The sequence below is a fragment of the Phaenicophaeus curvirostris genome, chromosome 1 (genome assembly GCF_032191515.1).
Source record: "Phaenicophaeus curvirostris isolate KB17595 chromosome 1, BPBGC_Pcur_1.0, whole genome shotgun sequence".
NCBI lineage: Eukaryota > Metazoa > Chordata > Aves > Cuculiformes > Cuculidae > Phaenicophaeus > Phaenicophaeus curvirostris.
Window position 1 is genome coordinate 200519867 of NC_091392.1, and position 144179 is coordinate 200664045.

Genomic DNA, 144179 nt, shown 5'->3' on the forward strand with positions numbered 1-144179 from the left:
TTTTCCTTGGCTGGGAAAAGAAAGTAAACAAATACTCAAAAAACACTGTGTTTATGAGAGGGAAGTGATTAATCATAGACCTAGAAGCCATCCATAAAAATTAATAAATTTCCCAAACTCACCAAGGGAAAAGTGAAATATTGAAATCTCAGAAGATGTTTTGCATCCCTTCAGTTACTGGAACACAAACCAGAGGCTTTACGAACATGGCTGGTCCAGTTGCTTTGAATAAATACAAATAACAGTTTTGGATACCAAGGCTTGTAAATGCATAGAAAGGTATCTACAATATAATCAGAGAGTTACAGAATTATAGAATGACTTAGTTTTGAAGGAAGCTCAATACCTATCTAGAGCAGCCTCCTGGTCAAAGTAGATCCAACCCTGACAAAGTGGCCCAAGGCTTTATTTAGTCAATGTTTTCAAAATCCTCAAAGACTATGACTACAGAACTCTGTGTTTTCAATCTTTTCCAGAGTTTGAGCACACCCACTGGAGAAATATATTTCATAGAATCCCAGAATCATAGAATGGTTAGGATTGGAAGGGATCTCGAAGATCATCTTGTTCCAGCCGTCTTGCCATGGCCAGGGACATCTTCAGCTAGATCAGGTTGCTCAAAGTCTCACCCAAGCTGGCCGTGAACACTTCTAGATATGGGGCATCTGTGGCTTTTCTGGGTAACCTGCTGCGGCGTCTCACCACCTTCACAGTAAATTTTCTAATATCTAACCTAGATTTACCTTCTTGCAGCTTGTGTCCATTGCCCCTCATTCTCCTCGTGTGACTGAAATGCGTAATTTTAGGTCTGAAAGGTTTTCCACAGAACTTGTTCTGGCCTTTGAATTGTTTACATGAAGTCTTAGCCTCACTTGATAGACTGTTTTATAGGAAAAGTTAAATGGGAAATAAGAAAATTTGGTGCATGTATGTGCATTGATGTATACTGCATACATATGTATATAAAAGTATGTGTAAATTCATATGTACATACATGTATATGTATAAAACAATGTGTGTGTGTGTTTCAGTGTTAGTGTGTTTTCCCAGCACTGCTCAGCACAATGAGATTGCAGGGTTTGGAAGGACTGAGCAGTCAATCCACCACCTGCTCTTTAAACAAGAATAGGGAATTACTGCCCCAGCGTGGTGGATTGTGCTCTTGCACGTGTCTTCAAAATTGCGGGTCCTGAATTCACTGAACTTCTTCTCACTTTCATCCTTAAAGCTTTATAACACTGATAGAGAGTCAAACAGAGTTTTGGATTGCTTTGTACTTGCATTTTGCCTGGACATCAAATAATAGGCTTGCTTTTTTTAGTTAGGCAGCTCCAGCAGCACTACACTTTGCTTTTTGTTTAAGGAGTCATACACAAAAAAATACACTGCAAATGAATATAAATAGTTCAACACAATGTCTATACTTGAGAGTTCTTATGGTTTGGTCTGTCAGTCACCTTGTGCCTGACAGACCTCAGCAGAGGCACCAGTTCTACTCACACTGCATTTTCCCATTCTTTTTTTATTCCTTGGTAGAAAGGTGGTGCCAAGGGTCAGTATCAAGTGTATGCACTGATATGTTCTGTATTTCTTTCCTGCCTGGAAAGACAGGATGTCATCCAGAGGGACCTGGACAGGCTGGAGAAATGGGCCTGTGGGAACCTCATGAGGTTCAACAAGGCCACGTGCAAGGTCCTACACTTGAGTTTTCAGTAGCCACAATGGGGGATGATGTGATTGAGAGCTGCCCTGCAGAGAAGGACTTGGGGGGTGCTGGGCAATGAGAAGCTCGACATGAGCTGGCAATGTGAGCTCACAGCCCAGAAGGCCAAACGTATCCTGGGCTGCATCAAAAGAAGTGTGGCCAGCAGGTCGAGGGAGGGGATTCTGCCCCTCTATTCCTCTCCTGTGAGACCTCATCTGGAGTATTGTGTCCAGTTCTGGAATCCTCAGTATAAGAAGGATATGGAGCTGTTGGAACGGGTCCAAAGGAAGGCTAAAACGATGATCAGAGGAATGGAGCACCTTCCATATGAGGACAGGCTGAGAGACTTGGGCTTGTTCAGCCTGGAGAAGAGAAGGCTCCAAGGAGATCTTTTAGCGACCTTTCAGTACCTTAAAGGGCCTACCTTAAAGAAAGCTGGAGAGGGACTAGTCATAAAGGCTTGTGGTGATAGGATGAGGGGGAATGGGTATGAATTGGAGAGGGGGAGATATAGGCTAGACATTAGGAAGAATTTCATCACCATGAGAGTGGTGAGACATTGGAACAGGTTGCCAAGAGAAGTTGTGGCTGCCCAATCCCTGGAGATGTTCAAGGCCAGGTTGGATGGGGCCGTGGGTAACCTGATCTAGTGGGAGATGTCCCTGCTTATGGCAGGGGGGTTGGAACTAGGTGATCTTCAAGGTTCCTTCCAACCCTAAGTATTCTATGATTCTATGATTCTATGATTCTATGATTCTATGTATAGAAATAGAGAGAGAACCACTAGAACATCCGGGATTTATATGTTTTATTTGCACTGTTGCCCAGCCAGGGTATCCATTGCATTCACTGTTGCTATAGCCTGAGGGTACACGTAAAATATGAACCAAGCTATAAGATTTGAATTTTATAGAACTGCAACCTGCTGAAGGGGATTTATCTATATTACAGTTGTCTACAGCCATTTATAGTGCTAAGGATAACTTCTCCCAGCAGAAACTGGGCTTCTAAGGGCCTGTTTGTAATACTCAAATCCTTTTATACTGTAAACAAGAAAAAATAAGAATGACAGTGATTCTGATTTCCAGAACAGAATTTTCTCAGAGAAGTGTGGTTTTTTGGTGTCTTCCCCTTCTTTCATATTAAGATTTGTGGAAAACTGATGTACTTAATGCAATTAGGCATAACCTTGATAAATGTACCTCACAAAGATAAGCAGGTTATATTATAATGGTTACTGAATCAGTACATCTATTTCCTATACTCTATTTGTCAATTCAAACCTCTGGCCACAGTGTAACGAGTTTATGATGTCAGGGCCAAGGCACTGCTGCGGGAAATCATTGTTTTCAAGTGCATGGATACTTAAGAAAAGAGTAGATGAAAGTACCTGGAAATACAGTTAGGAAATAATATTGTTAAAACACTTGTTTTAACAGAAAGAGAATAACAATTATTGTATTTGCAAAACCACTTATGACATTCACAGGAATGGACTTAGCAGGAGATAGGGTTTAGTGGAACTTATATTGACAATGTCAGCCTAACAAGAGGGATTGTAATTCTCGTGAACTGGAGAAAATGTGATATCCTTCTAGGCTACATCAAATCCTCTTTTTGGTTCAGAAAGTAATTACACTTATTTTGCATAGCACAACAGAAAAAAAATGTTGTGACTCAGCTAAGTTGATGACAAGTTGTCAATGGTTTCTGTGCTTGTTGTCCATATGTGAATGCCCATGACCTTACGGACTTTGGCAAAGAAGGATTTATGCGCCTAACTCTCCTGAGGTGTCTGGTGGATTGTATACCTCAGAATTTTCTAGAAGCTCTCTTTTACTTTGATAGTCACTACAACTTCAGTTGTATTTGAGCTATCCTTAGGTTTTGTTCTGCAGTTTTTACTCCAGAAATACTGGAGTATGTCACTGGAGATTCCAGGATGGTTCTTGCTGGGATCCTACCTACAGCCCTGCAGGGACTTCATCGTACGTCAACCCTTACTATAACAGCTCTCTCTAGTTCCCTCTTTTCCACCAAGTCACCTGAACTGAGAAACACCTAAGACTGCATTTGAAACTTGTTTCTCTGGCTTATTGCTATTAGACAGAATTCACTTTTAACAAGCAACTACAGGTTTTATTGCACAGAACTGCATGCATAGAGATAACCACTAGGGTCATAATTTAGTTGTTAATTTAGTAGTGTTAGATTAATGTTTGGACTTAATGATCTAAAAGGACTTTTCCAACCTAAAGAATAAAGTTAATCTAAATTGTCTGAGTACATAGGAAGGCAAATTCACTCTTTGCATTTGGCCACTGAAGTCACTGGGATGGAATAATTTGACTTAGGGTCTGCAAAGTCTGAAGCAGCAGCTCTGCTATCACGTGCCCTGTGAATCCAAAATTAATTTACCTGCCAAAATGTCCAGACTGTCTTTACTGTAGGCTGTTAAATAGATGGATATCCACCATCTCTCTTACGGCATGTGTCCTGTAGTCTGCACGTGCACAGAGGACTTTACCTCCTATTGCATGAGCTGATATTATTTATTGTGCATGGAAGAAGCTTAGTATGACAAACTGTTGGCTGGTAACTGCTGCCTATGCTATGACAGCACTGTAAAATTTAGAGACATTGAAAATGATAACTTGAAATATATTTATTTCAATCAGAGTTGAATTCCTGTCTAAACCAAGTACGTAAACCAATAAACCTGAAAATAAATTGGCACACTCAGTAATTTACTTCTCAAAAGAAGTGTTAGGATAAGTTCAGCAGGCACAATTTATTGGAGATGTGTGCATATGTCAACTTCACAGTAACCATGACTGCTTCAAAATTTTTCAAGTCTTCTGTTGGATAAAGTAGTGGAAGAGCTAGGATTATTTTTTAAAAAGCTATTGCAGTACACTGACTGCAGGCCTGTGGCTCAGGAACTGTTCTCTGTGTAAAATAATCTGGCAGAAAAATGTATTTGAAATAATTTTAAGTAAGTCTGACTACAAAAGCTTTTGTTAAAAATTATTCTAATTCTTCTAAACTATGGATAACTGTCTTCTCTCCTAATGAGCTCCTGGGGAAAGTCATGAGGACCATGACATGACATTATCCTGTGAGATATATTTGGGGCAGGGAGGTGGGGATATCTCACTGGGATCATCAACACACATCCTATCCCTAACACAATCTCTTTCAGATAAAGTTTTGGGTGGTGACTAGAAAATTTACCTGCATGAAATAAAAACATCTTGGTGCTTGCTTAATGCAACAATTGAATAATTTGAGGTTGAGTGATCAACTACTAGATCAACTGCAGATGATGGATTTTACAGCATAAAGCCAAGTGTAATGTCTCTGTAAGAGACACAAATAATACAGGTGTCTGAATCTTACTAAAATATATTGTTTGAAGCTGTGAAATCATCAGCACTGAAGATCACTCAGCATATTTTTATATGTAACTTCCTGTTAGGTCCCTACTTCCACGCAGGTCTCAGTGGTGACCCATATAAAGAATTCCGATTTTCCCAAAGTTACTGAGCAACAAATAGATTGGGCAAAGGCTGCAACTCCACTCTAAGTCAAGATTTATGACTGAAGCAGCATTCAAGGAATAGTAGTCTGTTGAGCGAAGGCCCTGAAGCAGAAGTTGCTGGGGATCTGTGGTTGCTCCCACAGAGGCATTCATGGCTAGGGTTTTGTGACAGTGGATGGGACTTACCTGAGCAGTGAAGAGAAGGATGTACTATGAAAACATGCTTTGCTGGCATACTTTAAACATCTAAAATTGTGCCCCAGAATCTTCTGTCTTTTCAGAGACTGGAAAAGGAGCCTATATTGCTCACCGAGTTATCTCTGGATGTTTACAAGCAAACTTCAGACAGCAGAAAAACTGTAGGCTCTGTGGGAATGATTTTCTCTTTATTTCCTCCCAGTATGATACTGAGAAATCTTTCTTGGCCCAGCCAGGGCTTGGCTTTACCACTCTTGATGCATGTATGGACAGAGAGGTCACTGCTGAAGGGAAGTGGCAATATCAGGCAGTTAAGTTTTCTCAAATAAAGTGCAAAACAAAGGGTAAGGTCTGCTCCAGAGGGAAGAAATTCACAGTATTCCTGAATGATGATGATGAAATTCAAGCATGAAGCCATTTCTAAGAGAAAGATTTTCTTATGAAAAACAGAAGCACCATCTCAGGAGAGATCATGTGTGTTCTAGCACAAACTCCCAAAGTAGTCCTGAATCTTTTGCTACCAACATGATTTGATAGGAACCTGATATTATACCTCATTTGCTGTTTGCCATAAAGACTTGTTTGTGACACGTTTTTTAAAACAATTTACTGTGTCAGTGTTTTTTCTCTATTCAAAAGTGAGTATGTCATGAGCTAGCCACAGAGCCTCAGTTTACCATGAGGAGATGGGAACTGGGTAACTGGGCCACAGACAGGACAGGCTCAGCAAGTGTCTTAACTGCAATTTTTAAAACTGCAGCTCTCAAGAACAATCCCAGAGCAATGTCTTTTGCTGTTAAGACATTAATCTCATGAAATCTTGTGTTTCTTCTCTATTGAAGTGGATTATACCACTGGAGTTCTGGTATAGTTAATTACAAGGATACTCCCTTGAGAAAGAACTTAAGTTTTTTCTTTTATAAATTCCTCAAACTCCTTATTTAAGCATGTTTACATCAGTTAGTATAATTCTATGCAGAATAAATGTAGAAGCTGAGGAAAAGAGAGTTGAACTGACTTGACAAAAGTTGTGGGAAAAGAAATTTATTTGTAGAAATCCATTTACTTCCTGAGAGTGAGTAGGTTTTGCCTACAATCAGAAGATTTTTGGACTTGTTGTCATTTTATTTAGGTCCTTTTTGACAGACTGTGTAAACCTACTGGAATACACACCTTGTTTATGAAGCACAATGCAATATCCAAGTGATATAAAAGTGTTCATACAAAAGTGCATACAAGTATTGCTATTAATATTGATATTTATCCACTGAAGTGTACTTTGCTGCATACTATAGGATCTGATCTTTTTGAATTACTTTGATTTGAGGTCCACCACTTAAAGAAGTAAAGAGCAAAGGTTTAAGGAGCTGAATCACAGAATACTGACAATGTTAAAACACAACCAGATGCTACTAGAGTACAGTTGCTTTGACATAGAAAGCACTGCAAGATTGTACCTTGTGATCCCTTCTGCACTTTCCCATTAAGGATGGAGACAAGAACAGAAAGAGGAACGGGAAACGGCGGTTTTGCAAAAATGGAAATGAGAGAACAAATAAAATAGCTTGAGTTACTCAAGGTTATATGCACCAGCGAAGAGCAGTAGGAGTATGGGATTCCCTGTCCTTCTAAGTGCATGGAGATTAAGGTACACTCATCAGTCTCACTTAACTTCTCTTTTGATATGAGTTCCTGAAGTATTATACAAGTATTTCTTTGAAACAGAAACATTTTAATTTACAAGCTCTATTTTCCACAGACCAAATTAAAATTTGAGGAGGAACATAACTGCTTAGAAATAAGAAATATTTTTCACACCAAGAATTTTTCTAATGAATTAAAAAAACCATTAAAAATTTACATGAGAAACAGCAATTTTCAACATAAGGACAATTGCTACTGTTCTGTAAATGAGTACAGTTGCATATTATGTGGTCTATAATGTATTAATGATAATGTTCAGCTACACATTTTAAGCTTGGGGGAAATCTCTGAGAGGCAAAGGCAAGATTTCATTGGACTAAACTGCATTTTGGGACACTGTAGTCAGAAGAACATGTTCTTAGTAAATTACATGTTACAGCTGCTATAGCTGAAGTACTGCCAGTATCAAACTGTATATTGTAAAGATATAATATTGAAATAACATGCTCACCACAAAGTACTAATACATGGGATATGAACTTCTTTTTATCCTAAAGCCCTTGGCTCTTCAACAAGTTGCACAGTGCGAAGTCACATTTTTTCCCATGTCAGGGGCAAATACAGTTAATGGGTATTTGCATTTATATCTACCCCTAGTTACATTAAAGCACAAATGAAAAATGTAATGTTGCCGAAGAGTAAGAAGAACTGTTCTCATCCATCTGGAGGATGGGCTGGATTCTTCTGAAGTCCTTCTTAGAACCTGCACATCTCAATGCCTGGCCTCAATGGTTGACGTGCTTCCAAGCAGATAGGTATATGTGATGGTTCATAGTTCTGAAGTGTACTGCAGTGTTCATTTCTGCCAAGGTGGGACTTCTCACACTTCATTGTAAACACTGGTAACAGCTACAGTGGCTTCTTTAGAGTAACTGGAAATAAATGGTTGCTTCCACTGTATGACTCACCTTAAGATAGGTCTCTGACTATTTCTATCCACTGAATAAAAAGAGCTTAAAATCAGCTAAAGCTATAGACTTCACTTCTACAATCAGAAGGATTCACTGGCTTTGGTTGGCAGTGCTCTAAACTAGGGTGAAATAGAGCAGATGTTAACCTGGAATATCTGAATCTGTATGTGAAACTCTGTAGGTCTAACACAGGACCTGTCACTGTTAATCTTGCTTACCTTGGGCTTGCATTGCCAATGAAGTACTAGCCCCTAATATTTGCAGTTCTCCATAATGTATTGTTTTTCCCCCAATAGCCAGGTATGATTTGGTTTCATCTAGAACACTGAAAGAAACCTTTTGTCAAAGCTTTGATAATTTGGGGATTTTCTTACAGCGTTTTCTTCTGTCCAGAACTCTTTAAGACCTCCTGTATTTTTTCAGTGATAGATATGTTTGTATGAACAGAGCGCCCAATGTTTAAGGGATGACATAATATACTCACCATATTTCATTATTCAAGCTTAAGAGTTGTTCAGAGAAAAAAATCATAAAAGCCAGTGTTTCTCCATACTAGGTCTGGTTAAGATGTCAAAACTGTTGCTGCAGAAACTGCAAATTGCAGACCTCAAAAAATTAACAAGATTTAAAGAAGCAATTAAATAAGACTATCTTATTATCCTAATAATTCACAAAAAAATCTGGAAACATTCCCTCATCAAAGTTATGTCAATCTTTTCTTATTAGAAACCAGAAGAAGAACTATGTAGGATGTAGATCATGTTACCTACTAAAAGATTCTTTTAAAACATCTAGTATCAATTGCTTTTAGTCACAGTAGACAACAATACTTGACCTTGAGTCTAATCAAGTATGACAAGACCTTTGTTCCTTCTGTGAAACTTGGTTTTTTTTGTACTAGTGTGGCTGGCAACCTAAAGTATTTTACTGTATTAGTTTTGCTGCTGTCTTCCAAGCAAGAGCAGCCAAAGATTCCCAGTGAAGAACCAACGTGTTCATACAATGCATCACAAAGGTATTTTGAGTCCGGTACATTTAATTTTTTTTTAATCAGAATAATATATTTGGTATTGTGCTCATCTTAAATACTACATTGCTTGTCACATTACATTTGCAATAGACCTCTTCAAATATATTTAACAAATTGTTCCATGAGTAATAACTACATATAAAATATCTACATTGAATTAAAAAACTCCATATGTATTTTCTTCATGAAATACAATATATACATTACGATCTTATAGTTTTAAGGTAAGTCAAAATTTGGGCTTAAACAAATTCACAGTGTCCATTTTACCTCTGTAATAAAACCCTTCACTTGAAAAGTGCCTGGATCTTAAACTGTGTTTATGTATTTCCTTAAGTTTGGTTTATGGAGATCAAAGTTTTTAGCATCATCTATCACTAGACTGCAGACTAAATTGTACATTATAAAGACCTTTGGTTACTGAAAGCAAACTCAGACTGTCCTTGTTACCTCAAATTCTGACCAGGAGATTTTCTGAGGAGCTTGTCAAAGGTGAAAGATCTGCTTTCAGCAGTATGGCCTCTAAAACAGATATTCAATCGAGCTGATGTAAGTGTTCACTGCCTCAGAAAACCAGGTCCAAAATACTCAAGAAGGAACTCAAAACTGGCCAAGAAAAATGCATGGGAATCATCCAGGAGCTCAAAGCTAGTGAAGATAGATTCCTGATGCCTTCTAGCTTGGGACCATCCCAACTGCCTTAGTTTTCCACGTGATGGCTGATGCAAATCAGAGTGTTTCTGCTGAAGACCAGCTAACAGGCCATCTCAGAGTCTGTAAGTCCTCCTGTCGATTACTGCAGGAAATACTGCAGGTTATAAGGTAAAGATTTTTCATGATGAAATGTGAATTATGAAATTGGCTGTTCTGTAGCTCGTAGTTCTTCAGGCCAGCACACTGGGATTTTTTAATACAGACTGTTCTACTGCCATTGAGAATCTTGCTTTCTTTCTCCTCCCTCAGAGAAGAAGCCTTAAAAGTTCTAAACCCTGAGTTCATTGTGCCTGAAGCCCAGAGGACATGGATTGTCCCACACCCTCCAATTGTGGCTAAACTAATGGGCCAAGCAGGAGGCTAAGCAATTCCCTCAGACCATGACAAACGCCCTCGGGGCAGGTTGACCCCCACAGAAACTTCCATTGCTCTCCAGGAAGGACACCTCCACCTGCCTCCATGTGGTTTCAAAGCCTCCTCTAATACCCTTTTCTTTGTCCCTGAACATACACGGTGATTTCATCAACATATTTTTTTTTTAAAAAAGGACTATCGGCAAATTCAACAAGGAAATAACCCAAACCCTTTAAAAAATAACCTCCAGCCTCAAAGGGAGAAGCAGAAACATTTGGATACATTCCACAATGAATAAGTTTCACAAAACTGATTTAAAAGCAATTATTGACAAGCCATTTCCAGCCTTGCTTCCTAAACACACAAGGCATTTACAGGTGCATTATACATCTTGATGTTCCTGTTACGTTTTTTCACAGCCCTTTCACTAATTTCAACAAAGCTTAAAAAGAAGCATAGATCCTCAATGTAATATATGCCTCTGGCAGTCTCAGAGCTAGTGACTGTCAGAAGAAACCCAAATTACTGTATTAACTGAGGGAAAAATTAAATCATAGAAACATAGAATCACTATGTTGGAAAATATCTTTGAGACTATCAGGCCCAATCGTACCTGTCCATTGCTAAATCATATCCCTATCACTTAATCTACCTGTCTTTTAAATACCTCTAGGGATGGGGACTCAACCACCTCCCTGGGCAGCCTGTTCCAGTGCTTGATAACCCTTTTGGTGAAGAAATCTTTCCTAACGTCCAATCTGAACCTCACCTGGCACAATTTAAGGCCATTCCCTCTTGTCCAAGATGGGAATTAGATGGAAGTTTGCCTGTATCTTTCTGGAGAGACAGAAACCAGCTGACTGTCCTGCATTTACATATTAGCTGGCCAGCCACGCAGCTATAAGTGAGCCACACTATTGGCTACCTCTCGTCCAGCTTAGCAGAAGACATAGAAGACATTGCAGAAGAGCCGGGTGGAAGTGTTGAAGGCTGCTGTTGCCAACATGGTCTGAACGTTCTTCACTGAAGGAGTCCTAGGGAATACAGCACAGGAGCTGAGCTTTCTCCAGTGGAAAAAAAAGGACAAGGGACACAAATCCATAGATGATATTTGATGAACTTTTGGAATTTCATGCTTTTGTTTGCTAAGGATAGGTCTGAATATAATTCAGAAATTTAGCCAAGTTTAACTGCGAGGAAACAAGGTCCCCAATGCATGGAATTTCCAGAACTCAGAAAGAGGATTTGCACCTAATATTTTAGTATCTTCCACCTGAAATAAGCAAGTTACCAGCTTTACATTCAACTGCCTACCCTGCAGTTTGCAGGCTTTAGTTCTGGACATAAAAGCTGGAGAACTTGGCAATTCTGGAATTCTGGAACAGATTAGGACTTCAAGGATTAATTATTTGGATTAAAGAAGTTTTCTTCAGGCCTTGGTAATGGCCTATCAATACACTTGGTGACAAATATTTTTTTCTTAATGCACTACCCCCTGCTAAAACCTAGGTAACTTTCAGGATAGTTCTGTGGTGACAGGAATAAGTAGGGAAAAGTATAACACTGTGCTCTGAGTATTCTGCTATCTACTTCTTCAAGGAAATGTTCAAATAAAGTACTTTAATATCCTGCACATTTATAAGAAAGGCAGTGATGCTTTTTTTTTTTTTTGCAAGCTGAGAAATTTTGAAAAATTAAATAGCTTTTGATATAAATATGTAAAAGCCTGGAATTTTCATCATTTTCTTTACTAAAATATATGTTAAGAATGTCTAGAAAAGGAAATTTGCAAAAATAACCAGTTAACATAGGAAAAGTTCAGATTTATGCTTTTAATCTTTCATGACTGGGCTTAGTAAGATTCCACTGGAATTGTAAATGAGGTAAATTGGATATTAAAATGATCTAAAATTAACTCTTCTTCAGCAGGTAAAGAATAAATAAATATCTTCACTCAAGTGGCACTTCCTCTCTACCACAGACTTAGAGAATTTGCCGCTGTGGTTTTTCAAAACAGAATTGGATTCATTTAATTTCCGAATGTGTTGTAGAAATATGAGCTAGACTTGAGAAAAACAGAAATATGGCTTTAAGTGAATTTTTAATGTTCTGTTGCATTTCTAATTGTTTAGGTTATCTCTTGCTTCCTTCTTCCTTAGAGTCAATTGACAGTTTCTCCCCAAGTTTCCTTATAAGTTCTGCCAGGTCTTCAGAATTCTGAGATTTTTCCTCAAGGAGTTCATATCGGAGACTTGAGATGTCCTGTTTAATTTCCTTCAGTTCACCTGTAAAAAATGTTAGAAGATCACACTATTGAAAAACAAAGGAGAAAACCAGCATATCCAAATGTCTCACAGTTATCGTGGGATTTCTCCAGATTTCTTTGTTGAAGCAGAAAACGTGGATGTTCTATGATGCATTGATGAATGGTGGCTTAGGGACAGGAACAGGAATATGAAAATGCAGTTCGGGAAACAAACAAACCTTAAGGCAAAAGTGTGAGAGATCACATCAATTAACAAAACCTAAATCATCTGTTAGATGGAAGAGAGAGCATTCATATCAAGAGTGCCTGAGTCCTCTTGGCCAGCAACAAGGCCTCTTGCTGTCTATAGGAGAGTGGTCCCCTCCTTTTCCTACTGCACTGAGTTTTTCAAGCAACAGAGGGTTGCAAACAGAAGACAACATTTCTGTGAAGTGCATTGAGTCTGTTTCCAGCTACTAGACCACACCAAAAAAAAAAACCACCAAAAAGAGAGGCTGAAGCACACGTATCACCATGTATGTCTCTGCCACATAAGGAAGAATTCCTAATGGAGTGCCCCAAACCAGCCTGTGGGAAATACACAGGCAGTACTAGAAGTGGCAACACTCTTCACAAGAAGGTGTCAGATCAATCATGGTTTCTGACACGAGAGCAGAGATAGAAAACCACATCTGTGATTCTACCATCTCTTACTGATCTTCAATTTCATGTTAATTCTACACCTTGCACCTGCAAGCATGAGAAGAAGATTAATCAACTTGGAAATATTTTTCAAGGGGCAAATGCAACCACTTTAATTAGTCTGTTTTGATTCTCTGATTAGAGATAAACATACAATTTACCAACATACCCACCTTCATTGACTTCATCACTTTCCTTATCTATCTGAGCTTTCAGTACATATCTTTTAATGAGACGCTTCATTATTTTCTGCAGAGAAGAAAGAAAAGAAGTTTTTGTAGTTGGACTTTCTAGTATTGCTATAAGATTTTAACATACGCGTTCTGTTATCTTCTGTTGTTTTCAGACATTCCACTGTAAGACTTGCCAGTTTAAAGAAATACAAATGTAAAAATCTCTGCCTTCATCTGCAGCAGATATTTAGACTTTATTATCCTACACATACATGTACATGAAAGCTAGAAAATTAAATACATCTTACAAAGGTTACCATTCACAAAGCTTGTTGATTTTATAAGTTACCTTTTCACAAATTAAGGCTTAGAGAAAATGAGGCTCATATTCTAAGACTCACATAAGCACCTCACTGGGACTCATCTAACCAAATACAGATAGTTTCTATTTTAAACATCCATATCTGTGGCAGTCACCTTTAACTCCCTCTGTGGAGACAAAAAGCAAACCTAAGAGGACAGTTCATCTAGGACTGCTAACATTGTTCAAGTAAATCACACAATTAGAATGACTACCTGGTCTGCTAAAAATAAGGGGAACCTAGGCCACCTAGTTCAGATGCAAATTTTGCTTTTCTGGGAAAAATGAACTCTGCTCCCGATTCTTCCACTAGTTCAAATTACTTTAACAGGAACAATGTATCTAATTACCTTTCAGGATCTATCTTTGGATGTAATATTTTCATATGGTATAACCCATGACAATACTTTTTGGGTTTCACTGCAAGATGGAAAATATGTACAGATTTATATGTCTGTTTTGTCTCCACAGTAATAGACATGACCAGAGGAGGCTGTGAGGTGAGTCATCCCAGATTAGGGGTTCCAGACCATCACCACAGTCGTACTTGCAAAGTCAGCAGCTGTACTGTTTATTCTAATAATATACAAATGTTTCAAATACAAAGCAACATACTCATATTTATGGGATGACACTGTGGTATTATCTATCACTGAATCATAATGAAAGCAGCTGTGAAGAAGTCAGAGAGTTTTTTTATCTCTTTTGCAGGATAATATCTTATGATTTAAAAAGGCAAACTCAATTCCACGCTTTTTTTCTATTCCATTTTTGCATTCAGACTACCTTGTTCTATTGCCCAAGCAGCTCTTGCCTGTTTCTTTCCACTTGTAGTTTTACAGGAAGGAAAGGAATAGCCTCTGGAACAGAACAGCTGGGCTTTATGTAGACTATGCTGAGTCTCTTTATGCTTAACTGCACAAAGGCTCGTTATGGTCGTTTAGGAGGCAAAGGATAAACAGACTGTATTGACAGCATAAAGGCTGAAAGATATTTGCAGTGCTTGAAGTATTACAACACAGAGGTGTGGTCCCATAAGCTAAACTGCTTCAGTAGATGGAATGGTAAGATTTTGCTTTTTTTTTTTTTTTTTAAATACACACTGTGCAGCTGAGGACTCAGCCTGTCTCTAAAACTGGAAACACTTTTCAGTATTTCACTTTAAAATATTGCACCATGAGACCAGCATTTAAGAAACAAAGAGGAGTCAAAACCACCCTGACTGTACTGCAAATACCTAAATCTTTGCATTTATTTCAGATATGTACAAAGTTTGTATATTTATCCTTGATTCCTGTTGTTTAACATAAATTCAAAACCATCCTCATGCTGTCAGTCTGATCTGCCAGTCCTGCTACTTCTTGACTTTGTTTGAAAAGAAACCAGTTTTTTACCTGGTATTGCCTTGGAGGATTGTTTAAACTGTTTAAGTGGACTTCATCTGAGCTTCTTATACTTGATTGCTTCCTTTGACCAAGCTGAAATGAAAACATTATTTATAGTACAAAATAAATAGAAGAACAATATGGTTAAATTACCTCATACATATATCGTATGACAGAACATTAACTGTTAAGCTCAGTTTGGGGAGTATTAAATTACTGGGGTAAAGTCCTCATACCTGTGCAGAATTTAATTTCAAAAGCTGAAACAGCCTCTTTTAGATTGACATGTAGGAAAGTGAGAACTGGGAGGTTTTTTTTTTCCCTTTATTTTGCCTCTCACCTGCTCCTAAAACACCCAGAAGATCAGAGCAGAGCACTCGCCTCCATGCTGACTTTCCCTCATGCCACAGGAGGGGGATTCACATCAGGAGGAAGGCGGCACTGGTTGTGCACAGCTTTGTAGGCAATGGATGAGGGAGACACCAAGGAAGAAGGAGAGGTGGCAGCTTCACCTTTTTTCTTCTTTCCAAAGCATTTGCCAGCAACTAGCATTACCACCACTAACACAAAATACACGAGGAGTTTACTTCTCCCCTAACTAGCACTAATGGCTGGACGTAATTGGTTCAGCATTTCATGCCAGGGTTCACAAAATTATCAGCTGACATTTCCCAGTAGCATCTTTTTTACTACATATGCTGAATGGGAAGAGCATCAGTTCCCAATGAAACACCAAGGATACAATCTGCAGGCTTCATGACTGATCTACATCTTTGAGAAGGACTAAATCATCACAAAATGGTGATCTGAGACTCAAGCTGAATGATAAGGTGGCAGTAAAAGTGAATAGCAACTGTTAAAGAAATGAATGATATTACTCTAGATTGATAATAGGGCCAGTTCAATGAGTAGTAGTGCAAGAATTTTTTTTTTTAAAAAAATGAAATATAAATCATGATTGATCTGGATGAGGAATAAATGAGACTGTCCTTAAAAAGTCAGTTCTCTGTAATTATACATGGCCCAGTAAAATTTTTACTATTTTAAAACATGGGGCTGTTATTGCAGTGCCTCAAATCCTGTGAGATCCAGCGGGGTTCTCTGCGTTGGTTATCTTTGTGTCGCAAAGCACTGAGCACCTACACACAAGCAAAATGGGGCACTTCGAAGCTTATTAAGTAGTATGTAGGATGTGCTGAGATACAGTTTGATGGGGAGGAAAGCAGGGAGAGTTAGGTGCTTATGTAGCTGTACAGGCACGTCACACATCAAGTGAGCCCGCAACAAAATGCTTGATGCTAACGAAGGCTAAAACCTTCATATGGCCATTTCTCCTGCAACTAAACTGATGATGCATCTCAGGATGAGGGGTAAACTTCTAAGTCTACGGATTTTTAAAAGATGAGAAGGACTCTTGGCTGCTTGTGTTGATCCATCAGTGAACACAGTATTTTAAAATACTAGGAAGTCTTTTTCTTCCAGAATGCACTTATTTTAATGGGAATGGCTGGACTTCGATAATAAATGTAAATAGGAACATAGAATATGTGATAAATATTCACCAGATCTCAATTAGAAAATTGTAAAAACAGGTCAGAGAGCTTTACCGGGGCTTTGTTCTAACATACAGATACTAACACAAAGGCTAAAGCTGGGAATTACACAGGTATGAAAAGGCTGAATGAGGCACCAGATTCAGTTGTTTAACCAGCAGTGAGGTCAGCAATTAAAATTCTCAGTTATCACAGCTGCAGCAAAGCTTGTTCCTTAGAAATATTCCACTTTTCTAGAATTCCAAATAAATTTTTATTCACTTTAACAATAAAGCAAATAAATCTTCATGAAACTACAAACAGGAAATAATTGAAATACTTCCAGGTTTTGTTTAGCATTTCATAAAATTATAGAATAGTTTGTGTTGGAAGGGACCTTTAAAGGTCATGAAGTACAACCACTCTACCATGGGCATGGACATCCATCATCAGAGCAGGTTTTTTTTCCTGAAGAAAAGAGTATGTTTTTTGGCAAAATACATCAATTTACAACTAATATAAAGTTTACACTGAATTTGGATTTTCTTTTTGCTCTTTACAAAGATTAGTAATATTTATATACAGATACTTTTAAAAACATTAAATGTCTATTCAAATTATGTTTACTTGACTAAGCAAAAATAATGTTAAAAGATATATAGTAAAATATAAATAAATACACAAATAATTAATATTTAACTTATTGGCTGGAATTTGCATGGAAATTGAATTAAAGATGTATAAAAAGATTAAGTTATTGTTACTTTTTCTTGCTTGAATAAAACTACCTTAAATGTTTTGAACATATTTAAGAAAACTTGTTTATCTAAACATTTAACTTAATATGTATCTGATTTATAGTAGAAATAGTGGCTAGTGAGTTTACACAACTGTGTAATTACTGTATCTTTCAGGATTTTAGAATTAGTAACACTCCATTTGGCCTCACCTTTATTACTATTTATTACGAGGAGCAGCTGAGAGAGCTGGGGTTGTTTAGCCTGGAGAAGAGGAGGCTGAGGGGAGACCTCATTGCTCTCTACAACTACGTGAAAGGAGATTGTAGAGAGGAGGGTGCTGGCCTCTTCTCCCAAGTGACATGGGACAGGACAAGATGGAATGGCCTCAATGGACAAGATGGAATGGCTCCGCCAGGGGAGATTTAGGCTAGACATTAGGAAAAAATTCTTCACAGAAAGGGTCATTGGGCACTGGAACAGGCTGCCCAGGGAGGTGGTTGAGTCACCTTCCCTGGAGGTGTTTAAGGCACGGGTGGATGAGGTGCTAAGGGGCACAGTTTAGTGTTTGATAGGAATGGTTTGACTCGATGATCCGGTGGGTCTCTTCCAACCTGGTTATTCTATGATTCTATGATACTAGATTAAAAGAGAGAAAAAATCTTCCTGCTTTTTCAGCTCTGACACCATTTATGATCTTGTTACTAATCAGTTTACATATAAACTACAAATTCATTCGATTTAATTACGTATTTTGAAAAAGGTATTATGCATTTTAATTTGTATTGTAAATGTAAACTGTCATGCTGGTTTCCAGTTTCAAATTTATGTTACATTGGTTCACTTCAAAAATTAATCTAATGCTTAACTAAAGTTTGATTTTCATTTGAAATAGAAAAATTGGTAATATGTGGTGGAATGGGTAAAATAAGACACTGCAAACTTACAAAACCACACGTACTATAATATCTTTATCTTAACTTCAACCTTTCAGCACCCTGCATTTTTTTGCACAGAATAACATAGTTTTAATTAACTACAGAATGCATCTCAAAAGTTGGCAGGAAAAGCAGAAGTGTGTAACTTCTTTAAATCTGCTTGTGTGTTAACAGTAACAGGACAGACCATCTAATGCACATTGCTGAATGACCACTTGGTGGCAGAGATTGCCAAGATTTAATTCCTTGTTCACTTGATGTTTAAAACATCATTTCCAGCCTGAAACAAAAGAACTTTCTAGCCTGAAAGAACTTCACAATCTTTAGTATTATATGTAGATATGTCTCAAGAAATTTGTTTCTGGCATGCTATACTCTGAACACAGCTCTGCAAACCACTCGCCTTTTAGCATTGTCTGCATTTGGCTTTGTTTTCTGCCAACTGTAATTAGGGCAGAGCTGGCTTTAGGGCTAGAATTTTCCCCCTTCTCATCTTAGTTCTTGTCTTCATGCTTGATCTGGTGCTGCTCCTGTTTTAACACTGAGAAGATGCAGGCTCTGCAAGAGAAAGACCCACAGGCTGTGTCTGAATCAGTAAACGCAAGGGTTTGTTAACTTTTCTGGGTACTGCAGTGCAATGTCTTCTATTGGTAAACTTTTACTGTCCTCCAAAGTAGGATTTGCACCAGAGCAACTGACTCTTTCCCTAGGCACAGTCTGGCAGCTGGAATGGTCTAGGGACAACAGCTCGCAGCAACCTTACTTCGGGAGGAAAACTACTTGAATTGGGCAAGTCACTCCTGAACTGGCCTCAGTGCCCAGATAAGCTCCCAGTGACATTTACTAGCACAGACACAGCCATGAAATCTTAGGTCTGGTCTTGCCAAATCTTTTCTTGTCCTTGCACAGCTCACTGTCTTTATAGAAGCCTCTTGCACTAGTAACTTCTTGCTCAGCAGTCACAGCAGCATGAACCTGCTCAGCATGGGACTTCCATAAAGCCCGAGAATGCCTTTGAGAAGATCACAGAATCATAGAATCATTGAGGTTGGAAAAGACCTTTAAGATCACGGACTACAACCATAAACCTAACACTGCCAAACCCACCACTAAACCACGTCTCTAAGCACCACATCTACACCTACACATCTTTTAAATAACTCCAGGTATGGTGACTCAAGCACTTCCCTGGACAGCTGTTCCAGTGCCTGATAACCCTTTTGGTGAAGAACTTTTTCCTGATGTCTAATTTGAACCTCCTTTTATGCACCTTGAGGCCATTTCTTCTCAGTTGTAGACAGTGATAAGATGCCACAGAACAGTCTCAACAGTAACGAATAATCGACAGCGTATCAAAATGTGACACAAAAAAATGTTAATGACTTTTTAGAGGTGCAAAAGACGGCAGCATCTGACAGATTCAGACAACATCAGCTCCACAGTATGTGGCACTCCAAAAGGTAAGTAAAGATGTAATCATGGGGCAGTTATCAGTCACTCTGCTGCAAAAACTGAGGAATTAATCATGTTACTCATCTGCTTTATGTTTTTCAACTGCATCCTCAAAGTTCTCTTTCAGAAGGACTGCTGTAAAAGGATACACAACTTTTATTGTTTTGTCTAGAACTGGTGATTACTACAATTTGTACCTTTCTACCCATCTAAATTGCTAAGTTTGAATAGAAATTGGAAAGGAATGTTAAAAATCAAACTTCTTTCCTTAAGGTGCAAAAATGGGATTTTTAAGAGTATCTATTCTATGGGAATAGAAATTTAATTTTTAAAAGTTATTAAAAACAAGTTTCTCACTCATGCACTTTCTGAAGTCACAAATGAAATGAATTAAAAAAAAATGCTTTGATTAGTTGTTTCTCACCATTACTATATTTGAAGTTTTTATACATGTCCTTAAAGTCATGATTTTTCAGGGATGAACTTATCAGTCATGGGAATTATGAAATCAATTTCCTTCAAGAAGCTTGACAAAAAGTTTTGCAAATTTTGGAATCATTAAAAGCACGAGCAAATGCAGTATCACCTCTTACAGGTCTTAAATACATTAGGATTATATTTCTCAAATAAAACGAAGTGAGATCTGGGAAATGCTAGAAAACTTACCGGTAGCAGACATGAGACATCCGAAGTTAATAACAATTTGTACTTTGGTGACAGTGTTTGTAATATCTGTGTTTGTTTTTATAAACTATTATGAACTTAAGCAAGGGCAGAAGCTTGTCAGAGGCACAGAATTTTTCCCTAGAACTCTATTTTTAACTTCTAGGATAGAAACCAGTTTCTTCTCCCTTTTGCTCTTCAAGTAATAACTGTGATTTAATAAGTGCTTATCACACTGATGACAGAGAGCTGACAGGTGCATAACTATTTCTCTACTGACCCCCAGCCTACTGACTCTTGCTAGAGACTCAAGAACTCCTAACCTTGAAGGTCTCTGCTTAGAATTCTTGTTATTTTTACAAAGACCCTTCCACATTAGAAGTTCCATAAATGACACATTTGATTCTGCCACTATGACAAGCTTGTAATTGCATTTTTGTGTGTTATCAAAAGCTCACCTTTCTACTCACTATGTCTGTTCAGTCGTCTTGCAAAGCTCTTCTTCCTGAACATGTTACTGTAGTGCTAGTCCGAACACTTTCAGCATCACCCAACACCACACACTATGTGCTATGTTCTCCTAGAGCAATTAATTCAATATATACCAAGACACAGCAGGAAATACAGACTGACTAGAAACCCTTTAAAATAAGCCCGTGAAATACAGCAATGAATCAACTCAAGTGCTTTTTACTGTACTTGTCATAAAGCAGATCATGCTTTACAACAAGAGCAGGCTGCAAAGACAGTCTACAAAGGGGGAAGACAGGAACTCTTCAGGCATGTGGGGTTAGGAAAGACAAAGATCACCTTAAGCTGACATTTGCAAGGGCAGTAATAAGAACTTCTACTCATACAATAACAGTATAAAGATGAACAAGAACGATATGGGCCTGTTACTTAGTGGGGCAAAGACTGAGATAAGGCTCGGTGACAGTGGACTCGGCTAAGGCTGAGGGACTTAATGCCTTCTCTGCCTCATGATTCACCAACAGTTTGCAAGCCCTCTGTGCTTAGTGAAGGGGTTTGGGGTGGAAGAGAACGACTGACTGTGGAGAGTGGTCAAATCAGGGGTTAATTGAGAGAATTTGACCCAGGCAAGTCCACTGCATTGGGTTGCATCCATGGGAGCATGAGAGCAGAGGAAATCTTTGCAAAGATGCTATCACCTTTGAAAGGTCATGGAGATTGGGAGAGGTCCCCAAAGGCTGGAGAAAGACAAATGTCAAACCCATCTTCAAAAAAGGCCGAAAAGAATGATCTGGACAAACACAGACCACCCAAGCTGGTTAAACAATGGACTGAGCCCTCTTGAGGCACATTTCTTGGCAAACAGAAGACCACATGGTGACCGGTAGCAGTAAGTGTGGGTTTATGAAGAGTAAAAGATGTCACTTACCTTGACTTCAGCAAGAGTTTTAACACTGGATTCTATAATATTCTTGTGCTCACATTAGGATGTTACTGTCTGGATGGCTGGGCAACTAGATGGGCAAAATCCTGGCTGGCTGGTTGTGCTTGGAGTGTAGCACAGGGGTCTCACCTTGGGATCTGCCCTTTAAACATCTTTATTAATGAACATGTGTCAGAGGTGTTGGAGCTCACTCCTGTAAAGTTTGCAGACAAAGCCAAATTTGACAGGAGGCAGCTGATAGACATGAGGACAGGGATGCCATCTAGGATGATGATGGGAACACTGTGAACTTCACTAAGGACCAATGGGAAGCAACAATTCTTTCAACAACACAGATTGAGTACAGGCTGACTAGGGAGCAGCTCTGAAGAAAATGACCTGGGCGACTTGTGGGACAGTGAGAAAGATGTTAAAATATGCTGCAAATTCAGCTGAGGATCACTAAGATGTCTGGGGCTGGAGCACTTGCCCTGTGAAAAGACACTGGGGAATCTGGGCTTGATCAGCCTGAAGCAGAGATGGCTTCAGGCACATCTAATAGGAGCACCCAGTGTGTATGTGAAGGTCACTGAGGAGAGGGAGCTGGGCTCTTCACAGTGCTACAGGACAGGAAGATGAGAGACAATAGGCAAATCCAAATGAGAGGTAGAAGAAGCAACTTATTCTCCATGAGGGACAGTAAGGCAGTGGCACATGCTGCCCAGAGAAGTTGTGCAGTCTCCATCCTTGGAGGTTTTCAAGGTCTGGATGGATGAAGCTCTGAGCAACCTGGCCTCGGAGCTGACCCTGCTGTGAGCAGGAGGCTGGACCAGAGATCTCCTGTGGTCCTTCCCAACCTGAATTATTTTCTCATTTTGTGAAAAGAAGCAGTAAGAACTGTAAACTTAAAATGTTATTTTTGAGTTTAACTGATTTCAGATGTGGATAAATATACTAAAAATAACAAAATTAGAATTTCAGCTTGCACATAGTGACTCACTTCAGTATGGACTAAATACATTGGGAAATTCACAAGAAAAACAGGTCAACAAGAACAAAGAAGTTAAAATAGGTTTTCTCTTTTAAAATTAGAAGTGAGTATAAACACCACACAATTACCTTGTTCATCTCTGCATCTTCCTGAAAGCTTTTCTTTTGGCACAAAAATGGTCTAGAAATCCATTTTTTGATTCTGAGGAGGAGATACAGCAAAGATTTGGGGCTTGGCACTAAGTTGAAGGGTACTGGAAGAGTTCTCCCTTCTTCAAAGTAAGAAAACCAAAGTTTAGCCCTTGCAAACTTCCATTCTACGTCAGCATCATCCTGTAAAACAGAAACAGGGCTGTTAATGCATTTTTAATACCACCTTGACCATTAAATATGTTCTAGCTAAACTTTAGGTGTGTTTTGAATGTAATTAGCTGAAGTTAACTTCAAACAGATCAAGAACTTGTTTATAATCTGTGAGAACCAAATTTCAATGAATGGAACTGTTCTTTATTTATCCATTTAAAATAGAATTACACAAGCACAAAGTGGACTTGATTTAAATATTGTTTACTCCAGAGTCAGTGCTAGTAGTCTGCAAAACAGGATCACAAAACCAGACCTCTGTTTGGCACTCTTTGTAAATGGGCTGATAAGAACTAAAGCTCTGATTTAAAAGCACACAATACAATGCCTAAGTTAAAGCTTTATGACAACACTCATGCTCATTTACTGGGGCTTGACGGAGTAGCTTGCTTGCTTGTAACACTGTCATGCTCAGTAAATAAAAACGAAAAATCCAATGCTAATATAAAAATATGTAAATCTCTCAATAAGGCTACCAGTTCTGATTTCTTATCTTATTGGTTTCTTCAATTGCAGCTAGACTATTATATTTTTTGTGAAGAAGACAGAGTGTCAGAGTTTTAAATTACAATTTTACTCTATTACTTCTAACATGAAGCTAAAAAATATTAAGTGAATCTTGCCCAATTCCTTCCACTTGCTGGAATATATGAGTAAATCAGGTATGGTATCATCACCATGGTTTATATTTAACATTTACAATACTCAAAACACTCACTTTATTTCTCTCTGTAAAGTTCAAGAGGGTTTTTTACAGAAGGGACTGACGTCACGTTCAAGCATGTGACTCAATATTGCTGTAGGTGGTTTTAGGAGCTGTTTGTGTCAAGTCACCATACTTTTGGATAACAGCCTGTTTATTGCCCTGAACCTGATAATCATTTGTTCTGTGGCTTCCTGAGTCAGAAGAATCTGAACCTCCCTAGATGTGTGTTGCTGTTGCTTAAGCTGAACAATGCTATGGCCCCAGATCAGAGCCCAAAACCTGGTACCAAAGCCATGTGAGGCAACGTGAGTCTGCTGCTTTGGGCAAGGGCATCACCTTAGGAAAGCCTGAGATGACCTAGCTCCTAGACATCCGTTTCTTTTTTTTTGTTTTTGTTTTTTTTCCTAAACAACGATAATGATTTAGCCCTCTGTTTTCCATGGGATGCAAAAGTGCCCTCTGACTACTTTCTCAGGTAAAGTTTTGTTCACCACAGAAGATTAGAACAATAATTGTTTAAATAGAAGAAAAAAGCATATTTTAGACTTGCTTGCAAGTTCAAGGCATAGGAAACAAGACCATCCTTGCAGCATTAGGGATAATACTCAAATAATAACTACATGATAACAGGTAGTAACAGGCAAATGAAAGATTCACACAATGTACCCCATCCTCTTCAGGAACATAACATAATTCAACAGCAGCTTCTTAGTCCAGTCTAGTTCTTCCTATTGCAAGCACATGCTTTGGGGTAATTTCCATAATTTCAAAAAATATAATAAAAATGTACAGTGGAAGTAATATTTTGTCCTACAACGGAATTAATATTTTGTTCTACTATATTACAAAAGCCTATGTGCTATTTTTCTTAAATAAGATGTCAAGAAGAAGATTTAAAAAACTAGCTATAAGATTAAATGTGGTGATAACCCACCAGAAATGGGATTTTTACCTCAATTTCCTGGAATGAACTGTTGATCATTGCGATAAGCATGTTCAGTAAGACAATGACCATGGTAACATTATAGACTCCATAAAGCACATAACCAATATTTTCAATAAATTTGTGTTTATAATTGATGACAACTGATTTAACTTCTGAGAGTCCAAATATAGCCCAGAACAATGTCTTGAAACTTTCTTCAACACTAAAGGGAGAAATTGAACACATGCATATGTTATTGAAGAAAAGCTGTTTATTTTTATTGTATAAACTGCCAGTTACAATTTTCATAGCGTGAACAAATTCTTCGATTATCATAATCTTGAACTCTACCATAGTGATAACATGCAGAACAAGTGACTGTAGAATTTCATAGATACAGGCTACGCCATAATGTAAGATTCCAATAAAAACATTTGATTCAGTTTAGGAATTACATATGCATTCTCCAAAATATATTACAATGATTCACTTGTTAACTACATGGTGCCTGTTTGCTGGTGATGTGAATGTAAATAATTAACCAGTAAATACTTTAATTTAATTGCACAACTAGTTCACTTAGTATTATTTCCCAATTACTATGACTTGCAGTGTGAAACTGTGAAGAAGATAGGATGTCTGACTGCAAATCAGGATTTTTCCAACAACAAGTCTCACAGACCATAATCCTCTAGTTGAGTTTTCACTACTCCAGAAAACCAGGGTAAAGGTAATAAGCTATGGTGTGGGGACACTGAGGGTTTTTTTTCAGGTTAGTTCATTTAAATACATGTATTTACTTTCAATCAGTTTTTTTATATGTATACATAAAACGTAAGTCCACACTTCTGAAATATCTTTTCCTATCTATCTCCATCTGCCTGAAGACATATCTTCTCTTGCTTTGATGAAGAGTTCTCAGTTCCCCAGGTCCAAAAATGCAGTAGCATTGCAAAGCACATTTTGGATTTTATTGTGTTATTGTTAAAAAAGAAGTTAAAAGAAACTTTCAATTTCCAGTTGTGAATTTACTCTTCTGCTTCTAATATTTTACCAGTATAGCATCTGTGAATTATAGTTTTAGCCACTTTATCTATTGTGTGAACTAATAATACTAAAATAGTAGTAACAATTTTTTCCCTCTTGGCCAAGTTTGCTTCCTGGCTGAACATACTTCAGATCAACTACAGCTTTAATATCATGACAGTTAGAAAATAGGTGGGCAAAGGCTGAAGAACATGGAAAAGAATGAGTTTCCACTGAAGAGATTTATCTTAAACACTAGATTTTTTATTAGCAATAATATTTCACATTTTTGTAAAAGTCAGTAACACAAAGCTCCTTTCCACATCAGCTCCTCAATCACCTATGTCAGGAAGTTATTGTCAATGCTCTCTAGAAACTTCCTATATTGCTTGTGTCCTGCTGTGTTGTCCCTCCAGCAGATATCAGGATGGTTAAAAATCCCCATGAGGACCAAGGCCACAAGCTTCTTGTAGAACTTCCGATCAGGCATTCCATAGCAGGCATCCATTCCATCACCCATGTTGGTTTGCTCTCTAATCCTGACCTATAAACTCTGGCAGGCTTATTATCCTAGGCAGAGGTACAGATACTCCTGCTGCTCTATCAAGTAAGGGGCAACTACATCTCACCTTCCCAGCCTGTCTTTCCTGTTTTATCATAGTAGTGTTGGGATCAAGAGCTCATCCTCTGATTTTAAATATATATATATCCTTTAAGCACCAGAGTAAGAGAGAAAATTACTACTTAATCCAAGATTAAGAAGAAATTTTTAAGAGACGCAAACCTTATAAACAATTAATAAAAAATACATACAATGCAAGTAACTGACTTTCCATAAAAACCAGCCCACAATCATTACAGTTCTTATCAGTTGTACTCACGTTGTAAATGCTTCATTTTGTTTTGCCCCCAGGTAGTAGGAATAGAGATTAAACATGCCTATCATGAAAGCCACGAAGACCATGATAAATATCACCATGAATTTGAAGATGTCTTTTACAGTTCTGCCCAGTGATATCTGCAGTGGTCCAAAGCTTTCATTAGCTGGTAGGATGTAGGCAATTCTGGAGAAACTTAATACTACTGCAATTGCATACAGGCCTTCAGATATTATCTGAGGATCGGACGGATCCCAGTTTATTCTGGCTAGAAACAAGAGATGAGAATTTCTGTCAGTATTTCAAGATACCTGTGCAGATCTGTAGAAGGTCCTTCTGGAACAGCAGCTGGAACCGAAGGAAGAATTCCTAGCACTATTCACTTATGTTTACCCAATGGAATTGAGCTAGTAGTGCTAAACCTGTGTGACAGCTCCATTGACTGTACTTATTAAATCTCCACTATAAAGATGAGCTGTAAGATCACTGAGGTAACTTTCTGGGATTTGAAGTTCAACCTATTAGAGAATTTAAGTAAAATTCAGCTTACAGTGGGAGGTGATGAAAATTCAATAAAGTAAATTAGAATCGTGATTTATTTGAGCAATCCAAATGGAACTGTTTTGATCATTAAAGGCCATCCACAGCTTCAAAACTGCGGGAACAATAACGTTTCTCTACTTCTTTTCTATCTACTCCCCCTTTTTACTCATAGTGATATGGTAATGACCCTTTCCTGGCATACATCAAACACCCATTTCCATCACCTTTTCTATCAATCCCTTCTGTTGAAGCTAATCCACATGTGTGAATTACTTGAACATCCCCTCGACCATAGGTGAACATGACACTGCAGTTTGAAAGGGAACACACTGAACTGAAAATAGGAATGTTCAGGTTCAAACCTGTACTTAAATATATATTTATAGAAAAGTGCCAGAAGATTAAATCCAAAGCAATACCATTCAGGATACACCCTAATCAGAGGTTAAGGCATTCTCCCATGAGGTGGGAGGCTTAAGTTTAATTCTCAACTTTAATTCTCTGCTGTGCTTCAGGCTAACAGAAGAGGTTTACCTTGCATGGGTTTCCCAGTTTCCCACATCCCAGTAGAGTGTTGTCACCTGTGTTTATTCTATCACAAATGTCAAAAAATGAAACAAATAATTTATACTGCAATGGAAGCAATCATTGGTATTTGGAAAAATACCAATATACCAAATATATAAAATATATAAAAAAATACCAAAATACTAATTTGTTATTAAAATTATATTCTTCAAGGAACTTACTGCCATGCAATTATTCAAGTATCATGACGAATTAATGAATGACTCTTGTTTAAGACGTAACAAGGCTCAGTTATCACATATTCATTGACTTGTTAGCTGCTGTATGTTTCTTGTAGGTATATGCGTATTGTTTTGTTTATTGAGCTCCTCACTCTAAAGCCTGTTACACACTATATGCAAATGAGAAAATATCTGTATGGCAAAAGACTACACATTTTCACATAAGCAGACATCTTGATGTTAGCTTTGCCTCAGATTTCACAGATAACTAAAATCAAACATGGTAGACGTTTCAGTATGGGCTAGTAGTCAGATGTCTTTTAGGTTTCCAGATGAGCTGTATTGTCACAGAAAGTTTGAGGTGGGAGAGGGGCCTCTGCAGGTCATCTGGACCAAAACTTGTTCTACAGTGGGACTACCTGTTTGCCCAGGATCATGTCCAGACGGCATTTGAATACCTCCAAGGATGGAGACTCCACCACCTCCCAGGGCAACCTGTGCCAGTTCTCGATCATCCTCACAACAAAATATTGTTTCCTGACATTCAGAGGGAACTTCCTGTGTTTCAGTTTGAACCTATTACCTCTGTTGCTGTCACTGGGAACCACTGAAAAGAGCCTGGCTTCATTCACTCTCTTTGCACTCTCTTCAGGTTTTTATATACGTTGATGAGATCCCTCTTGAGCCTTCTCTTCTTCAGGCTGAACAGTGCCAGGTCCCTCAGCCTTTCCTTTTAAAGAGCCCCTTCACCATTTTCATAGGGCCTTCTCTCCAATATAACTATGTCTCTTGTACTGAGGAGCCCAGAACTAGACACAGTACTCCAGGTGTGGCCTCACCAGAGCTGTGCGGAGGACAAGGTCGATCCCCCTTGACCTGCTGGGAATCCCTTGCCTAGTGCAGCCCAGGACATCATTGGCCTTCTTTGTCACAAGGGCTCATTGCTGGCTCACATTCCGCTTGGTATTCACCAAGTTATGTTTGCTAGCCTATCATAAAACCTGTAGCAGTAAATATTCACTATTAATATTATCCATGTTAGCACTATCATACATAAATGTTTTCCAAGTAGACTTTAGTGTAGATGTATAGACTAAAACATGGCTCAACTCTGCTTAAGTGCGTAACAAAGTCATGAGTCATGACTGGTGTCAACGGAAACTCCCTCTGTAGATGATACCGTACTATATAGTACAAGTGAATTACAAGACTTATGCCTGTCATACCCAGAAAATGTGAACATAAAAACCAGACCCTTTTTGCAGATCTTTCAAGTGGGTGTCACTGAAAACTGAATTAATATTTAACCAGCTGCTTTTATAACTTGTGTGAAATTTGTAACTTTCCAGTGAAATTTATAAGACTACAATTTAATGGATTTGAGAATGTATATATATTAATTGCTCTGCTTTTTTTAATGTCCTGCATAATGAAGAAATAAAACCTTACCAGAAAGAGTAAGGCACAGAACAGAGATAGAAATTGATGTAATTCAGTATCTAGAGAAAAATGTCTAATAAAAGGAAAAGAGATGTGGTGGTATTGAGAGTGAATACAAGTAAACAGAGCTTAATTTTTTCTCATTTGGGCAAAATAACTTCTAATATTTTTCTCATATATGCCAAGCAACATTATTAACATTTTTATCTCTTACTGGTAAAGAGAGTGGACTGAGAAATATTAAAATAATATAACAGAGTTTCTGAGCAAAGAATTAGACTGTAGTCAAAAGATATATTGGTCATATAGGCAAAGCAGATTTAAGAAATTCCTGCACCACATTGCTTAGTTCTGCCCCTGCACTGTAGTGCATCATATTTGCAGTTGTGCCAGCAAAACACAAGTGTTTGCAGGATACTAATGTGTAACCGAACAGATTAAATGAGCTGGGTTAAAATAACCTTGCAAACGTGTGGAATGACAGTTAGATTATTTGATTTTAGATCATTTCAGTGCCTGATATCTAGAACAGTTTCCAAAGGAATGTATGAGCTGAGCGAAGAGAACTGTGATCAAGTAGTAGGGATGAGAATGAGAAGAAGGGGCAGGAATTTCTTAAGCAGTGCATTGTGGAAATAAAGTATAGTAGTCTTACTAACAGAAAATCAATGTCTTGTTCCAAGAAATAAATCTTAATTATGTGGAATCAACTCACCCAAGGTGTAGTATTTTATGTTGGGCTCCAGTGTTGGACTCGTCAGATCTTTCATATTTGCATCAACAAAGTTCTGGGCTCTGGATGCATGCCAAAATGCCATAAACCTTGCTATGAATGATGCTGCAAAAATTGCTAACATACCAAAATCAAGCATATTCCATAACTCAAAAAGGTATTCCTTTGGACCTTGGGACCAAATTTCTTTACATTCAGACCATATCATGCCTGTATAAGACAGAACAGAGAAAACAGTGTATTCTTTTCTCTTCATGTTTCTTTCTTTTTGTATTTTATTGTTTGTAGGATATGCTCTTGGTTGCAGTCAAACTTAAAACTATTTTGGTCAGTGGGAGTTTGAACACAAACTAAAATCCTTTAAATCACCAATTCATATACATTCCAGTACTACTTTCTCATGGAAATAATAATAACAGTCTTTCATACTGCTTTTTCCTGTACAACTACAAAAGCTTTCAAAGAGAAGAATGAGCTATGAATATTCCCATCTATTATAGACACAGAAAGAGACTGAAAGAGGAGAAATGCTCCAGCATGATCAAACAGTAGTGTTAGAATTAATAGCAGAACTCACATTTTCTTATTTGCAGAGTTCCCTGGGTATGGTCTATTTTTTCTGAAATTGCAAATATATGTGACAAACGAGCATGAAAGTAATAATCATAACTAATGCTTCTTTCACAGGGTAAAGGTATCTGTTTGATTCCTACTTATTCTCCCTTAATAATAAAATACAGGAGTACAATATTAGTTTATGTCATTCTTTTTATTGAGCAAATCCTTTTCCTTTTCAAGATAAAATTATTTAATCATGAACTACACTTCTAATATACTAAAGAAAGTTAATAAAAATTGAATGCAAATAATGTGACTGTTTTTTGCACTTATCAAATTGTCTGAAGAAACTTTTCATCATTTTCAGATAGGATAATTATAATGTTAATTACAGCAATTAAATTCAATGACATCTATATGCACTGAATCAATTTTTCAATAAGTGTCTTCTGCATGACACTGAAATAAATAAGAGATTTAACTAGAAAACAAGAACTTAAAAATGAGAAATTACTATTTACACCTTTATTATCAGATGAAAACACTTATATTTATAGAATATTTGGGAATCTAAGTGCCATATTATTCCTATAATACACAATTGTATTAATTTACAAACAGCTTTATGATTAAATAAATAAAGATTATCAATGTCTTTTAAAGCTATAAGAATCAGTTAATGTGCAAATGACTTCAATTTCAATCACAGAGAGCTCATAAAAGCAAGTTCTTTCAAATGCATATGGTCCTGAATATAAAGAGATTTTATTTAGCTTTAATCTAACTCTCCCATATTATGGTCTCAATAACAACCAGAACCCAGATCCATAAAATACTTGGGCAACTAATCCCCATTGGAATAAATGGTATTAGACCTTTAATTAAGAATCAGACAGATAGTATTTTGAGTGTCTGTGCTCAAGTTCTTATGCTGAATAGTACTGCATCACCAAATTTAATGGATCAGCTCGGAGTACAATTCATAGCATTCATTTCATTCCCATGCTGGGATGGAAAAATCTATCGCTAAGCGTTCAGGGGTATATATTCTTCTCTTTTGTCAAATAATAATATATTTAGCTGTATACTATTAATTCTGCAGGCATGCTTGCAAAATAAGAGATTATCAACAGAAAAAGACAATCAAAGACAAAAACCTGGCCCATGATGTGGAAATCTTTCCCTTTGGGAGCTGACACAGCCCAACTGAAAAACCCCAGAAAACTGGTAGACATTTTTCTTTGACATCCATAACACTAAAATCATTGATATTCAGATGGTGTAGATTTCACTTAAATGCTCAACCTGAATATTTGTGATTAACTAGGCACATGTGAATCCTGCTGACTTCCAAAAAGAATCCTCAGGCCAACACAGGAATGCAGCCAGTTATCTAAACTCCCTTTGTTTTGATTATTAATAGCAAGGATTGGGTCCAGCTTCACTGAAAACGTAGCAAGACAAGTTTAAACAAAAATTAATATTTACCTATTACCCAAGAAATAATGAGCAGCTCCATCCATGAGAAACAGGATGTTTTCATCCTAAATAGCTGTTTTACATTGCCTGTTGTCTCATTAGGCCGGAGTTTGGTGCCATCAAATCTGTCAGCTGCATTCATGACAAGTAGACCAAGAAAAATGGTGAAAGAGGCTGCATGGGCTACGAACTTCATAAATGGTCCACGCATTATCCTCCCCAGCTGCAACAGAGGTTATGAAACACAAGAACATTGCATTGCCTTCTTCCAAATCAGACATGTATGAAAAGAACAGTAACACAGAAAAATAAATATTTCAGTAACACACACGAAAAGATACTTAGAAAAAGTTGTACACTATGATGTCGTGCTGACAGTCACCTTTAAAAGTTTCTACTTTTTTTCTGTTTTCAGATGGATAATCTATCAGGTCATCATATATGTATTTTTACCTCAATGTTTTGAAATAATTCTGTAATTATTTTATGGTATCTATTATAAGAAAATGAGATTTTGACACTTACTATAAGCATTAAATTGTCACCAGGAGTGAATTATGACTAAAGATTTCTGTTTCTTGACTGACAGGATACTCAATTTAGCATCATTATTATGCAGTTTCCCCAACCTATTTTCTCCTTTTAAAAAACAAACAAACAAAAGCAACGAGGCCTCAAAAGGTTCTGTTAATCATAGAGTCATAGAATGGTTTGGGTTGGAAGGGACCTTAAAGATCACCTAGGTCCATCCCCCCTGCCATGGGGTTCTGTAGTGTCTTAATTTCCTTCCTGACTCCTTTAATAGAAATGTACCCAACTTTGTGATAATGAAGAACATTAAAATTGTTTAGTGCCACACTAAAAACCTAGAAGTTTCATACAAACTCACACAAGGCTGAGTATTTAGCAATTATTTACTTTATTTTTTCAAGTGCCTCTATTAATAGTAAAAGTCTTAGTTTGCTCCCTTAGTTGGCAGCTGTAGAAAAATATTTATTTTACACGAAGACAGTACCTATATCTGTCAAAAATTCCTTGGAAAGAATTGAAAGCAAGTATCACGGGTGGCAACTGAAATATAGAATATCAGGTCTGGAAAAAGGAGAGGAAAGCAGAAAGATAAGTTACTGCCATTCACATTTTTGGTACACTTGTTTCAGTATCAAACTGGTGTCCCTATAGTCAGCTTTTACAGAAACACAATAAAAGGATACAACTGAAGATGCAATGTTACGGTCTCAAATCCAGATAAGATGAAGAAAACAAGATACTGTTACAGTAACACTGTCAAGGTTATCAGGCACAAAATTAGACTGATTAGAAATGCTGAGTAAATGGTTTACAAAACTGTGGAGTGCCTCCAAGTGGACTGCTGGCCAAAACTCAAATAAAAGGTAATCTTAATTATTTTCAGCATCCTGCCAAACCAATGGGACTTTGTCACATACTTCTATGAAATTTCTTCCAGACCTGAAACTCAATTCAGCATCCAAGCTCCAATTATTTTTTTCCTAAAGAGGAAACCAGTCATCTATACAGGTAACTAACTGAGATGTTGAAAATGTCATAAAGACATTTGTGCCTTTCTCAGGGCTGTGTCATGAGAATACAAAGAAATGTGTCAGAATCCTTCCACTGCAAGCTGTTATTTTCACCACAGATAGTGCGAGTGCTCTCTCTGTTCTGTCTCTGTGCCCTGTAGTGCCATATCCAGAGAAAGAATGGGTATTTCATCTTGGTAGTAGTAGAAGAATTCTATAAAATTCCATAAATACAAACATAGAAAGGGCTCTGTTGATACGGAACATGTTCTGTATTGGAGCCATCCTATCCTGAAATCAAACAGTGAAGATTTTGTCTTCAAAAACCAGAAGAATCAAATTTTGAAGTATGAGTGAAGCACAAGATAAGAAATTGTAACTGTTGTAAAAGGTGGATTAGATTTTACATCTGCAGAATACAATGAAACAAGAAGTATTCAACATGAATCACACTAACTCTCTCAGCCTGTCCTCATATGGCAGCTGTTCTAGCTCCTCTGATCATTTTTGTAGCCCTCCTCTTGATCCGTTCCAGAAAAAAGAAAATAACAAACAGAAAAGTCACTGCTATAGTTGAAAACCAATTACTGAAGTATGTTAAATCTCAAAGGATGTTTTAAGACAGAATTATTAATAAAAATACTAGTCTATACTGCAAGAAAAGTGAAAATGATATAAATGATTTTTTTTGTCCAGACTGAAAGAAATGAAAAATACAGCAAAACAAAAATGGTCCACCTTTCTCCTCTCAGAGAAAATATAAAAAAAAGGAAACCATAAAGACATCAGTCCTCTCTTTCAGCCTTCCTCCTCCCCTGAAATCACTGTATATGCACAGGATCTGACCTGCTAAAATCATGGATGTTATACTGTAATGTGCTGAATAATACTTATAGGATCCCACTTAATCCCTCTAATATTCCTCTAAAATTTTCCATCAGTGTTCATTTAAAATGGATAGTGAAAAACTAAAACAGATATTAAACACCAGTTTTAAAGAGATCAGAGGTTGTAACTCATCTTCAGTGGAAAGGCTTTCCATAGTATATATCATCCAAAACAAACAGAATAGTAGCATCCAGATCCAAGGAGCATGTTATAAATGGATGATGGGGAGACTGTGTGACAGTGTTAAAAAACTCATGAAATATAAGGAGCATTAGCACTGTCTTAACCAGCCAACACAGTTCACTTTGACTTTTAGAAAACTGATGATGATTGTTTTAATTTTTGGCATTCATGTTTCAGTGACTTTTATCTACTAATTTTTAATAGTAAAGAATAAAATAGCCCTTGAGGTAACTGGAATCAATCTGCAGCTTGAACTCAGTCTAGCTCCGAGTCAATAGGAAATGAGGATCCTCTGCATCTGCCTAACTAAGGCAACAACTAAGTGAAGAATAGTTTGACTTATTGCTTCTACATGGCAATTTGTACAAGGCAACTCTTGGTCATTCATTGTAATTCAATTTAATATACATTGCACTTAACACAACACAATTACCTGTCTTAAATACAATTGTCAGAACATGCAATCCAGCAGCCATTCCATCCTAACTCATCTTTCAAATAACATGTTTCTTAAGTATTATTTAATTGATACCCATGTTTCACCTCTGCCAAACAGGAAACTACATATAGATGATAGAGGAGTAAATAAAAGGTCATTACAAAATTTCACAGACTGACCTTACTACAGGGAGCAATCCAGTAAGCCATTGAAAGGAATGGCAGTCCTACTGCAACAGCAAGAACAACCAGAAACTTCACTGCCATGGTCTGCTGCCGTAAACCCGACAAATTCTCATACCAGATTGAAAGAAGTTGTTGCTGGCAGTTTGGATGTGCTACAAACTATAACAAAGAAAAGGAGCATAACAAAATAACATTGCTGTGAGAGTATCTTTTATTAAAATACCAGCTATGAAATGCATTAAGAATGTGGGAATAGCAACGATTCAGCTTGTATTCAAAGCAACATTAACAAGGGTGTAAGAAAAAAGTTTTTTATAACCATAATCTCCCAGAATGCAGGCATGTTGCCATCAGCAACAATAAATCATTTAATTTTAAAAACCTATGGTTTTTATTGACATTGTGTTCCATCACAAACTATTAATTTACATCCAATGGCAATGAAACATAAATTTTATGTAGGAAATGTGTTTTTCACATTTATAATTTTCTTGTTACTATCTCAGAAATTCCAAACTATAGTCTTTCTATCTTGTAACATATGCTATACAGCCTTTAGTTATGACAGAAAGAATATGCCTTATTTTCACATGCTAAGGTGGAGAAAACCAGCTAAACAGCCAAGGACTATTTATAACTTGGTTCTGGAATCTTTTGGACAAACTCCGCAAACCTGAAGTTTAGTCTATAAACCTCTTTTTTAATCAAAACCTCTGAGAAGTAAGAGAAGCATCTCACCAAGGTAAATATAAATAAACAGCGGACTCCTGTTCATGGTACACTTTTAAGTCTAAACCAGGAAATACGATTAAAAATTTAACTGAATCCAGTATTTTTTTTTCCTGAATAGTTCTCTGTATTTCAAGGATGAATGCCCAAAAGTGCAAGATATGTCTTTATTCAGGCAAGAGAAAGTGTTGAAAGAAAGTTCAAGGAACGATTAAGACTCAGATACTATGAAGGACAAAGACAATGTGATATCTTGCCTTCAAAGGTTGTTTCAGCTCTTTTTAGTGATCATAACTTGCCAAGTGTTTTTCAGGTTTGTGTTCATATGCAGGTAGGTGCTCCTCAGTCAAAATGTTTTTCTTCGTTTCCTCCCTTCATGAACATACGAACACTCCTCATATATAAATGTTTCAGGTTCACTCCAGAAAAATACCTTTGTAAAAATACCTGCAACTCTTCCTTGACTAATTAGATCTGTTCACAGTGGATTTTTAAGAATCCTGATTTTTTTTTTTTTTTAAAGATATTGTTAATTTTCACATTGTTGATCTGATACATTTCATTACATAGGAAAAGCTTTATCAAAGGTCTTGCTACTCTGTCAGGAAATAGCTCTACTTTAGGGTAACCTACTTTTGAGTGTATCCCTGAACTGTATTGTCCTGATCTTTGGTTGAACAAACACTACCACATAAATAATTTCTCCCTTGTTCACACATATGTCACCTGCAACATTGAAACCTGTACTATCCAAGAGAAGTTTTCTGGGTAATTCAAGGGTCTTGGTGCAGCTACTAACTCAGCTGGTTCCACAAAGTACTTTTTATATGCAGACCAGATTATTAAGTGGACAGAAGAAATGGAAGTAATCCAAAGAACGGATGATAACTCCTGCATTCAACACTGCCTGTAACCCATGGTTCCTCAGAACTGAGAATTCCTAAGTAGCGTCTCTGAACAACTACACAGACAAATATACATTTTCTGTGAGACACTCAATTTCACAGCTTTCTCAGCTTTCTGAGTAAGACACACCAGTTTGACAAAAATGTGTATCAATATCTGTTATCATGCAGTGAACAGGACTGCTGTGCTATCCTCTGTTTTTTATTAAATCTTATACTTTTCCAGATGACTGAAGTAGTGCAAATTTCTTCCATTTAAAAAAAAAAACTAAAGATGAGTGAATATCTACAAATTTTGCACACAGCTACAAACTGTTTCAGAGCCATTTGCTCTCATACTCACTGTGACCAGTACCCACTCTGAATATCTACTTCTTGTTTATACTGCAAAGAGTTTGGGGCAAGGATTCTTTTGTTTATAAAACATACAGTCCAGAAGGGCCCAAATGTTCATTTAAGTGTCAGAGGCTACCAATACATGAACATTTAATAATAGCACAACTTAATACCACTATGGCGACACTATGGGTTGATCAACATAATTGCTTACTTTTTTAACTTCATACTTAATGGCGAGTTTTAAGCGGCTAAGGCTGGGGCGACCATGTTCTCCATTGTTATGGCTCATCTCTACATCACCATTCAAAATAGCTTCCACTTCTTCTGTATTTCTGCACAAATCAAGGAGTCCAACTACAAAGTCTTTGCATTGCATAGACAATTTCTTGTAATCATTCTAGAAAAGAAAAGAAAGGAGATAACTTGCTGTTTAGACATAACATGAAATAAATAGTTCTTCATCCCATCTACACATCTGAGAGCATCAGCAGTTTGTTTGCATCTTGTTACATTTTTTTTTTTTCCTGGTAGATTAACAGCACTGTTTTATCAGTTATCTACTGAATGCTCAAAGAGCAGGCTTTGTCTCACCTTGGTTACCTTGGACATCCACATTATCAGTTTTGACACCCAAGTTAACTTCTCTAGGCTTGCTTTAGAGACAACTAAAAGCAAAAAAAAATCCACTTTCTGAAATACTGTATGACATATTTTAATGACTGTTTAGACAAATAGCACAGGGGAATTTTTCTATTCACTGACTGTCACAGAAGTCTAAATAACTAGCTCAGACGTAGAGATCTCAATTGGACAAAATGAGTATCCTACAGGGAACATGTCTAAACAACTTCCCAACCTTCCCAAGAATTATATAAATATATTGAATTTTCTTAAGCCTTGAATTATTCTCATAAATCTTATCTTTCTCATTTTCCAACTTCTCTTCTAGCTTGCAAACACAATGTTTGATTGCTGTTTTCCAGCAACAGTCAGTAGTGCTACAGACAGCACAGTGATACCACATCTCTAACTTCAACTCAGTGCTCTCTATATCAAATATCTCAAGACAGACTTCACCATGAGAGCCTAAATATTGTACAATGGCAGATTCAGTTGCTTATTACTTTAACTACCAAATATCCCCCTCAGTCACTGTTTTCCAAAAGGTGTAAGTCAAAACAAAAAAAAATATTTTGATCATTGCAATTCATTAACCACTCCTTACTTGCAGCTGTTTTGGGATCAGAAAAGATGAATATAGCCAGACAGATACAGAGTTAGGTGGATATAGATAAAGAAAACTACCTAAAGCTAAAACATACGTACAGATATATTGCCCCAGCCTGGATGTCATAAGAGATTTACTTATACATATGTCAACAACTGATTCTTTTGTGATCTCTGTTAATGTCTTAAGAACATGAAATTAGTATAGAATTTTTCCAATACAAAAGAATGAAAAAAAACCCAGTCACTACACACCAAACAGGGCTGCTTATGTAGTCTCTATTTCATGTTCAAAATATGAATGCTTTTATTACAGTGAGACATTTCCCATCTTCTAGTCTATTCTTCACAGTATTTCCCCATCTTCTACTCTTAGTCTCTGTTTAGTCCCTTCTTTTTCATTACTTCCTTCACACTAACTGCTATCTAATGCACACCCTGGTAGAGAAACCATTATTTTGAGTATACAGAGTACTCTAATTTATGTGCCAAGGGTGTACTTCATGCATCTTGGTGCTTTATTAACCACAACACCACAGTACCAGTTTATTACTTGGCTATATTAAAGAATTGCATCCAAGTCTTACATTTCACTTTAATTCAATGGATGCAAACATTCATAGACACATAGTTACACTTTGTATGTCTACATAAAAATGCTAGTGATTTATCTTTTTAATAATGTAATGTAAGCAAGATAGCTCAGATCTGTCATAGAAAAAGAACTTCAACGTCATTTTTCTACAAAGACAACAGAAGTTGAATACTAAAACTAACCATTCAATGACATGCTGTGTATTTTATTATTGTATTACTTATTTTCCCTCTTTTTAGAAGAATAACAATAGAGAAGAACCAAAATACTGACTTCTTGCCACTACAAAAAGATTTTTTTTAAGAGTAACATATAATTTTCTGTTTGGCTTTCATTTTTGTAGCAATAGCTAAGATAAGATTCAGTATTCAATCATTTTAATACATAAATGTCCTCTTCAAAATTAAGGGAGAGAGATTCACATGCAAAGGAAAAACACAGAGACAACTCCGGCAACCTAGGTTTAGATGCCGTGAACTGTTCCAAACTGATATCTGACTCTTGAATATCAAAAAAAGAAAGGAATATCTTCCAATAAATTTAGGAATAAATTAATTTGGTCTTCATAAATAAATATTAAAAAATATTGTAACACGACTGTAATATATTGGTATGTGCATATTCTCAAGTAGGAGAGATATATATGCACACACTCACACACTCTTAATCAGTATTTTCCAGCACTGGTGACTGAGATGAGATATGGATTTTCAAAGCAGTATGTGAGGAGACCATTTCTCCATGGTGGAGTCCAATGCCTTTAGGTAGCCACAAACCAAAAATAATTTGTGATAATTTATTCTAATGAAGAATATGTTTGGTTTTTTTTGTTGTTTTTTTTTGCTTTTTTTTCCTGAGTGTAGCCCTGCTTATCACAATGAATACTGAATGGGCACTTTTAAAAATAGCCAGATACCCCCATTCACACTTTGCAGGATTATCCTTTCTGAATTTAAGCTTGTACATATTATCACACTATATACCACCACCCCGTAAATTAATCCATAAACTCCATCGGTTTATTTCCTCATTTGCAAATGCAATAAACCAGCTTGCTGTCCTGTGAAATCCTGACACAGCTGTGATCAGTGGTGGTAACTGAGCTGAAATGTCCTCACTGGTCAGGTTATAGCGACTGAGCTTGGGGGTATTCAGCAGCACCCAGCACCACTGCTTCTGTCCAACCACGGCATGGGCATTTGTAACAGCCAAGTCAGCTGAAGGCAAGGCACGTCCCTCCTCCAGTTCACAGTTTGCTGTCTTGAGACATACAAACATGAAGAATTTATCCTCTTAGGGAAGGTTATAGAGGACAGATGGGATGATAATGTCTTAAACTACTGTATGAATATTTGTCAGGGTCTTGAACATAGAGAAGGTACCTATAGCTGGGGAACTCTGGTTCTAAGAAATCAAGTGTGTTAACTTGCAGAGATTACTGCTTGGGTCGCCTTTTTCCCCTTGTCTCCTTAGTCCACTTCGATGTATAGTGACAGCAAATTAATGCGCTCTGCTCACCATCTCAGTGTCTCGCTGTGTCACACATGCACAGAAACTTCCCTCTCCCCTAGACTCTCACGTGTCTCTTACCATTAATGTGAGCCAGGGGAATGTGGTAATTTGTTTGGCTTAACTTATTTTTGAAAATGGCCAAAGGCACACAGATAACTCCACAAGTTTTCCTGTACTGCCAGTAGTAAACTTAATGAATTAAAAAAGCAGTCCTGGGAGACTTGAGAAGGTAGTTAGCAATTAAATTACAGTTGGAGGCTCTAAAAAGTATCAGCTCTTAATTCTGCAATAAATCATGCATGCGCTTTATTTTATGTATGTGACAATGTTGGTTCAGGGCTCCTGAGCAGTTTAGGAAAAAAAAATTTGCCAAATTTTGCCACACCAAGGATGAGGGGACACCCTGGCTGCTCCCACTCTACCAAAGGAAGGTGCTGATTTGGGGTGGGTGCTGCAGGGGATGAGGAACCAGGGGAACAAGATGATAGTCACAAAGGAATGACAAAGAAGGGTGGGCATGACAGTGGCTGCTGCTGAGAGGGGTCACCTGCCTTTTGCGGTCCAAGAAGCCGCAGGCTGCCTCAGTGTCCTGGATAAGGGAGTAAACAGGCCACGATCACTCTGAAAACTTCAGCTGACCATGTTGCCTCACCTCTGATCACGTAAGCAGGAGGGCATGGGCAGGAAAGCATGACAGCACCACCACAGCTGATTGTCCCAGAAGAAAGGGGCCTTCTCCATGTGACCTCCTCAAAGGCTCCTGCTGTTCTCCAAACCGTGTCATGGATGAAAATGCTCTCAGGGAGCAGGCTGACACCGAACCCCACAGATGATACGTTGCAGTGCTTCAGATCACACCCTGGCCCTGCTTATTGAATTACAGACCAGAAACACAGGTACTGCTACATGAGGATTTAGGATTTCAAAGCACCTTGTGAATGTAAGTTGGACGTAAATGTTGGATTTAAGTGTCTTAGTAGGCAGATAAACACATTATTCCCTTTACAAAGGTGGCCCCTACTCCTTAAGTGTCTCAGTAGTTCTTCTTTAAAAGGTGATGTTAACTGTTCTCTGAGAACTGACGATACTCACGATGAAGTCTGGAACCTGGTTCCTGTAGTGGGGTTGGATAAATGAAACAATCAGAAAATCAGACTTTGAGACGATAAATTGAATTTTGCTTCTCATCAGAAAAGCAAACTCAGATCATCTTGTTAGGGGTATTAATTTACAGTAAAGAGTAACATATTTAAATGTATTTTAAAAATACATTTTTCTACTCCATCGCTTGAAACAATGAAACAGTCTGTTGCCATTATAGAAAGCTGCAGAAGACTTTATTCTAAATGCAAATCTTGCCCATTTTGAACAACACTGGGCCACAGCTGTCCTTCTCCAAACTCCAGGCCACATCTCTGCAGGACAACATTTGTCAGATACCATCTACATCCTTACAGACATACTAGAGATATTAGCTCTAGGGTGGGCAAATAATTTAGATCACAGAAAACATGAGCATAGTCCCCCCAAATAAAAATAATCTCTATAGTATCAAACCTTGTAAAGCTGCATATAACTTAGCCATGCCTTAAACAACTAAATTAAATTGTGTTCAGAAAATTCTGAAGTTCTCAGAATTATTCAGGAAGCCTGAATCAGCTGCTTGCTTGGCACGGAAATACTACACTTGACCCATCCATCCAGTTAGCCTTCCTTCAGAAATAATCTTTTGCTTTCTTCTGGTTTTACTCCTAATAATGGATAAACATCCAAAAGACTTGTAAAAACAATACCTGCAACCAAATGCAACAGGTGTGTAATGCTAGATAACACCCCTATGAAGGTTTGAAGCAAATAAAGTGGTTTATTCTGGAGAACAACAGTTTCCACTGATTGTGGCATTTCCTATTTTGCATGAATCACAATTTCATGGCCAGTGTGACCTCTGACCTTAACTGACAGTATAACACAGGGGAGAGAAGTAACTTTTAAGATAGTCACAAAGCAACCACCACCACCACAGTCCAGTATCAACTCTTTTCATTGCCTCTGAGGAAGACCTGGAAATCGCTTGTGCCACTGTAGGCACTTGCTAGGAAGCTCCCCTGCAACAATACCGCATCAGCACTATAAAATAGGTGACTCCTTAAACAATGTATTACTAGAAAATAAAATTTTCATTTAGGCAATGTTTTACACGCTCTAAATGGCTCAGGCAAACTCTAGGTGGAGCTAAAGATTTGCCATGTCCAGCTAATCTGTACAATAAAAACACACAGTTTTGATTACAGTAATACAAAACCCACATTTTCACTCAGGGGCTACGCTAGCCAGATAATTGTAGCAAACTCCTGAAATAAAGTAAAGGCAACAATTTTTAGATAAACTTCTGCAAGCAGGGATATGAGCTTGCAGGAACATACAAGCCCAGACTCAGTAAAGACAACAACATCCATTTCCTGCAGCTTGCACACACAACCTTTGTACTGCCTGCACTGAACCTAAGCCAGGTATTTCTCAGTCAAGTCCAGAGGCTGTCTAGATATAGTAAATGTTATCACTTACCGACAGTGTAAATGTTAACTCTTGTCAATGCATGAACTCCCTTGTCTTTAATATTTATTCAGAACCACCAAATGATTTTAGCACCTACAAAAATGTTCCCAGAAGAACTTGCGTTGTCACTAGCCTGTTCCTGGTGAAACCTTAAATTAAGGGAATTAAATTTCTGTGTTGTCTTCTGCTCCTGGTCCCCATTGTTCTTATTCATCCTCACTCTACTCTAAAGAGTAGTTTCCAGCAGAGCTTGGTGGATTAACACTCAGCATTACAGAGCTACTCTGTCTCTTGTCTAGTTCTGCTGAGGAACCTCAAATCTGTGCTGCAATTCTTCATACAACACTACCCTAGAATTAGAGCTCTAACTTTAGAGAAGGCAACTGAGACAAGAGAGAAGCTAAAAAAACAGAAGTCACTCAGAGATGAGCCATGTCACCCTGAGGAAGGAACTCCTCGTGGCACTTCAGGGCAGGCAACAGAAACATGCTTTCTGAACCAGCCTACCTTTTCTCATCTGTGTGCTCCATTCCCTGCCCTGGTGGCAGCAGGGACAAACATTGCACTCCCACTTCATCTCACCAGTTGTGTACTGCAGCACACACTTGAAGGACACTTCTTGCTGACAGTTCCAGATGATGATTTTATTTACCTTTACAATAATCTTAGTTTGTGTCGCTTCAATTGTGTTAAGTGGAGTTACACAGTCCCTACAAATTAGACATACTGTTTATCTCAGCATAGCTGTGAACTTAACAGGCTGCATTTATGGTGGATGAAAAATGTTTTTCTGTTCTGTTCTAAATTTATTCCCCTTTAAGTTAATCAAGTCCTTTTGTTCACATCTTCAACAGCTGCTAAAGAGAAAGAAATAAAAGTTTGTGGTTTAAATACTCTTCTCTGAACAGGAAAGCACCAGATGAAATCTCTGTCCACTGAGGTCCTAATAATTTCTGCCAGGGACTTCACAGGGCAGATTTTCATCCTCTGCTTTAAGCTGAAATGCTCTTTCCAGAATTTGGTGTTATTGATATCATTTGCTCTTATTCCAGCTGATTAGCTGCTGTTTTTAAGAACCCCCAGCACATCCTCCCCTCCAAGAAATAATTCAGCTTTTTACAATGGATTGGTGCCTCAAAGGTGCACCTACAAGGACAAGTCAGGAGTAAAGAATTCATAATTTCAGGATCTCAGTTTAGGCTGGCTGAGCAGAGATGAGGTCACAGCCTTGAGAACTGTACCACTGCTAACAAGATTAACATTAAATATTGATCATGGCAACTTCAAACTCTTCCTAACACAATGCTGGAAACTATTCTCTTACTGCCTTGGAGGGGGGTCGATATCCTGCTAGTGAAGTCTAGATATCTTGTTCTGTCACAGCAGTATCACATACCAGTGTATGCTTTCAACAGGGTCCCACAAGGAAAATCCAGTTCAAGTGGCTTTAGATAACTTAAGCTATAATCAACCTTGCCTATGTTTGCACAAGGCCTGACTTTGTATTCACTGAGAGCAAAAAGCTTAAATTCTTACTGTTTTAACACAAATAAACCATGGTAAATATTTTTGTAGGTTGTTCACCATTGTACCTACATAATAAGAAAAACCCCAAAGAACATTCATTCTTCAAGGTTTTAAGGAACCTTGAGTGTCTAGGTCTTAACTATTTTTTTCTTGTTTTCCAAAATCATGCATTTTTGTAACATTAAACATTCTATATAAAACTGAAATAATCTTCAGCTTCACAGAGTTCACATATAACTAGGTATAAATAAGTGAAAAAAGAGGAAAAGATTAGTAGAAACACAAAAGAAAAGCAATACAATAAGAAGCATAAGAAGCACATTAGAATTCTCTTGGTCAATAACTGTAAAACACTGAGAATTTAGAAGTGAGAAAGCTTTCAGCCCAGCTATAAGAAAACAATAAGAACGTATGAGGCCTGCATAAGCAACCAGACTTTCCCACTGCAGTCCTGTCTTTCCCTTGTCCTAAGCCAGCTTCATCCATGGGTTTGAAGGGATCCCTTACTATCCTGCTTGATAGGAAGTGAAAAGTTAATTCACTGGCATTTTCTATGTAAGAAGCATGAATTACATTCAGCACAGAGTAATAAGACATTCCCAAAGATTTAAATCTCACATTCATTAATCAATTATACATTCTCCCACATTATCCCGCTGATTCGTGAAGATGATGATCTCTTCCTGTTCAAGGAATGCAAGAAAGATCTTTGACAGAACTTTGCAATTCCGTGTCTGTCGGAATCGATATCCTTCTACTCACCTTAAACTCTTTTTCAATGTTAGCAAGCACGGCCAACTCATTGCTGAGCTCTAAGGCAGTCATTACAGGGTCTTCACTGGACAAAGACAAATATGCAGGGCTGGCCAGACCTTTGTAGGCATTGATTCTGGACCTAGAATGGCTGAAAGAGTCATGCTTTTGTTTCTGATTGCATTCACTGCACTTGCAGAAATAGTCATGTGGCCTATCGATCCGAGCTCCTTTTCTCAGCAGAGTGTGGACGATCTCATATTCATGGCAGTGAGCAGCCAGAATGATTGGTGTAACATCATGGGAAAACCGCGTGCCATCTTCGTCATATGCATAGAAGTCATCATGCTGGAGCTCCGACTGGCTAGGACTCAATGCAAGCCTCTTGCCTTCGGCAAATGCAGGATGGTTTAGGATGGCTTCCACTATCCGAACATAACCTTTGCTGATTGCCAAAAGCAAGGCATCCCCAACCCGAGACAGATTCTCCTTCTTCAGCAGAAGTTCTGTGATCTCCAGGTGCTCATTGGCAACTGCTAGCTGCAAGGCATTCTGCCCCATATAGTCCACACAATTCACATTGAGTGAGGAACATTCTTCCAGCATTTTGCGAATCACCGGAATATTTCCATATTCTGCTGCATCCAAAAAGCGCTCCTCCTCAAGAGAAAGACTTGTTGAGCGGTCATTAAACATATACGCTGGCCCTCGACTGGCCTGCCTCCTCCCCTTCTCCCGTAGGATGGTCTGTCGTCGTAGTGCTAGTCTGTTCTCGTTGCCTCGGCTGTGTGGAAATAGAGAAATTAATAGTTCTGATGTACTCAAGGGCATATCCATTTTTAATAATAAATAATAAAAATATTTTCTCATTTATCTGCTGCATTATTTTAATCCACCAGGGAGACCAGAAACCCTGACTTTGATGTATTCTGTAATCACTGTTGCTACACAGCCCGGGAATCAGTAGTCAGCTCAAGAAGAAAGAGCTTTAGGCAATCATCATTTAGGACTACATCTTTTCCCCTGTTTTGTCTTTCACAGCTTTTGCATAATATTGGGTGAAATTGGAATGTGCTTCATGTTACATAGGTAAAATAACTGTTTTTAAAATAAGGTTTTTTTTTCAAGTTTACACTCTGTTTCCGCAGCATTCTCATATCCAAACTTCTCATCACAGTCACTTCATGAAAAAAAACCAACTTCCTAGTAATCTTTAATCTAGTAAAGAAGAAAACATTACAGCATTTTTACCTCCTTAAATTTCACTTTCTGTTTACAAGAATATTTTCCATAGAAAACTTTAATCTAAGTTTGAGAATTGCTGCAAGAGCAAAACTATGTTTTCTTTTGATGAATGTACTACTTTCTGACACCTAGATCTAGCAGATATTTTGAAGGACTTCACTGGAACAACTGGGTATCAAAACAAACAAACAAACAGAACATAAGATCTCAAGGTGATGTTTAAGTATATATTTTAAATACAAAGATGACCTGGAGAATAGTGATGACATGCAATGACTACCTCAGTCCAGACACAGGCAGTACCATCAGCACACGGCAGTGAGAACAGCCCATGTCTGCACCTTGTAGGAGGAGTTCTAGCGACACCATATGTGTCTAGGTGTCTTCAGGTGGCCCTTCTACAAGCCACCATCTCCTTAGAATGCCATTTACCCAAAGCTCTTTACATGGTCTACCTTGGTGCAAAGTCACAGCTCAGAGTGAAGATAAGCCATATGATATGAAAGGAATTGGCAGTTGCGGGATGAGAGACAGGGGATTGCATAAGACAGCAGAGCATATTTGCTTGGGAAGTCTCTAAACTCTCTTCTGCCTCAGAAAAGCAGGCAGACTAAATTAACTTGCTCTTATTTTTAACCTCATCACTTCAGCAACCGTCCACCTTAAATCTTGGACCTGGCTTCTCCTCTTTGTCCTGCTGATGTTTTTCTGATGTCTACAACTGAATGCTCAGTCATGAACTGAATCTTTACAAGATAATAGCATATCTACTACATTGTATGACATCTAGCCTTGAGAAGAGGAGGCTGAGGGGAGACCTCATTGCTCTCTACAACTACCTGAAAGGAGGTTGTGGAGAGGAAGGAGCTGGCCTCTTCTCCCAAGTGTCAGGGGGCAGGACAAGAGGGAATGGCCTCAAGCTCCGACAGGGGAGGTTCAGGCTTGACATCAGAAGAAAATTTTTCAAAAAAAGGGTCACTGGGCACTGGAACAGGCTGCCCAGGGAGGTGGTTGAGTCACCTTCCCTGAAGGTGTTTAAAAGACGGGTGAATGAGGCGCTGAGGGGCATGGTTTAGTGATTGATAGGAATGGTTGGACTCAATGATCCTGTGGGTCTTTTCCAACCCAGTGATTCTGTGTGATCTTACTTCCCATATCCACTACCCTTTTCAGTATTAGTTCATAACCTTGATGTTCTATTTATCCCTTCAGTCAGTGGCTTGCCAACAAATCCTGCCATTCTTGCTCATGATAGCTGTGATAAACTATACATTCTTCTACTACTGTATCCCTCATATATTCCTCACCTCTTACATTAATTATTACTTCCTTAACAATGATTTAATGATTAAAACATAAAGTGAGTCATATCAAAATTGTGTTTGATGAGGTATGCTAAAAAATATGCTACATGATGTTTAAAAAGAAAATCCAGTTCAAGACTTTATTATTTCAGTCAACTAAGATACAAATTCTGAATAGAAACTCAATTACAAATCATTTTCTCTCCTAGAATTACTCCACTAAACTACATAATATTCAATACAACTTCATCTTTTTCATTTTGGAATGGTAGATTAATGATTTGTTACATACATATGCTCAAATGCACTTCACTATTTTCAGTATTTCCCATAAAATAATAACCACAAGCAAAATTTTGTTCATTAAATATTTACTAATGAACATGTATTTAAGTATTTAAATGACAGTAAATAAATTAGTCCTTTGTGACTCAAAATGTCTTTACAAAATGCAACAAGATATTTTTTCTTCTAAATTGTTTAGTATAAATTTGCTTTCTGCCTCTTGCCTATTCAGTTTCAGAGACAGAGTCCTGTGCAGCACTGGAAATGCTTCAAATTGCCAAAGTCTTAAATCTAAAAGAACAACTACTTTTTGCAAGGTATGAAATGTGGAATACATCAAAATTGACATCTATTACATTGTTCAATATTCAGGTAGTATTAATACTGTGCTACAATGTCAATTGGACTATGTCGTTTCATATGAAATGAAGTTAGATCCCATACTCTTCTACTCCTCCGTGAAGGCAGTCTCAGTTATTGTGGGTTCAAAGCATATGAGAAAGCACAGATATATGTTTGTCTTTCAGGTGAATATGCTATATGGCTGTTTTAAATTTTTCCATGCATATTTCCAGATATTTTACAAGAAAAATATTTATATTTGTTGAAAGGAAAGCATTTGGAGACATTTCAGAGAAAATATGAAAACTGAAAGACTGAAAATATTACTGGCATTGGCAACAATAAAGGGGCCAAAACTTGAAATACACTAAATAGAAGACAGACTATTGAGATACCTGCAACTGCAAATGAGTGTGCTAAATTGAAATAGAGATGAAATGGTAGAAAGGAGAGATCATGGCAGAGAAAGCAGATGCCAGACTCTCTAGTTTTGAAAGTTATACAGTAAAGGACTGCAATACGGTTCTGGAAAGTTTATTCAAAGATGAACTAAGAGAGTATACTGGCAGACTGAAAATTAGCTGCGAGGCAGGAAAGAGAAGAATCATAGAATCACAGAACTAAAGAATTATAGAATCATAGAATCACAGAATCAACAAATAGTTTGGGTTGAAAGGGTCCTCAGAGATCACCTAGTTCCAACCCCCCTGTCATGGGCAGGGACACCTCCCACTAGATCAGGCTGCTCAAGGCCCATCCAACCTGGACTTAAACAGCTCCAGGGATGGGGCAGCCACAGCTTCCCTTGGCAACCTGTTCCAATGTCTCATCACTGTCATGGTGAAGAAATTCTTCTTAATGCCTAGTCTAAATCTGCCCTTCTCCAGTTTATACCTGTTCCCCCTCATCCTATCATCACAAGTCTTTATGAATAGCCCCTCTCTAGCTTTCTTGTAGGCCCTTTCAGGTACTGGAAAATCACTGTAAGATCTCCTTGGAGCCTTCTCTTTTCCAAGTTGAACAAGCCCAACTCTCTCAGCCTGCCCTTGTATGGGAGGTGCTCCATTCCTCTGATCAACCTTGTAGCCCTCCTTTGGATCCGTTCCAACAGCTCCATATCCTTCTTATATTGAGGATTCCATAACTGGACACAATACTCTAGATGACGTCTCACAAGAGAGGAATAGAGGGGCCTGGTTTTCATCTACCATTGCCCTTGCACATCCAAATTGTGCAATTTTCGGTAAAAATACATTTTAATATTAAAATGAATGGGGGGCAAAGTAAAAATAAACAATGCATAGTGTAGTTATGCATCTTGTACTTGTGTGATTCTAACAACTTTAATTAAACATGGTTTAGCTTTCATGCTTACCTGATTAAGTTGCTCTAATGTAAGAGAACAGATTTACAAAAATTGATACAAGAACTTTGACTGTACTCCTTTTAAGCCTTTCTACACGTGATGCCACAGATGTCCACTGAATTGTGAAGTTCTATTCTTCTTAGGAGATATTTAGAAAAACAAGTATATCTGGGTTGGATAGTTTTCAGTAAGATATAGATTTTTTTTTTAATTATTCTTTTCTTCTCCTGAATTTTTAATGAACAATTATATTGTTTCTTTGAGTCATAGTCCCTTTCACTTTTTCTATTCTGTAGTTGAATGTATAAATGCAAGAACTGAGCAAAACCATAGGAGGCAGCCTTAAACAAGTACGAAGAACAAAACATGGTTTGGTCAAAACCAGCATTTGCAGATGAAATACAGAGAAGAAAGGTGACATTTAAAGGAATCAATTAAAAAAGGGATATTTTTAAAGGTTTTTTTTCAGTTTTAGAAAACTATTGCAATCTTACAGGATTCAATACACATATACAGGAAAATTAGGCTAAATACAAAGAGATTATATCTTTTTTCCTGAGCTACACTTCCACAGTTGATAGGATATGTATTTATTACTAATAAAAGTTTGCCTTCAAAATGAATTTACATATAGAACTAAATATTGCCCTGCTGGCATTTAAATATTTTGTATTGTTTGAAAGAAGAGGAAATGCTTCTCTACTAACAATTTGGAAAAACTATTATAAAATATGAAATTATTAAAATATTACAAGTAATAGTTACATAGTAGATATAACTGTGCTTGCATCCTATATGTTGCTTTGATATTATATTGTCAGTCTAAGATAAAAAGCCTAGATTCCCCACATCTGCTCAACTTATAATAACATGTCTACTGCTTATCCTTATCCTCCTGATTCTCACTTTTGGGAGAAACATTGATACAATAAATATCCATGCAAAGACAGAGTTAGGAAAGCTAAAGGTCAGCTGGAGATAAAAGTAGCAAAGGATGTGAAGACCAGCAGAAAATGTCTTCTGAAAGTACACTAGAAGCAAAAGGGAGACTAAGGAAATTCATGTGAACCCACCGTCCAACCGACTGGTGGATCAAGTGACTGAGGACACAGGTGAGACTGAGGTACTCAATACTTTCTTGCCCTCATTTTTTACCAGTATGGTCTGTCCCCATTCCTCAAAGGTACCCAGAGAGTGAAGCATTACCTACATTCAAGGAAGACTGATCTGAGCTACAATTAAGCCACCTGGACACACAATCCTGAAACCCTGCATCTAAGGGTACAGAGGGAGCTGGTGGTGCCACTGCAAGCCTGCTCTCTATCACCTTTAAAAGTGCATAATGATTAGGGGAATTTTTATTCTGAGGAAACAGGTTTTCCAGCTTTCATAACTCCCCACTGGCTTCTCAGTTTTGAATAAACTAACCATTGAACTGCAGTAGCACAATAATCTGAAATGCAGAATCCATCCTACTGAGCAGCATGCTAGCAAATTCCATACCTATCTTGAACTGCTTCTTCCTTCATGATCTGTGCAGCCATTATTTACTGCTAAGAATAATTTAAATAATTTAAACTGTATTTATTTGAACAGACAAAAAATTCAGCCAATAAAAAATACAATCTATAAAAACATCTTCAAAAATAGAGATGTATTCCGTGTAGATTCAGATCCTATTTAAACAAAGTGACAATAACAATATCATTGATTTTAAATACATCTCTCTATGTGCCCTACAAAGCTAATTCAGCATAAAATTATTTTGCTAGCATTTGATTACTATACAAGGAAACAAACCCTTCAACAGGATCACAATCATTAGTTTTTCCTGATATGTTAATCATTTCATTTAACCAGCCAAAAACTGCAGTTCATTTAACACTGCCTCTTTCATTTGTCAAATAACAGAAACCGACTATATTTCTATTCCAGAAACACATTCAGTATGATTTACCAAAACAAAGAGTAATCATCACTAGTGATGAATTCTTAGAATTAGCATGTTTGTCCAGCACCATTTCCTCTTTCCTTGCCTGTATGTAGAAGAAAATCATTGCTTAAATGGGAGATACAGTACATAAATTCCCTAGACAGTAGCTCATCTTCTGAAAGAGAACTTATTACATGGTAAAATAGAAGATTTTTGCCTTATTTCCTGGAATATAGCACATGCCTGATGCAGAGCTCTAGAATCTCAGAGTAATTAATTTTCCCTGCATCAATATATTTTACATATATGGAATAAATTTCCTGTTTTGCCCATTTGCAATTACAGTTAATTAAAGTTAAGCGTCTGTAATTAAAACTGGTTCTTCCAGCACAAGACTTGTTCAATTGTAATAGAGAGAGAAAATTGTTCAGCTTTATTATTTCTGCTTAATTAGATACACACAGTAAATATTCATTTAGGAGTTTGTTAAGAAAAGTATAAGATACTCAATTGCCTCCAAGAGCAGGGAAAGAAATTTGATGGTTCAGAGGTGTATGTTCAATCCTGATGTCCTCATATTTATTTCACTACAATTAAGGTGTTTTTAGTCCATTTTTTATCAAAAAGATGACCATGTTAGCACCAGATTATTAATGCACTTTGGGGGAAATGTGGTCTTAATGATCATACTTTTTACTACTTATTACTTAAGAGCTGGCATGATTGGGCCTGGAATACTGTCATCATTATGGGTACCATATGATGGGAATGAGCCCTATAAAATAAGAAATAAAATGCAAGAGAGAAGCAGGAGTCACATAGTTTTTACTGTATTTTCCACTTTAAGCATAAGGTCGATTTTGTGAATTACATAGGGTAGTATTCCGCTCATCTCACTTCTATCATAGGAATAGCAGGATTCCAGTATAAATTAGTCTTGGTGTACTTTGTAGATAAAGGAGAAACAATTCTGTCTTCCTTTAATATCTATTTTGGGATAGCATAAATTTTCAAGTAGAACACCTACATTTTTCCATTGTCTAAATAAGAATCCTAGCCGATTAGGTAAGATTAGGGCTTCTTTTCATATATACAATTTAGTAGGAACCTTGACCACAGAAAGATGATGGAGTCAAATCATTTACAAGTACAGACACCAAGTCAAATAATTTCCATTTAAATATCAGGCTGTTTCTTAAAGGAAATTGGTTTCTTGCTGGAATTTTATTTTATTTCACTAATCCTACGGAAAGAATAATCCAGAATATGATTGTTCTAGGAGTTAGAAACGTTTATCAAATTTTTACCATAAATTTCATAATGGCTAATTTATATCTATTTGTTTTCGTTTATGAATCAGAATTGCATTTCAAATTAAGCAGTGCTTTCTCCCGGCAATGATTACCTGCAACACACAAATACATAGCAATTACACCCCCCCCCAACCTTCAGTTTGATGAGCTAAATCAAGCTTATCTCATTTCCTGCTAAATCCATGCTGTTAGATCTGCTACAGAAGAAAAACCTGCCCAAGTACACCTTGCTGTATTATACAGTAAACCCATGTCTCAGTGTTTGCAGTAAAAAGATTAGCAAGTATTTTGTGTTAAAAGGTACATCTTAGGCTATGTCTCTGGTGCATTTATATTCAATAAATCATTTAGCAATTATGGATTCCTCTGTTAGCCAGAGATAAATCTTCTGTCTTTGCTAACTTTCCTTAATCAGATGTACGGCAGTGAGTTTCTTGATTTATGAACTGAAAGAACAGTGCTGAGATCTGATTTTGAGCCTCAACTCAACTTCCACTACAAAGATTTGTGGAGCTGGGAAAGTTTGGGAGTGGATAACAATTGTGAGCATTCACCGTACTATAATATAAAGTCAAAAGCTTTTTAGTCTGCAATAGCTACTAGAGGCTGGACAAGCTTCCATAGTACAGGATAGCCTCCTCCTCTTTTTCCTTTACTCACATAAAATGTTTTATTATACTCTAAATTTACTGTGTAAGAGTAATCTGTTAACTCATTTGAACTGGAGGTTTGAGTTATCTTCAAAAATTTATTACCTCTGGAAGAAGACTACACAACTTCTTAGGAAATTAAATATATAAACTCACAAAATACAACTATGCTTCTGTTTTCATGTCTGTGCATTAGTAAGAGACACGAGTGAAATTCCTTACTTGAGCATATTAATGCAAAAACCAGACATAAAGCTTGTAGTTCTCAAGAAGAGAAAATAAATGTGTCCTCATGTACAGCACTGGCAATGTGAAATTACATGCTGGAAGAATGGTAAGGAAAAAAGGTGGCTTTGGCAGCATGGTAAAGAAAAGCATTAAAGTAATAGAGGTAAATGCTCTCAGAGCAAAATAAATGGAGAAAGTAGAGTTAGGTCACTGCACTGGCTTAATCACAAGCTCCTCAATCTCCTGAAGTTCAGGAATGGCAAGAATTGGCCAATTACTAAGCATGACAATAGTATCCACTGCTCGTCAAAACTCAAGTAACTGGCTGAAACAATGCTGAAACCATTAGTAATCACCTCTGAATCACCTCTGTGGGTCAACTTCCAGAAATCTTGAAAGGCCACGAAACTTTTTTTTAAAAAAAAAACCAGAAAAAAGGCAGTGTCAACTAAATAATTTTCAGATTTAATTCTCATATGCTGTTGGCAAACTATCAATAATTAGTAATTAGCTAGGATATCAGATAAGAAGCAATACCAAATAAGACCATCATCACCAAACACCCAAGAATAAATAATTTTGAAGCAAGCAGATTTCCTTTTGTGACAGAACAAGAAGCTAAGTGAACCAGGCAGGACCCATATGTATTAACATACATGTCTTTGGTAAGGCTTTTGCTGCTCTCACATATGATATTTTGACAAGTAAAATAGAGAGAGGGTGAATGAAATTATGAAGAGGAAACACAGTTAGAAAACTGTAATTATCCATCCTGGGTTATAAAGACAATTTGATCAGAAAATTCAACTTAGATCTGGTATTATTTAAAATATTTATTAAACAAGACGGATTATAGAGGAGAAACTCTGCGTTTCACATTTGCATAGGAACTTAGTCAGAGGGAAATAAAAAATGTGAGGAAATCCAAGTCTAGCATTTCGGATGGGCCTGACAAGAAGTGATCTGAAATAAATGCTACAGAATTTGAAAACTAGAAGCAAAAGGTTTCACACCTAAGTAAGAATAAGTAAGTACACATAAAAATGGCCAGGGACTTCACCTGATTGCCATAACTTTTCAAATATCATGGGGATTGGCTTGGCAACTACATCAGCCAGTGCCCTCAGGACTCTGGGATGCATCTTGTGAGGTCTTATGTATGTCCATTTCTCTCTTGGCCATATTGCCTACAGTTGGATGGTGCAAATTATTAACAGGGATATATCTATGTCATGAGGGAAAACAAACCCTTCAGACCATGTTATTCAGTACTCATGCTGCTTCTGTAGTTCATCATTATCAATCAGTCAATAAAGCCAATGGTCCCACATCCTTCACTACTACAAATTGCATGCACGTAGTTCTCACAAAATACACCTCTCAGAAAACTAGCAATAAACTACAGACCATGACAACTTCCTGGCTTGCATCCTATTGCTGAAATTAGAGCCTGTACAAATGGAAGATATGCAAAGAGTTGAGTGTTGGTAAAGGGCAGTTTCACAGCCCTGGATGCTGCATCAGGATGCTGGTTATCACTGTCTACAGGTCTGAGCTCAGCACAACATGGCTGGGGGATCCTGTAGGGCCACCATCCATACAGCATCAGAGAGACCTTTATCTTTCACAGGTAGCAAGATGACTTCTTATGCAGGTGTTTTCTAGTTGGAATGATTTTTGATTGTTCTTTGATTTATTTAATGATAATGGGAAAGGCCTCTTAATAACATCCACTTTAGTATAAAAGCTCACAGTTCCTCCATAACCCTTAGAAGCTAGTGCTAAAACATAAGTGGGCTAGAGCTGAAGTGCTGTAAATAACGAGCTAAAACCAGCTGCAGACATTTACAATAAAATTGCCAAATAATCAATGACAGTGACTGCATTAGAGGTGAGAAAAGCCCATAAGGAATATCCCCTAAGTATTTCATTTTGCTGCACTTGAAAGGTAAAAATAAGAGTATTTCTACTCGTGTGGGATTTTTTTACCAGAAGCCACACATCTAACACAAGTATGAAATATATCATCTTTAAGACTGTTATTTGAAAGTATGGTCGAAATTGATGAATCTTCTGGGACTGCTCTGGAGGCACTTCCGACACCTAAACCGTCATAGCTTTTTGCTTACATACTGCTGAGAAGAGTTTTCTCCAAGCTGATTTACTATGCCATGCAAATCCTTTTGTATAGAAGCAGATAAAACACATTTAATTTTAGAGAGTACTTCCTCATCCACAGCTTGGTGAAAAGTTCACATCTGCTGGTGTGAACCTGGAAAGGTAGTGGTCCAATAAACATTTTCTTCAGGAAACTGCAAAAAGTTTTTCTCTCCCCCTTGGAAAACAGTTCAGTGGCTATTTAATGGTTGGTGGAAGGAAAGCACACAACATAGGTAAACAACCATTTCTCAGGTTCCTCATTTCATTCGTCATTGTCTCTAATTTTTTAGCCTGCACTTTCACTCCAGCAATAAAACCAAGGACTTATTATTGATGAAGCAGCTGCCAAACACTGAAACAGGAATGACGCGTAAATAGAAAAATTTAGGGAAATGATTAAGAAAACAGTGTCTGGAAAAAAAATCGTCCAAGTTGGAAAGGCAACTTGGAAAATTGTAACTGAGTCTGCTTAAAAAAGATTGATCAGAAACAACAAATAATAGATTAAGGAATTCTGATTGCTTGAAACTTTTAAACAGAAAAATGGGATTTAAATTCTTTGCTAAGAATAAAAAAGGAGAGAAAAGAATATTTTACTAGCCCAGAACCTGTTATATACCATAATTGCAAGGCAAAGAAAATAAATCAGATTAAACAGCACAGGATGGTAGGGCAGGAAAGATAACACTAAGAAATGAGATTAGATTGCTTAGTATGGAAGGACAAAAGGTAGCTTTTTATTTTTATCATCCATTTTCTTCGGAGATTAGTGTAATTTTAAGCTTTTAAAGACCACTATGAAACCAAGTTTTGTAGGTCTGAAGATCCTGTTATACCTGAACACATGCATAATTTCATGCTGGCTGCTGAAGACTTTTGACAATAAGCCTTAAATATAAGCTTTAAAGCCTAATTCTAGAGTTATTACTGAAAATCTTAATTGCCACTTTCTGGTACTTAATCTAGTTCAGGATGGCATCTAGCTATGTCTGCAAAACAAGTTTCTTTATATCAAATACATACCCACTAAAACATTTTTCCTCAATTGTAAAAAGATGCTGAATGCCTTCACCCTTTAAAACATATTTTAATTTCAGTGCAATTACCTAGTTTCACAGATTAATTGATCAATATGCTATTGTAAGATTTCCTAAAGCCAGGAAGCAGAGTGCTTCTTGAAGAAGGTGGCAAATGACATCAGTGTGCACCCACCAGAGGGAACTCATTACTAAGCACGGCACTTGATAACAGCAGTACTCCCCTCTATACCAAACTTCTCAATCAAAAAATCATAGGTCCACGTTCCTTAAATGTTTTTCAGGAAGTACCTTTTGGAGTCTGCTGCATAATTTAGTTACATCCTCTGCCCCTCTAAAGAAAGACCATCCAAAGTTTATTGGTTTCAGCAACAGTAAAACAAAGGTCAGAAAGTCTTAATAATTCAATTAAAAGCTAGTATTTTAGCTATAAAAAGGAAAAAAAAGAGAAGAAGTTAGAAGCAAATGAAGTACAAAGTATGATTTCAGCATAAATTTAACAGCTGGCTACTTGGCTAATTTTTGTTTCTTATATGGAATACCTAAAATACATCACACCCTTCACTGCCATGTGTTTATAGAGATATCCCACTTCCAGCATATTCCAAGAGATATGCTAAACCCTGTAGCAGTTTTACGCATAGCCATTTTGAGACGCAGTAAATAATTCTGCAGCTCTCAAGGTATCTATATGCCTTTGGAGTTGAGGTTTAAACAATGAGCCTGCACATTATGCAAAACTGAATGTCCTGTGCTTTGTTCTCTCTTCAGTTACCAGGCAGTGTCTAACTTTGTCATTGTAGTTGATGGTTCTTTTAGAGGTTCCTTCTGTTAGGGCTAAAAACTATTTCTCCTTCCAGAAACTCTGTCTTCTGGTCAAGTGCTTGCTGTCCAGTTCAAGCCACATCTTTTACACAGCTATTAATACTTCACAGTACACGTGCTATGCAAGTAGTAAGCTGTGCTGACAATCTCCAGTGGGTTACTGGCTTTCATCATTCACCTCATTATAAGATGACCATTAGCAGTTGCTGCTATCATGAATGCTACTGTACGTAACAAGTGCTTCTCCTTTCCATTAATTGTCATTGGGATTTGAGAACAAGTCTTAGGAGGAGCGGCTTAGGGAACTGGGGTTGTTTAGCCTTGAGAAGAGGAGGCTGAGGGGAGACCTTACCACTGCCTACAACTACCTGAAAAGAGGTTCTAGAGACGTGGGTGTTGTCTCTTCATCAAAGTGATAGGTGACAGGATGAGAAGGAAGGGCCTCAAACTGTGCCAAGGGAGATTCAGATTGGACATTAGGAAAAATTTCTTTACAGAAAGGGTTATCAAGCACTGGAACAGGCTGCCCAGGGAGGTGATGGAGTCACCATCCCCAGAGGTATTTAAAAGATGGGTAGATGAAGTGCTTAGGGATATGATTTAGTAATGGACAGGTATGGTTGGATTTGATGATCTCAAAGGTCTTTTCCAACCTAGCGATTCTATGATTTCTGTGTTAATAAGCTACTGCAGTTAGCAATCTAAAAATTCAAGGTCTGACTTTATCTGAGATGACAATTTAGGATCTACTTGTTTACCTAGGAATGAGCCCACTGTATAGTTCTATCTAGTTCATTGACCCATCACCAAAATTACCATAACTCTTCCAAAGTCACTTGTTTCTATTACTGCTCTTTTTATTTTAACTCATCATATGACTGTTCCTGATGAATTGTAGACTAAATCACTAAAGCTAACAGTTCATGCTTTTTTTAAATCCAGTTAGAAGGATCACAATCAATATAATGGTTGTAACACAATCACAGCTGGCCATCTATGACAAACATGCCTCTATAAACAGAATATTATTACATTAGTAATGAAGACACAGACCTTGTTATTTTCTCAGAGTTCTTTTGGAAGCAAGTGACAAGAAGTTCAAATAAAAGTAAAACTCACTTTTCTCATAGTTCTTTGAAATGTTATGCTACCATGTAGTATGTGCTTTAGAGCTCTGTTCCACTGGTTATAAATAAACACACTTAAAACAGAGTGTGGATACTTGTACCAATGCTAAAACGGGATACAAACAAAGCAAACTTCTGTTATATATAGCAACTTGATCCTGGTACTCCCCTGTTGGAAAATCTATGATTCTTTGAGAGAAACTGTATTTCAAATAACAAATTATAGACAAGGTTCAGTGTTTCATCTGTCCTGGTAAAATCAGGTGACACAAAATGTTGATCCTAAAGAGAGGAAGGAATAAATACATTTTTTTTTTAGTTTCAAAAGGATTAAAATTGGTTTCCGTTCAGCTGAACAGGTTAATTCCTATACTGTCATAATTTATACAGTGCAGCAGTTTTACTAAGTGCTTAGAAAATTAGGTCAGGATGTCATTTAATGAGCATTCTTGCAGAAACACTTCCAACCCTTTGCTCAGCTTTGACTGTTCAGTGCTGCTCCTGCACCACACCATTTATTATTCTGGATAAGCACTGGGGCATCTCCAGGATGATCCTAACCAAGGAGCTTATCTAAAGGAAAATTAACATTAAAAAAATAGAAAGAAATGCTTGCTGTAAGTCAAGGTCCCCAGCAGATACAAACACCTGTACTGGCCCACAGTAGGAGGTAGCATGAGGACAGGAATCAGTGGTGGGGAGAGAGGAGAGAAGGTGACTGGATTCTTGCGGTGATACTGGTTGGTAAAATCACCCCAAACTCTGTGGAAATCTATGGACTGCTGCTATTTAGCAAATATCTACAGTAATACTGGTCTGCAACACAAAAACTACCGTCTACCATGATGTTTAGCACAACTTTGTTGTTTACTTGTGCTCTCCCTTCTGTCCATTGCACAAACCTGTTTTGCCTCATATTATATTTATAATGTGAGTTCTATTAGTCGGAACAATAGGCTAAGATGCAAAAAATAGGTTTTTTTATCAACTGATGTTTTGTATTCAGTCATCAAGTGAATAGATAGAAGAACTAGTAGACAGGTGTAAAGCAGAACAGATAATGTAATTTCATGTGGATTTTCTCTATCAAGCTCTGTGTTGTGGTTGCCCACGTCACAACCGCATAAACAGAACCTGGACATATTATTCATATTTAAATCAGTAATAGTGGTCCGTCAACTGATCTGCATTAACCCTGAAACCTACTACATCTCCAGTTCTAGTGAATACTAAACAGGAAACAGGTTAAACCCTACAAGTCTGGGTGGGCCAGGATATTTTCTGAGCACTTAATGCTTTACTGTTTGCTCACTGTCTACAGCTCATAAATGCAAATGCTTGTGATTATTTGATTCCCTGTCTCTAAGACTGCTCTTACACAGCTCTCTTGTTCAAATCTCTGAGTCACCATACAACAACTACAGAACTTCTGCTACTGAAAATGCAAGAGAACTGTCAGTAGCCTAGCAAGAGCAAGAAAGAGCAAAGCCCCATTTACATACATGCATACACACACTCACATTCCCTCTAGAGAGTACATACCAGTGAACAAACAGAACATCATGTTTAAAACTCTCTGGCAATGCAACAGTGGGCTTCTAGAGTGTGTATTTTCCTTCTGTCATATCTTCTTTGATTTTGACCACACATAGGCATGTTTTAAATAGCACTTGGAGGGGGGCTGATGACTTACTCTGCCTCTTTTTATTTTCCCAAGAACAAGTTCAAGCAGAAACTGTAACTCTTCACTACAAAGGAAACTGAAGAAAATAGAGTAGTAAGTAAAATAGCAGATAACTAGTCTAAAACAAGAAAAAAGATGTGATTCTTTATACTGCAGTTAGCATGTGGAACTCACCACACAATGCTTTGAGTGCTAAAAGTGAACAATAGGTTTAAGGGGCAATTAGACAAATTCATCAAACAGAAATCCACTGCTGCTATTAAATACAAAGTTTCTGAGGTCTCTGAGCAGTAAACTGCAGAAAGCTAGAGAAGTATGGCTTCTTGTCTTCACTTGTCTCAGTCTTTTCTAGACATTGCTTCTGGCACCTGCTGGAGAAACGATACTCTTAAGCTGTAATTTACCCCTCATATATATATATACACACACATATATATATTTACATATAAAATCATGCACATACTTAACAATACATATAATTGTATATAAGTGCCTGACTCAAAAGGTTTTCTTGAATCATGCGTAGAGCTGAGGGCAGGATTTGAATCTGTGTTGTGAATCCTTTACACTGGGCAGAAATATTCAGTAATGGTACTCCCATATCTGTAGCTGTTTGCACAGCCCATAGCAGATTCCAACAGCTTCTGCTATAATCTGTTCTGATCCCCACAGCAGGACACAGCACATCACAGTGGCATGTTTTCTAGGGTTTTGAGGCTGTTCAGCTTACTCTGACAGGGAAGCAGCTTTCCTTTGGGTGCCTCATAGACAAGAAAAGCACATGAATCTCTTCAAAGGACTGCTTCTTTTCTCATTCTCTGACCTGGACTTAAATAGCTTGAGATTTAGGCAAGTTTTTAATATTTGCAAGTATCACATAAATGTGTGCATGCTGTAGCAATACAGCTTAATAAAAAAGAATTTCTGTATGAGCATTTTGTTACGTAAGTTTTTGTTATATAAGCTTGGATAGAATTTATTATATTAAGCAACAGGGAAGCACATCTATATACTAGGAACAAAATTACATTTGTGTTGCCCCTCTGAGTAAAGCCACAATCTATCATAAAAACATAGAATCTGATTTACTATAACAGTAATTTAGAGTTAATGGATTCACGTTTATAAAATCACTTCAAGCCTAAGAGAAAATTACACTGAAGAGATTAGTGCAAATTAGTGTACGGCTTAGAAATTGGCCTGAGTTACAATTCTTCTTTAGAATTTGAAGAACTCAATTGTTCAGGCAGCTGATCTTGACTTATGCTCCTTTCTAATAAATATCAATGTCTGAAACTAAACAATGACTTTAAAAGACACTAACATCTGAGAACGATGTATCAGAAAGACAGGGAGATCAAAGTTAATTGAATGGTTGTGTAGCAGTCCATTCTTCATCAGCAAATTCCAGAGCTCAAATCATGTCAAAGTTCAATGGCATGAGCTCTTGATGCTGCAGAAACAGCCTATAAACTCTGCGGCAACACTGATTTACTACACTGTCATCTATCATTCTCTACATCCAACCCTTCTTGCCTTTGCAAAACCTTATACAACTGTATCTCACAGCTAGAGAAGAACGTTGATGTAAACCTCATTATTCTGATGAACTTCTACCTAGAAGAGTAATTAACTGTGAGAAATAGAGCTGAGGAAAATTCTCCCTTGTGTTCTTTAACTCCAGTTTGAAATTCAAGTCCTTTAAAGTATCTGACAGCACAGGTCAGAACCTTTTTCTAAAAGTAGTTACCCTCTTCTGAATAGTACATACAAAAATGTATGAAACATGCTTTGCATAGCGTATCTTGACTTTCAGAGAAAAAAACCCACAAGATGCAACTACATGGTGTTTCAGTGAGGTGCATTTAATCCAATTTAATACTGCTTCACTACATGTAAGCCTTAACACTGCTAGGACTCTGCAACCATGAAATAAAGTCAGGAAACCTCTAATTTGGAATAACTGGGCAGTTTACTTCACAGAGCTACAGATTGAGGTCATCTGCCATGAGGGAAGTGACACCCATAAGTAGTCACTAGCTCATTTCCCTAAAGCAAAGAGAAAGGCTTGAAGAGGTAGGACTCTCAAGTACAGTTCTGCATTTATGAGCTCCACTAAAATCTCAGCTGTGGAACAGCAGAAGTCATGACTCCAAATGACCATAGCTGAACACTGTAGATACATGTAGAATGTAAAAGCCTGCCTAAATCTGTGAAATGATGGGTAAACCTATTTAAGCAGCCTTTAGTAAGAGCATCTCACAGAGAATTCTGGTTTGCATACTAGAATGTGCAGATCTACGGAAGACTGCACAGAGGGACAGGAAAAAGTCCTTACTAAATATTGTTGACAAAAAGAAATGGAAAGGAGAAAGAAAATTTGAGCAATGTCAGGGAAGGATATATTTAAGTTATGCCCCAGATATTAAGAGATGTCCTATTATGGTCCTGAGGCATCAGTCTTCCGATAACAGTGGACTTGCTTGTTTAAAGATTAATTTCACTTCAGCTTGTAAAGCTGCCACATTTGGGAAGGCATTTAAAAAGCAGAGAAACTTCACTCTGGCTAGCATTTCTCCTCTTCAGCTTATTTTAATTCTACCTTCTACCTTTTACCTTTTTTTTTTCATAGACTGAACTCAGCTTACTGACATATGTGATAATTAACCTAATTTGTGAAATGCTTCTCCCCAAGCACCTTCTTAACTCCTTCATTTATTTTTAAACCAACTCTCATTAAAGATAATATTGTCACCTACATTATTCATGCCCAAAACCTGCCAGCAGCTATTAATAAATTGTCTTATAATAATAACATACAATGAAATTTAAATACTAGGATGAAAATTGAAAAATGAAGCACTATTCTTCCCAATCCTTTGGATTCTTTGTTTAGAAATGTAAAATGAAAGCTATTTAGGGCAGAGATTCACTGCACTTTACATGGTTTGAGCTTAAAAGATAGCTGTTAATAACTAACAACTGAACTAGAACATATGGAAAAGGCATCCTACTTTGAAATTTCCCAGCAAATATTCACAGGGGGAAACTTGCACAAATTTGCATGAAGATACACTGGATTCCAGCAGACAAGACAGATAAGACAACTATCTATCCAGGTAATTAGCACTCAAAATCCCTTACCTTGTAGTTGTAAGAAACATGCATAGAGGTATTAAAATCTAATAGCAACCAACAATCCTAAACATATTTTCAGGAAAAAAAAAAAAGAAAAAAGCCCATCTACCTTTTCCTTTCTGATTCTTCGAAATAAGGAGGGCATGTTTACTTTGCCAGAGCCCATGGTATGACTTCCTCAGGCTGTAGGAGAGTGTTTGTCTCTCCTCTCTGTCCTATTATCAATCTTGAACTACCTTTCACCTCTGAGACAGAGAGAGGCCCAGCAGTATAATAAGTTCCCCTTTCTGACATGGATAGGCTGCTGGATTGCTCCCTTCCTAGCTCCTTTCCATTATGAAAAGATCCATCTATGGCTGCTCTTTGCTTCCTGGGAACTGACCAACATGCCATTTCATCTTTCACTGAAGACCACTTTACCACTGCTCTTAATCTCCAGTCAGGAATCTTGTCAAATGATTTTAGAAAATATGCTGTCTTCAAGGAATATCGACTATATGACACAACATTTTTATGTTACTTAAAAAGGACTTCAGAAAATTAACAAAGCATGCTCTGCTAGCTATTGATAGCTAAATAATCTATTTGCAGGGATTCTCCAGTTCCTCAAACCACAGAAACATCGGAACATTCATACAACAGTTTATCAAATTAAAATATTATAGTCATATATAGCATATCGCATATATAGCTGCTTTTCCATGAACCATTCTTTCCCCTTGAAATGCAGCAACAGAAGGAAAGATGGCCACTGAAGTACAAGAACTCAAAATAGTACAAGAAGAACACAAGCTGTATGTCTAGGTGGACTTGCCAGGCAGTTTGGATTTAATTTCCATTTATAGATGTCAAATTTCCAGCAAGCAGTGATAAACCTGTACAAAGAGCAGGTCATCTTCTAGTGCTACTGACCTCAACATGGATATTATATTGAGCCCAAACACTTTCTTTGGAGAGTAAAAAAGGGGGGAAACAACCATGATCATTATTCTTCATTAGATTTACCAACCACCTCAAGCAATTAGTTCTGAAGACTCTTTAATTAATCTTATAAAAAATACATGCACTTCTTAACCGTTTTAAAGCATTCAATTTTCTTTCATTTTCTGTTTCTTTTTATGAGCTTTCACAGCTTTTCATGAGCATGGAACTGTAACTACTACAGATATGAAGTAGATACATGGAGACTGAAAAACTTGACATCTCCTGTGCAAGTAAAAGGCACTCTACAGTACTTCAGCCTGAACAAGGTTAAACTGTATTTGAAATCAACAAGAGCATTACTTTCTACTACAACTTTTTTAAAAAAAATTACTGTGATGAAATAAGGTAATTACGACTACAAAAGCTGTCACCAAATAGGATTTCAAGTATTTAGAAACCTTCTGTTGATGAGAAGAGCACCACAGGTCTAGGCTGCTCCACTCAGAAGATTTGCTGGAGCAGAAGCCAGTGGAGCAGCCACTCCTGCTCATTGCTGAGCACTGAGCTTTTACTTTCATTGGTTCATTGATACATTGGCTTTTCTATGCAGAAAAATTAGTGGATGCAAGACAGTCTGATATATAATTAAAAATATAGAATATCAACTAGGAAAGAATGAGGGAAAAAAATATCCTGTCATTTTGCTCCAGACGTTTACGCAATGCTTCAATTCCACACTGATACAGAATATTCAGCAAACACACGTCATATCTCCACATATAAGACAAGCTACAGAAAATTATGTCCACTCAGACAAACTAAGTGAAATCATTTCAGTACTCAATACTGCAGGGGATAAAAGTATCAAATTATCTCATTTGTACAAGTAGAAAAAGTAACTCAGATCACCTAGAACTCTGCTGAAATTAGCTGAAAAAAGCTAATGTTCAGTGTAATGGTTACCCTCTCCTCACCTTGCTACAAATGCCAGTGCAGCTTGAATCCAAACAAGTATCTTTAGAAACATGGCCAGAAATACATTTCCTTATCCACATCTCATGTATATTGTATAAAATTTCCCACTTCCTTCTTTTTATGTGACCTAAATAAAGAACTCTTGTAAGCAAAGAATGAACTTTGTATTTTTTTCTAAAAACACTTTATATTTTACTTATAAATAAGTAATACTGACATGAACCATCTGGGCCAAGTTCACTGTACAAAAACTAGCTCAGCTATCAAAAAAAGTGAATAGAGACATTTAATGCTACCTTTACTTTCAGAATGGATGAATTTCTTACTAAACCACTTTTTGTGTCCCCTTAAAGCTGTGCAATTGCTGGCACTAACAGAAGTAAGTTAAAAATAAAGTGGATAAACTCAGCTCTTTTTAACCTGTTTTTGAGGTTTGCATGCTTTTGGATATTGTGTTTTCTCTTTCTCAAAACATAAGACAATAACGGGAAAGACTACTGCGGAAAAAGGACAAGCATTATGAGAGAGTCTGAGAAGAAACATGCAGAAGAGAATAGATTTCTATTATCTATTATATTCTGGGTTGGGGCAATCCCCTTTTTCCATACAGGATGGGGGATGATGTGATTGAGAGCAGCCCTGCAGAGAAGGACTTGGGGGTGCTGGTCGATGAGAAGCTTGACATGAGCCGGCAATGTGTGCTCGCAGCCCAGAAGGCCAAACATATCCTGGGCTGCATCAAAAGGAGCGTGGCCAGCAGGTTGAGGGAGGGGACTCTGCCCCTCTATTCCTCTCTTGTGAGACCTCATCTGGAGTATTGTGTCCAGTTCTGGAACCCTCAGTTTAAGAAGGATATGGAGCTGTTGGAACGGGCCCAGAGGAGGGCTACAAAGATGATCGGAGGGCTGGAGCACCTTCCTATAAGGACAGGCTGAGAGAGTTGGGCTTGTTCAGCCTGGAGAAGAGAAGGCTCAGAGGAGATCTTATAGTGATCTTCCAGTACCTGAAGGGGGCTACAAGAAAGCTGGAGAGAGACTATTCATAAAAGCCTGTGGTGATAGGACAAGGGGAAATGGATATAAGCTGGAGAAGGGCAGATTTAGACTAGACATAAGGAGGAAATTCTTCACAAAGAGGGTGGTGAGGCACTGGAATAGGTTGAATGGGGCTTGGACAGCCTGATCTAGTGAGTTGTCCCTGCCCATGGCTGGGGGATTGGTACTAGATGATCTTTTAGGTCCCTTCCAACTCAAACTATTCCAACATTCCATTCTATGATTCTATGATTTTACGAAATTTTACACAAACAGTTAAAGAATCTAGAGCAAATTCAAAAAATAACTTCAAGACTGAATAGAAAGAAAAGACGAAATAAAGTAGAAACAGTGGGAATAATAGACACAAAGAGATGACTATTCAATGTTCCTTATTAAAAGTCATTCTATTTTACCTTGCTCCTGATTAATGTATTTTATACGGAGAATAACAGTGCCCCAGAATTACTCACAAATTTAAAATGTCAGGACCTTGTTCTTGGGCCTTCACATACAAGTTGTACTATTTGTTCCTGCTCTCTATTAATCTGTTTCTACATTGGTCTCTAACCATAAATCTTACAAACCCGCTGAAAGTCAGGCCAGAGATTTTAAGTGCTGTATTACTATTTAGTTCATGTCATTCTACAGACAGGTCAGTAATAGGAAAAGTATACTTATGTGCCGTGTCAACTTCATCTATTCCAAGAAAATCAATGTATTTTCTTTGCTAAAGCAAGGAGAAAATAAGGTTAATATGTTACATTCCCTTTCTCTGTATCATCAACCATGACAGTCTATTTATTATGGTCTGACCTTTCAGTGTTCCTTTGTGTAACCTTTCATGTATACTGTGCCTCTACTGAAATTGTTGCATACTGTAATTGCCACAGCAATCGTGACAGCTTCACAACAGCAGTAATGAACTTGTTGAAAGGATGCTAAACTTATTGCAAATTGATTAGAGAAAGAAAACAATCCCAAGACAGAGACTGCATACTTTCTTTCACATTGGCTGCCTCTGAGATATGATTTTTCAGATATTTTTCTCATTTTGATTAATAAAAAAGAGAAGTAAACATTTAAATAAGGCATGGAATGTAAAAAATATTTTAAAATTAGTTAAAATTGGAACTAAACAATCAAAATAAACTATATAAAATATCAAACCAATATCATTGAAACAACATCAACAACATCAGTTTTCACTGGAGACTTTTTCTTAGAGAAAAAAAACCTGAATGAAGTCTGACAGAGTTTTCTGAGAAGGACTTGCTGAACTGACCCACAAAAAATTGACTGAATGACCTAAAAGGGTTGTGTTATCATTCCACAACTGTATGAGGAAATATTGCTGACAAAAAGGAAAACAATATAAGAAATTTGACTTATAAACATATTTCTCATGCTGGCACCTGGATTATTTAAGGCACTTAAAAAATTACAAGGTAGCAGTCAGTTGATCCAAAGGGGAAAAACATTCTTTAAATAGGGAGAGCATGAGAAAATTCAAGGAAAAATTAACAAACAGGACCTCAGTTCAGGAAATTTCTAAAGAATACGAACTCAGTTTCCCGAAGCACTATATGATCTTGGATGCTTCTCTGCAAAACTAAAACCCATGGGTGTCAGAGATGGCCTGAATTTGGATCACATGCACTCTAGGAGAATGCACTGTCAGACTGTTTATGGCTTCATGTCTCCCCTTCTCCTTCTGCACCATTAAATAAACATTTTTCCTGAAAGAAAAAGAGCATAAAAAACACCAGACAAATAAGCCAACCAACCAACCAACCAACCAGAAATAAAACCATGCTGGTCTGCTCTGTTCAAACTCTATGTTTCTTGTTTGACTTGAAGAATTCTTGTGCTGGATAAAACATTTCACTGGATTTCAATGAAAGCACCCTTTCCAAACTTGTCGCATCTGCATATTCAGAAACCAGGGAATCCTCATGCAGTACCACCAAACCATTACAGAGATACAAAGAAAATGAGTATCTTTTGCATTCTCCATTCCTGGAAATACAAACCTGGCTAAATGTGCTTCTTCAGAACAGTGAAAGATCTACAGATCTGTTGATACATGTCATTGAAATGCCACTGCACAATAGGCACCCTGCACAAGCCTGTATGTAGGAATTTTGTAGATAAATGGACTGCAAGAAAAGGAATACAGTTCCTGGTTGAAGCTTCAGACACTCTCTGGCATAACAGGATTACACAGTTCTACTCACAGCAATACTGCTACCATTGTGGGTCTCTGTGTTCAGCACAAAAGCATCAATGAAATAGCAGGTGATGAAGCATTTTGTTTATTTTCTTCACATGAAATCAAGGGCAATATCAATGACATAAAAAAACCAGTCTGAACATGTTTTTTTCTTAGACTGACAAAATTCATGCTACCTTGTATGCAGAAAAGGGTTCTTACACCTATCATCACTTGCACAAAAATACTGAAAACTTGCAAGCTGACCTCCCAGCTTAGTTAGTAAGCAAACTGCAAGAAAGAAAAATTGCAGCTGTCACTTCCTGTAACCTGGAACTGACCTGGACATCCAAAATCTATTTGACTTCATGTGGGTAGGCTGACTCCTTTCTCTCAAAAACGTAACAATTTAGGCTGATTCTGTTTCCCTCAAAACAGCAGCAACTGAAATCCAAAACCTACAGACAACTAAGGGAAAAAATCCTATTGACATTAACAAGTGCAGGATGGGATGAAAGGAGCTTAACGGATGAAACAACTTGTTTTCTATGGGAGACTCTTTTTCAGTCCTGAAGTTCATTAGTGAGGAAATGCAAGGTTTCAGTGACTACGGGCATGGAGCAAATTTTAACTATTAACTTGGGACTCTTTGCAGGCCCATCAGTGCAAAGTTTAAAAAGCATCTTAAGTACTTTGTTCAGCATCAAAAGGACATATTTTAATCCTGATCTTTAAGGTCACAAGCTAGTTGCCAAATTGTCATTTTTTGTGCCTTAAAAGGAAAAAGAAGCCTTGTGTTAGCATCTCATACATAGTGTTAGGCACTGAGATGTAACAAGCAATTTCTGTCTGCTTTTGCTTCTGGAAACAGTATCATTGTATCAGCAGATCCCTGAGCAACACTGTGTTTTTATTCGGGCTTTGTAAATGCAAAACTGTTAAGAGACTGAAGAATAAATATCGTAAAATAAATCTATAGAAAAATCCAGCTTCTTACAACTATGTGGCAGTAGGCATTGCTAAGTTTAGGTTGGCTTTTTGTTCAGCACTGTCAGAAGCCCAATGTTCCCACATTGCCTGTTTTGCTAGGATTAGAGAAGCATGTCCTAAATGCTGTCCTTGATAAAGAACTAATAAACATCTTGTGTTTTGCGTAACACTGCTTTTCTTGCTCTTATTCCCAAGCTTCTGAAGTTGGTTCTGTGATGGGCAGCCACAGCGCTGTGTGAGGCACCCATATCTGGTTAGGACTGCATCCACTGAAAACCCTTTTGACACTAAGCCAGAGCAAAAACTCACATCCATTTCATGTGTGCCGAATTCAATGATGTGACAAAAGTTATTTGAAAATACTACACATAACTAAATAATTTTCAGTTGACTTATTAGAAAGGGTTTGCCCATATGATTATTTCCTGATGTTATATGTAAAGCCTCGTAATTCCTATTTTGCTGGCTGCTCCACAGACACCCAGAAAGCCTCATAAGAACTTAAGGAGGAATCACCATTTGTCCAATATGGATCTCGTATGATTGTTAATTACTTTGCCTCCTTGTAGGTTTCATTGTGAGATATTTTACAGAATACTTTCCCATAGTAACATTCCAGCATCTTAGTTTCCAAGCTGATGTGTGGCTCAGCTCATAAAGGACAAAATTCAAATCAGCTGCGTTGTACATGCCCACCCTGCTGGGCTCTGGCAGCATTCCTGGCCTCACCAAGAACTTCTGCAGGGGTTGGTTGCCTGGGCCCTGCGATGACCCCGGGTGAGTTGGAACAGGGGAGACATAATCCTCTTTATGAATCCAAAATTTCCTTTAATTGCATACTTCTGTTTTTACTGTCTTTCAGGTGTCCTTAGTACTGTGTAACCTCAGAAAGTAAAAACTAGTTGTTTAGGTGCATTCATCTATGAGCAGCTGCCAACACGAGTCGATCCTTTAAGAATCTCTCTGCTTAACCTTCTCTAAGTATCTTGTCAAGTTGTTCCCTAGAGCCTATTAAAGGCTCTTCGTTAAAACTAGCATATACACACATTTTAGGCCATAGGAAATTTCTGTTCAAAATGGATTCCATTTCATTCCTTCAACACCTAAATTTGAACCTTTTCACTATTGTGTGAGGGAATTGAGCAAGGAAGGGATGCACAGGCATAAAAGATTTCACTGTCGTGCATATGAACAAATATGAGCCAGTAGTGTGCCCAGGTGGCCAAGAAGACCAATGGCATCTTGGCTTGTATCAGAAACGGCGTGACCAGCAGGACCAGGGAGGTTATTCTCCCTCTGTACTCGGCACTGGTGAGACCGCTCCTTGAATCCTGTGTTCAGTTCTGGGCCCCTCATCACAAGAAGGACGTTGAGGCTCTGGAGAGAGTCCAGAGAAGAGCAACAAAACTGGTGAAGGGGCTGGAGAACAAGACTTACGAGGAGCAACTGAGAGAGCTGGGGGTGTTTAGCCTGGAGAAGAGGAGGCTGAGGGGTGACCTCATTGCTCTCTACAACTACCTGAAAGGACGTTGTAGAGAGGAGGGTGCTGGCCTCTTCTCCCAAGTGACAGGGGACAGGACAAGAGGGAATGGCCTCAAGCTCCGACAGGGGAGGTTTAGGCTAGACGTTAGGAAAAAATTCTTTACAGAAAGGGTCATTGGGCACTGGAACAGGCTGCCCAGGGAGGTGGTTGAGTCACCTTCCCTGGAGGTGTTTAAGGCACGGGTGGACGAGGTGCTGAGGGATATGGTTTAGTGTTTGGTAGGAACGGTTGGACTCGGTGATCCGGTGGGTCTCTTCCAACCTGGCTATTCTGTGATTCTGTGATTCTGTGAACTACTTGAAAGGAGGTTGTGGAGAGGAGGGTGCTGGCCTCTTCTCCCAAGTGACAGGGGACAGGACAAGAGGGAATGGCCTCAAGCTCCACCAGGGGAGGTTCAGGCTTGACATCAGAAGAAAATTTTTCACGGAAAGGGTCACTGGGCACTGGCAGAGGCTGCCGAGGGAGGTGGCTGAGTCCCCTTCCCTGGAGGTATTTAAAAGATGCGTGGATGAGGTGCTGAAGAGCATGGTTTAGTGTTTGATAGGAATGTTTGGACTCAATGATCCTGTGGGTCTTTTCCAATCTAGCGATTCTGTGATTCCATATGCTGAGACAATCGACAGATGCCTTGGCATACCCATGATATTAGCAGCAAGCACAGAGTCAATGGCCGGTGTTCTCACGCTTGCTAGCTTGTTGAGAGCTTGGAATCTTTACTATGACCAGTGAGTTAATAAAAAAAGAATGCATTAGATGGAAAACATGAAGATAAGGGGCACATCTGTGGTAAATAGTGGGTTGCACTCTATCACTGTAACTGTGGGATTCTTATAGGTGGGAATTCACTGGGGTAGCTGCTGACTGGGTACAGAAACACTATATAAGGCTTGCATCCACTCAATAAAGTGCTGTCATTTGTTGCCTCATGGATCAGGTCCATGCCTGAATCGCTACAGAGATTCATGTGCATTTGCATGTTAACAGGATGTGCAGGAATCAGGATGTGAAAACTAGTGTCTAGGGAACAAGCACTGTAATTATTCCCAATACTGAGGTCTAGACACTGGGCAATAACTTGGGAGAAATATCTAAATATGTCATCAAATTTGAGTCCTAGATTTAGCAGAGCTTAGTATGATACAGTCTTATAAAAATTTTATAAGTTTCTGCTCTTAATTAATGTTTTATTTTTTAATTACAACTCACAGAACAGGTTTGTCACCATCTCTTCTTTTGATTTTGATTGTTAAATGTTCTTAATAGCATTTAGCAGTCTGAAAGAATGGTTACAAAATTTTTGAAGGACTGTTTGAATGCCAGCAAATCTTCCTAGAAGGACCAAATCAGCCCTTTGTCCTCATACTGTTACACAGAAGATTTCAACACACCTGAGCAGAATGCCCCAGGCATTTCAAAATACTCCCTGAAAGGACTCAAGGGCTATGATTCATTCATGTTTCTACAACTAATGAGATCTGGAGGGAGCTCTTTTGTTAAGCATGCTCTGTCCTGTTGTGCATAGTCTATATTACTCTACTAGATCTTTCTGACTTAAGCTACACAAGAAATCCACAAGCAAGAAACACTCTGTATGCCAATACGGTATAGTTTTCTTCAAAAAAGTATTAAACATTAGTCAGTCAGAACAATAGAAAATAATCCGACAGCTTTTAATGGAGTATACTCATGTTGAGACCAGAACTCACTTGGAAAATGAGATAATATCTAATCATACCCATTATGCATGAAACAATCAGATGGGATTGATTTGACTAAAAATAGATGCACACAATGCAAACATCTGCAACTGTGCTAGGCACCCCATGCCTCCACGATAGTCAATGAGCAGAAATAAGACCTTCCACAGCATGATTCATCACCCCAAGTAAATGTCTAAATTGAATTGCATATTAGCACTGCCTATTTATCTCCACTGATTATAAAATGAGCTAAGCATACCCAGTTGAGATGTAGATACCTACATGTACTTCATTAAAGTTATATGACAAGATGAAGCCTTTGTCACGTTCTGAGTCAGTACTACACTAATTGGTCTAAGAAAGAAATCACCTGTTTCCACAAACCTTACCTTGCCAACGCCCTTAAATCATTCTGACTCTAACAACATTGTGTCTGGAACCTGAAGAATACTAGTATTCAAATTGTGCCTCTGTCTATAAAGTGGAATACATAGAATTACGCCTGAAGTTGTACCAGAAATTAAAATTAAAGCATGGATCCCAGAGGTTTACACAAGAACCAACACCCTCTTAATAACACAGTTTTCTGATACTCAAACTAAGCTTTTGAAAAAGGTCAGATAATACTGTAACAATTCCCCAGGCAGTTGCATTTTTACCATGTCAGCATAAGTTAGATAAAGCCAAACATCTATTTGGATCTGATCCGAGTGTTCCTGACTTGTGTGGGAACTGGTCTGCACCTGAATGGTCAAAAAGGGTCTGAAAAGCCCTGTGATGAGATGAAGTAATATTACCTGTATGGAAGAGATTAAACCACTATTAAAGTAAGCAGCCATGTCATTACCTCACTGTATTATATAACTAATGTTAAAAGAAAAGCAAACAAACAAAGAAAATAAACAAAAAAACAAGCAAACAAAAAACCCAACAAGGATAAACTCCTTTCTTTATCAGAGGCGAAAGTTCAAAAGTTTTGCTGCTCATCTTAAGGCTGGGATTTCACTTTGTGACATGGCAATGATTTTAGAATAAATTTGCATATCACATTTTCACTAGAAGTGTGCACTTGACATTTATCCTATAATTAAGGTAAAAATGGTAACAAATAACTGGAGTTTTAACAGCTTTACTGACTTGTCACAACTTACTGGCATATGTTTTACTAGATTTCTACAGGAGACAAAGACAACAAATAAATTCTAAATGAATTCCTGAAACAAAAACACCTGATGCCCTCCTTCAAACCCTGTAGAAGAGATTTTCAAATACTTTATGAAATACTTTGATCCTACTTTTACAATTTTATTTAATTTCAAACTACAGATTTCATAAGGGTTTTTTTAGCTTAAAATTTCCATAGGCATTTGTTGTTGACTATCTCAGGACTCTAGTTTCATCAAATTAATGTAAAGAACTTCAATCAGAAAGTTGTTCAAGACTCATCTTTTCATACAAATAACTTCTGTTACACAAGGCTGGATTTGAATGAAAATGTGCAAAGTTTCATGGTAATCTAAGAACAAGCAGAACTGGAATAAGCTGTGAGATTGAGTCAATGCGAAAGTTAAGAATCTTTTCCTGGTAAATTAACACCTGAAAAGTGAAGGCAGGTTTCTTGGACCTTCCTCAGAACCACTATTGTATTACATAGTACCACTGAGGTTCTTCAGTGATAGAATACAAGGATTTATACTTGTATATAACTAATTCAAATTCACTCTATGTTATCAAAAATGTAGGAAAGATCCTTGCCTAGCTAAAAGTGTCGCACTTTAAAGAACTTCAAGAATCGAACTTCACTATTATTAGTAGCATTTTGGCCTGCATTCATAAGAATTAACTTGATATTCTCACTTTAATCATGCACGCGTGATTAGCATATATGCACTTCATGTCCTCATCTGTCTACACAAGAGTATAGATGGCTTGCTGTTCCCACAGAGAACCTCTGCATGGGTGTATATAAACAGTCCACACATAGATGCAAGCTGGGCTTGAACTTCCTCTTAGCTCGTAAATGCCACTAGGATGGTGCAGCATTCGGGTTATGAGCTCAGAGGGAAGGCAGATGGCTCAGACTGAACTTTTGGGTTAGCTGTGGTTACTCAGCTTTGCAGTTAGTGGGCGTTCACATCAGGCCAGCTTAGAAAGCCAGCAGAATGAATACTCGCCTGCAGGCAAAGGTTATACAGATGCCAGAGTGTTATTTTTTGATGTCCAGTAATGTTTCTGCCCAGGAACTTCAATGTAATTGTTTCTACTACATGAGGAAAAAGGAGAATCTCTAGTGATTAAAGGTGTATGAGCTATTCTCCATCTACTATTACCTTCGCTATAATTAAGACACTGAACTGTCACTTATTGATAACATACTGATTATATTTTACCCACACCAAACCATTATTTTCCTTACAATATAGTTTTGATATCATATTTAAGAACATTTTCAAAGCCTTTACTTCTTTCTGCTCTATTTTTCCACTCAGCCAATGTTTACCTTCATGAGCAGGTGAAAAATTGCAAATTACTTGCACATGAGGATTCAAAAGACCCAAGGAATCTTGACATGGCCACTGGTTAGGATGAAATTGCCATACTGTCCCTTTTGGGTGACTTTTTGTCACTTTCTATTTAATTTCCTAGAAAATATCTTAACGTATCATCTAACAGTCTTAGTCTTAGAGATATCATTCTTGGTTGACTTTTCAATTTCATTCAGTCATTTTAATTTTACATTCTTCAAACTCCTTCCTGTTTACAGAATCTAAAAGTTTCATACATGTATTACCACAGACTTCTCCCTTCTTTTATTAGGTTACAAATGATCTTTAAAAGTAAAATGATATTTATGTTTTTACATTGCAAACAACATGTCCAGAAAAAACAGACAGCTACGTTTTTTCTATTAGGTGTAAATCTGAACTCATTAAAAAGAAATTATATATATCTGAAACAAACAAACAAAAAAAGCTGCTTCTACTTCTAGTAGACAGGACTTTTTTTTTTTTTTTTTTTAGGAACATTATATATTCATAATGGCTGTGAGACTTCAGGATTTTGTCTCCCTCTGCTCTCAAATCCATCAACAATGGCTCAACGTTCTTTCCTCCTTTTTGCTTCAGTCCATCACTTGTCTTTGGTAATAAACGGGGGAGGGGGAAATCTTGTCATTCAGCTAGGCATGTTTCCTGGGATATGCAAGGTTTATTATTTGTTTTGGAAACACAGGAGCTTTATTAGGGTTATTCTTGGGCATGTGCTCTCTCCACATTTTTCTTTTGGGACCCAATATGCCCTTTTCAACTTTTTATGAGTACTCAGGAGTTTCACAAAACACCTGCAAACAGAATCAGTAGGTACTGGGAAATGAAATAAAATCTGTATTTTTGTCTCTCTCGCAAATCTGTTGATCACAAAGGTACTGTGTTTTCTTATGTGCCTGGACAGCACCTCACACAAAGGGTTCCTGCTCAATGATTAGAGTTCTTAGGCTATGTCTGTATTAATAAATGAATAAGTGCCAGGGAATGTTCCTGGGCAGCAGAACTCCATCATCTGTACAGCTAAATTATTAGCATGGTCTCTGGTATGTTCTTGGGCTTAGCCAACTGGCATTCCCAAACATTCCCACGCGCTGCTCAGGAGTTAATCCAGGCCATGGAAAATTTCCATTAGATAGTCTGGATACTGCCACCCTCTTCTGGTAACTAATAGTTTAATAATGGGTGGTGGGCTGTTCAGTGCCAGTTCACTTTGATGATCAAGGCCAGGGGCTAGAATTAGATGACCTTTAAATTCCCTTCCAACTCAAACCATCCAGCATGCATGAAGCATCCCAGCATGCTTCACTTTTTACTGCAGATACAGTTTTAGAGCTTTGCCCAGTTTCCAGATGTGTGTCCCAGTGATACTCAAACTCCACATCAGAACAAGACCTAACTCATCACTTTCTTCAGACTTCCCTCTCACATCTTGAGGTTTCCAAAGAAAGAAAATTAGTCTGCGCGCTAGAAGGCAACTATAGAATGCTCCAGACAGGGGTGTAGGGAAAGTGGAGGTGGGAGGAGTGACACCATGAATCTGGAAGCTTCCAACAGGAAGGAAAACCAGTACTGAGAGATCAGACAGACCACCTATCTGTTACCAGCAACAAATCCTCTATTTACAACTTTCCTAGGTCGGGACTCGCTCACTGCTTAGGGAAACACACGCGTGCACGCACACATACTCTCTTAAACTTCTCTATCATTTTTTCTGTATTGTTCCCTTTTTTAGAGCCAAAGAACTGCTTTTGCAGAACAAAGAAATATGCTCTTTTCATTGGCACTAGCTGGTACAGTGTATTTCATTTTTTCAGCCAACCATTTGCATGGCAGACCTGTGTGGCTAATCCTCAGCGACATCTGCGCCAGTAAAAATGCCCATGAATGTTTCAGGTCACTAAGACCAGCTGGCATCTAGCAGCCCACAATTGTGTCTACTGTACTCAATCCCAGTAAATTCTCTCTCTGTTGAAAACAGAGTGGCTGCCTGAAAACCAACAACTAGGAACAGTTCCAGCAACGCTCTTAATTCCCAAACTGTGAAGGGAATTGATGGGGAGACTGTAGATGGCTGAGGTAAAAAGCATGCAGGGAGCTTTCCAACTAGTTACTCACAAAGAGGACAGCAAGACAAACAGCAGAATTAGTGCCCTGAACTTCAGGAAAGCAAACATAAGCTTACTCAGAGACATGCTTGGCAGCGTCCTGTAGGAGGGCAAATAAGTCCAAATGTTCTATATGGGTCCCTTTCAGCCCACAATGTTTTATTATTTGGTGACTCCATGAATAACTCAACAGTGATCTGCAAACCCATTGCAGTACCCAGGGATGTTTCCAGAAGCTGTTTCGTTTACCGTTATAAAGACAGCTTCCCTTTGCACCTAGAAAACGAATAAATAAGTACAGAAACATAAGAAACAGGAACTCCTTTTCTGAGAGGCAAATTCTTTTGCAAATGACTGAATAGGGACCAAACCATCACAGGAAAACATTTGGTAATAAATTATTAGAAGTCAAGAATAGAGCTCAATAAAAGATTGAAGGAACCAGATTGTTTATTCTCAACCTGTGAAGACTTCCACTATATAAAAACATTTTCAAATAGGTAATGGTTTAAAGAGGAAAGGAATAACTACTCCCATGGACTAGGCAAAGAGGTACATCAAAAAGAACTGCAGAAGTCAAACATTTGGAAACCAGAACTCAACACACTACTGCCTTCAACTAAACCAATTTCATCAATTACAACAATCTTTTCCAATTTAATAAATAATTTCCTATAGGACATCACAGCAAACGCTTTATTGAGTTCTGGTAAATTAACTCTATTGTCTTCTCTAGTCGTATACAATTAGTCTTGTACTGCTCTACAATGCATTTTATTTCATTTTGTCTGATTATTCTTTCCTTCAGTTTTTTTCTAAACCTTTGTATACTGTTCTTAAACCAGGGTTAGTACATCTACTATTCACCAGTCATGAAATACTAGCCTTGTTTGATAGATCTATTAAAAAATTAAGCAGTAAAGGAAAAATTGCCTTTAGAAATGGAAAGCTGTAGAAAAAATGGAAAAAGCTGTTGAAAAAAATGATTGTAATATTTTCCCTATTCCTCTTATAACATATTTTGGACCAACTCTACCAAGATGAAATCTCATTTTAAGAGACAGTCTTCAAACTCTTCTTCTGAGCTTGTATCTGAATGAAATGCAGCTTATTTTTTATTGACTGTATTTCATAAATTCATTTAAATCATCTATCCATTTTTTTGTTTACAAAACAGTTGAAGAGCAACAGGAAAAATATTTTATGTATTTCAGATCAAATTGCCTGAGCTGGGAAAATGAGAAACCTGTCAATAAATGGAAAGGGAAATAGTTGTAATACAAGAAGGAAGTTTAATGGCAAAAGAAAAATAGCAGCTTATAGCAGGATATATTTCAAGAAATGGTAAACAGAATCTTGAAAAAACCTCTAAAAGGAAAAAAGAATTAATGATAATTAGGAGGCAATTAAAAATAAAGCCAGTATTATGGGGACAAATGTTCAGTTTTCTGTTGTGGAAGATAAAGAGGCTAGTTGACGATCTTGACCAAAACATGGGCCTTTCTGGATACATAAGAGGAAAGTACTGGAAACAGAAGTGACAGCTTGCTTTGAAAGAATAAAAACACAGAAAGAGAATACAGAAGTCGGGGGGAGTGGGGGCTAGGGGCAGGGGCATGAAATAATGAAATGCAAACAGCTTGAAGGTGCCTGAAGACTAGTCAGCAATTATTCCAAAAACACATTAACAGAAAGCAAGGAACCAGGACTAGTCTTGGTTCACTGTTCTACCAGAAGGGAGAGCTACGGTTGATGAGTCTAAGTGTCCCAAAGGAGTTACTGTTCTGCTGGCATCAGTCTTCACTGACTTTCAGTTTTAAAAAGATAATAAAGGGATAAAGGGAACCTATAATAATTAACAGTATTAAAAAGGGAAAAGCCTCAATTAGTCAGAAAAGAAGAAAAGATTCACAATCAAAATGTGACAATGTAGATAAAAAAAGGCAGGAAAGGGAAGAGACCGGCATGGATGAGTCGAGTCCTGCTTGTTAAACTAAAGAAGAAGACGGAACTGCACAGGCAGTGCAAGCAGGGACAGAAAGCCTGGGATGTGTATAGGGACGCTGCCTGGTTGTGTACAGATGAGGGCAGGAAGGCCAAGGTGCTGCTGGAGCTGAACTTAGCAAGGGAAGTGAAGGCTAACAAGAAGGGCTTCTACAGGTATGTCAATCAGAAGAGGAAGGTTAAAGAGAACGTACCCCCACTGATAGTTGGGAACGGTGACCTCATATCAACAGATGAGGAGAAGGCTGAGGTATCTAACAACTTTTTTGCTTCAGTCTTCACCAATGACCGCTCTCCTCACCCCTTCTGGGTCATGGGACAGCAAAATGGTGACCAGGGGGATAACCCCCTCCCAAAGTAGAGGAGGGTCAGTTTTGTGACCAACTGAGGAACCTGAACATTTATAAGTCTAAAGGACCTGATGAGATGCATCCCAGAGTCCTGAGGGAACTGGCAGATGCGGTTGCCAAGCCACTCTCCATGATATTTGAAAAGTCATGGTAATCAGGAGAAATCCCCAGTGACTGGAAGAAGGGTAACGTTGTGCCCATTTTTAAAAAGGGTAAAAAAGATGACGCTGGGAACTACCAACCTGTCAGCCTCACCTCTGTGCCTGGGAAAACCATGGAACAGATCCTCCTAGACGCTATGCTAAAGCACATGGAGGACATGGAGGTGATTAATGACAGCCAGCACGTCTTTGCCAGGGGCAGATCCTGTATGACCAACTTATTGGCTTTCTATGCTGGGGTAACTGCAGCAGTGGATACGGGTAAACTGATGGATGTGATCTATATAGATTTCTGTGAAGCCTTTGACACTTTCCCACACAACCTCGTTCTCTCTAGATTGGAGAGATATGGATTTGATGGGTGGCCTATTCAGTGGATAAGAAACTGGTTGGATGTCGTATTCAAAGACTAGTCGTCAATGGCTCAAAGTCCAGATGGAGATCCGTGACAAGTGGTGTCCCTCAGGGGCCTGAACTGGGACCAGTGCTGTTTAATATCCTCATCAATGATAGTGGTAGTGAGATTAAATGCACCCTCAGCAAGTCTGCAGATGACACCAAGCTGAGTGGTGCATTTGCCACACTGGAAGGATGAGATGTCATCCAGAAGGACCTGGACAAGCTGGAGAAGTGGGCCTGTGAGAACCTCATGAGGTTCAACAAGGCCAAGTGCAAGGTCCTACAACTGAGTCAGGGCAATCCTTGATTTCTGTACATGAAGGGGGATGATGCGATTGAGAGCTGCCCTGCAGAGAAGGACTTGGGGGTGCTGGTCGATGAGAAGCTTGACATGAGCCAGCAATGTGCGCTCGTAGCCCAGAGGGCCAACCGTATGTAGGCTGCATCAAAAGAAGTGTGGTGAGCTGGTCGAGGGAGGTGATTCTGCCCCTCTTTTCCTCTCTTGTGAGACCTCATCTGGAGTATTGTGTCCTGTTATGGAATACTCAACATAAGGAGGATATGGAGCTGTTGGAACGGGTCCTATGAGAGCTGGAGCACCTTCCCTACGAGGACGGGCTGAGAGAGTTGGGCTTGTTCAGGCTGGAGAAGAGAAGGCTCCAAGAAGACCTTATTGTGACCTTCCAGTACCTGAAAGGGGCCTGCAAGAAAGCTGGAGGGGGACTATTCATAAAGGCTTGTAGTGATAGGACTAGGGACAATGGGTATAAACTGGAGAGGGCCTTGATATAAAGAAGAATTTCTTCACGAGACTGGTGAGGCACTGGAACAGGTTGCCCAGGGAAGCTGTGGCTGTCCCATCTCTGGGGGTGTTCAAGGCCAGGTTGGATGGGGCCTTGGACAGCCTGATCTGGTGGGATATCCCTGCCCATGGCAGGGGGGGTTAAAACTAGATGATCTTTATGGTCCCTTCCAACCCAACCCATTCTATGATTCTATGATAAAAAAAAGGCTACAAAGGCTTTATCTTGAAGCAGACATTGCTCAATATGTCTCATTTTAACTGACACAATGGAGCAAAAGATACCAGAGCTGAGCATCTCATAAGTTTTGTTCTACTTGAACATACTTTAGATACTAACGCTTGTTTCAAGATCAAAGTGCCTCTAATTTTAATGAGCTCCCTCACCGGGTGTTCTATTTGACCCTTTGACCTTTCAATATCCATATGAAAATGTGTTACACAGCCTTTCTACTGTGAAGTGGGAATAAATTCACAGAAGTTCAGATATTCCATTTAATCTGCCTGAAAGATTAATTTAAACACATCTAGTGTATACATTTGAGTGTTACGTCACCAATGAGGGATGCTGTGCTCTGCAGTTCTATACAGTTACTTAAATAGCATACAGACAGTAAGTACAACATGGAAAGTGGCACACGAGCTAGATCACACATTGCCACTGTAACTACAGAACCAAAAACACTGGGGTACAGCTCACCTGTTTAGCACTATTTTAGACATCTTAGAGTTTTATATTCAGGCTGATGTAAACTCGGCATTAAAAATGACTGTTTCTCTCTACTGATTACAAAGGGACTTTAGGGTAACTTCAGTGGTCCAAGTAATTATATGATATGATCAAGCATATAATGTACAACACACTGCAACCTGTTTTTTCAAGGCAAGTGATAACAAACGTGACGTCCAATGATGATGAAAGTTCAAATCCAAGTAGTGCTCTTTGAAGACACCCATGATTGTTTTTATAACATTTTAGCTCTGCTAATTGTTACTGTATTACTAATTAAAACACTATAATTCTGACATTTTCAGTCTCAATATACATCACAGAATCACAGAATCACAAGGTTGGAAAAGACCCACAGGATCATTGAGTCCAACCATTCCTATCAACCACTAAACCATGCCCCCCAGCACCTCATCCACCCGTCTTTTAATACCGCCAGGGAAGGTGACTCAACCACCTCCCTGGGTAGCCTGTTCCAGTGCCCAATGACCCTTTCCTTGAAAATTTCACGAAAAAATCACTCTTCTAAGATTTTTTTGGGGACTTCAGCATCTTTGAGTAGTTAATTAACTTTCCTGTATACACTCTTCTTCACCTTTGTTCACAATCAAATTATCTGACAGCTGTTCCAGATCTGCCAAGTTTCGTGCCCTGAGCATGACATTCACATCTTGACTCAACTCTCAGGCTTCCTCAGCACTGGCCAGTCAAAGCCACAGACCTCAGAAGTCTTTTCCAAACGCAAAGTTCCTGAAATGTCAACTGTGTTTCTGACATTTTTCAAAGAGCTCATTTAGAAATATTATATCTGACATCTTAACTGGGGAACAAACAAAACTTTTGCTGAAGTATTGAATGAAGCATAAGTTAGGCCTGGTTCATCCTAGCATAAGGCTAGCAGGCTGAGAGAATTGGAGGTGTTCAGCCTGGAGAAGAAAAGGGAAAAAGCTGTTAGGAGACCTTAAAGGTACCTTCCAGTACCTGAATGGGGCCTACAGGAAAGCTGGGGAGGGACTGTTTACAAAGGCAGGCAGTGACAGGAATAGGGGCAATGGCTATACCAGCAAACATCTGGAGAAGTGCAGAAATCTTGAAACCATATCACAAGCTTATAACCATAAATCATATCACATTTTATAACTAGGAAATAAAATCTTGCATAAAATCCTGTTCACCTGCAATATATAGACCGAAGATGGCTAAATTAAGCTGAAACTTACTTGTCTGTAACATAAAACACAAATTTCAGGGCTACTTCAGGAAAGCTATAAAACTATAGCACTGGTGTTTCCATCTTCAGTCTGTTGTGTAAGAACAGCTGAAGTTCTGGCAGTAGATACTTCAACAACGTGATTGCAGCCAAGATACTTTCTATGTTTTTAAACACTTCCTCAGATATATTTAGGTTTAGTTTTTAGTGCTTAAGTAATCTTATTTGCGCTTCCAAATTAAATGAATGGTGGACTTTTTCCCATAGTCAGCAGTCCTCATTTTCAAACACTTGTTCTTCAACTAGGCATGAACCATTGTGATTCTTTCCATTTACTCTGCTGCCAGTTAACACCACTACTCAGCACTGACGTGTTTAAACTGTCTCAAGTCGCAAAAAGAAAGCATCTGGGTTAAATTAATTCTCATTCTATTATCTTAGAGTCAATAGAACCTCCTGAAGTCCTACTGCTCATCTATGCCAAATCATCCTTCAATCTCTATTTATGCAAATTAACTCATAAGCGGTTTTATCCCCTTTTAGATTTGCAAAAATGACAAGTACTTTAAAGTGTTATAACATGTTTTATAAAATCCACACACAGAAACAAGATACTTAAATGTATGTGTAATGATACCTCTTTGCCTACCCATCTTTCTACTATATCCCATGAATACTGTTCACTACAATTAAATACTGGAACTTATATTTTTACTTCTGGAAATTTCTAAGTCATTGTTATCAACTCAATTAAAGTACTTGTTAGTATTCAAACACATGCTACAGAAAACTTAATGTACTGCTTCCCAATGTAAGAGAACATAAAAGTAAAATAAGCATCAGCATGAGCAAATTATTTAGAAGCTCGGGATGTCAGAATCATGTTCAGGAATGTGATGTAAGATGCACATTAGAAAAAAATTAAAACAATGGACACTTTAGAAGGGAGAACCGCCCTGCTGGAAGAAATGGATAGGCTGGAAGAGTGGGCTAATGAGAACTTCATAATGTTCAACAAGGACAGGTGTAACATCTTGAACCTGGGCAAGCACAATCCAAGAGTGCAGCACGGGCTGGGAGCTGAGGAGCAGCTCTGTGGAAAGGGACATGGGAGGTTCTTGTGACCAGCAAGCTCAATATGAGTGAACAGTGTGCTGCTGTGGCAAACAAAACCAATAGGATCCTTAGTTGCATCAACCAGGGTATCACTAGCAATGATAAACAAGTCATTATCTCACTCTACTCGGCACTTGTCAGGCCATACCTGGAATACTGTGTTCAGTTCTGGTCCCAGCTATACAAAAAAGATATGGACAGGCTGGAAAACATCCAGAGAAGGACCATAAAGGAGACCAAAGGATAGGGAAGCCTGCCATATGAGGAAAGGCTGAGAGAAGAAGGCTTAGGGGAGACCTTATCACAATGTTCCATTACTTAAAGTGTGGCTACAATGAAGATGGAGACTCTCATTTTACATGGAGTCATGGGGAAAAGACCAGAGGTAATGGGTACAAGTTATTCCTGGGGAGATTCCAATTGGACACAAGAGGAAAAATTTTCGCAACAGGAACAATCACCCCGGGGAAGTGGTGGACTCCCCAATCTTGAACACTTCTAAGGTTAAGCTTGAGAGGGTGCCCAGGCTAACTTTTCTAGATCATGCTTTTGCCAAGAAAGGTTGGACCAGATGATCCTTGAAGCCCCTTCTAACTTGGTGTTCTATGTTTCTAGCATATTTAAAATCACCTTTCTCTTCAAGCTCATACAATGAAAATACCACACATGTGAAAACAGACAAAAAAAAAAAAAGTTGTGGAGGTGTAACAGTCATAAAATATCATAATGGGCTCTTTCCATTTCCTCTTCTGTAGCTAAAGTCTAAGTTCATAAAAAAATCTCTGTGGTTTTCACTTAAGAATACACTTTAAATCTATTAACACCATTAAGACTTAATCACAAGCTCAAGTGCTTTCTGAATTGGAGAAGCCTTAAATGTGTACTCAACTGTATGGATAGGCTTAGATAATTTACATATTCATAGTACTTCCATTCCCCCTACACCTTTGGTGTATATAAGAACTCAAAAGCAAAAGAAGGTTCCACAGAGATGCAATTTAAGCACATATAATCACATTTGTCAAAACAAAATAATAGTTGTCAAGTGCCTCGTAGTCCTCCCACATTTTCAAACTACTAACAATAACCCTTTCATGCTTTCGTAGTCAGGAATTAATCACAGTTTTGTTTGAATGGAGCCCCCACAGTCACAGACAGGCTCAGAAGAGGCAGCAGCTTCTGCAACACTGTCTGCCCCCTTCGCATGCCTGGGTTCTTGCCTCCCCAGACACAAAGGCCCCTCTGGCTGGCATGTCTGATTAAGCAGAATGAAGAAACTGGGCAAACCAGATGGACAACCATGACACCCTTCATTTTAACATTTGTATTCTAAAGCTACTGCTGCTTTTGTCACACTGGATTTTATGGCAATTTGCTGAATTACACCTTCAGTACTGCAGTCCTGCACTTAGTGTGTTCTTTAAAAAGTTCATAGGCTTCATCTCTTATGGTTCAGTTGTCAAACTCTTCAATGTATGCTTATTTTCCAGTATTTAAAGAGTATTTAACTGCTGTCCTTCTTAATGTCATGATTATCAGCAGAAGGTGAACTCTTTTCTAGCCATAAGCAGCTGGGGAGTTGTACAGATAACATCTTTGTCTTTGGCACTGCAACAAAGAATGAAAATATTATCCGGTATAAGTTGAAACAGAGGAAGTAAAACTGATTTCAGGCTTGCAAACATGATCAATCTGTGACAAATGCTTGCTAGGATTCTAGCTCTACCCTTCTCAGCTTTATGCTAAAAACTTAAAAAAACCCAAACAACTTAAAAAACTTAAAAACTTAAGAGTCTTCTCTTCTTTCCAGACAAGAGATTTAAGCTCAAACAGTAAATATTTCTGTCTTTAGGTCTGTAGGGCCTTGTTTGAAAGTGTCATACTCTGACTCAGCTGCTTTGTTGTTGTTTGCAATCATTTGCCAAATGCTAGAGCACAGCACTTAGCCATATTATGACAAGAGCAAGAGTGTACGCAGGCACTGAGAAGACTCTGCTTCACACCTTCTGTAGGTGTTTGTTTAAAAGGTGTGATGCACAGACACATCAACTCCTCCTAAACTCAAGTTCAAACTGCCTAAAACTTTAAAAAATGTCAATTTGCATTTAAAAGATACGAATTGGCATGTGGTGGTTAACATCACACTTCAAAAACAAACCCAGATAGAGCAGTTCTGTATGTATAATTGTGAAATAACCCTTGCTCTGCATCCCACAAGGCTGGCTACCTTCATCATCCCTTTTACGTACCTGTGGGACAGAGACATGATCCTGTCTTCTCACTGTCCATTTCTGTGTCTTTCAGTGAGCCTGCTGAAGTGCATTCCGGCAGCAGTGCCATTCATTTCCTTCACTCAGAAGCTACCTTTAGGGATGCAGAAGAAACTCCTGACAGCCTTTCTCACAACAGGGGACCTGATTTAGTAGTAGACAGGCATGGTTGGAGATGATGACCTCTAAGGTCTTTTCCAACCTAATGATTCTATGATTCTATAATTCATACACGTTTAAAGTCTAGCCACCATCAACTCACAGAACTCCTCAGCAGATGAGGAGGAACATGACGTTATGCTGAAAGGATAATGCAAGTCTCTGCGGGTGTTGCCAAAAGCTCTGCTGAGCTCTTACTGCCTTCATGATTTAATGATAAGGGATAAATTTAATTTAATTCCATGTAATGCCACCTAATTTCAAAAAGGGGAAAAGGGGAAATGTATATGAGTGGATGCCGATATTATGTGTGTTTATAAAAGGAGGGAAATAAAACACATTGCACAGTGCAGTTTAATGAGCTCACTCCATTCATTGAACGTATCTAAATCCAATTGTAACACAGCAATCTAGGAAACACATGGGGAGATTTACGCACAGGGTGATACACTGGCACAGAATTCAGAACAAATTCACAAGGTCGTCTATTCTTTTTCCCTCTTCTAGTTGTGTGAATTACTTCTAGCATGAGTCAGACATAGTTTTCACCATTACCTTTAGCACAGTTTATTTTAGAGTTGTAGGTCCAGAAAATAGGGTATGGTATCAGCAAAAAGGTCAGATAAACACAAAAAAACCCATCTCCAACAGAAAAGCTGGGGAGAATTAGAAAAAGGATGATAAAAGTAATGCAAAATGCCTAAACAAGACAGCATTTCAGCTAGCTGCCTCCTTTGCTGCTTGGTCAGAGGAGTGCTGTCAAAGGGAAGAAGATACTTCTACTTCATTGTAAAAATTTATTATTTTGGCTATTTACATTTTTTTACTGTTTGTCCAAAACTGAGACTACTGGGCATATTTTAAGGAAAACATTAAGAAAAAATTAATATTCTCAGTAAAATAAATCTTATCCTCCACAGCACAGAGTTGACAATAAAATCCCACCAAGTTGCAAAGTATGAATTCTAGACAGGAAACAATGTGGCAAGTAAAATCATCCTGATATTTCTACATGTAATGCAAGTAAAGTTAGAGGATAGTGTAAGAAAAGTAAAAAATGATTGACTGAATGAGGGGGAATACACCTGCATCGTTTACCCATACAGCTCATAACGTAGGACACAAACTGTCAAGCCTATAACAGCAATACAGCAGATCAGCCAGCTCTCCAGTCAGCAAATACCTAACACTCCAACATAAGAATAAATTCTGCTTAAATCATATTTGTCAGCTTCTGGATTGAAACAAGAACCACAGTAATTATTCTACCCTCAGGAGGTCTATTCACACTCTATCTATTTCTTGAAAATATGACTACTAACATCAAATGCAGTTGAAACCAATCTAACCCACCCACCACTACCATTGACAATAACTGTCTGGTTTTTTTCAGAGCGCTGCAGATGAGACACAACAATCCTAAGATGTCATCAAATACGTATAGCCCCTATATTCAGAGTTCTTCATGCTAAAGTATTATTCAGATCCTATTCTTTTTTTAAAAAATATAATCTTTTTCAAGACATCCTCCTTTGTATATCTCTCACTGATATTGACCTACCATGAGTGAGGGCTGTGAACTGAAAAAAACTGCCAATAAAATAAGGATGGGAGAAAAATATGGACTTAAGCATCATGAATCCTCCATGTTGAATACAAATATCTCACATGACTGAAGGAGAACCAGAATAATAGGGTAAGTTATGAATGGATGCAACTGTGGATAAAAGGGTCTGATGAAATGAAAGCCATGTAAGCAACCGATTAGTAAAATGACAACCGACAACCTCAGAACTACTTAGAGTAAGGGAAAAAGCAGCATGTGTGTGTTCTGTTCAGCACCTGAGGAAGAACATACAACAAGTTGTCTGCACTTTGGAAAAAAGCAGAAGAGGGTATAACTAGACTAATGACAGCAATTAATCTAGAGATAGTTATTTTTCCCATAAACTAGATATGCAATAATACATCAAATAGAATTCCAAAAGGGTGGCAGGCATGATTATTCTAAGAGTCACATTTGACTGATTAAGAACCTTAACATATTTATCCATTTGTTCATTCATCATACTCTGTAACACAATGAAATGCCCCCATCAGCTCATATGAATGTCAAAAATTTCCCAGAGAAGTTTCATTTGTAACAACCAATGATGAAATGCTGACACTGACTAGAAACTCCATTTTTTAACATTTCCAGAGAAAACAAGAAGTCTAACTCAATTTTTCTTTCTTGGATAACAAAAAGATTTCCACAATAATTGTAGTTCTGGTACAGGAGACTTTTTTTTTCCTCCTGTGCTTGTGGTGAAATATTGAAATGTATTTATCTATACTCTTCCTATACCTGCGTTAAGCAGAAGTAATTTTCATACATTTTCATAAATATGGTATATTTCTAATTAAATGGAATAGATAAAGCAATATCATAAAATTTACCTTACAAGTGCTCAAAAGCAAAGCAGTATTCAACAAAAACAACAGCTGAGTGCTGCTACCTAGAAGAAAACTAAAACCAGACAAAAGCATGAAACTAAATTCAATGAAAACAAGGAGTGAGCAGAGTAATTTCTGTAGATGGTACTCACTATCTGCCATAAAGTCAGTCAAAGAAATATGCATTCTGCACAAAAAAAAGGAATTCCTGAAAATTAGGAAAAAATTTTTCGTGGAAGGGGTCACTGGGCACTGTCACAGGCTGCCCAGGGAGGTGGTTGAGTCACTTTCCCTGGAGGTGTTTAAAGGATGGGTGGACGAGGTGCTCAGGGGCATGGTTTAGTGTTTGATAGGAATGGTTGGACTCGATGATCTGGTGAGTCTTTTCCAACCTGATGATTCTATGACTATGACTTAGGGTAAAGAAGAGTCACTGTAGAACTGCTAAGCATTTCAAATAAAAGGGAAACCAATGTAAAATAGTAATTCCTGTAGTTTTCTTCTAATAACTGTATTTACTGTTATTAAAAAATAATTACTTTATAAGGATAAAGAGAAAATTACAATGTTTATTGTTCCCTGCAATGCACAAATAAAGCATGTACTACCATCCTGACCTCAGGGACACTTTTGGTGAAAACTGAATTGGTAGCAAGTCACATATGCAAGTTCAGCAGGAAAAGGCCATTTGCCTTTCTCAGCTCAAAGATGCAATAACGATTCCAATACATATCACAATGTAAAAATGAGATTAAAGATTCAAGATTAAAGGCATAAAATAAGACCTTTCAACAGTTACTGTTACTTCATAATTGCAGAATATTTTCCTGTGACATTTGTAAAATTTAAAGAACTCCATTCCAATCTCAAATCTCACATCTAATTCAAAAGTAAAAGAAGTTGGTAATGTTCCTGACATTTTTACTGAAGCATATAGGATCTGAAAACAAAGCAGAAACGGATGTGAAGTTTCTGTTAGTCCTGCTATGTTTGATCCACAATATGCAGGACCTGATCTGGAAGTTCTAGGACCTGATCTAGAGGTTCAAGATTCATGCAGTAAGGAACTGATGACCTCAAGAACATGAAGCAATCAGAAGTTCATACATCACTACAGTGCTCCTATGTTCCTGCACCTTCCTGTACGAATGTTGCTTTAGGGGTGATAGCTGAATACGTACCACCCTGTACCTGAGTTTCAATGAAAAAGAAATACGGACAGGAGCTGCACCATGTTCCCAGTGAGTCCCCCTATTTCCCCTCCTCCTTGCTGTGTACCTGCCTTTTCTGGCCCTCTGGAGATACCAAGATTTGCATAGCAGGAATAAGTCAGTCTTGCCTCAGCCAAAGGTCAGAAAAGGGGCACAGATTCTGAGCAGTGCTGGTATTGGCACCTTCCTCATTGATTCATGAAGCCATGTCACAAATCCTGCACAAACTGAAGCTGGTAACTCCACAGTGGATATTCTTTCCACTTAAGGTGTTATCAACGCTCTCACTAATAACTATTTGATGTGAAAATCAATAATGTAGAAACCTCAGGCCATTGAAGATCTCAAACAGCTTTGTAAGACCAGAGGCAATAGCCTTGCTGTCTCTGTAAATCCCTGACTAGATTCTTTTTTTAAGTTTCCCTTCCTATTATATATTAAATGTTGTTGTCAATTTTAGGCTGGAATTGGCTGTGGAGTAAGAAATCCCAGTGTATATTTTAAATACCAGCTTGTTAGGTAAGATCATTATTATTTCATCATACAAAGCAGTGCTGAAATTTCACTTTCAGTCACTGTTTACCTACCAATCTGCTCACATCAGATGTTGCTAAATGATTAAATAGCTCTCTGACTTAGTCCGCCAAAATTCTTTCCTGAAGAAAAGTGGAGAACATTAATTTCTATCACTTCATACTGCAGGCAGTATGAAACCTACAAAATGGTTTCAATAGAATAGACTGTATCTTCAGAAACTTGTGTTCCTCTTCCACTCTAATTTTTGCTTGTTTCATTTGTTGCTTAGATGTTACCTCAAGAAATGGCTATTCTTCCTCTGCAGTATCTTCCACATTGGCGTAATGCCTTAGCCCTTTGTGGCCAGCAAGAGGCTGTTACAGATTCCCACCATCACCAACCTCTACAGACTCAGAACAGTAACACGGACTGCAGCCCAAACTCTCCAGTGATGTTGACATTTAGTATTTAAGATCCTGAAGTAAGAATGCTAATGTGAGGCCATACAAACTACCTAGTATCCTTGGAACATTCCATCCCATCCCCGCCACCTGAAAATGAAGTTATATTAGCCAACTTTCGTTAGCACTACCACACTTTCATCCATTTTTTTAAGTGTTCATTGCATTTTTCAATTCAGTTTTCTACAGTTACGGAGAGAGATGAAAACATAACAGTACATTGTACGGGGAGAAGTACGATTCTAAGACTCAATTGAGAAAGCAGCAGTCTTCAAAAACTGTCTTGAGAAATCAATAGGAAACTTTCTCTTCAAGGGAGAGGAAAAGAAGAGCTACAGAGAGGAAGAGTCAATGCTGCCATGAAGCAGCCTGCTCTTTGTATCTAATTTGTCAGATAATTTAGTGAGAGCAGGACTTAAATGTCTCTATGGAAATTTTAGAAGTTCTACTGTATCCCAGTGCACCAGAGTTAATTTACCACCTTCCTGATTCAGTGGAACATGTATATCCTACGCAGAGCCTGAACCTCTGAGCAACCATCCTAGTCCATGTGCTCCTAATAGGACAGAGGAAAGCAAAAGCCAGGCAGATAATAAACTATAAGTTTCTAGTATATGTGACATTTCATTAATAAATTAAAAAAAACCAAAACTGGAAAATTGAAAGCAATTTTAAATTGCCTTAAGGAAATAACGCATAAAACCAAAGATTAGCACAGTGGAACTAAACTAATATAGAAAACCAATTATTGCACTGCAAAACAGAAGGGGGACATGGTTTATAGCCTTTAATCATGAAAACCAGCTGGTTAGGAACATTTCTCAAAGAGGCTGTATGTCCTGAAAGATTACTCCCCTCCAACCCCCCCCCCAAAAAAAATCAAAATAATGATTCTGATCCCATGTAAATCACTAAGCATGGCATGAAACTCACAGAATGTGCCTGCAGACATCTGCACATACTGCAGATGCTTAGGAAAAAGCCCTACCATCCACTATTTTAATTCCTATCTAGATCTTTCAAGGCACTAAGCTCCCTGCATGGTGCAGTTTGCAAGTCAACACAGAGCTCTCTCGAGCTCAGCTGTTTCACGTGGGAGATGGATGCTGATGCCCACTGCTTAACCCATCAGACGCATTAGACACCATCCCCATCACAAGACCCCACTCACGAGTGTGCTTCTGCCATGTGTGACTCAGCATGAGAGTGGGCATGTGAAGAAGGGAGGGCACTTTCCCACACTGTGATTGCAGGTAATTGTGACGTTTGTGGCGTGAATCTCAATGGCACAGACCTTCAGAGCTTTGCGATGCCGGCTTTCAAAGCCCCCTCTCATGACCTGCACCTCAGTTAAATGCATTTCCTGAATTTACACTGGTGGCACTCGTTAGGTTTTCCTACGATGCGACAGGTGCTGTAGAGGTGTTTGATGCAGTTTGTGATTTAAATCACTGCTGTTTCAAAAATCGCTACCTCTGCTGCCAAGCATCCAGTGGCGACAAGGCTGACAGCTGGACTACGTGCAACGTGTTTGTTTGCAATGCACTTCAAGAGCCTTAAAAAAGGACCAAGTCTTAGATTATTGCCACTTGGCAGGCCTAAAATATGGACACAGAGTAGGATTAACAAAGTTAGTAGTTTCAGCTGGCTATCTGGTTTTATAAAGGGAGGGAAAACAGTTGAAATGTACACAACAGGCATAAATGTTACAGAAGGGAAAGGAAACATAAAACACTCCTCAGAGATGAGGGGATCTTCCCTTTCAAAAGGCTTCTGTGCAATTAGTCATCAGTACTAAATTCAGTCAATGTGTATGACAGGACAAACCCAGACCAGGCCAGGAGGAGAGTCAGCACAACCAAGTGTGCATTGGAACTAACGCCAGTGCTGACAGAACAAGGTGGGAAGCAACAGACCACCACTGCACTCTTCTCCATCATTCCCCTGGGCACATGCCTATTTCCTAATTAAGCTGATCAGAATGCATGAAAATAACATCTCAGGAGGAACCAGGAGACCTGCCAAGTCTTTCCAGCACTTCCTCGGTTTCAGGCTAGTTACTGTCCAGCTCCAAGTTGGACACGGCCTGCTTGCACATTGTGGGTCCCTACATGTCATGGTGAAATCGAGATCCTCTCTTTTCAAAATAACAATTCAACTGGCTCCATAGCAATTTGTCCTTACTAGCAGCAATTAACCAGCATCTGATTAGAAACACATGAGGCCTTCCGTGCAGCTGAGGGGTTATAACCTGCCAAGCGCACAACTATTAGGACACCACACCTGAGCTACTGGAATGGTTGTGCACATCGTCAGGATCATAGGATCACAGAATCATAGAATCATAGAATCACCAGGTTGGAAAAGACCCATCAGATCTTCGAGTCCAACTATTCCTACCAAATACTAAACCATGCCCCTCAGCATCTCGTCCACCTGTCCCTTAAACACCTTCAGGGAAGGTGACTCAACCACTTCCCTGGGCAGCTTGTTCCAGTGACCCTTTCTGTGAAAAATTTTTTCCTAATGTCCAGCCTGAACCTCCCCTGGCGGAGCTTGAGGCCATTCCCTCTTGTCCTGTCCCCTGTCACTTGGGAGAAGAGGCCAGCACCCTTCTCTCCACAACTTCCTTTTAGGTAGTTGTGCACCAGGATGTGCTGGTACTGCTGCCACTGTTCATGTACGACAGATGTCAATTTGTGATACAAACCTGCTAAACACCTGGACTATCCAGCAAAACTCCCACTACCTTCAACAGACCCAGACTTAACTCAGAAGAATATGAGGAGCCCTTTGGAAGAGAGGCACTGTTTCATTCAAGATTAGGTAACATTGCAGCAAAGTTTCATGGAAGTTCTCCAGTCTGAATACTCTGTAAAATGGCTAGCTCTGCATCATGTAGACCTTGTGATCTGCACTATGTTTCCTGGGATAGTTTAAAATCAAATTTGTACCAATTGTGATCTTTTGATTCATGATCCTTCTTCCTACCAGCACAGGAAGGCCTCAGAGATGCAAAATGGTTTCTAAGAAACTTCAGTCCCTTAATCACTTCACTAAGGTGAACACTGACATCAAAACCAGTATTTGATTCATTTCTAGGGGTAAAACTGAAGTCCAGTCATGTTCTTCTAACCTTATAGTGGGCAAGTTTGATTTTGTATTCAATTAATGATATATAAGGGAGAACATTAACAGTAGTATGACTAAGGGCACTACTCAAGGAAGTGTTTGATGTTTGATACTGAAGGATGTTTGAGTGAAGAGAGGGGCATCACATCTACTTCTTGGTGATTCATGATTAGTTATTATTACTATTTTTTCATTTTTATTTGATCACCGCTATTCCACATTAAAAGAAAGTGGCCCATCTACAATGAAGTTTTCACCTAGCAAATCCACATCCACAATCCTGCCATTTCCTTCCAATTAGTGACGTTTTTAAACAAAAAGGAATTACATTCAACTTTTGCAGAAAACAACTTATCCATGCTTCTGACATAGCTTTGACGACACACCTAAAATGACAATTCTTGACATACAGTTTCACTCTACTCTACTCATTTGGGGTTCTTGTACCCAGTCTCATATTTCATTCCTACTGCCAAAGCTTGCCTTTTTTTTAACAATGACAAACATTTAGGGAGATATATTCAGCTGGAGGAGCACAATAGAGCTGTGCTGTCAATTGCACTAATGGTATGAAAAAGTGTTGTGGTATAGAACTGGATATAGAAAATAAACACAAATTTTAATTAGTCATTTTCACTTTATATTCCATATCTTCTATTGTGCTAAAGCTAGCATATTTGATTATGTATTTGTCACTGCTAAACAAGTAATAACCATTGTACTGCAAGTTAAAAATGTTAATCCATGCAAGAGAAACCTGCATGTAATTTAATTATCACTAAGCTTTTTTGTCCACATTTAATTAGCAAAACTTACATTTAAATACTGCTTATCAATGTAAATACTTTAAGCCTCCTGTTGAGTAGGCTCTGTGCAGTTGTCTGTTCCCACAAATATGTGCGCGAACGCATAGGTAAGACTCACCTTACGCAGTTTAATATTGAAGCCCTTTTCTAAGTTACTGCCTTGCACTGCACCACAGTTTGAGGTAGGGAACCAAGTTATAAAGAATTTGATGAACATAGTTTAAGTGCCAAAATTTTCTTTTGCCCACGTTTGCAGAGTCTAACCACAGCATAATGAGGGAAACCCACCGTGCCAAGTCACTTTTATTTGGGGATACTGATAGTGGGCAGGAATTATTCCAGTAGCCAGTTATTATAACCTTCAGCTTCTGTGGTAGCAAATGCTGCTGGGAGGGTGCTTGACAAAGAACACGCTTGTTATTAACATTTACAGTGAAAAGTATGCCATACATATCCCACACATTTCTTAATCACTACTCTACCTTCCTCATGCAAATTTAACAAATTAATTATATTTACGTGGAAATCTTCCAGTTTTATAAAATTAGATCCCACAGGGAGATTACTTTAATTTGTTTGGTAACTACATAAGAGTAATCCACAAATACACCCTTTTCTTAAGAATGGTTACAAATAAATCTACAGAAATATTGCAATGGGTAAAGCAAAATCGATATTGAACTATTAGCATAGGAAACCATTCAGATAATGTGGCTAACCAAAGGAAGTTCAATGTTAAATTAGTAAGCATACGCAGCAGATACAAAAACAAACACCAAAAATGAACATATGTGGTTCAATTCACCTTTGAGAGATAATTTCCAGGCTGTGTACCAGTTTCTGCATAAGCTCACTGTTTTTTCAAACAGCTTCAAAGCATAAAGTGATCTAGCAAAAAACTCCATCCACATAATACTGAGTCTGCTCCAGGAATGTCCTGGAATGGAGCATGTTGAGGACCACCTAACCAGCATCTATCCCCAGCCAGTACTATACAATTTATGGACTGAGCTGCATGGGTAAGCGAGAGCAGCCCTCACCAGCAACAGACCTCAGCTCTCCAAGGTGAAATAAAGATTGTCGGTCTGCTTTGCTGCTCCTTTAAAATAAACCTTTATTGAATGCCTTGCCCCCAAATCTCTCAGTTATGGTTTCTTTTTTCCTTAATTCTGATGAGGCAGGAAACATCAGACCACATGACTGATTTTTTTTTTTAACTAATTAACCTGTTAGGCTCAAATATCAAAACAGATATATTTCTTTTTGCTATAAAACAAAATATTTTTTTCTTCATTCAGATTAAAAAGAAAAAGTATTTAGGGAAAAACAAAGCAGAACTCAACATTAAGCATATCTTTCGTTCAAAGTGAAGCACTCTTCTAAATATTTGTAGGAAATGCAGAGGGAACTAAAAGCTGTTTTTTTCTGGGGCTTCATAATAAGTCTTCTTCTGCTCAAGACTTGGGAATTAAATTCAGTCACCCAGAATATGAGAGATCCAGACATGATTTTTTTCGTACGCCCAGTAGGAAGTAGATCTATTAGTCCGGATTCATAGGAAAGTGTTCCATCCATGAGGCTATAAAAGGAAATTATCTCCCTCCATAATAACCCTTCTATCTTTTTGCTATCAACAAAACTATTGCAACATATTTTCATAAGACACAGCATCTCAGCAAAGAGAATAGCAAAGTGAAACACAGCTGCTGCCTTGCACAGTACTCCCTGAAGAGATTATGTCTAATGAAGAGTCTGGAAGATAATTTTACAGGTCATTTCAAACAAGACAGTTGAGGCTGGAGATAAAAATGATGTTATGTCAATAACAGAAACTGTTACATTGAAAACAGGACAGAAATTATTAAACATAATATTTGACAAGAAAGATTCTTAAAATATGCATTGGGTCTGACAGCACCAAGAAATACTTGATCTGAAAACCACAAAAGCTAAGGAATAATCTGTACCTCAAGGCATCTATGAACACCAGAACCCTTTTTTACCCTGTTTTCATCTGATAATTTTTGTGCTTCATTTACTTTACAACTGACATTTTAGTACATAATTATTCTTCCTCACGTGTAAAAGAAAATACATTTCTTTTTCATGATGCAAAATATTTCAAAGTATAAATAAACAATATAACTAGATGCCTGATAGAATTAGTGTATTCTCAATAGCTTTGTACACTGACAATCCATTTTTCAATAACATTTCTTCAGCTGGGAAGTTTATTTATAAGTACTCTCACTTTCAAATCCCACTGCACATCAGTACTCACATTTAGGGTTAGACCTCAAAATGCATTTTCCATCCTGTTTTAAACTATAAAACTGGGCCCTTTGCCAATGAAATACTTGCTCAAGAGGAAAAAAACCCCAAACATATCTACATTTCTGTTTTTCAGGAGGCGATTTTCTGACATATATGTTGTAATGCATTAGGGGTGAGATTAGATGACTAGAGAAAAGAGGACTACTAGAAAGAAAGTGTTTACTTTCATATTATTTCTAATATACAATGATTAATTTCTTGAAAAGTAGTCATGGCTTTTGGAAACCACTTAATTACAAATTCTGCAGACAGCTTGAAGTGTGTTCTTCCTACCAAAGGTTCTGAATTCGAAAGAAAAGCAAGATTTTTTAAGCAAAAAATCCCATTAGAATTTCATTTTGCACTATATTGCAAATAAAAGTAAGAGTCTTCTATCCACTTACTGCCCAAAGACTGTGTTTGGCATTGCTGTAAGCCCAGGGTATCTTGCTGAAATCTTGTTTGCAGCAAAGCGAGAAGCTACCTGGGACACAGTAAAGCTTTTCTTCAAAAAGAGGGGTACTGAATTCGTGCTCACTTGATATGATGCACATCGTTAAGCACAAGTACTGAAACTCAAAGCCTCGAATATATGAGTAAGTCTGTCAGGTCTCTTGCTGCTCAGAGAGTCAGTTAACATTGACAGGTTAGTATTCCAAATGTTTTTCCAATGTACAGGTAATTTAATATTTAAGCACTCTCTACCATCTCAGCCTAAATGTGACAGAATAACCCAATCAGACACATCAAGCAAGATGAGCTGATCGTTGATAATTATTCTGATTTTTAATGTGACCATGCCAATTTACAATTAATGAATCATCTGAAAAATGCATCTGGGAAAACCAGAGGCAAACTCAGTGCCTTGTATTAAACAGGCAGGGACTGTATATCAAGGCTCGGGATCAACACCACTGAACTAAAGTAGTAGTTTGATGGATTGGGGCTTTAGCTGCAAATACAAGAAACAGTTATCTTAAAATGGTTATTTTGGAGTCCAGCCACTACACCAGTTAAAGGCAGTCACACGATAACACATGAAACACATGTTCTAAAAACAATACATGCAATAACATCAGCATTAGCACTTCAATCACCAATTGAGGAAAACTGTTCCACGGTATCAGACTCCTTTTCAAGCAACAGTCACATGCCATATTGCACCACAAAGTGCGTTACCTTCTTCATAATGTTTAAAATGAGGTACACCAGCTTTTTTTGGACGTCACTTGTACTCTGCATTACTGCTCTGCATTAGGCACCATTATGCAAAATGTTCTGGGGGCATTTTTGTATGTGCAAATGATGCCTGTCATTTTCAACTTTGCTAGAAAAAAAACACCCTTAGCAATTGGATACACTAAGAAATACTGAAAGTGAAGAGTAAGTAGCATTAGCTAAAACACTTTAATACATCAACTGATGTAATCTGGAGAGTTATTTTCTTGTGTTCACATTTAAGCACAGCCATACTATTTGATCTGAAGGGACACGTAGCTCTGTCTCAATGGACAGATTCACCAACTCCATGGTTTAGACTTATAACTGAGTGGTCACCAAAGATTCACGTGAGGATTTCAAGGAAATATATGGCACCTAACAGCACAACAAGATCCCTAAACTGCCAGATTTCTGAATAACTAGCTAAAGAATAAACACTGACAAGGCATGCACGGACAGACTTGAAAAGGAACGCACACTGTGTCCAGGTAGACTCACAGCACACAAAATATTGATTTTACATTATCTGTCAGGGTAATACATGCCCTTCATCAGCAGTATCCTCGGGATCTTCAGAGACCTTATGACTCTACAGATATAAGGCAAAAGCCACATGATACTCTCCGCCATAATAACATCGGGAAATACTGGTCATTTGAAGATTTTCCAATAAGTAGACAAATGTATTCTTATTGCATGTAGGTAACAAATATTATAAACATATCCCAAACACGGGTCATCTGATTATGTTCTTGGCTGTATAAAGGCCACTTGTAAATAATGCCTTCTGGCTGAAAAGATAGATCTGCAAAATGTACTTAAAATATGATGTGGGTGGAATATAGGCAGGAAAATTCAAAACTTGTGCTTACTAATCACCATACCCTGAAGGAGCCTATTACTCACTGCATTCACCCCTGCCAGCAAAGGAAGTCCTTGCAGCAGTTGGTGGAGGCATTGCCTACAGGTGCCTGCGAAGCAGCTGCTTTCCACATGCAGAGAAGTCTCAAAGGACAGCTTTCCCATGCCTAACATGCATGTAAAGAACAAGCACTGCCCACTAAAGCACCCCTTTTAATAGTGTTTATATAAATTTGAGAAGGGTCATGTTCCTCAAATTTATAACTTCAATGCATATCAGGCACTTCTGCCTATTGTCTCAAAGACTGATGGAAACAGCCCCCATCAGGGAGAGACTCCAGGGTCCTGGACCTACCCAAATTGAAGAATCACTCATCTAAAGCCTTGTCTTGACATAGTTGGAGATAAATTCCTGCATTTAGTGCTACCCTAGTTCTACAAAGCAACTTGATTAGGATGTAGTCTGTTTTTTCTTGCCCCTCCAAGATTATGAGATGTGCTCTCCACACTTTTGTGCTGGACCAAGAGCCACTAGCATAGGCTTATGCTGCTGAAGTTAAAACACTGGCACCCCACAGACCTTGCAGATTTTGTTTCAAGAGATGCTTTGAATCACTTATGCAAGATATATTATATCCTCTTGTAACTACACAAACATTCTGAATGAGTACACAGCAAAGGAACTACAGAATCACTATATTAGTTCAAAGCTGAAGTCCACCAGTCAGAACCAATCTCTGAACTAACCATCATGAGACCTTCCTTTGGAAAGCATTCATTAGACAGATGCCTTCACATATTTTGACATGAGGTTTAAGTCGAATGTGGAATAAAGTATGCTTTTATACCTACATGAGCATAATAAATTAGTACTCTAGAAAGACACTTAGGAACAGCAACACAGCAATGAATTCTGACAACTCCGGTTGTTCTTAACTGAGTTTATAAATAATCAAACATTGTGAGTGTTGCCAGTTTTGCTGCTTCTATTCCTTTCCTATATCCAGGTAGCTGGCAAGTGGCTGGTAAGTCCCTCACAGATAAAAGCCACACAAACTAGGAGTTGTTGTTGACTGGAAATTACCAGTTAAGCAGTAAAATACAATTTGTGCAAAAGAAAATATGAATCTCCCGGTGATCACCTGAGATTTTAGGATTCATCTTGCGCTGTTTAATACCCATTTTCCTCCTCTGTGGGATAGCTTCTCCTTAGAAGCATTAACAAGTGGTAATTATAGAAGTCATGCTGACAACACATAACCAGAGGGACACTGTCAACACTGAATGTCGTGACCAGGATGTTAAAAACTGTGGTTCCTGGAAACTTTACAGTTTATGTCTCATTTAGGTTTCATTGCATATGTCCTTACACACTACCTTAAATGATAATTAGCCAGCAAACCTGGTGAATCAAATCACACAAGGCCACATGATTTTGACAAAACACAGTAATGAAGGGATTTGGGGTTTATGAACATGCCTGTAATGTTCACTCTCAGTGGGAGCAGCTGATCGTAGGAGTTACAATCTCTGTAATTGTGTTACACACATTAGACACCACTGGTTTTAAGCAAACCCAGCAGCTTTCGCCCACTCCCCAGCAAACCAAAGCCTCCTGTACAGTGGGACACACATCGTGGTATGCACCCAGGCAGGAGACCTCTGCCAGCCAGGCACAGGTCTGCAACCGGTGCTCCTCCGCCTTCTACAAGCACAATCAGAATCACAGAAACATAGAATCACTAGGTTGGGAAAGACCTTTGAGATCATCAAGCCCAACTGTACCTGTCCACTACTAAATCATACCCCTGAGCACTTCATCTACCCTTCTTTTAAATATCTCTAGAGGGATGGTGACTCCACCATCTCTCTGGACAGCCTGTTCCAGTACTTGATAACCCTTTTGGTGAAGAAATCTTCCGTAATGTCCAATCTGAACCTCCCCTGGCACAGTTTGAAGCCATTCCCTCTCATCCTATCACCTCTCACTTGGGAGAACAGACCAACACCCACCTCCCTACAACCTCTTTTCATGCAGTTGTAGACAGTGATAAGGTCTCCCCTCTCCTTTTCTCTCAGCTGAACCACCCCAGTTCCCTCAGCTGCTCCTCGTGAGATTTGTTCTCCAGCCCTTTCATCAGCTCTGTTGCTCTTCTCTTACCCCACTTCTCCTCCTCTGGGTAAAGCTGACTGAGTCCCAATGGTGGCTGCCTAGGAGTGGGTCCTGCCAGCAGCTCTGCCCCACGGGAGCGCAGCAGGGACTCCCATGGCAGCCAGCGTGGTCCCCCCACCCGTGTGCACCTCTCCCCATCTGATGGGACTCGCCACCATCTCTCCCTCTTCCCGATCAATGGGACTCACCCGCACCTCTCCCTCCCCCATCCAGTGGGACTCACCAACATCTCTCCTCATCCCCCTCCAGTGGGACTTGCCAGAATCTCTCCCTTTCCAGCAGGACTCACCAGCATCTCTCCCCATCTCCATCCAGCAGGACTCGCCTGCACCTCTCCCTCTCCTCTTTCAGCAGGACTCGCCAGCATCTCTCCCTCTCCCCGTTCAGTGAGATTCACCAGCATCTCTCCCCATCCCCATCCAGTGGGACCTGCCAGTATCTCTCTGTCTCCCTCTCCAGCAGGACTCATCAACATCTCTCCCTCCCCCGGTCCAGTGGGATTCACCAACATCTGTCCCTCTCCCTCTCCAGCAGGACTTGCCAGCATCTCTCCCTCTCCTCTTTTATCAGGACTCACCATCACCTCTTCCCGTCCCTCTCCAGCAGGACTCGCCACCTCTCCCTATCCAGCAGGTCTCACTACCACCTCTCCCTCTCCAGCAGGACGCACCGCCACCTCTCCCCGTCCCCATCCATCCGGACTCACCATCATCTCTCCCCACCCAGGGGGACTCGCCACCACCTCTCCCCATCCATCAGGACTCCCCAGCACCTCTCCCTTTCCCTGTCCCCATCCAGCAGGTCTCACCATCACCACCACCTCTCCTCGTCCCCATCCAGGGGGACTCACTACCACCTCTCCCGGTCCCCCTCCAGCGGGCTCCCCCCCGCCTCCCCCGTCCCCGCAGCAGCCCGGGCCGCGGGACTCACAGCGGGTAGAAGGCGTAGGGCGGCAGGGCGCTCTCCTCGCACGGCTCGGCGTCCAGCAGCAGGTAGTCCTGGCTGTCGTTCCGCCGGGCTCCGGCCGCGGGGGAGCTGCCTTTCCGCGGGGCGTAGGGCTGCGCTTGGCTCATCTCGCCCCGAGGCTCCCGGACCCGCGGCGCCGGGGACGCTTCTTTCTCCTCGCAGCGGCCGGCGGGTCCCCGCGCCGAGAGGGGTTTCACGGCGTTAAAGCGGAGGCGCCGCGGGGGGATGCGAAGTTTGCGGGGAGTCATCGGCGGGAAGGGGCGGGGGCTGGGAGGGCGTGCGGGAGCCTCTCGCCTCCCCTCGGGGACCGCGGGGTCCCCTCCGCGCCGCCCCCGCCGTCCCGCCGCCCCCGCGGCGCCTCCGCGGCCTCCTGACACCGGGCTGGGCTGAGGCCCCCCCGGGGCTCCCCGGCAGCCCCGAAAGGGGGGTTATGCCCTAAAAACCACCCGTCCCAACCCAGGGTTAGTATTCTGAAAACTACACTCGGAAAGAGGGATTGAATTCTAAAAGCGACGCCTCCTAACCCAGGGACTGTATTCTAAAAACGCTCGAAAAGAGGCGTTATAGCCTAAAAACGACCCCTCCAAAAGCAGGGATTGTATTCTAACAGCGCTCAAAAAGAGGTATTATAACCTAAAAAAGATCCCTCCAAAACCAGGCATCGTATTTTAAAAACAACACTCGAAAAGAGGGATTATATCCCTGAAACAACCCCTCTAAAACCAGGGATTGTATCCTAAAAATGACTCCTCCAAAAACAGGGATTGTATTCTAAAAACAATACTTGTAAAGAGGGATTATGTCCTAAACAGGGATCCCTCAAAAACCAGGGATTGTATTCTAAAAACAACACTCAAAAAGAGGGATTATATCCCTGAAACAACTCCTCTAAAACCAGGGATTGTATCCTAAAAACGACCCCTCCAAAACCAGGGATTGTATTCTAACAACACTCAAAAAGAGGGATTATAACCTAAAAAAAGACCCCTCCAAAACCAGGCATTGTATTCTAAAAACAACACTCGAAAAGAGGGATTATATCCTAAAAAAAGACCCCTCCAAAAACAGGCATCGTATTCTAAAAACAACACTCGAAAAGAGGGATTATATCCCCGAAACAACCCCTCTAAAACCAGGGATTGTATCCTAAAAACGACCCCTCCAAAACCAGGGATTGTATTCTAAAAACAATACTTGTAAAGAGGAATTATACCCTAAAAAGGGAACCCTCAAAAACCAGGGATTGTATTCTAAAAGCAGCACTCAGAAAGAGGGATTACATCCTAAAAACGACCCCTCAAAACCCAGCAATAGTATTCTAAAAGCAACACTCCGAAAGAAGGATTATGTCCTGAAATATGACCCCTCCAAAACCAGGGATTGTATTCTAAAACAACACCTGTAAAGAGGGATTATGGTCTAAAAACAAGCTCGGCAGGTACAGCGCCTGCCTTCCACCTCTTTGCCTAAAACGTGGCCCATCGTGGGATGGAAAAATTCACGCAAAACTCTCCCTCAGGAATCTGGCGGGGCTGCAAGCACACAGCTGTCGGTGGGGAAGCGGGATGAAGTTTTCCTGCTTCATTTTAGCTTTACAATACAGCGTGTGCTGTGCTTGGGTCCTTTGACAAACGACATTCACTTGTCTCACAGTGGAGTGTGTTTTTATCACCTGTAATACTTTCAGGTAAGGGCAAAACATCACCTTTCTTAGGAAAAAAGCGATAGTTCTACAGTGTTAACACTTCAGCAGAACTCAATCACCTTGCATTTCTCAGTTCTGCTTCACAGGTAGCACTTCATTTGACATTCTTATTTTACTTACGTAGACAGTAATTGCTTAAATGTACTGAAATAATTACGAACTTTTTTGGAGAAAGTGTAAGGTATGGAGGAAACAGCATCTGATCTATAGGCACCTTTCACCTTATTTAATGTAATAATCTTACTGCTTCACAAGGGAATATTTATAACTAAATAGACAGTTAAAATAAGTGCATGCAAATGAAGTCATGCCCTCATCCCCTCACCGTATTGAAACCATTGCCAGGTTTTTCCTTTGAGTAGTGCACAGGCACTTCAGGCGTGCACACCTGCCCCTGGTTTGGCCAGAACTTAAGTTTAATGACTGCCTGAGCCAGTTATTCTTTTCACATACTGAATTGTAAGAGCAGGAGCGGTATGGAGATCCACAGCTCATGGTATTTACGTGGTCTTTAGATGAAGTTCAGAAATACCTGCGGTCAAAGGTGATTCCACCTTATGCTCAAAGTTTCTGTAATTTCTTTTGTCCCAATAGTTATGGGTCTTTAAATGAGATTTTATTGGGGTTTAGAAATCTTCCTATCTTTGCAAAACATCTTTCTTTTTTCTGTTAAAGAGAATTTATTGTAAATAGGAGGTTTAGTTGCAACGTTACCATGCGTATTTTATAGTTTTCATGAAAATTCTTATTTCCTATTACTATAAAAACAGCCATTATAAAGTTATGTGTAGGCTTGGCAATTGAGAAATATGCTGTGATAATACCTCACATTTTTATTGTAAGATTTTTTTTTGCCAGTAACAGAGCACTTTGTGATGGGGGGAATTTTAATGTGTTTCACTGTTCTTGTGCATAATGGCTTCATTTAACTTGTCCTAGTCTATTATGAAGATATAGTGCTTCTCCACTCAGTCAGGTATATTCCCAAAATATTTGCAGATATCTTTTTTTTCAATTTATTTCACCTGCTCCGTTTGTACTGGAGTGGTGTCTCAAATCTTCTGTTCTAGGTCCTTCCACACCCCCACTTGCCCCCCCTTTTCCTTCTTGCTCACTTTCTGCTGTATTTGCTTTCCTTTTGGGACTAATACCATCATACTTTGCTGAGGGATTATCAGAATGTTTGATTTCAGAGCCCATTCAGTCACTTTCTCTGTTTTCTTCTGCTGCTTCCTTCAGTTTTCCACTTACTGTTCGAATGCCCCTTGCATTATTTCCCATCTTTCTCTTGATACTTCTGCATCTCTCTCAGCTTCCAGGTGCTTCTCATTTTCTCAGGTGCTTGCCTTCTAGATCCCAAGCCTTCGTTCATTCTTATTTCAGCCTCATAAGCTCATAATGCACTCTAGGCATTCTTGTAATACTTTCTCACCTACCCTAAATCCTCCACAAATTCTGCAGACACACTGATAAGTTGCAGTGATGATTCCTGTGATTTCTTTCAGACCATATCACAAAAGTGACTGCTTACTGAAAGTTAACCACAAACAGCTGCTTCTAATTATTTGGTAGCCAAGAAACATGGTAACATTGTGAACTCTTCCAGTTTTTGGTCATCTCAGTACAAGCTTTTTTTATTTTTTCAGATTAACAGACTGTAATAGTGATGGTCATTACTATTGTCATACAGCTTCATTGTTTTGGTCCTTCATGTTTCATAACATTGTTCCCAAGATGAACTACAAAATGGAATCTTTACAGAGAGACAACTGAACAGGCATTGGACAATACAGTTCTTGAGAGCACAGAAGTATCTATTATCTTGAGAACAGTGAAAGAAACTTGCATTTATATTGTCTTTTTGTATTCAGTCCAGTGATAAATAAAATATCTATACTTTTCTACCCCTACATGCTTGCCAAGTAGGAATTACTTCTAGGAAACCACCTCTGTATAGTGCAGTTTTGTTCCACTTCGTCAAGGACTGGTAAGATTTGCTACGTTAAACAGCTGTGTGATTTTTCAGAAACATTGGGTAGATCAAGTCATAGAACAAAAAGAATGTCCTTCATCCTTGAAAGAGGAAAAGATGCTGAGCTGAACTTCTGAATCTTTACAGCTTCATATATATATAATATAAAGTCTCTTTCAATGTACAATAGCAACTCTCTAGTCTCCTTTGAGTAGTTGCAGAGGGAAGACAGGCAGCACTATAGGAAAGGGAAGTGGTTAGGTAAGCGCAGGTCTTCAGAAGTCAGTGAATGTTCCAGGACTCACAAGGTGATGGGAACCTTGGCTGAAGGTGAAGTGTCCTATTGCAGTTATGGTCCTTTGGATGTTTTTGTCTCTGAACCATTCAGAATATAGGAGTGAACTTCTACCTCTTTCCTTCTAGGGGTGATGACCCATCCATAACCATCCAAAAGCTAGTGAGGTTACAGAGAATTGCTTTAGATAGCAAAATGCTGGGATGAAAAAGAAAGAAGTAGTCCTTTCCTTCTGTGAGAGACAAGGAAAAAGATTCTTATCAGAGAGTATGACTTTAACTATTCATTACATTTCTAGCAGATCTTTCCAACACCAAAATGTAATATGTATTATCCTGGCTTTTCTAGTGACTTGGTATTTCTTTTGCAAAGATGAATAACATATGCTACTTTTTAATGAGTTACTCATTATTGGTATTTATATGGTGTTTCATTAGACATCTAAATTGCAAATCAGATTACAATGAGACTCCTGTACGTGTTCTAGAAAAAGATCTTCACTGCAGTTTTTTCCATCCAGATATATATTTCAAATCAGAAGGAATATGGAACTAGACAAAAGAGCTGGTTTTTTCTAAGTCTTTATTTGACTTTTCACATATTAAACTTTCATTCTTTTGAGATAAAATGCAAAATCCCAACTGATGATACGAAAATGGCAATATTTCCCTTATGTACATGGTTTTTATCACAAATCGTAAAATACATCTCTCTTCTCAGATATAAAGAACTCACGCATTTAGCGTGAGATGGAAGTGTTAGTTAAGAGCCGGCTTAATTTGTTTTATTACAGACAGCAAGTTGCAAACTGTTCCATCATCATTCACTCAATCAAGTGTAGTGACAGATATTTCACTCATGAAAGATGAAAAACAGAAACTGGAAGCTCCTATTCCCTACAGAGGGGAAAGGATGAGAGACGGAGTGAACTGTTATGATGAATGACAGGCACGTTGCTTAATGCACCAGTGGAAATCACTTGGGTACCATGGCAATGAAAGCCGCAGAAGAAGCCATGCAGAATAGCACAATACCATGATTCAGCCTTACTGAATAACTTACATAAAGGTTATCTATACAACAAAACATAAGTGCAATTGGATTGCTCACTTGCAGACCACTCTAAATCTGTTTAGGAACAAAAGGAAGTCACAACATCAACCTGCACTTGTAGCCCAGAAACTTTAAAGGATTCATAGATTGATGTTTAGTTGCTCATATTTAACCAGAGTCTTGTTATGTGAGCTGGTTGGATTGCACTGACAGAGGTACTCTGGCACATGCCACAGTCATAGTTTCCTGGCTGTGTTCTGCACTGGGAATACTGTCAAAGATACACTTGCATAAAGCAGGAAAGGAGCAAGTCAGTGTAATTGTGCTGTGGCTAAGCAGTGTCACTGCTGTGGGTGTGAGCATCACTTGGATAGAAAAGAACTGTGCTGTAGAGTGAAGGAATGCTGGTTTCACAGAAGTGTAAAAAATATGTAACCTGCCCACTAGAATTGTTTCTTACTGCATAGTACAGGACTCAAGACTTGCTTTTATAGAGCCAGCAAAGCAAAACACTGCTACTTGGTAGTTTTGTTAGTTTCCTCCATAACAAATATATATAATCATTGTCAACTACTGTTTGTAATCAAAACTAATATCTACCTTTGTCTAAATATGAATGAGGACAGAATCATGTCACCAGGAAACCTATATGTCTGAAAATCACAGAATCACTAGGTTGGTAAAGACCCACAGAATCATTGAGTCCAACCATTCCTATCAAACACTAAACCGTGCCTCTTAGCACCTCGTCCACCCATGCCTTAAACACCTCCAGGGAAGTTGACTCAACCACCTCCCTGGGCAGCCTGTTCCAGTGCCCAGTGATCCTTTCTGTGAAAAATTTTTTCCTAATGTCCAGCCTAAACCTCCCCTGGTGGAGCTTGAGGCCATTCCCTCTTGTCCTGTCCCCTGTCACTTGGGAGAAGAGGCCAGCACCCTCCTCTCTACAACCTCTTTTCAGGTAGTTGTAGAGAGCAATGAGGTCTCCCCTCAGCCTCCTCTTCTCCAGGCTAAACAACCCCAGCTCTCTCAGCTGCTCCTCATAAGGCCTGTTCTCCAGCCCCTTCACTAGCTTTGTTGCTCTTCTCTGGACTCTCTCCAGAGCCTCAACATCCTTCTTGTGGTGAGGGGCCCAGAACTGAACACAGGATTCGAGGAGCGGTCTCACGAGTGCCAAGTACAGAGGGAGGATAACCTTTCTGGACCTGCTGGTCACACCGTTTCTGGTACAAGCCAAGATGCCATTGGCCTTCTTGGCCACCTGGGCACACTGCTGGCTCATATTCAGTCGGTTGTCAACCAACACCCCCAGGTCCCTCTCCTCCAGGCAGCTTTCTAGACAGACTTCTCCCAGTCTGTAGCACTGCATAGGGTTGTTGTGCCCCAAGTGCAGGACCCGGCACTTGGCCTTGTTAAACCTCATGCCATTGGACTCAGCCCAGCGGTCCAGCCTGTTCAGATCCCTTTGCAGAGCCTCCCGACCCTCTAGCAGATCAACACTTCCACCCAGCTTAGTGTCATCCGCAAACTTGCTAAGGGTGCACTCAATGCCTTCATCCAGGTCATTGATAAAGACATTGAACAGGGCTGGACCCAGCACTGAGCCCTGGGGAACCCCACTTGTAACTGGCCTCCAGCTGGATTTAACACCATTTACCACCTGGTGCATGTATCCTCCATCCTTAACCACTGATGCAGCAATGAAAAGGCCTTTTCAAGCCCTTTCAACTACTCTAGAAGAAGCTCTTTTAGTCACATAGGTTAAAATTAGCGTTAAATTTCACTCTGTTGTGAAGTGATGTGTTGAAAGTGAGACTACTTCTTCAAAGCCATATCTTGCAACCGAGAAGAGCTGAGATGCTTTTCCTGACAGGTTTCAGGATTTAAATCAGAAGAGCTGGATCTCTAGTTGTGGAATTGAGAAGTCTTAAACTAGGTCTTTGACAAACAGTCATCATAGATTTAGAAAATCTCTACAGTTTATCAGTAGTAAATACAATTGTACTGTTATGTTTAAAATTGTGCATTAAGGAACATACAATGAGAATAGGTAGCAAATGGTCAAGGACAGAGGCGTAAATTTCCAAGACCAGAGATATTGTTACATTGCATAGAATGCTGGAGGGAAATATAAGAACAATATACAATGTAATATTGTGGTTAGGATGTTTTATGTCTCTGACAACTGGGTAGTCCACAATTCATACATTCCCAATTCTGCCCTTAGCAATGCTAGTAAATATTTTTTCCTACTGCCTTGAATTTTGACCTATTTAAAACAGAACTGTAGTAATAATATTGTTCAGGACTACTTCCTAGGGGAACTGAGGGAGCAGCAGCCTCCATGATTAACACTGGTCAGTGTCACCAATGCTCTTGAGCCACAGCTGCAAGGCTTCACAGTCTCCCCCCCGTGCCTTGTCTTCTCTTGAATAACTAAGAGCAAATTCACCTTTTTTTAGAAAATGGATACAAACTGTACAATCCATAAGCAGAAAGTGGATCAAAAGTCTGAAAGAAGTTGTTTCCACACCAGGGAAAGCACAGATCTGTTATAATTATGGGATACATTCCTATGGTTATGACTGTTTTGTGAACCCAATTTTACTTTCTTTCTTGTCTTCTAACAGCTACCTGAAAAACTCTTATAGGGCAGGTGTAACAGCTTTAGTTCTAAACCTCTTCCTGGACCCTCACAACAAGTGCTAAACTTTCATTTTGAGCTGATGCACCTTCTTTTGTGTTCCTGGGATGGTTCTGTGCCTGGAGTCCCTGCTCACAGCCTATCTGCTCTGGGCTCTGGCAGCAAGGGCAGGTACCTGACGGCATTGTAGTAGCTTACAGGAATCCCAAGGGACAAGTACTACCTAAATCTCTTCACTTCAAAGATTTCTAACATAGCTATTGATTCTTTTGAATACCCTAAGACCTGGTGAAAATCATTTCAACAATTTTTATCGTGTTTACTCTGCATTCTCGCCATTCAAAATAATTCTTTTGTATTTGGCTGGATGTTCAGATCTCTTCCCTATACTGGGGTTTTTCTACAAATGCATATGGCTTATGTGTTTGCTGTTATTTTTCTCAAAACCAGCAACAAAAAGTCTGGCAAAAAGTATTTCTTTTAAAAGTCTAGTCCTGAAACAAACAAGAAGTTGTTGGAAAATTGGAAAACCCTTAGAAGCAGGAAAACTACTTCCCATCCATCTTTAATACAGAGAAGGATAAGAGCAGTGGCTCATAAAATCAAAGTGGAATTTGAAATCTACATAAATTCTTCAAATTGGCGTAATAGATTTTGATAATGCTGAATCATAATCATAATATGCTCATGTAGTTGCAGCAAAAAGGACCATAAATATTAAAAAAAAACCACTTGTGAATCAGATTTAGCTATGTCAACTTCATATGCCAAAATTATAACATTAAGGGGTAGGTGCAACAGGAAATACAGAAATGGAAAAGTAAGTATGGAAAAGATGGAGAAGAATTGACATTTTTGTTTATAATAACAGGACTTACTTACCTGTCGATATTTTTTTTTATCATTTCCCAATATGAAGGAAATTGTTATTATGATGTCATCCAGCCAGATTACAATTGTTATGTATGACAATACCTGTTTGCGTTGATATTCGTTTGGGTTATAGAAGACAAGGAGCTCGCCATCTGGAGGACAAAGAGAACAAAAAGATGAGAGCATTGTGTCATCTGTATCTACAAAAGTATTTTCATATCCATCTACTCTGTGATGGGAGAAACGTGATGGGGACTGAGTTTCCAGGTAATATCGCAGACTTTGGAATAGGCTATGAATATAAGCTGATGTCCGTCGGTATTTTGATGCTGTCTATGATAAGACTCGTGATCTTGACTTATCAATATCCATGTTAGTTTGTTTAAATCTGAGACACTATGATCCCATAGCCCATCTGCACTATAGCTATATTTTAAGATACTTCATGAAGTTATCTTTCCCAGATATTTCTCTCTATTTTAAATATGATCTTGCTGTGACTACAGTCAAAGTTCCTTCACAGAATCACAGAATCACAGAATAACCAGGTTGGAAGAGACCCACCGGATCATCGAGTCCAAATGTTCCTATCAAACACTAAACCATATCCCTCAGCAACTCATCCACCCGTGCCTTAAACACCTCCAGGGAAGGTGACCCAACCACCTCCATGGGCAGCCTGTTCCAGTGCCCAATGACCCTTTCTGTAAAGAATTTTTTCCTAACGTCTAGCCTAAACCTCCCCTGGCGGAGCTTGAGGCCATTCCCTCTTGTCCTGTCCCCTGTCACTTGGAAGAAGAGGCCAGCACCCTCCTCTCTACAACGTCCTTTCAGGTAGTTGTAGAGAGCAATGAGGTCTCCCCTCAGCCTCCTCTTCTCCAGGCTAAACAACCCCAGCTCTCTCAGCCGCTCCTCGTGAGGCCTGTTCCCCAGCCCCTTCACCAGCTTTGTTCCTCTTCTCTGGACTCGCTCCAGAGCCTCAACATCCTTCTTGTGGTGAGGGGCCCAGAACTGAACACAGGATTCGAGGAGCGGTCTCACCAGTGCCGAGTACAGAGGGAGAATAACCTCCCTGGACCTGCTGGTCACACCGTTTCTGGTACAAGCCAAGATGCCATTGGCCTTCTTGGCCACCTGGGCCACTGCTGGCTCATGTTCAGTCGCTGTCAACCAACACCCCCAGGTCCCTCTCCTCCAGGCAGCTTTCTAGCCAGACTTCTCCTAGTCTGTAGCACTGCACAGGGTTGTTGTGCCCCAAGTGCAGGACCCGGCATTTGGCCTTGTTAAACCTCATGCCGCTGGACTCAGCCCAGCGGTCCAGCCTGTTCAGATCCCTTTGCAGAGCTTCTCTATCCTCCAGCAGATCGACACTTCCACCCAGCTTAGTGTCGTCCGCAAACTTGCTAAGGGTGCACTCGATGCCCTCATTCAGGTCATTGATGAAGATGCGACAAGTTTCTGTGCATAGATCAATGCATGCAAGCACCTCCTAAGGAACATGTACAAGTCAGCATCTCTTTGACTACTGAGTAGTAAAGAGCTACAGGCATTAATTTCATCAGCTCAGGTGCCAATAATGGTACAATCATCAGCTCATTTGATTGCTGCTTGGCTTCTGTAACTGTTCCTTTTGAAATTTTTTGATGCTTTTGAAACTTTTACCTGAAGTGCAATGTTCTACATTTTACAGTTGGCATTTAAACTTCCACCTGGAGAATCTCCTGTAGCAGATCTTCCTGAAGCAAAGGAGGGAGCTGAACAGGTCTATGGCAGACCTCCAAGCTATTTTGGTGGTAGTGTTGTTTTTTATATGATTCATTTGAACACCAACACTTTCTTGCCTTGTGACTATAAGGAATGTGCTCATCCAGGGAATGACAAGTCATGGCAATGCTAGTGACAGGCTGAATCAAAAGAGAAAAAGGTCACAACTACAAAATTAAGATTCAGGTGTAAGTATCATAGTTGCCTCAGTACAAAGGGATATCTGACTACCATATTCATCCTCCTTGTTCATAGAAATTACGGGGTCATTTACTGCCATAGGAATACAAAGCCTTCATTCAGGAGAGGTGTGGAAAGGATTCCCATTCTCATCTTCATTCCTTCTGGAGTAATTTATTTGGACTACATAAAAGAAGCTCAGTAACAGATAAAACATGGTCTACTGGGTCAAACAGTAGCTTGGGACCTATTAGCACCTAACTTGGGAACTGTTAACTATTCCTAATTCTGCCATTAATTGCTGTGTAATGTGAAATCATTTTGTTTCTGCTAGCCTTAAATTCTCCATCTGTATGACACAGATAACATTCTCAGGCATGCCAAAAACAAATGCTGAAAAAGAACCAGATGCTTTTTTTCCGTCTTAGTCAAGAAAAGAAGGGAGGTACCAAGGTTTCTCTGAGAAAAAGACCCTGAAGTATAAAATACGGCTAGCTATTTTGTTAGATCACCTAGGCAGAAACCAATGGCAGTTCTGAGGCTGTTGCAAAAGCCTAGAAATGCTGGTAGTATTTCATGGCACTTGTACCAATCAGATTGACTGATTTTTACTAGGGTATTAGATGTTACTTAACTGGTGTACAGTAGAGAGTGAACCCATTCTACTGTCCTAATTAAGTGAGTTTGTGATATATGCTATTTAAATAAGGCAATCTACGGTCCTGATTAATCACCCATTAACGCTAAGTCATCATGATGCAATCCATTTCTGGAGATATTGAAGCAACAGCATTAAACCGTTATTATGCACTCCTTCCTTAAAGTTTTATGAGTTTTTTCCATTGTTTTATTGAAACTGATTTAGTGCTGCATCACAGTTTACATACATACATTAAAGTTATGATGTTAAACCCTTAATTCTTAATTACCAATGCATTATTAGAAGAACAGCCTAGCCAAACTTAATTTCCCTGTGAAATCCCTTGATCTGAGACGACCTTTCAAGAACTTTTCTTCTCCTTTCTTAATCATCAAACCCTAAAAAAAAAAAAAATTATTTTCACCCAAACCTTCTTCAGCTTCTGCAGTATCCTCACAGAGTGCTCCAGCGTGGCTTTCACTCAAAAAAGCTTCCACTAAAATTTTCCTATGAGAGTTTGGGCTGAGTGAAAGCTGCGCAAAGATCTCAGGGCTTGTCCCAGAGGAACTAATACCTCCTGCGAAACTCACAGGTTTTGTTGACTTTATGTTATTGAATCTAAATAATACAACCAACTGTGTTAAATAATTAATTTGGGGTAATCAGTATTTCAGAGATGACCTGTTTAAAAAATTTCAAGTGTAGCATTTTATTATATTTAACTTTTACCATGTAAATTTACTCACTTGGTTTTATATCGCTGTTTTTATACAGTCCCATTTTTACATAATCCAAATAATAAACCTGCCCATAGTCCCACTCCCCTTGTTTTGCAGTTTTGTTTCTCTTGATAGCACATAAAAATTACTTCAGTTAAGGACTTTAATTACTACATGAGCAGCAATTAATTAATGAATCTTTGAAACAACTTTGGGAGACAGGAATGAATTATAGATAAATGAAGACACAGAAGTTGTTTGATTTGCTAAATTTCAATAAAAAATGAGAAGCAGAATGAAGAACAGCACTGTCTGCATCAAGATTACTAGTTGTCTTTGCAACTTATGCAAATGCATTTCCTCTGTTGCTCTTACGAATACTAACTCTATTCCTTTCCTTTCATGACTTGTCATTATTGTCTGTGTTATTGAGATCTTTCATGTAGGATATGAGTCTACTTGAAAAGCCTCTCAAAGGCAGCAGTCTCCAACTGTATGTAAGGCCATTCCTGCTCGGCTTCCTGAAACACATGCAAGTGATAATTTTCCTCATGATCAATTAATAACAAAATATTCACAGATATACCAGGCCTGATTCTCCTACAAAGAGCCCTTCCCACCACTTCAGCAATGTAAAACCCTTTTAATGGAACTGCAAACATCATTTACAACCTGCACTCCCATTGCCAAAGCCCAGTTCATGCAGTAAATGAGAGTAAGGCTAACTAAGTATGGAACAAAAATGCACTTTTAATTGGGCTCTGGCAAGATAAATACTTGAAAACCTGCAAAGGGTACACTTCATATGACCATGATGGAAATGGAAAGCTTCCTAAGAGAATTCTAAGGTCTGGATTTCTTTTCTTTAGCTAACTTATGCTTCAGGCCTATTTAGGGACCTCTTGGCAGTACAATCAATGGCTCTTAAAACATGAAATGTCGAATCACATTTTGAGGCTCGTGTTCTGCCTTATTCAATGTCCAGATGATTTTGCAGCAGGCATCCACTATATGAATATGATCTGAAGCAAAGAGAATGGTGAACTAACCAACATTTTGCTCTTTGCTTCATTTTGACCTTTCCACATGCTGATGGAGACATACAAATCCACCACAAATCCAAGGCTTTGGGTGTTTTGAAGTTGTTAATCTGTAGAGAGCCTGTTGACAATTCATCATTCCTGCTTCCCTTGTTCCTCTGAAAGTTTTCCAGGAAAAAGCTGGCATTAAAACTGCCATCAGGTTGTCTGAGGGGCTCATAAAAAGGTTCTTGGTCCTTCTGCATGTAAAGCCTGGAGAGATTCAACAGCATCATCATGGACCCCAGAGGTACATCGAAAATGGTTAGGGAATTCATCTAAACAGAACTATATGTTTGTTTCTCTTCTGGGTTCCTGCCTAGGAGTAAATAGCAGAAAAGAATAGATATAGACCATTACTCTTTCAAAATTTTCTTGCAAATAGGCATCTGTTTATTTGGTAGTTAGCTTTTGTAAAACAGAAACACTGCTCATCTGATGCTGTGTGTGTGATTTGCACAAACTAAGCATCTGGTTTAGAGAAAATGTAAACTTTCCAGTTGGGTTGTCCCAGAGAGAAAGAAGAACAGTTTATTGGATGCTAATTCACAATAATACTGTGTAACTAGAATTTTAAATTCTTATCTTTTCAGTTGCACACAGAATCTTTTAGATTTATCCTTGTGATTTTGAAGTGTTGCTGTCACTAGCTGTCCACCTCATCTGAGTCTAATAAGCAAAAATCACAGAAACAGAATGGATTAGGTTGGAAGGGACATTTAAAGGTCATCTAGTCCAGTCCCCCTGCAGTGGGTGAGGACATCTTCAACCAGATCAGGTTGCTCAGAGCCCCATCCAACCTGACCTTGAATGTTTCCAGGGTTGGGGCTTCTACCACCACTCTGGGCAAGCTGTTCCAGTGTTTCAGTACCTTCACTGTAAAAAGTTTCTTCCTTATGTCCACTTTGAATCTCCTCTTTTTTAATTTAAAACCATTACCCATTGTCCTGTCACTACAGTCTCTATTAAAGTCTGTCCCCATCTTTCTTATAAGCCTCCTCTAAGTACTGAAAGGATGCAAAAATGTCTCCCCAGAGCCTTCTTTTCTCCAGGCTGAACAAGCCCAACTCTCTCAACCTTTCCTCATATAGAGGGCTCCAGCCCTCTGATCATCTTTGTAGCCCTCCTCTGGACCCACTCCAACAGCTCCATATCCTTCTTATGTTGAGGATTCCGGAACTAGGCACGATACTCCAGATGAGGTCTCACAGGAGAGGAATAGAGGGGCAGAATCACCTCCCTCGACCTGCTGGCCACGCTTCTTTTGATGCAGCCCAGGATACAGTTGGCCTTCTGGGTTGCGAGCGCACACTGCCAGCTCATGTCGAGCTTCTCATCAACCAGCACCCCCAAGTCCTTCTCCGCAGGGCAGCTCTCAATCATATCATCCTCCAGCCTGTATTGAAAATGGGGATTGCCCCAATCCAGGTGCAGGACTTTGCAGTTTGCTTTGTTGAACCTCATGAGGTTCTCACAGGCTCACTTCTTTAGCCTCTCCAGGTCCCTCTGGAAGACATCCTGTCCTTCCAGTGTGGCAGCTACACCACTCAGCTTGGTGTCATCTCCAAACTTGCTGAGGGTGCACTCGATCTCACTGTCAGTATGATTGATGAAGATATTAAACAGCACTGGTCCCAGTATGGACCCCTGAGGGACTCTACTTGTCACAGATCTCCATCTGGACTTTGAGCCATTGACCACTGCTCTCTGAATACGACCATCCAACCAGTTTCTTATCCACCTTACCGTTCACCAATCAAATCCATATCTCTCCAATTTAGAGATATGAGTTCTCCATCTCTATGACATATCTCTATGACAGAGTTCTGGATGTGGAAAGGCTGAGGAGGCCTGTGCTTTGTCCATGGCTTTATATGAGTTTCCGTGCACACAAACCCATGGGCATATATAGACTTACCTGACTACAACCAGTTCTCCAGTGCTTGAAAGAACTTGAAAGGACACTGTAAATTTAATTGTGTTTTAGAAAGGGAACATAAAAGTTCATTTTGCTAAGAATGTACATTTAATCAGTAAATCTTCAATTTCCGTTAAAGTATTTCTGTTTTCTCCTTTGGATAACCTAAGATCTGCAGTCAGGTAAACAATGATTAAGATAATTCTGTTCCCTTTACTTTTTCATAGCTTCTTTCCTCTTCCATATTGATTCTGTTGTTGACACTAGACAACTTGCACAGACCACATTGTTGAGGCTGGATGAAATGAATCCCAACCCTAGACAGGTGATAACAATCGTCCTCTGGCTGGATGTCCACTATCCAGTATCAAGCTGCTTCTTAAAAGGGGAATCCCATTTCCAGACAGACTTATTTGTCCTCTAATGGTATGGGCCCCTCACCACAAGAAGGATGTTGAGGCTCTGGAGCGAGTCCAGAGAAGAGCAACGAAGCTGGGGAAGGGGCTGGAGAGCAGGTCTTACAAGGAACGGCTGAGAGAGCTGGGGGTGTTTAGCCTGGAGAAGAGGAGGCTGAGGGGAGACCTCATTGCTCTCTACAACTACCTGAAAGGAGGTTGTGGAGAGGAGGGTGCTGGCCTCTTCTCCCAAGTGACAGGGGACAGGATGAGAGGGAATGGCCTCAAGCTCCACCAGGGGAGGTTTAGGCTGGACATTAGGAAAAATTTCTTCACAGAAAAGGTCATTGGGCACTGGCAGAGGCTGCCCAGGGAGGTGGTTGAGTCACCTTCCCTGGAGGTGTTTAAGGGACGGGTGGATGAGGTGCTGAGGGACATGGTTTAGTGTTTGATAGGAATGGTTGGACTCGATGATCCGGTGGGTCTCTTCCAACCTGGTTATTCTATGATTCTATGATTCTATGATCTTGATGGTTCCTTATCAGCTCTCCCTGATCTCTGGTAGAAAGGGCTGCACAGGTGAGAGCTGCACATGGTCTTTACACCACCAGGAGAGAACTCCCTTACTTGGCTGATGCGGAAGCCCCACCCTGTTTTGTCAGGATACAGGCTCACGGGTGATGCACCAACACAAAAGCACCAACTCAAGCACCAAGCAATAAAAACACATTGGTTTCCTCTGATTTTATGCAATGATTCAGCTTTCTGATGACAATGTTTTACAAAAGTCTGATTTAACTAACTATTTTTTATCTTTGCACAATTTCATATCTTGATGAAGCGTTCAGTGCTTTAGAATAATTTTCAGCAGATTTCTTGAAACTCCCGTTCTGTGCTTTGTTGCAAACCTGCTGCTGGACTGAAATGTTTATTATTCTGCAATGTGGATGAGCATTTTTGGTGTTAAAACCTTTTATTGTGGAAAAAGAAAAAGCAGGAATTTCAACTTCGTAACTTGTTACTGGTTTTATATTATTTCACACAAGCGAATATCTTTCAAAATTAGGGGAGACATAAAGATCATTATATAGCATTTAAGATGCAAAGTATGCAATCCATGCAATCTGTTTTCAGTTTTGGTATGTGTGTAGTTCAGCATTTTTTGGGGAAAAAAAGATTTCTGAAAAAGTTACAGTAAAATGTCCATGTACAACATCATAGATATTCACATGAAAAAGCTTGTGTTTTATTTTAACATCACAATTACATGAAACATAAACAGAAAAAGAAAAAAAATCTGACTCTATCTGAGCTTTACTCTATATCCAGTCTTATGAAAAAGGATTACAAGGAGATATTTCTAAGCATGTCAAGTATTTATGAGGCCCAGATTATCTACAGTCTATAACCAAGAATGGAGAAAGTGTTGGGATTTACCCATGATTAATCAGGAATGTTTCTGCCAGACCTATCCTTTCTTCTTCTGGTTGTAGTGGCGCCTGGAAAGAGTAGTAGGCTACACCTACATTTCAGTTAATCATGTGATATTTTGTAAAATTCAAACACAATATTTCCTTTTTATACAAACATCCCAAAAATGAGATGTTTCACAAGCTGACAGAGGTTTCATTACATTTGAATGTATTTTTCTAGCACTTCATTAAGTGCTTTCTCATCTGACAATTTAAAATGCATCCCACAGATAGAAATGCACAGGCCATAGTGACGTGCAAAGTGAACAGTCTTTAAACAATGTTTTTGCCTGTAAAGGAAAAGAACAGCAACTGAGCATTATAAATCAAAGTGTTGATCGTGGAAATACTACAGTGAAGGGTAAAAATAACAAAAATAAAGAAATGGATGTGGCTGCTTCTATCCATCACCAGTCCCTGTGTGCTTGAAAACCAGACGATAAATGATCTTTTCATAGCATAAGATGAAAGGCTGTTGCTTTGTGCATTTTATGAGACAAATTAGCTATGCATGTGCTCCTGTCCAAATTATGAAGTTGCAAAGTGCTAGATAATAAAGAAAATTTATAGTATAAAAATATGGAGGGCATTAGTTAAAACTCGCTGTAAATTAATTGCTATTAGCTGCTTCTCCAGGTTGGTTTCCCAGAGTCAAACCTCTGAAAAAAAAAATTTGGTAAAATACCCTTGAAGTTTTATCTCCATAAACTTCTGTAAGTACACTTCCTGCAGAGAAGGAAAGACAGATGATTGCGTGCTATGCCAAAATTCAGCTCCCAAACGAAGATAAAAAGTACAAACAGCTGAAACAAGGTTGATATAAAATGGGAATATTTTAACATTCTTTTTAAACTCTGGAAAACTTAATCTAAAATTAACCCAAAATATTTCATTCTTCCAAGAATGTTTGCAACGAAGTCACCTTATCCTACAAACATCATGCTACATCCCAAACATCAGGCCACAAACATTAAGCCACCCAACCTCACCAATCAGAGAGGACAGGCTAAGGCGAGCTGAGAGTGCTGAGGATGCCCATCTCATGCTTGCGGCAGTTCTGACAGAGAAATAGTTCATTAAAACATTTTGGCAAAGAGCTAAGGAAAGAACTGCACAAAAAATAGAACTTCTTCAGGCCTCAAACAGGACAATATTTATCTGGTGGGACTTTATCTGGTACATAATGATACAATTATGATTTTATTCTCGTTTTGTGGGAGCAGTTTACCTTTAAATAAAGGGAAAAAAACATGAAACTTGCCAAGTCTGCAATGATGTCTGAAAAATAGAGATTAACCTCCCTGGGGAAAAGCCAGCGCTGTATAACTACACAGTCTCTAATACCAATTCATACTTTGAAACTTTGCTAGTTGGCAATAAAAACTCTTCAGAAGCATGAGCATTTATGCTGCTCTACCACCTGTCGTGGTTAAATCCAGCAGGCAGCCCAGCACCACACAGTTGCTTGTTCACTCTCCCTCCATCCAGTGGGATGGGGAGAGAATTAAGGGGGAAGAAATATTTGTAAGTTGAGTTAAAACTTGTTAAATATGACACTGAAGGAAGAGAAAGCAACAGCTACGGCAATAATAATAGTAATCATCATCATCATCATGAATAATGATAATTATCATGAATAACAGTGAAAGGGTATACAAAACAAGGCATGCACAATTCAATTGCTCATCACCTACCAACCAACGAATACTGTGCATGTTCCCGAGCAGCAGTCCCCACCCCTGGCCAACTCCCCACACTTTTATATACTAAGTATAACATCATATGGTATGGAATATCCCTTTGGCCAGTTTGGGTCAGCAGTCCTGGCTATGCTCTCTCCCAGCATCTTGTGCGCCTTCTACGCTGGCAGAACATGAGAAGCTGAAAAGTCTTTGACTTAGTGTGTGTATTACTTAGCAACAGCTGAACACACCAGTATGTTATTAGTGTTATTCCTATACTAAATCCAAACCACAGCACAATACTAGGTACTAGGGAGAAAATTAACTCTATCCTAGCTGAAACCAGGGCACTTGCATACAGTTCACTCACCATGCACTGCTTGCTTCACCCTCTCTGTGCCTTGGCTTTTTTAAGTTTATGGAGACTTTGACCTGAACCAAAGGACAAGACTCATGAACCAAAGGACAAGACTCATCCCATCCCCACGTCACAGAGTCTGCTGAAGAGCTGGCAAGACAAGTTGTTTCCTACCTTTGCTCTATGTTTTATGTAAATGTACCTGGATGGAGGAGTCCAAGTCTGTTTCATTTCACATCTGCATCACATGCCATTACCAGCTACATTGATGATTAATTTTCTTGGATTTCTGCTGAGCACATTTCCAAGGCAACCTTACCAAAACTCCTAACTTATAAATCCAATTCTGGGCATGAAATATCTTTCTTCTCTAACTCTTGATTCTGTTTCATGAAAGGGGATGGGCTAACCTAAGTACTTAATGCCTCCAAGAAGAAGACTTTTATCCCTCATCTCAGCTCCATACTCCTCCATCCTCTTGGCACTCTACTTGCCTATTGCTAGCTCTGGCAACTTGTACAAAACCCACTGTGAGCTGATTCAACTCAACAGACTAGCAGAAAACTAATCCATGTATAGATATCTGTTGGGTGGGTGAACTGAATCTTGGATCTTGCCATGCGTAATAGAAGTAAAACATCATCTACATCAGAAATTACTTCAGCAGAACAGGGAAGGCCTTTCCCTAAGAGTCAATCTGAGTAAAAAAACAGTTATGATTTTATTTTTTAGATCTTATTTATAAGTCTTAGAATGAAAGCAAGTCCCTGTATTTTCCCACAAAATATTCAGTTCTTACTGAAAAGCACAAATGACATTTGAGAAGACAAGGGTTATCCTTGGTCAGTTCCTACATGGCAAAATGCTCCCATCAGTAATCCTTGATGCACACCTCGCAGATCCAAGAGTTGCCTGTCACTTACTCCTGTAGCCCAGCGTCTTTGGCATGTTTCCTGATATTCTCCTACATTCCTTTCTAAACTGCCTTCTCAATATTTGTTTTCTTGTGTTAGGGATACCTTGTGGCTTAGCATCGTCTCCAAATTTGGTTGAAGGGATATTGATTACATTTTTCAGATTAGAAATTAATCTTACATTAGATAATACTCACTTTCTAAAGCATCTCCTAGTAACTTTTTGTCACTTATTATAGCAATTCATTTTCAGGCTTTCATTCACTTATTTGCAAGCTTGACAAAATGCTGTAGGTGAATTTACTATTCATAAAATTGCAGTTTCTATTATCCACATAAATTTGGTGTTAAATCCCTCAAGTAGTTTTGATTCTCATGTAAAATTAGTGTCCAGAGCTCTTTCACAAACATAGAGGGCTCTATTCCCAGTTTAAAACATGTAAAACTAGATGTTTATGTGTAGGTCTTTACCTTTGAGCTATGTGTCTCAGGATTGCTCCCATTGCAATCAGTTGTAACATGGTCATCGCGCTCATGAGACACAACAGACTCTCAGATCTTTCCTAGATGGACACCCAGGGTCTCATTCAGTTTCTTAGTCAGTGCTATCTAGGGCTATTTGAAATCGTTCATGATATTATTCCTGGCCTCAAGCCATCATTCTAGAAGGATGAAGCTCTCCTGTTGGACCTGTGTTGCATGTGCCAGTCTCCTGCTCATAAGGATAGACAACAGAATTCTCTGTAACAAGACATTAATTACTCTACAGGGTCCTTTGGCTCCCTGCTGACACCAAATCCTCTGTGTGATGCTGCCTTTTTATGATACAATTCATAGTCATAACACACATTCAGAATATGAGAGAGTAGGTTTAATTCCTCACATTCAAAATATGGGAGAGCTAGATTTAATTTCTCTTCTGTATTTAAGAAAGTTTAGATCTTGCACCACTTAACATACATCTCACCAACAACCAGCTAGGTATCCTTGTAGTTCTGTCACAATTTCTTTGCTGGAGTGGTTCAGATTTTTTATAAAATGCTGAATGAGTACAAGCAAATGAAAGGCGAATGATGCTTTACCTCACTAGCTCAGACCTCAGAGCAGTGAGATACTTGGATCCTAGCACCTACTTAAGTGCACCAGTGAATGCTTCATTGTTCAGAAACAGTGGGATAGTATCAACAAAAAGCACTGAAATTTAAGTTTCATAATAGCTTTGACCCTTTGACCATGTTCAAGGAAGAAGAAAGATACTTTTAAGAATATCTTGGTAAATGACTTAAAACTCAGCCTCAGTTTTAATATCTTGATAGATTACTGTGGGCAACTGGGCCAAAAAGGAGCATATCCCTTTTTGGTGGAACTGTTTGTTGGGTTTTTTTATTTCAGTAAGGCAATTTGTATTGAATCAATCAATCAAATATGCTTTGTTTCAAATTTTGCTGAAAAACTGAAATATCAAATAATCACGCAGCTGTGATTGCCCATATCTATACTCATTCTACAAGTTATGCTAGGATTTCAGTTTAAAAATTCTAATTCCAAAGAAATCCATTGTCAGACACAGATATACCTAACTATTGGGATTTAGTAGAAAATATATTCTAGCACGACATAGTCCTCACTGTGATTTTTATGTATTTTATGTATAATTACTATAAATGGTACATGTGGAATAACGAAAGCATAAAGAAGCAGTCATATTAACAATTGCAACTTTAATTCTAATGGAAAGGCTTTTAATTATATGTGCATCTAATGATGTAAAACAGGAATGCCATGGAATTTTCAAAGGTAGTTCAAGTATTTCAGTACATTCAGAGGATTATAACAATTCCTCATAATTTCAGCGTTGCCTCAAACAAAGCATATTTTTGTTTCAAAAATTCCCGGTGCAATCAGTGATATTAGCAGAAACAGAGTATCCTGAAGATAACCATCAACAGGTGAGTGAAGAGCAGAAAGAAATTAATTCTGCTGTATTTCTGTAAAACTAGATTTACTTATTTTTCCCAGGAGATCTGGGGAGAATATATTCTTGCAATGTCCACTAGACCTGAAGAAAACTTGTTCTTTAAATGAAACCAAAGTGTTTTCCTGAAACATGTCATTTTCTCTTCAGAAAAGGTTTATTGTATCTTAGATGGAAATTCCTGGCAAAATAAGAAAATTAAAGAGAAAGAAATAACGGAAGTGAGAAAGAGGGGTGAGACATGCTGATGTTACAGTTTCATAAGAGTCATAATCTAATGTTTGTCTGCAATGGAAAAAAAAAAATTAGGTTCAAACCACTAGTCTAAAGCATCCAGCAGATCCTAATTTTCCTGAACTGCAAAGAAATAGTAAAGATTTTTAACTATGCAAGGTTTTCCTTGGAATTTTCATTAAAAAGAAGAAAATTCATTATTTCTGTTCTGTTACAGAAAGAAAACCAATTATAAGGTCTTGAAATCTGTGACCCTACAGTATTCATGTTTTTCAGTTAGCTCCAAGGTCAGCCCAGTAGCTTGTCAGTGCACACAATGCTTAACAGCAACCTTCAGGGCTGGCTCTTGGCATTGAGCATGCACTGGTTTTCTCCAAGGCACTGGCCTGTACATTTTAACAAAGAGATAATAGTCTAATGAATTCTTAAGATGCAGTTGAACAAAATATCTGCCTTCTTTCACTTCCCACTTATTCTTACAAAAAACTTTATATATTTTTGTTAAGGCACAAACTCACACACTTGTCTTGGGCCCCTTCTGCACCCCCTTCCAACACTAGTCACGCTCGTTTTCACAGAGCCCAGTCCCTGCTTTGCATTCTGATCATTCTGATCTGAAATTTCCCATTTCACAGTGTCTCTGTACATGTGCACCTTCTGGCAAATTCTGTGCCTTGATTCACGTGCAATTACAGCACCGATGCGACTCAGCTTAGAGTGTTGGTGGAGCCACTTGAAAAATCACAGTAGTTGCAGATGCATATTAGCCACATTTATCCAATCTCATGGTGTATACAATTATTTTAAGGTCATTTAAATATTTCTGTCATTTTTAAGTGCTCTGGAAATAAAGTCCATATCTATCTATCTATCTATCTATCTATCTATCTATCTATCTATCTATCTATCTATCTATCTAATCTACCTACCTACCTACCTACCTACTTATATATAGATAGATAGATGATGGTTTTTTGTGCATTATTAAAATCTAATAATGAGGAAAGTGATGAAAAAACCCCACATTCATAACAATAAAACCTAGAATCATTAAGAAGATTCTTAAAAGAAACTACAGTGCCAATTTCTATGAGTTGTCCTCTGCATCAGTCTCAGAACATACAAACAATTAATACATTTCCAGGTGTGACAGGCCTATTTACTTAAAATAATCTCGTAGTCCAATAGTGGAACACAAAAAATATTTTTCTTCTATATTGACTGTAATGACTAGATGTTGCTGTTTAACATTATTGGAATGAAGAGTGAAGTCCTGAACCACATCAAAGCAGTGTTATATATACAGACAATATGTGTCTGTCCCATGATGCTGATCATTACTAACCCTACTGCAACACAGAGAACAAATGGAAAATATTCTTTTATTGCCAGATCTTTCAAAGTCACTCAATAGATTTGAAACTGTATTTTTCAATCAGGGTTATAGTTTTTAAGTGATTGTTTGTTTTCTTTTTTTTTTTTTTTTGCTTAATTTCTCTTCATCACAACATTTAATTTGCCTAAAATGAGAAATAGCAGGTTGTGCTTTCTATGAGAATGGAAATATTTCTCTGTATCAGAAATTAAGACACTCATTTAAGTAAGTAGGAATTAAGCTGTAACATACAAAAATGTGATTGCAAAAATTACCTACAAAAATTTGCATGTCAGTAATATAACCTTCCAAGACCTTATTTTCTATTGAAATGATTCAAATTATTTGCTAGAGCTGTTCACATTTCACTCACTTCAATGTCTTTGAATCACTTTTTTCTTTTGAGTGTCAGTTGTGTCATTTCATAGGTTTTAAAGACATATGTAATGTAAATTTAATTTCGTCTTCTAGATAACTTATAACAGACTATTTCATTCAATAATTCTTGCATCCACCTTAGCAGTTCATGTTTATATTAAGCATCTTCAAATACATTTAATCTCAATTTCATGGTTTGAAGAGGTGAAGAATTGATAACATTCTTGACAATCTTTTGTAAAACAGTTATATGCTAGTCCTTTCATTGCTTAACCTGTTCTGATTACAATTGCTAGATACTCTATCTCATGACTACTTTGTGAAATTAAAAGCATTTTCTAATTTAAATATCTGTAGCTTATGTAAATTTTTATTTACCACAGTCATTTGTTTTTCTTCCTTTCTGTTTTACTGGAGAATTACCTTGAAACCTGAATTTACAAGAGAATTGCATGAAAAACTGAATGTAGTTATCAAAGGTGAGATTTCTTGAGTATGACCAGAGACTCCTATGTCTCGATAGTGAGAAGCTGGTATGTGTTGCTGTGGCAATCCACAAATAGGGACTTCTTTTGCAGAGCTCGGTTCTGCAGGCATTTCACAGCTTCTGTTTTGTCAATCCACAACAAACCAATTTCATACCTACATGACTCTATTGTAAAATAGTCAAAAGTTTTATGCAAATTCCATCTGCATTTTCTATATTGGAGTGTGGCTTTAACCCAGCATTATGTTGTGGTATCCCAAATACGTGTTAAACAAACATTTTAGGGGTAAAACCCTTTGAATGAAGATCTATTGATATTAAAAAAAAGAAAAAAAAGGTCAAGAAGGTCAAGAATAATGAAAGCACTGAGTAGAGAAGAATAACCATTCCTTTTAATATTCCTTTTACCTACCTTTAATCTCCATGAGAACAGCTGTTCAAATACCTAATATTGAGGGAGTTTTTGAAAAACCTTTGTGCTAAGACATAGCTGCTTGCTAAGAAAAAGCCTGTTTTGTCACCAACTGTATAAGGCTGAGGTTAGTAAATACATGAAATGCTACTGCAATAAATGTGAAGACCAGCTAGTGTATGTAAGTTTGACTGAAAATTGAATCAGTCCATGCTGATATGCTTCCTTTGTGCTATTCCAGAAATGTTATGGTCATAATGAAGGATAGGTATGATTCTGCTTTATCCTGAGCACAGTACAGGGGCAATGCTGTTACAGGTTTCTGGACTGAGGAGGGGTCACTTTTGTCTTTACACGTCTGTAGAGACACAAACTAGAGGGCTTTCAAATCCCAGAAAGCTTCTTGTAGTAAGTCTGTAACTGAGCACAAATTTGAATCCAGGACAAAAAATCCCAGGTTTGCTCAACACTGAGGCAAACGTTCTTCCTTTAATGGCATGTAGGTGTGAATTATGTAATGTTGGCTGGTTAAATCTTTTTCTATTTACTCACAGAAATGTTGGTTCAAGTGGATGTCTAAAGATTGTCTAGTCTAGTCATCTACTTGCAGTAGGACTAATGCCAAGACTAGATCAGGTCAACAATGGCTTTATTTAGTCTATTTTCTCTCACCTTGATTAAAAGAAAATTAAAACAATGCAGTAGAAAATTGTTTAATTTTTGCTGGTTGCATGTTTGCTATACTATCCTCAAAACCAGAGTATTTACTAAAATTGCTGCTGTAAAGTAAAGAAGTGTTACAGTATCTCAGAGAACATTTTCTGAACAAACTTTTGTATTTCCACAGCTCTATGTCCAAAGGTTGCCACAAGAACAACCAGAAATCTTGATTATAAAGTGTAATTGTATGGCAAATTTAACAGCAACTGCACAGCATAAGTATCCCATAAGGATAAGATATTTTAGGAGACCAGTGTAAATGAAGATTGTAAATCTGATTTGGATTTTTTCATTGGAAAAACACCTACTCATCTGCTGAGCTATCATGAACTAGTTCTGGTCCCAAGAGGTGTTGCTGAGATTCTGATGAGGTACCATACCCTGCCAGATTGGACATACAGCTTCCAATATCCCACTGACTCATTTAGAATTAGCTCAAGTTCCCCTGCGGCATTACTATACACAAAGTTGCAGAAGCCCACTCTAAAGCCTCCGTAAAGAGTATTGTTGCATTCAGCTGCATTACTGTGAAACTGCGGAATTAAAGTGTTTTATGCTTTTTTGTCTGCAGCCCGTGCAAGCAAGCTGAAACACTCCAGCTTTTGAGTGAGATACCAAGGGAAATTCAGCAGCCCCAGGACTTTAAATGGCCTGAGCAGCCAAGCGCCAGTTCATAAACATGCACTGTCTCTCAAAAAACAGTTAAACTGCTGCTTGAATGCCAAGTCCTGTGGCTGAGGCTCACATCAAGGAGATGGTATGGGTCCTGGGTTACTGTTTTCATGAAGGAGTTAATTTCTGCTAGCAAAAATGAGATCTGAAACATTTAGCTTCAGGCCTTCCATGTAGCTTTTCACTATTTGAGGAAAACTCCACTGCAAAATCCTAAAGATTTTGTTATCTCCCGATATTTGTTCTCATCTATTCCTTCCTAACCTTTCCTTTGGCAAACAGTAGGAGCAACCTTTTGGGACGAAACTCTCTTCTGTTACAGCAAGGGCACTACATCGAAAGGTTGCTAGGGCATCAGCACATGATAATTTGGCCTTTTTTTTCATTTCTGCTAAGCTTAATGAAAATGGCAACATTAACCCTCCTTACTTGAGGCATTTAACTTTGTGCCTAAAGTGGGAACCTGTATACTGTGTGGAGCAGGGAGTGAGGGGGGCTCCTAATGACTGTTCTCAATCTAAAGGCTACCTTTACCACAAAGGGACTCCAGGATCCCAACAAAGGCATCCAAGTCAAAAGGTCTAAAATTATCACTTTGCCCCAGTATATCCAGTTTTTCTGCACTTCATAATGTCAGGCTGTATGCGACGTTGTGATCAAACCACATCACACAAAGGCGTTCAGAGCCGCAACCATCAGTTGCACATAATCTATCGCTTGCGGAAAATTCTGCTGCCTTGGTAAAATATAATGATCTATAATTGTGTTTGTGGAGGACTGTAATTAGCGATAAACCAAACCTGGGAAATCATGTAGGTGAATTACAGTTTGTGGAATTATAGTGCCTGTTCTTTCTGCCATTTAATTTTGTAGGAACAAGCCTGAAGTAGTTGCAGCTCCACTCCTCTCACCCCACAGAGCAGGGCAGAAATTGAACCTTACTCCATCCTCAATGGGCAATTGTTGCTTCTCAGCAAGCAAAAAACCTGGAGAGATGGAGAACGCCACAATCTAAGAATAACTGAAAGTTAGAATGTTTCCAGGGACAAAAGAGGCTTGAATTCACTTGGCCACTTTAGTTCACAAGAGAGAATTAAAGGTAACAATGCCATATTCTGAGAAAGTGCCAAGATATTGCACAGGAACATCAGCACAATGCTGAAGACTCAGTTTTAAAAGAGGTAACTATTCCTGCTTCTGCTTTACAAAAAAAAAAAAAAGAAGTGCTGCCATCTCTGCAGAAGGATTCGGCGATGAGAATCTCAAGTGGAGAAAAGCACTTATCTACCAGCCTGCATGCGGCATCTCAGCCCTGGGGAGAAAGGACATTTAATACATATCCTATTTTCAGTGTTTCCCCACAAGCTGACCTTAGACAGCTTCTCAGTCAGTGCACTGTGGTTTAGCTGCTCTCAGCTTTGGGTACGTTCTGATTTGAGGCACCACTTTTCCTTCCCAGGATCTTTCTGGTGACGTTACGCATAGAAGCAGGTATGGGGCATTTTGCTGAAACAGTGAAGCATCTGAACATTTGATTGGACCAGTACCTGAAAATATTAAAAGTCCTTGTATTTTCCCATCTCATAGGGGAAAACACCACTGCAAGAATCAGAGCATTAAACACTGTGAGGAGCTCAGAAATCATAATGATTAGGTGATGTAGAAGAGCACCAAGGCATGCTTGGTTGTAACTCATTTGATTTAGCAGCGTCTGAGCTGGTCTGTGCTTCAAGTCACTGCAGCAATGGTTTTCTGTGTCAGTGCTTAGCATCAGAGAAGTCAGATTAAAGATAAATGAGCAGAGAATATCATTTTACTTCTGCTAGATGTTTAATATTTTTAAATTGTGCATTTTAACAAATAAATTTGATTCTTTTTATTCACTATTTTTCATTGGGTCTTAATTTCAATTGCTGCCTTCTAAATACAGTTCTATGTCATAGCAGTGTTTCATAATGAATGCAAAATTATCCCTGTTTGGGAAAAATAGTATTGTATAACTGAGAATTACTCCACAGGCATAAGGCACGGAGTCTTATTAACTTTTTCATTGGAGTCAAAGTGTCAGTCATTTCGATGTGTAACTGGAGATACCAGAGGTCTATGGAGAACATGAATTCCTATGATTAAAACCTTGGCCTTTTTTTCAAGCTGTGAAATGCTTATATGAAGGAACATCATTATTGTGAATATACATGCTTGAATTGTATGTTCTCAGGGTGTAATCTCAGCATTTGGTATGCACATATGAGATAGTGATACAAGAACACATAGGACTGTAGCTTGAATAAACAGATGATGAAAGTAGTGATTTTGATTTTCATGGTATTTTTGTCTCTTAGCAACCTCAATTGTTTTCATTGTAGTGCTTTTATGTTTGAATTATGCATCAATTTACAGCACTTGAAAGTGAGTAATGCTATAATCTTTCAGGTTATAAACTGTTCTTTTGAGCTACAAGCTAATTACAAGAGAGGCTGCCACTTCCTCTGTCTTTGAAATGTTAGATCTCATCTAAATATTTTTAAATGTTATTGGATTAAATTATTCTATTATTAAATTATTAAATTATTCCCTTATTGGGGTATTAATGGGGCTGGATAACCTGAGAGACACCTTTTCTTTAGAATTTAGTTTCAGACCTCTAGCCTGCATGAAGGAAAACATGATCTTAACTTCCACTTCCTTCTTTGTGCATCACCTTTGGGTCTGAATTTCATATTTTGGGCAAATATATGTTTCTTGGTTCTGTTTATTGGACACAGACACTGACTACTTCTCTGCTTTGGCTTTCTATACAAGCTCCTTTCTTTAGAGATTATTCTATTAATTTACTTCAGGAAGATTAACCCAACATAGCCTAAAAGTTGGACCAGTTGTATAGGAAGCTCAGTCATGAATTTTCTTGTGAAATACTGCAGTCATAAACTCCATCAAAAAAACTGCAAGAGGAGGAAAAAGGAAAGACAGTGCTGGCAAAGGTTCAGGTTTACATTGGTGTCCTCTTCAAAGGACATAGACTCAGATGACATTCATGAAAATATACCAGAAATATGAGAACTCAAATACATTCCTTAATGTTTCTTCGTTCCTCATTTTAAAATCACGTGTTGCTCTTTGAGTGAGTAAATTATTAAAACATATAGAAATAATATTTCAACTTCCGACAATAGTCATCTTGGAACAAGTATGGCTTTGCTAAACTGGGAACAGAAAAAGATTGCAGTACAAACAATGTGAGCAATCTAAAATGGAACAGTTTTCACTCCAGTTACTAGGTCCAGATCACTGAGAAAATACTCTTTCCACTTTTCCTGTCCATAATTACACTTCTTCACATGTTCCAATAGCAAAAGCTTATGAAAGATTGGTCAACATGTATTTACCAAGGGGAAGTCATGCTTGACCAATCTAATCGCATTCTATGATGTCATATCTTTCTGGGTAGATGGGAGGAGAGCAGTGGATGTTGCCTACCTCAACTCTGAAAGATTTTTGGCACTGTGTCCCACAGCGTCCTTGCAGGTAAGCTTAGGAAGTGAGGTTTAGGTGAGTGGACAGTGAGGTGGGTTGAGAACTGGCTGGACGGCAAAGCTCATAGTTGCCATCAGCAATGTAGAGTCTAGTTGGAAGCCTGTGGCCAGTGTTTTTTCCCCAGGGGTCAGAACTGTTCAACGTAGTCATTAACAATCTGGATGAGGAGACAGAGAGTATCCTTAGCAGGTTTGCTGATGAGAAAAAACTGGAAGGAGTGGCTAATACACCAGAAGGCTGTGCTGGCATTCAGTGAGACCTCGACAGGCTAGAGAGTTGGGTAAAGAGGAACATAATGAATTTCAAGAAAGGCAAGTGCAGAGTCCTACACCTTGGGAGGAATAACACCATGCACCAGTACAAGTTAGGGACTGACCTGCTGGAAAGTAGCTCTGTGGAGAAAGACCTGGCAGTCCTGGTGGACAACAAGTAAACCATAAGCCGGTAATGTGTTTTCATGTTCAAGAAGGCCAATAGTATCCTAGGGTATGTCAAGAAGAGCGTGACCAGCAGGTCAAGGGAGATTATCCTTCTCCCTTTACTGCGTCCATTTCTGAGCTCCTCAGCACAGGAAAGAGAAGGAACTACTGGAGAGAGCCCAGCAGAGGACCATGAAGATGATTAAGGGACAGAAGCATGTCTTTTATGAGGTAAGGCTGAGACCCCTGGATCTATTTAGCCTGGAGAAGACTGAGAGTGGATCTTATCAGTGCTAATAAATATCTAAAGGGCAGTTGTCAAGATGATGGGGCCAGATTCTTTTCAATGGTGCTACAGTGTCAGGACAAGGGGCGATGGGCACAAGAATTTCTACCTGAACATCAGAGTAACTTTCTTTACTGTCACAGTGATGGAGCACTGGAACAGGCTGCCTAGAGATGTTGTGGAATCTCCTTCTCTGGAGATAATCAAAACCTGCCTGGATGCATTCCTGTGCAACCTGCTCTAAATGCTCTAGTTTAGCAGCAGTCCCTGTTCTCGGAGTATCACAGAATCACAGAATAACCAGGTTGGAAGAGACCCACCGGATCATCGAGTCCAACCATTCCCATCAAACACTAAACCATATCCCTCAGCACCTCATCCATCCATCTCATTCTCTTTTTATATTCCAAGTGACAGGGGACAGGACGAGAGGGAATGGCCTCAAGCTCCGCCAGGGGAGGTTTAGGCTAGACGTTAGGAAAAAATTCTTTACAGAAAGGGTCATTGGGCACTGGAACAGGCTGCCCAGGGAGGTGGTTGAGTCACCTTCCCTGGAGGTGTTTAAGGCACGGGTGGACGAGGTGCTGAGGGATATGGTTTAGTGTTTGGTAGGAACGGTTGGACTCGGTGATCCGGTGGGTCTCTTCCAACCTGGTTATTCTGTGATTCTGTGATTCTGTATATGTGTCCTCTGGACTAACTCCAGTCTACGTCTCTCTCTTGTATTTAGGAGCCCAGCGCTAGACCCACCACTCCAGGTTTGTGTCAGCAGCGCTGATCATAGTGGGAGGATCACTGCTGGCAACACTTGGCCTGATGCAAACCAGGAGGCGGGAGGTCTTCATTGTCCCAAAGGCACATTGCTGGTTCACAGGCAACTTGGTGTTGACCAAGACCTACAGGTCCTTTCCTACAGAACTGCTGTGCAGCCGGCTGGCTCCAGCCTGTCCTGGTGCCTGGGGATATTCCTTCACAGGGGCAGGACTTGGCATATTTCTTTCTTAAACTTAATGAGATTTCTGTTGGTCCATTTCTCCAGTCTGTTGATGTCTGGATGGCAGCACATTCATCTGGTTTATCCGTCACTTCTTCCAGTTTTGTATCATCTACAAACATGCTGAGAGTCCATTCCCATCATATAAGCAAGACAGTCATCTCACCATAGAAGGCTGTCAGGCTGAATGGTCTTCATTTCCCCTTTATAAACCCATGCTGACTACTCCCAATCACCTTCTTGTTCTTAATATGTCTAGAAATGTTTTTTGATAAGATATCTCAGTAGCAGAACATTTTGTCAAAGGGAACTGTGGACTTTCCACCCCTGGATATGACTGAATGTAGCTCTGAATCATGGTACTAAAATAATAACGAAACTGAAGACTAAAACACATCCTGTCACAGTTCAGACTGATGGCCCATCACAGATGTTCTTGCACATCAGGTGGGATGTACTTATGCAGTTCTCCTGGTGTGTGGACTGATCATAAACACTTTGTCACTACTGCAGAGTAATTGATTCAAAAAAACATAACTGAATATGAAAACGAGTAAGTTCATTATTGGTGTAAATGCATAGAAGTCATCTTCTCATCACAGGAAGTGAGTTGATTTGCAGATTGAGAATATAGTTATAATTTGTTATCTAAGCCTTTTCAGTCAGGAAGTGTGTTTTCTTGTTTACCTTGATATAAACATTTTTCAAAAGGACTCAAGAGTAATTGCTGGCTAAAATAATTCACTTAGGCAGTAGTGGAAAGTGGAATTGTTTTTTTAGAGAGAGGGAATTTCAGGTTACAAGGTTACATTAAAGAACAGGATATTTATTAAGATTTCTGAAAGGCTATTTTGTATTGTTTAGAAACTGCTGTTCTGCTCTTCAAGGGAGGTATTGACAAACCAGAGCACATAGGACGAGAAATGTAAACTGCCTGTGAAAAGATTGTGGTTTTTAGAAAAGACATTGCAGCAAAAATAAATAAATAATTTAAAATGTACAACTGTAAAGTTAGATAGGTCTATAGGAAACAAAATAGAATTTAGTTTTCAGCCAGTCTTTTCATGTAAGAACAGCAAGGCCTGGACTACTGATGAGGCACAGCTATCAATAAGCGATCAGGGTTAGAAACATTGTGGTAGTTCTTTCTATTCAATACAGTCATTACAAAGATAAGAATAGCACGTAATCAAATAAAGAAACCTGTTAAAATAGCCTAAGTAGCATGTTTATTTAGTTGGAAACCTCAGAACCTGCAATAAGCAAAATAAAAGTAAGACAGTTAAAAAGAGTGTGAACAGTCCTGAATAGAAAGACTGATCTCAGCAGAAAGAAGAAAAAATTCGCAAAATGTCATTTTGGGAAAATCCTAATCAAGATGTAGCACTCCATTAAATAACTTTGTTCAGAAAAATGTTGTGAATACCTGACAGCATAGATGGGGTTATAAAGAGAATGAGTCCTTTGGCCCATCCTTTGTTCTCCAACAATTGTCAGTAATGGAAAATAAGGGAAGAGAATAAGAACAAAACAAGCCTGTTGTGGAATTAAAAATTCTTGGCAATGAACTATCAGGCACTTTCTGATATTTTTTTGTCAAGTATGAAATAATGTTTTTAGTAGCCCCAAATGGATTCTGACCTGTAGTTTTGTCTGTCAATTCATAAGCTAATATAAAATATTATCATGCACAATATTACAGGGCAACTTGTTCCAAAGCTTAGTTCTGTAGTGGATGAAGAACAACTTTTGTTCATTTGTTTAGAACTTGCTTCCTAATAGTTTCCTTTGATACCCTCTAGTTTTTATATTAGAAAAGTCAATGATCACTCGTTGCCTACATCATCTCTGCTCCTTTCATGAGTCTCTGTTTCCAGGCTCAAAAGCTTAGTCTGTGTAATCATTCCTTGTACAGAAGTACAACATCACATTCACCTTTTTAGTTCATTCTGATGTGCCCTTGTGGAACTGGAAAGGACAAGGACTTAAGTAGTTCTCAGGTTGTAGGTGTATTATATTATTAAGCAATAGACTTATTTTGTTACTCTAATTGTAATAACTCCTAATATCTTATTATTCTTTTTGGAGTATTGTTGAGACACATATTTTGATGGGTTAATGAGACACCATGAACACATGAGCTTTCATATTGCCATTTTAAATGTAGGAAAAGTACTTACAATCCTTAGCCAAGGATTCAGCTGGCCGAAGAAACAATTTCAAGAGCAACGTGACCAATCTGAAACAAGAGATGTAAGCCTGCTACAGAGGTAAAGTAGCTCGGTGATTTAATAGCTGTTAGGAAGTTTGTAGCAAAATATATCAAGCTATCTGAGCGAGAAGGATATGTTAAAATCACAGATTTGTTTAAAATCCATTTAAGGTCTGGACTAGTTGTAAAATAAGAGGGAGTAGCGACTATAGCACCCATATGTGAGAAAAATGAGGGGAAAGTACTGGACAAAGACTGCTTAACGTAACATGATTTTGTGCAAATACTTATGGGAAGGGGAGGGAAAGATTGGTAAGAAAGAATGTGCTGACAAATGGAAAAATTTAGAACATGACATAATATACTGTATAATAAAACTAGAAGCATACAGCCAGATTAATGTGACATATCTTGTTTAAATAAATTCTTTCATAGACAAAAGAAACATTGCAGTTTGATTTATCCAGATCTTCAAATAAGTATTTGATATAAAAAAAAATGAATGGTCTTGTAAATAATTTTCAATATTTTCACCTTGGCTTAAAAATTGCACCCTAAATTCCCTGATGAGAAAGTTAGATGACATTCTTAATCAGAAAAAAACCCTGATATAGGAAAACCTTATGCTTTGAAGATGGACGTATTAATAATGGTACAAAATGTTGCTCTAGAATATCCAAATCACGAACAGAAGTATTAATAAATATGATTTTTACTGCAGCAGAGGAACTCAGATGGATTTGACAAGTAAGAGAGATCTATATGTCTAAATCAAATCTTGATGTTAAAGTGAGTCACCAGTCTTTGTAACCATGACAGAAGAAATGCAGTCTTAGACTATAGCAGTCAAAGTGTTTCCTACAGAGAAACAGACGTACCAATAACTGAGTCATTGCAGGCTCAACTCAGAAGCCTAAACTCAAGCAGTCACTTGCAATGCACTGATGTATCTGAGACATCTTCATGAATGTAAAATGACATGTTTAAAAAGATGTAAACATCTACATAAGGCATCTCAAATTGCAATTGTCAGACATATTTAGCAACTAAAATATATCCTGGGATTTGTATCTGTTGTACATTTGCTATAACAGTTAAAAGACAGTGGGAGTCCAACAGAAGAATGCATGTCTTCAACTTGATCTTCCAGAGCTATCAGTTTCTTTAGGCCTACAACTTTTCAAGAAGTTTGTTTTATTCCCATACCATAACTGTTTTCCTTTTCTCAAAGTAAGTATTTTTTACTTTTGTACTTTTCTCAAAATAAAACTTCCATCTAAAAGCAAAGAAACAGTGTTTAATGTGTCCCATCAAAATATTTTGGACTGTACTTGTATGAAACTACATCTTCTCAGGAGCACTCTCCATCTCATTAGGAAGTGAAAGCATTTAAATCTCATGAATGCTACTTTGATGTTTCTTTTAATAAATGAATATGACAACATGAACTGGCATATAGTTTATTTTGTGCTTCACAAGCTGGTTGCAGCTACAGTGAAAGCTTCACCCAGACTTTTTTGAGAGCTTGGGAAAGAGAATGCAAATCCCCTAAGTTTTCCCAAGACTTAGCTTTCCAAAACTAGTAGTATCTACCACACACACTCATTCTCAACCACAACAGACACAGGCCATTTAATTGCACACCCAGATGAAGACTGCTCTCATCAGGATATATGTCTTTCCTTTTGTCAAGTCTTCTCACTTCTGAAATTTGGAGCTAAGTGAATTTCTATTGTTTTGTTTTTTAATATTATTTCTTGTATGGAGATGGAAAAAGAACATCCATGGAACAGCCAGCTTTTCCCTTAGGTATGTGCTCATCTTTGGAACTCCAAGTCAGCCTTGTTTAGGTGCATTCCAGAGGAAGGTCAGCCTGTATTGGCTATTCTTGCTGACAAGAAGAAAGTGAACAGAAGGGAGGCTAAAGACAGAGGTGTGGAGAGAGAAAGGAAAGTCTAGCTGTCACTACAGAAAATCCTCTAAATGTCCAAAGACACCTTTGATGACTCCCACAACTGCTTCCAGCAGCTGGTGTTGCTCATGGATTTAAGTTAATGACAAAACCCCAACTAAACAAAACTCAAAAAACTCCACCACATGTTGATAAGCTAAGGTGAATGGCAGCAAGAAAAGGTTTCCCCAAGAATTAAAAAGGCTCCCCGTGCAATTATTTGTCAGAGGAGGTCTAGAAGTTATCGCATTTTAAGTGGACGTAATCTTATAGATCAGGCAGCAGTGAATGCAGAAAATTAAATAAATAAAATCAAACTAATTACTTTCTTACAATCTCAATAAGGAATGCACAGTTAGATTAGGGTTAGTTAGATTAGTTTGAAGCAATTACATTGAAGCTTCAAATGAGAATCCAGCTGGCACTTGAAAACAAAAATTGTCTTTGCACTGCAATATGTGACATGCTTTTGGGGTTTTATTTAACTTCTTTTTTGATTTTAAGAAGAAAGCAGCAGGGAAGGAAGTGTTAGATCCTACATCAGTGCCTCCCAGTGCAGGTTTCAATCCATGTGCAAAATGGTAACTGTGAATGCAGAACCTGTTTCTTCCTGTTGATATTGTTTCATAGTTGTTACATTGAAGTATAATGGCTAATAGTTTATAAATTATAATTAAAGTAGCATCTTTGGTCTGACAAGCCAATATCATCTCTTTATTACAATGAGTTATTTTAATTAAGAATGAATGTCATTCCTTCACTGTGCAAACTCCTCTAAGCATATAATTTGCAACATCTATATTTTTCAGTGAGATAAACTGCAATTCCAATCACTTTTACCACGCATGGAATGATTTTTTTTAAATAAGTTAAGCTTTGCTTGCCTCACTACTTGATCATCCTGATAAAACTGCACTCATCGAGAGAGTAGAAGTTAAGGTACTGCTGTGACCCCAGCAAGAACACATTCATGGTTGAGAAATCCTCCAGTTTGCAATAACAGGATTTTGTATGATGCGCAATAACAGGATTTTGTGCGATGCACATCAGCATCAGCCCATTCCCTTGGCTGAGAAGGACAGATGATGGAGGCAAGAGGCACAGTCATTCCCTCCGTGCCACTCGATGTACTCACTGTGCCAGATCATCAGGAGGGGCTTGGGGGCAGCTAGGGCAAACCCCACACTGGGGACACTTTTGCAGGAACCACTTTCCTCCTGTGCCCTGCTTCCTGGAGACAGACACGGTGTGCAATCCAGGCATTAGGATGAAAAGAAATGCAGAGACAACATGAGATGGAAAGACACAAGTGACACGTTTAGTGCTTTCCTTTACAGACAGGCCTGTCCATCTGGCCTATCTCCTGGTAGGGCTACACTGGAAGGGTGAATAATAATCTAGATTTTGTTCTTTATATTTATTTTTTGGAGCGGGTTGTCATTCCTACAAGTTTTCTGTTTTGCTCCAGCCATCCAACTCCTGAGATATTGAATATACTTGACTACTTCTTTAACGTGATTGTTTATCTGAGGCAAAACTAAAACATAGACTTTTCTCTCAGAGTTCTTACCATCCGCGCATGCAATTTACATATTCTTTTTAGGATGTTAGAGAAAAGTATTAAAATCTGCCCTGTAACTTTTAAACAGCTTACCATTATTGGCTGACATACAGAGGTAAAATTTATTCTGTTGTGCTAAGTGCCTGAATACTTTTTACGAGGTAGCTGGGGAAATTAGAATCTAAAGTTTGTCCAAAGATTTTTCCACAATACTGTGACCAGTATTCTGCTAGAGGCAGAATTCATTTTCCTAACCAGGGGTACCTGGTGCCATTTGAGGTGCTCTATCAATATGGAAAAACCTCAACTAAGGATTGGCAGATTGATTCAGGACCTGCTAGAAATCCACACCATGCTGGTGCAGCTGCTGAAGGCCAGGCAAACTAAGCCATTGCACTGACAATAGCATTAACCACTCATCATTAGTCAAACATATTCTGCCCACTGTTTATCTTCTTTGAGTATTGGAGACATTCACATGGAGTTTGCAGTTCTGAAAAATGACCAGTAAGTAATCCATGTCTCACTGGAGATGCCTAGATGCTTATATATGAGTAACTAACTTAACTTAAACTCCAAATCTCTGTTGACTTTAACAGGAGCTTAGACAACTTCTGCTTAAGAAAACTTTTATAGGCTACTTAATTGAGGTATTTTAATTTCAGCCTGAATCCCATTCTCAGTGTCTTATGTTGCTCTAGGGCAATGACAGCAACCCTTGAGGTCTTATCTCATGTTATTGAGCGTTTCAGCTTCAGTTTGTACAGTTTTGTGTCCTACGTACTAGGCTGTCCTCACTATCTTCATCAGTCACTTTAATGCCCCACCAGTGCCTGCACTTCAGATGAAACCAATAGCTTCACCTTTACCTAATCTGCCTTTTTTTTCTAGCACTGTTACAGAAAAGATTCTTTCCCAGTTGGTATTTACCTGTATAATCACATCCTCTGTTGTAAGATCAGTGCTAGGCAGACTAACTTTTAGCTATTTTTCTTCTTTGTAGTGCTAATATAATTGTTTCTGGCAAAACTTTTGCCTGTTCACCTTTCTTTATCCAACTCAAAGTTCACAAATGTTGTATGTGCTTTTAGGCTGCTAGTTTGTCTTTTGCTGCAGCAAAACCTTCTGCCTCTAGGTCTAATTATTTTGAATTAAGGACGCTGCTCCAATTCCCCAGTCCATGCTGTGAACACTGCTGCCATTTGGAAAGTGCAGCCAAATAATATAATCCATTGCTGACATTACCGTCTCTCCTTTCTAATCTCACCTTCCTGCCCTAAAAATGCTATTCTAGGTCTGGAGCTACACACAGCAAATACATACTGACTCTGGACTCCTTTTTTTTTTTACCTTGGGTGATTTTTCTTCTGTTTCATGTTGTCTGTTATCCCTACAGTGTCAGAGCCTTCCCCAAACATCATCAGCTTCCATCTGAAGGGAGTGGTGGGGCTATCAATTTTCTTGGAAAATTCTAATGATTCTGAAGGGTTAATTCTATTTCCTGCTGTGAGTCTGCACATCTTCTTCTCCCACTGGCATCCAAACCAAATCTAATTATTTAACAACAACACTGTCCTGATGACTGAGAGCTGTTAAAAATAATTGTTAAAAATCCACAACCAGAAGCATAGCTACCCTTAGACTTTCAGCTTTCATGCTGCAACACGCCAGCTGCAGATTCAGAGTGACGTGTGAGTAAATCTTCTCCCCATCTCATGAATGTCAAAGCTAGCAGAGCTTTCACCCTCACCAGTCTTTCAGGGTGTTGTTTTCATCACCATAAAACTGACTCCCTATTATTTCTTATGGAGTGATTTTAGAAAGGCATTTCACTGCAGGAGCATGACTCATTTCTGTCTAAAATAATTTATCCTGAATATATCTCAAGATATTATGTAGCAAAAAATTTCCAGGCTGTCGATTCCTCAAAGTACAGAAAGAACTGCTTAAAAGCTTTACCATGGCAGGGTCGCACACCCTGTGTAATAAAGCACAGGTATCATTCTGTTTACATTTCTTCAGAGCTGGTACAGTGATAAGAGTTGAACTACACATACCAGTGATTACACCTCACTCAATAGCAGAGTTAAACTATCTAACCATTTAACAAGCATTCTGATTAGCCTCTGCGAATGCTTTTGCCACTCTCCCATGACTTCACATCATACTCCTAATACTGATCCTCTGATGAGGATGCAGTAGAAGATGTGCCACTCTCTTGCATCCCCCATTTGGTACCCAAGCCCTGGTCCCTAAACAGCCATCTGTTTGCAAAAAGCATCTCTATGTTGAAACATCATATTGCCAGTTTTGCAGTGAATACAGGAGGCAATAATTTGCCGCAAGATGATCCACAGTGAAGTCTCATTAAAATATGTTTCTTATATTTATCTCACAATATAGTGAAAGAGATTTAAAATCACATTTTAAAGCTCTTTGGATATTTTTTTCAGCGTATGGCAGGTGATGCAGATCTGAGATAATTACATGAATGTTAACAAAGCCATTCATCATTAGTAATATCCGTTCATTTCCTTCTTCCTCTGTTATTTACGGAACATTTGACGTTTTAGTAGAGTTTAAACCAAAATGAACCAGAAAAATCAATAAGCAGTTCTAAAACACTGAGTGTTTTGAAGATAATATTCTAGTACCTTGTGGTGTCCACAACCCTAGATGGATATGAGCAGAAGCCCACCAAACAATTCACTGAATCAATGTTGCTTTATGGAACAGTAAAGTGCCTCCTTACTTCAAATGATGATCTCTTAGTTTAGCTTACTTGACTTTTTCTAGTTCAATTAGCCCCACTGTAACAACTTATATCAGGAATAAAATCAAAAGACAAAAATTTAGAGAAGCAATAACATCTTTTTCCCTGACTGAAATTAAGAATTTGTTTTTCATTTACTGTGATTACAGCTCTTCCTGGTTTCTTTTCTTGTAAACAAGCTTTATGCCCTAACAAGATTTGCCTGGTTTTTGTCTATTTTTTATCTGCTTGTCTGTTTTTCAGCTGTCATAAGAGTCTTCTTAAACTAGTAGTTTTCTCAGTATTAACAGTTTTACTAGTGTGCACAGCGTCAGCCATAGTGCCTATGTGAAGTGATACAACCATTTTCCCAACTTAGCATGTCACCATACTTTAGTCACAGTGTAAACATTTTACCAGCCAGCATAGAAATAAGGACACCTCATGCTATTAAAACAATACATATATTTAAATATTTTAATATTTTAATATCACTTACAACGTCAGCGTTAACCATGTTATAAAAACTGTCTGTTGAAAACATGATTGCCTCAAAAGAATTGTGGCCAGCAGATCAAGGGAGGTGATTCTGCCCCTCTATCCCTCTCTTGTGAGACCTCATCTGGAGTATTGGACCCAGTTCTGGAATCCTCAGTGTAAGAAGGGTGTGGAGCTGTTTGAACGGATCCAGAGGAGGGCTACAAAGATGATCAGAGGGCTGGAGCATCTTCCATACGAGGGCAGGCTGAAAGAGTTGGGTTTGTTCAGCCTGGAGAATAGAAGGCTCTGAGGAGATCTTATAGTGGTCTTCCACTTCCTGAAGGGGGCTACAAGAAAGCTGGGGGGAGACTGTTTATAAAGGCTTGTAGTGACAGGACTAGGGGCAATGGGTACAAACTGGAGAGGGGCAGATTTAGACTAGGCATAAGGAAGAATTTCTTCACAGTGAGGTTGGTGAGGCACTGGAAGAGGTTGGTTGGGGAAGTTGTGGCTGCCCCATCCCTACAGGTGTTCAAGGCCAGGTTGGAAGGGGCAGCCTGATCTAGCGGGACGTGTCCCTACCCATGGCAGGGGGTGTTGGAAC

General features: G+C 38.8%; 1 protein-coding gene across 2 annotated transcripts; it reads right to left on the reverse strand.

Annotated features, from left to right (window-relative positions):
- Positions 1–11523: 11523 nt before the first annotated feature.
- TRPC6 (transient receptor potential cation channel subfamily C member 6) lies at positions 11524–103609 on the reverse strand. Of its 2 annotated transcripts, XM_069883485.1 has the most exons (12): positions 103435–103609; positions 45517–46291; positions 37549–37734; positions 35359–35523; positions 32138–32351; positions 30074–30301; positions 26630–26894; positions 24750–24945; positions 22858–23061; positions 15033–15116; positions 13278–13353; positions 11524–12442 (listed from the first exon to the last, which is right to left on the reverse strand). In XM_069883485.1, the coding sequence occupies exons 1-12, from the start codon at positions 103575–103577 to the stop codon at positions 12291–12293; spliced, it is 2688 nt and encodes an 895-aa protein (XP_069739586.1). In that variant the 5' UTR covers positions 103578–103609; the 3' UTR covers positions 11524–12290. The 2 variants fall into 2 exon arrangements, with proteins under 2 accessions (XP_069739586.1, XP_069739587.1); XM_069883486.1 differs by lacking the exon at positions 37549–37734.
- Between the last annotated feature and the right edge of the window lie 40570 nt (positions 103610–144179).

Coding starts and splice junctions, on each gene's coding strand:
- TRPC6 (XM_069883485.1), bottom strand. CDS start 103,577: ATGAGCCAAGCGCAGCCCTACGCCCCGCGGAAAGGCAGCTCCCCCGCG. Junction 37,735..45,516: donor ACATTGAAAAAGAGTTTAAG/GTGAGTAGAAGG, acceptor TTTCTTTTCTAG/AATGATTACAAGAAATTGTC. Junction 23,062..24,749: donor GTTCATTCCAGGAAATTGAG/GTAAAAATCCCA, acceptor TCTGTTTTACAG/GATGATGCTGACGTAGAATG.